The 127,500-nt window shown below is 44.4% G+C and overlaps 3 protein-coding genes across 8 annotated transcripts in view; 1 reads left to right on the top strand and 2 right to left on the bottom strand.

Annotated features, from left to right (window-relative positions):
- LOC310774745 (uncharacterized protein) overlaps positions 1–24,476 on the top strand; it is a 33,517-nt gene extending 9,041 nt beyond the window's left edge. Inside the window, exons 2-12 of one of the 2 annotated variants that reach the window (XM_083634876.1) lie at positions 2,403–2,586; positions 10,957–10,980; positions 13,180–13,217; positions 14,371–14,440; positions 14,848–15,101; positions 17,582–17,674; positions 18,090–18,182; positions 21,111–21,192; positions 21,359–21,465; positions 22,495–22,660; positions 24,299–24,476. In XM_083634876.1, the coding sequence (XP_083491002.1) occupies positions 2,424–2,586; positions 10,957–10,980; positions 13,180–13,217; positions 14,371–14,440; positions 14,848–15,101; positions 17,582–17,674; positions 18,090–18,182; positions 21,111–21,192; positions 21,359–21,465; positions 22,495–22,660; positions 24,299–24,327 (1,119 nt within the window). In that variant the 5' untranslated portion in view covers positions 2,403–2,423 and the 3' untranslated portion in view covers positions 24,328–24,476. The remainder of the gene's footprint in view (positions 1–2,402; positions 2,587–10,956; positions 10,981–13,179; positions 13,218–14,370; positions 14,441–14,847; positions 15,102–17,581; positions 17,675–18,089; positions 18,183–21,110; positions 21,193–21,358; positions 21,466–22,494; positions 22,661–24,298) is intronic. The other variant, XM_083634877.1, reaches the window with a different exon arrangement.
- Positions 24,477–27,222: 2,746 nt separating this feature from the next.
- LOC310775240 (KAT8 regulatory NSL complex subunit 1-like) lies at positions 27,223–97,113 on the bottom strand. 5 transcript variants are annotated; one of them, XM_083635357.1, is made up of 15 exons: positions 97,101–97,113; positions 96,345–96,427; positions 88,550–90,020; positions 47,844–47,985; positions 47,452–47,535; positions 42,310–42,419; positions 41,758–41,896; positions 38,909–39,074; positions 37,705–37,860; positions 35,675–35,875; positions 34,324–34,478; positions 31,813–31,934; positions 31,578–31,635; positions 30,595–31,116; positions 27,223–28,826 (listed from the first exon to the last, which is right to left on the bottom strand). In XM_083635357.1, the coding sequence occupies exons 3-15, from the start codon at positions 89,950–89,952 to the stop codon at positions 28,614–28,616; spliced, it is 3,471 nt and encodes a 1,156-aa protein (XP_083491483.1). In that variant the 5' UTR covers positions 89,953–90,020; positions 96,345–96,427; positions 97,101–97,113; the 3' UTR covers positions 27,223–28,613. The 5 variants fall into 5 exon arrangements, with proteins under 5 accessions (XP_083491483.1, XP_083491486.1, XP_083491484.1 ...); XM_083635360.1 differs by lacking the exons at positions 96,345–96,427; positions 97,101–97,113 and adding an exon at positions 93,130–93,541 and having other exon boundaries at positions 30,595–30,850; positions 31,004–31,116; XM_083635358.1 differs by lacking the exon at positions 97,101–97,113 and having other exon boundaries at positions 96,345–96,466.
- An 11,001-nt stretch (positions 97,114–108,114) lies between these two features.
- The window catches only part of crhr1 (corticotropin releasing hormone receptor 1), a gene marked incomplete at its 3' end in the record, with an annotated part of 49,520 nt that continues 30,134 nt past the window's right edge, over positions 108,115–127,500 (bottom strand). Inside the window, exons 6-14 of the mRNA XM_083635138.1 lie at positions 124,219–124,325; positions 119,239–119,359; positions 117,198–117,351; positions 114,555–114,615; positions 113,712–113,784; positions 111,110–111,195; positions 110,695–110,830; positions 109,973–110,014; positions 108,115–108,255 (exon numbers count right to left, since the gene is read on the bottom strand). Of these exons, the coding sequence (XP_083491264.1) occupies positions 108,115–108,255; positions 109,973–110,014; positions 110,695–110,830; positions 111,110–111,195; positions 113,712–113,784; positions 114,555–114,615; positions 117,198–117,351; positions 119,239–119,359; positions 124,219–124,325 (921 nt within the window). The remainder of the gene's footprint in view (positions 108,256–109,972; positions 110,015–110,694; positions 110,831–111,109; positions 111,196–113,711; positions 113,785–114,554; positions 114,616–117,197; positions 117,352–119,238; positions 119,360–124,218; positions 124,326–127,500) is intronic.

Here is a 127,500-nt window from a genome sequence, read left to right as displayed (position 1 = left end):
TGGAATCTTGAATTTGGGGAAATATTCTGCGCACCCTGTAACCTGTAACACAACGATTAGCAAAAAATATGTCTTGTGTGTCTTGTTGTGTACACATTAAGGAAGTGTATGTCCTGTAAGGTAACCACGATATCTAGTGTGTACACACACAATGATCAGATAAGGAATCCCGTTCGTCGTGTGTTTGCCCTCCAACTGCCGGAGCTCCGGGACGCAGAGCGCGAGCGGCCTCTCACCGGGATCGTTCTTGTTGGCATGGCCGCTTGTTTGGATTCTGTCATGTGTAAATGTGCTACAATGGGAGTTTTGTCAGGGAGCTTGTGTTGAGGTTTGAAAGTAGACCATTCATTAGAATTTGTATGAGGACACACAAACATCACATTAATATATATTCACACAGCTCTTTTTTTAATGCCATTATGGGCTTTTTCCCCCATTGGGCTTACACATTTTGCATGGTTGTACAAGAACTCGAGAGGAGCATGAAGCTATCTATATTGCTTGTTCTGACTCTGACTCAAAATGTGTGGTGGTCTCTTTCCTCGAGGTGCTTTGCTGGCCTGGTTGGCACAAAGTCCCGTTTGAATATGTGGAGTGGTGTTTAAAACATCCAAGGTCAGGAGATATGCAGGTACACCAAGGGAAGGTCGAAGAGCTGAGCCAATTGTGCCCATAGAGTGTGTGTGGCTTTTATTGGCAGGAGTAACCACGGTAACAGTTTAGGCTATGCTGCCTGTAAAGTCACAACAGGTGCAGTTCTCACACCCGTGAACGCTGTTGGAGAGCTAGCCAAAATGTTGTGGGTCGCAGCGCCCAAATAGCATTTCATGTGCATTTAAATGTTGAACAAAGACAATTTCATTTCCAGTGATAAGATAGGTTTTAGCCTGTCAGTAAAGATAGCTTTAGCCTGTCAGTAAAGATAGGTTTTAGCCTGTCAGTAAAGATAGGTTTTAGCCTGTCAGTAAAGATAGCTTTAGCCTGTCAGTAAAGACAGCTTTAGCCTGTGAGTAAATGTAGACTATTGACACAACATTGTTCAGGTCAATGCAGGCTTTGCAACCGAAAGCTCTCAGCCATGAAATGAAAACACAGTTTTTTTTATGCCAGAGGGTGAAAATAAAGATCATCAGACGCCAGGAAAATCTCTTCTTCTTCTTCTGTGGTGTTTTTTATGGCAGTTGGTCAGACTTCCAGTAAATCTCCATCGCAGTGAGAAAAGATGATACAAACAGAAACACTGCTGACGTAATGCTGACGTAATCCTCTTTGGATGGAATTAGAAGCGATTCAGATGTTGCTGGTTGAATGAGCATAATGTGACTTAGGGATGCACCGATTTATCGGCCGTACATCGGTGTCGCTCCATATTCAACTTGTTGACTTATCGGCCTATCGGCAAATTAGATTACATTCAAGGTAGATGGATGGAAATTAGATTTTTTTTTTCCCCACGTTGTTATTTTTTCTTCTTGCTCAAACGAACCGAATGTTTTATGGTCACTCGCGATTCAGTAGGTCACGGGTCGGCTTGGTTCCAGCCTTAAAACTCGTTATATTTTAAGGGTTTTTCAAAATTTCTATGGAGAGAATGAATGGGGAACTCACTTCCGGGGCGGGAAACGTCACGAAAAGTCATGTGACTGTTGAGCTCTATTGAAGGTTGTTCCTGTACTGGCAGGACATCAAATGGAAGTGCTGCACCTGGGTGAAGTTCTGGTCCTGTCAGGTCACAGACGGTGCTGAGGAGGAAAGCAGAACAGATAGAACAGGTTCAGCGGTGCTGAGGAGGAAAGCAGAACAGATAGAACAGGTTCAGCGGTGCTGAGGAGGAAAGCAGAACAGATAGAACAGGTTCAGCGGTGCTGAGGAGGAAAGCAGAACAGATAGAACAGGTTCAGCGGTGCTGAGGAGGAAAGCAGAACAGATAGAACAGGTTCAGCGGTGCTGAGGAGGACAGCACAGTTGGTCACGGGTTGTTTAGGAAGTGCAAAGTTATCACGGCGAGGACGCCGAGCACATGGGTAGAAGGGACTATTTTGGTCCCTGGTCCTGTAACATGAAGCGTGGACCGCACGTCAAGGTGTATAAATAACTGGCTTTTCACAGACACACAGTGTCTGTTTACATTTCGTGGTGACGGTCCGGTCCGGACTGGGCTCTGCAAGCCCGGAAGAGACAAAGGGGGTCCATATATTACACCATAGTTACATTGACTCCTTAAAACCAGGTATTCTTCTTTGCGTCTCATGGGAAAGCACAACTTTGTCATTTGCAGTATATTTAACCCAGTCACCTGACACTCGCACAAGAACGCGATGGACTAACAGTTTCGTTCTGTCTTGAACTAGATTCAACGCGTTGGCTTCATTTAACGTGCTCGGGGTTGTGCTCTTTCGCAGCCCGAAAACCCGCGACTGGCAATGGATCAGCACCAGGACTACATGAACAACGCCTCTAACAGCTACAGCTCTGCAGGAGACACCATGAACGCTTCCTTGGCTGGCATGACCATCAACGACCTGCACCACCAGGAGAATGGGGTCCAGATGGGACACAGAAGCCCCGGAGATACCAAAATGAAAGGTCAGACACCTGCCAGGCATGAAAAAAATACTCACAAACTAACCGTCAAAAAGAGATGCTTTTCTAAATCGACATCCAGGCATTTGATCAAGGACACAAGGCTTTCAAAGTAGCAGGGTGAGCAACGAACACTGAACGGTACAAATAAACATACACGATACAGAGTAAAATGACATCATCCGAATGACATCATTAGCTTTATGTGCCATATGATGGCACATAAAAATAAGTATTTGTCAAAAAAATAAGTATTTGTCAGCTTTCCAATGAACCCAAATCCGAATGTCTTAAAGAGAAGGATTTAAATGTCCACATAGCGTCTCCTCAAAGTCGTAGAAGGCCTAGTGTTTCAACTGGGCTTTGTCTCAATCCCTCTTTACATAATGGAGACGCGGCATGCTTCACTGGCCCTTAGTGCCGCGCTGCAGCTGTACTCTGCTGTGTGATCCAGGCATCTGGGTCATCCTCCTCACAGTGCGCCCTGCCTGTCCTGCCATCCTGTGCCCCACTCCTTTTTAAAACAGCAAAATGTATGAAAGGAAAACAGGGGAAGAGCCCTGGTATATTGTATTTCCCTTCTTACGCCCAAATTCCACTGAGTCCGTGTTCGGTCCGTCTGCGCTGCGGTACGGCATCGGAGCCGATACGTTTCCACTCTAATCAATGTGTCAACTTCCACCTACTCCGCTGCGTTGCGTGTCTACTCCGTCCCAGCTCCGACGATCCGGAGCTCTCCGAAGCAGATACGCAAGGCTTCTATTTTTCACGGATGTCGGAGCAAAGCTGCAGCAAGTTGGGCGGAGCCAGGCCATGGAGTCAACAGGTCTAGAGGTGCTTACAGCATTCAAGATCAAGCCAGAGGACAAACATGGATGAGGAAAAGTTCATCGTTGAAGTGGAAAACCACAAAATAATATATGACACGACACATCCTTTTTACAAGGACAACACCAAGCAAGTCCACCCCTCCTCTGCTTCTCCAGTTGGGAACAAGGATCTTCTGCCTGTTTGTTGTTGTATTTATCCCACATACAAATTGTCTCGCGCGATTTCACCGCGAGAACTTGTCGGTCTCGTCACTCCAGCTGTCTGGCGGAGCGGAGCCGTGACGTGCTCTGCACGCAGCCGGTTAGTGTTGGCGGAGCACGGAGCAAAACCGGAGCACAGCCGCAACGCAATGCAAATGCACTCAGTGGAATCCCGACCTTATTTGTTACATACAGAGTACGCAAAATAAATGATCACCGTAACTGTACACACTGCTGTATCAACAATGATAATGAATTTATTTTTCTAATCCATTTGAACCCAATTATCAATATGGGCATTTAGTACGTAGCCTAGCTTTTCCCCAGTTCACAAGCCTCACTAGTGCACCCGTTCTCCCCATTCCCACTTCCCAGCGCCCCACGCTCAAGCAGGAAACAGAGCGTACACTCACTCAGGTTCTGGCACCTTTATCAACGGTGCGACACATAGTGAGTATCTCACCTACCTCTTTACATAATAGCGTAGGAGAGGTGATTTTGGAAATAGATTTGTGGTGTAGTATTTGTAGTGTCGAGGTCTATGGGCTACTTGTGGGGATATGGACGGGTTAAACCAAGTGTAGAGAGAATAACACCGCTCGCATACTGCAGCGCTCCAGTTTCAATTATTTATTGCACCAAAAGTCAAAGCTCTTCGTCAGACTAAAGTGACACAGCGGCAAGACGCCATCTTAGATACAGTATACACAATGATACAGTCACATGATGCGAGTTGAATTATACCTGTGACATCAAAATAACATGCAAATGCAGGGAACAATCACTAGAAAAGTACATAGAAAAATCAATTATATCACATATATTATTTATGACACATACTGTATACACACATATATTATATACTATTATTATTATTATTATTATTATTATTATTATTATACCGTATATAGAAACTGGAGCCCTGCAGTGTGTGAACAGTTGTATTCTTTGCATGGTGTTCACCTTTGGCTCAGCACCTGGCCTTTTTGGCTTTGGTTGTGCGTGCTTAGTTCTTCACGTTTAAACCAAGTGTAGCACATTTAAGTGGCTTTCATGGATAACGTTGCTTTAGTGACTTCTGGGCTACAGTATGGAGTCCATGCCTCAAATATGTAAGAGCTAATTAGGGATGGACTTCGATGTACAGCATTTTGCTGTTTTGGCAGGATTTAAAATTTGGCCTTACTGTCGAACATCCAAACACCAATTCTGTACAGACGGTTTCAACTCGAAAACATATACATTCTAAATTGCCCCCTAGCTGACTTCCTGTTGTTGTGTTTGCTAGTAGAATAACTGACAGGACATAAACTAGGTTCCAAACTGTTCCCTAGCAGCACAATTCCATGAAAATCACCTATCAAATTTTAGAGGACCCACATTTTTGCAAGTCTGTCGTTGTCTTCAACTTCTCTGACAGCTTTTGGGGTGCACCTAAAGAAGGGTTTGGGACCATTTTCAGGCATGTCTGTGAAACTAAGCGTGGTGTAAACAGCCGTTTTAGTCTAGGACCTGCCTTACAACATGTCAAACTGGTTCACTCTGAAGTGTTTTAGGCCTGTGAGGGTTTGTTCTTGTTACGAGTTAAATCAGAGGTTTTGAAAGTGGGAGGCAGGCCTCTCCAGGGGGAACAGTTTCAGGGGAGGCTCAGTGAAAAAATATTCCATTAGTTCTCAAAAGCAGGTCACATAGAATAGCCTAAATGTGTGTGACTAGGAGTCAGAAACAAAGAAATGCCTTCAGACAGTCCTTTTTTATGTATTTGATGTAGTCTGAAGTCAAACAGTAATATCAGGCTATCTTGGCTCAATTATTAAGTGTCTATGGGATCAAATAACATCATCACCATCCCATAGGTTCCAGGCTTTTTGTCCGAGGGCCGAGGGGAGGCCCACAGTGTCAGACTTTGAAAACCCCTGAGTTAAATCATAATACAACAGACGTGATCATCATTCATCTTATTTCCTGAAACAGAACTGGTAAAGGGTTCACAGTACTCTTGGATTCAACAACTAAATAGCAATGGCAATTGCTAGTTTTATAAAAAAAAAAATATATATATATATATATATATATTTTTTTTTCATTTCACAACTTCCTTTGGGAGTTCTCAAACCAAAATGAGTTTCGGTGAACTTTGCCAGTGCTGTCTGTCTCTCATCGTCTTGTCTGGAAATGTCAAACTCTGTCATGATTAACCTCAAGCTTGACCTCCAGCTAACCTTTGACCCACAGAGAAGGAAGCAGTGCTACGTGACAATGGAGTTAACGCTGTGAATGAGCTCTCACAACACTGTGAGGACAAGGTGCAAGCTGGTATGCCCCGCCCCCTCCACCACCTCATGCCCCGCCCCCTCCACCACCTCATCACACGAAGCTTGAATACCAAAGAGCTTATTAACACATGTTTCACCTTTAACCCTGATTTAACATATTGCAAATGATCAGCTACAAATAACAAGACGCCTTTGTTTCAGAGATATAACCAGAGAACTGTTCGTCTTGGTTTTTGGCTTTGTTTTGCCTCACAGTTGTTATTATTTTCTAACCCAGGCTTTCTTGGTGTCTTGTTGTGGTTGTGGGTGTTCCACTTCCATTTTGCTGCCTATATATATGCTAGCACAGGGATACTCAACTTGCTTTGCCCGGGGGCCACTTTGGTGAAATGATAGAAGGCCAGTAACCTTGCTTGCAAGATGGATAACCTCACGAGATCAAAAGAGATTCTCTCGACGTAATCCATCTTATCATGCACAGGCAGTTAAGATGATTGGCCGAACCATGGCCGGCTCGACGAATCAGCGGCAGCCTTAGGCGGGCTTAGGCTCGTCTGGGCAAGTAGTGGGGACATGGTCTTTGTAGTTCTTTTCACTCGTCAACATGGCTGCCGCCGCGGAAGTGACAGGCAGTCTGAATGAAATTGAATGTAACGTTCCCAATTCTATGTATTAAATTCTAAAAAACGACCCTCAACATTTGGGAAGGCTAAGCCACACAACTAGTTAGTTATAATCGAACGTCATGCTTCGAAGGCGACTTTACGACGGTGAGGACGGTGATGACTCAATCAATGATAGACTACCACGGAGATCAGGCACAGGCACCTTCCTCCGGTCGCAAACGTGACGTCAGAGGCATGGTGATCTGATTGGTTGAAGTTAACACGCACCAGCGGTGATAGACAGATGGGTCATCCAATCACCTGCCAAGTAGCTTGGAAAAAGTGCCTGCCTCCGTCAGCGGGTCGGGTTACTGCATTCCCAGATCGACTGGTTTAGTGAAACGTAATGTGGAGCTAAACCGTCCATCTGGCAGCGTCAGGTTAGAAGGCCAGGGGCCAGTTAATAAACAAACAATGTAGATTTTTCTGTAGTGGATTGTAGGTTTTTGGGGTGTCAGTCAGAGTTTAGTCTGACAATGTTGTGCACACCGGATAGTTAGTTAGGTTAAGTTTGTGAGGTTAAGTACATACATAAGTGCCTGGGTAGCGAGCAGTTAACTGATTTAGCAGCTAAATCATAGATTATTAAAAGATATTCCATATTCCAGACTGAAATGCTATAACAGAAGTGGAGTATTGGCCAGAATGACATGAACATTGGGACACTTATTCAGCGGGTATCTTGCATGTTGCGCTCAGGTGCACTGTAAAAAAAAAAAAAGAAAAAAAAAATCTTTGTTGCAATTCCATCGCGGGCCACACAGGGGGCGCCCGCGCGCCGCATGTGGCCCGCGGGCCGCAAGTTGAGTATCACTGTGCTAGCATATGCTTTGAGGCCTTCTTATTTGCATGGTATTTATAGCCCACTGGTGATAGCAAAGCATTTCTAGCTGTGTTGTCATTACAAACAATTCATAAACAATGTGCAATATGCCAAATCATTTGCAAAACATTACAGTGTTAGTGAAAAAATAATTATTATATATGAGAATGCATTTGTCCATTGTTGAATGATACCATTACTTAATTTGTAGTCAATTATTTGTTAATTGGCCTATTGCAGACCACTTTTAGTTTCCGATTTCCGTGTGGTGCTGATGGACAGCTCCTTTTATTGTTCAAATAAAAAGTGCTCATTATTTGGCCTCCGTTCTGTTCACACTCGGACGTGGGCTGCAAACATAAGAGATTTTCAAGTCTCATCACAATAGGCTTTTTTACTAGAGCCACAAATCACCGGCTAACATGGACAATAATGGCTCTCTGTGCTTGTAAGAATTAGCTACTGTAGTCTGGGTCAAGCATCCTTTGATCCTGAATAGTGAGCATGACAGCCTGTCCTCAGGATGGTGGGAGGGGCCTGCGTCAGGTTGAAAGACAGCCTGTCCTCAGGATGGTGGGAGGGGCCTGCGTCAGGTTGAAAGACAGCCTGTCCTCAGGATGGTGGGAGGGGCCTGCGTCAGGTTGAAAGACAGCCTGTCCTCAGGATGGTGGGAGGGGCATGCGGCAGGTTGAAAGACAGCCTGTCCTCAGGATGGTGGGAGGGGCCTGCGTCAGGTTGAAAGACAGCCTGTCCTCAGGATGGTGGGAGGGGCCTGCGTCAGGTTGAAAGACAGCCTGTCCTCAGGATGGTGGGAGGGGCATGCATCAGGTTGAAAGGGCTCCCTGATCTGTTAAACATTGGAAATTGGAAGAAGAATGTGGAGATGGAAAACCAGTGTCAAACACGACCAGAGGAGCTCTGACATGGAATCCTCAAGGAAAGAGGAAAAGAGTCCGGCCAAAGAACACCTGGCGACGGGATCTCCGAGCAGACATGAAGAAGAACTGGACGGACAAACCCGTCTTTATTGTCACACGACAACCCAACACATGTATGCTGACGGTGGCCGGTGAATGTCTCTGCATTTATCCCATCCAGGCTTGTCCCTCCTCCAGGGGGCAGCCAGGAGCAGTGGGCAGCTTTCTTGTGTGCAGCGCCCGGGGACAAACTTCAAACGTTATTGACGTCACTGGTCAGATGACGATCCTGTGCATGTTTTTAGTGGGGGTCCATACCGATGTTGTATGGAGGAAACCCCAGGGGAGCACGGGGAGAACATGCAAACTCCCACACAGAAAGGCCCTTTTGACGAGATGGCCCCCCCTGAGCAGTAGGCACTGAAGACATGGGGGAGGGGCACCCTCAGTGCGCAGTGCCACAGCCTCCCAGACGAGAATCGAACCCAGGACCTTCTAGCTGTGAGGCTACCACGCACGCTACCACTGCGCCACCGGGCCCATCATGACATCAAGAGACTGGGTTACACCTGGCATCAGATAGAAAAGAACGCAAATGCCCGAGAACTGTGGAAGTCCCTCGTCGACGGCCTATACCCCTGGAGGGGTGTCAGAGGAATGAGTAAGTAAAAAGTCAGATCTGTTCAACAGCTCCGGAGTCGCCGGACATGAGAAATACCACAGGAGCGGAGAATGCAGCTGACCCACCACAGGAAACAGGTTAGGAGCTGTGAGTTTAGAGCAGGCTAAGCAAGTATTGGGTAAACCTGTGGAAAGGGGTGTGATAGGGCTTTTGACATGTTCTATTCTCTAACAAGTTGGGCATCTATTTAATATCCTACAGCAGAGTCGGCTGAGCCATGTGCAGAGAAAGGGGCTGTTGAAGCCGAGCCTAAGCTCTCAGAAGTAGAGAGCGGCCCACGTGAAGACGAGGGGCAACATGGTGCCTCTGGTGAAGACGAGGGGCAGCTTGGTGCCTCTGGTGAAGATGAGGTCCAGCTTGGTGCCTCTGGTGAAGATGAGGTCCAGCTTGGTGCCTCTGGTGAAGACGAGGTGCAGCTTGGTGCCTCTGGTGAAGACGAGGTGCAGCTTGGTGAAGATGAGGTGCAACGTGGTGCCTCTGGTGAAGATGAGGTCCAGCTTGGTGCCTCTGGTGAAGACGAGGTGCAGCTTGGTGCCTCTGGTGAAGATGAGGTGCACCTTGGTGCCTCTGGTGAAGATGAGGTCCAGCTTGGTGCCTCTGGTGAAAAAGAGGGGCAACTTGGTATGCCTCTTGTCGTTGAGCTCTTGCTTATTTTCAGCTGCTTGTGCAAATTGTGTTTTTCTAGCAGTTTATAATTTGATGACCGTAGTGGCCTGCTCATGTGTACCGTACATATTGACTGTGAAATGAAGCTCCCTACCTTGTTTTATTTCAGTGCCGTAAATGCGATTGCGTTTGTATTTGATTTGCTGACTGAAGTTGTTTTCATGCTTGCCCTGTTTTATAGTTTTGGTGAATCTAATCTTAACTTGTTTTTGTTTTGATTAACTTTCTGTCATTAGAATGCTCGCATAGCCAAATGTAAGCCTTTTTTTGTTTGTTTTTGCTTTGAGCAGTGAAACGGATCCAGATCCATTGGAATATTCTGGTCCATTTCACAAAAACCACTGCAACATCATTACCAGAGTCAAGAGGCAAACACAGCCGTTTAAAAGCGATATCTTATCCCGGCTATTTCAGAACGAAAGAAATGACCAAACCACAAGCAGATTTTAGATTCATGTGATCTGTTGAACAGATGCAGAGCTCACAGACATGGGTAATGGTGAAGACAGCTGAAGTAAGCACATGGAGTACCAGGTTAGGTGTGCTGCTGGACCATGAAAACACATCTCAAATCAATGAAAACAGTGTAAACGCAGTGTTGGGAGTAACTCATTACAAAAGTAACATGTAATATATTACTTTTAGCAGTAACTCAGTAATATAACTTATTACCAATAGGATTTCAGTAATATTATACCAGTTACTTTGTCAAGTAACTCAAGTTACAAATTGAGTTACTTAAAAAAAATATCAAAGCACATATTTAGATAAAGATACGATCATTTCCTAATCAAACTGTGTTTTTATACAAATAACCACTATACATGATAATAACAAAGGAAACGGATAACATTTAGAATCTTGGACGGTTTACACGTCATTCCGCTACTGCAGTTATTTTGGTGAAAGTAATGCAAAAGTAGTGTAGTAAGTAACGAGTTACTCTACACAGACAGTAATATTGCAAAGTAACGTATTACTTTCAAATGAAAGTAACTAGTAATATGTAGTATATTACATTTTGAAAGTAACTTGCCCAACACTGTGTAAACGTCAGCAGCACCTACCTCAACCTGATTGCAGTCTGTCTGCATTTACACCGTTTCAGTGCCTTTTAAGTTTCTGGATGAGGCCTTGTTCTAACGTTTTTTTGAACAGTGATTTGCTGTGGGCTTCATGCTGTGGAGTATTTGGGCCTTTTCTTTCTTTTTCTTTGCAGTGATGGTTAGTAATGAATGACAGGCTTGCTTTAGAACCTCATAACGTATTCTGCTCTTGTGTCTTTCCCTGTCTGCCTCGTCATGTGTAATCAGCGACTGGAGGAACCGCTTCACCAGGTACTACATTTTCATTGATTGCACTTAGACTCTGTTTACTTATGTTATGAGTCAGGTACGAATACAATTACAACTACTAGGCGCATCAAAAATAACACAGTCCTAGTCCTCTGTTATTTTTGAGTATGTCATACATTTTGTGAAACACGATCCATAATTGAGTATTTTTCATATATTTATGAATTATCCAAATACTACACTGTGCTAACTCTTCACTATTCTTTAACGTTATGTCAAAATTTGCATCCAAAATTAACATTTAGTTGAAGTTCATCGCTTGAGAGGAAATTCAAAGACGACGGTGTGATCATGTATAATGTGTTATTTTACACTGTCAGAAGGAAATCAGGAAGATTGTATCACATTCGGAGCACTTTATGTTTTCACAAAGAGAATGCATAATTCAGTAGTATGATGGCTCATTACATGAACTAGAATCAATATGCATCAAGATCATTTTCCTCTGTTGTCTTTATTCACCCGACTGTGATGCATCATTGTCCATTTCCATCTCATTTTACTTTGATGTGAACTAAAGCATATTTGTTTGACTCTTTTTCTTTAAGAAAGCAAAACCACCACCATTGATCACTCCTCAGTTCATGGTCTTTGCGTTATCACCTTTTATCGTTGTCAGTTTTCGTTACCTTAATGAAAGACACTTTTGACACTTTCCTCGTGGACATCCAGCGCACAGCTTTGTCCACCTCTCTACTTCTTGATTGATTGTCAATGGGGAGATGGGAAGCGAAGTGCTGTGAATGTCCTCATCATTAACCTGCTTTCCAAACAAATTAGCGAAGCCCGGCGCGGCGGCGGCCCTCGGTGAGTTCGCGTTTGCGGCCGACGGATCGAAGCCTGGCGTAGACGGAGCCGACGGGGAGGGCGTGGACTTCGCGAGCATGGAGCATGCGTCCTGTTCCCCCACGAGCATCGAACACGTGTCCTGTTCCCCGGACCCGGGAGACCAGGCGGCTTCGTGCTCGGATGGGGCACGGGGGGGAGAGTGCGGGAAGAGGCTAAGTGACTCTTTATGGGCCTCTGAGGAGATTGGACGAGACGCGGCGGCGGCGGCGGCCGGCGGGGGGAGGAGCCCGGAGTGGACCGGTACCGCCGATTCTCAGAGGGCCATCAGCCTCGACGCCTCCGAGTGCCTGGCTGAAATAAGCAACGTGTCCGGTGGCACGGCTTTGGTCCGCAGCACGGCCTTGGAAGACCTCACATCCATCGGAGACAGAAGCCTGTGGGTCGACCAGGGCGAGGGGCTCATCTCGAGTGAACACGTGAAAGGCGGACTGACTGCTGATAACTCAGAGACTCTCGACGGGGCAACTTTGCAGTCCTGCAGTGGCTCGGACGCCGGAACCAATAAGATCACCCCAGCCGCTCATACCCAAAGTCTGCCCTGCTCTAGCTTGGACTCTGGCCTTGCTCGTCATTCAGATGATCTTCAGACGGCGTGCGATTCCTCACATCCAGCACATAGCGATAGGAGCACTTCTGAGGGCGATGGCCTTTTAACACAAATGCCGTCTGACGTAGTAACTGAAAACGACAAAACGGACTCATTAGACAGAGCCAGCTATTCCACGTCTGACATTGGTCATGACTCCGAGACGAGCAGTGTGGTTCAGACCGCCGGTACAGCCGAGCTCCAGAAAACGCCCCAAAGTTCTCCAGCCAGAAAGTCATTGGTGCCGATCGCTATATTCAAAGGTCTGTTTCCTGTCCTAATATTCACCAATTCAGAACCAGTCCTCTTCAGTTAATTCCTTCCACACTTCTTTACTTTACAAAGCAGCTTCTATGTTATGCAGCACTCTCTCCCTCAAACTTTTTCTGTGGAACCTCGACCCAAAGGAGAAGCTTGTTGTCCTCCCTCCCCACGTTTGTCTTTTATTTCATCTGTCCATCTTGCTCACTGGTTATGCAGCCCCCCTGTAGCCACTCTTTGATTTACGTATACAAGCACTGTGTATACAACATGTCACATTGCATGCTGCATCACCAAGTGTTCATTTTGTTCTGTTCGCCATGCACACGCATACAGGCACACGTGGAAATAAAATACTTGTCTTCTTGTATTTCACTTGGGTGGATACAAAAGAAACATGTTTGAAAACAATTTTGGCTGGAAGAAGAAGAAGAAAAATCTGGTCAAAATCTTGACGTGTGTGTTTCTCCCTCGTTCCCGTATAGCTCAAGCGAAGATTGATAACGACACTATGGAGAACAAGGTATGTGAACAAGCATTTCTTTCATCGACATTCCATTCGTCGAGCTAGCTCCGCCTCCTTCATTTTCCATTTGTGAACTCGTGCCTTTATTGTTTCGTGATTAGGTCATCGTTAGAACCATTGTTTTTTATTAATTTCCCCCCTTCATGAAAAAGACACAAACCAGCAGCACCAAAGCTAGACCAAGCTCCTCCCTTAAAAGAGCCTCCATGGTGACCAAGGGCACCAAAACACACGCCTCCTCCCCAAATGGTCCCAGCTCCACCCCCGCTAACGCCAACGGCACAGAGCACAGGCAGCCCCGAGTAAGTACAACCAGGACGGCCCTGAAACAGCACGGTGGAGTAAGTACAGAACGGCCCCTGCTTCGGTCGGACCCCAGGCCTGTGTTCAGATTGTCAAACTGAACTGTACCCTTTCTTTAACCCAATCCTTTTGCTCCATCCTCTGATCAAATTTAGATTTGAGCGCTCACAGAAATGATCAAATGACATTTTTTCCAGACAATCTGAATGCAGCCTGGCTTTTTTTTTTGGTGCCTGCAGTCAGGCCACTCACTGAACAGCAGGCCAGGTATTGGTTTACTAGTGGTTTTATTACTTTATTCAGGGTTAAAGTGGGTGCATCTCATTGTAAAATTGGACTCGGCCCAAATTGGGCTTCAAACGGCCCAAATCTGGCTTCAAACGGCCCAAATTGGGCTTCAAACGACCCAAATTGGGCTTCAAACGGCCCAAATCTGGCTTCAAACGGCCCAAATTGGGCTTCAAACGGCCCAAATTGGGCTTCAAATGGCCCTTCGGACGCCGGCACGCGCGTCGGCCCGTATCGGCCTGGCCTGCTTGGTATCTAATGCCCGGCCTGAATTATGATACCAGTCCGCCCCTGCTTGCATTGATAGTTGTATTAACTCACATTCCCATTCATCAGTGATGACAGTTTTGGCACTTATTAGCTCAGCCTAATTGGAATGAGTTGCGCTGCTATATGTTGTCGTTATGGCTGGTGTGATTCTTCTATCAAGACATTTCTCCAGCTGACTGCCTTCTTGCGCTTCAGTTGACAACAGTCAAAGCACCTGCAGCTTTGCAAGATGAAACCAACACGTTTGATGAAAAGCAAAATACTATATGGTTGCTCTGTTCATTGACAGACTCCTGGTGGTGGTGCAAGGCCTCAAGCCCCAGGAACCAAGATTCCCGCCAAGAATCCAGTTCACCCAGGTACGTAATTATGACCTGACCATTTCCATCACATGCTATATGGAGTACAAAACTAAGGATTATGTATAACTGTCATATTTTTGCGATCCCAGCTAGCGCCAAGAAACCTCCCACTCCAAAAAATGACAAAGGTAAAAAAAAAAAAAGCACATACCACTGAGTGAGACCACCTTTAGGCTTGCATGGCCTAGGCTCCCTGATCAGCACAATGCCAGAAACATAGTCTGATCTGCTCTATCCTAGAGCAAACTTGCTCCGCTTTTTAGCAGTAGAATTCCTAGAACTTTTAATTGTATTGATCTATATATTTCTTTCTTTTTTACTTTTCTTTTCTTTTCTTCTTCTTGCCCTATTGATGACATGTGAATTTAAAACCTCTGACCTGCTGCTTATCCGATTGGTCTAAGATGGCGCGAGTGGACACAGCAGCCCCGGTACGCCCAAATCCCCCGCTAGCCAAGCGGCTTCTGCAAAGGCCGTGGCCGAGGCCAATAAAGTGAAGAAGATCGCAGTTGTGCGTTCTACACCCAAGTCCCCTGGCTCCCTAAAGTCCCGCCCACCGGCTCCCCTGGCCGCTGCCGCGCCCATGCCGGACCTGAAGAACGTCAGGTCCAAGATCGGCTCCACAGAGAACATCAAGCACCAGCCCGGTGGCGGCAAGGTGAGTTTAGCAGCTAGTTCTAGTGTTACGCTGTGGGCCTCGGACGGCACACAAACCAACCCCTCCAGTCCAGTTTGCAGACTGGAGTTTTTTGTTGCACAGAGGCAGAGCTGCTCTGGAGACAGAAATAACGTTATTGGTCGATTTAAACCTCATCCAGCATAAGTTGGCTAACGTACAGGTGGCCAGTTCTGGACACAGTCGGCCAATTGCACACACACACTATTTGATGTGGTTTCCAGACTTGCTTATAGTTTGCTGCTGAAAGGCAAGTGAGGTGATGTGAAATCATACATATGGTACTGTATTTAAGAAGCTACTATTTACATTTGATATCAAAGGATGTGTATGTTGGATTTGGAGAAAGGTGTCTAAAATTAGCCACCAGAAGGATCAACATATCGATACAACATAAACGGGATTCCCCCCCCCCATTAACTCATGACCATAGCATAGATAGATGATCTTTGAAGGTCAACAGGCTAGCTAACCTAGATAATAATAATAATAATAATAATAGCTTGGATTTATATAGCGCCTTTCAAGGAACCCAAGGCCGCTTTACAAAAGTACAAAAAGATGACGGACACACATAGAAGATAACAAAGAACAACAAAGAACAGAAAGAGACCAGCTGCTGAAGGCTGTGTTGAACAGGTGAGTTTTGAGTAGAGTTTTGAAGGTAGCCAGTGATGGGGCGTTGCGGATTTTGGCTGGGAGAGAGTTCCAAAGGTTGGGGGCCGCCACGCTGAAGGCTCTGGCCCCAAAGGTCCGCAGGCGGGAGTGGGGGATGGAGAGGAGACCCGAGTTGGAGGACCTCAGGTTTCGGGACGGGGTGTAGGGTTGCAGGAGGTCAGACAGGTACTGGGGGGCGAGGGCGTGGAGGGATTTGTAAGTGAGGAGTTGGATTTTGTACAAGATGCGGGACTTGACCGGGAGCCAGTGGAGGTGGATGAGGGTGGGTGTGATGTGCTGCCAGGGTTTGGTGCGGGTCAGAACCCTGGCAGCTGAGTTTTGTACATATTGGAGCCTGTCCAGGGTTTTGTTGGGAACCCCGAACAGGACTCCGTTACAGTAGTCCAGGCGGGAGGTGATGAAGGCGTGTATGAGGGTTTCAGCAACGGAGTCAGAGAGTGATGGCCGGAGTCGGGAGATGTTTCTGAGGTGGTAGAAGGCAGATTTGGTGATGGTTTTGATGTGGGAGTGGAAGGAGAGAGTGGAGTCGAGGATGACACCCAGGTTGCGGACTTCAGTGGATAGCTTAGTATGGCTAGATTACATACTGTAGATAGGTGATCTTTGAAGGTCAACAGGCTAGCTAACCTAGATAACTTAGTATGGCTGGATGACATATTTCATGAGCGCTAGGTTTTATAATATTAGCTTTCTCTTGACTCTTACCCTTTGCACGTTTTTCACTGGGCATCAGTCTCGTCATTTAGCCCGAAAAACTGGTTATTTGGCTCCGCCCACTGAACTCAGCCATTGAGATTATTTCTGTCTCCGGAGCTCAAACTGCATTCACCTTTAGACTGCCATCTAATCTGCAGTACCGTTTACGTCCATCCTTGCATGCAGGCACATGCAGTGGTGGGGTGTGAGGAGAGAGGGCTCCATTTTAGCAGTAAAGGCACTGCACCATATTGTGTTGGCTAGATGATATATCTATAGGACATTTTCAGCACGTTGCTGTGAAACACACTGCACACACAATGGAATCTCACCAATTTCACTGATGTCTAAATGACAAGGCTAAAAACATTGAAATGTGCCAAAACAACCATACCTGCCAGCCATTTGTTTCTACGACACTGCCTAATTGTAGCATAGTTGCTTTTCCATTATGCCTGGAATCTGCTACTGTGAACTTCATCATTTGTTGAAAGCCCTTAAGAAAGGTCAGCAGCAGCAGCATCATATTTGTCACAAACATTTGCTCAGATCAGACACGATCATCTCTTTATCCAGTTGTTAAAGTATGTCATAATAGCTGTCTGAGTTTACTTCCCAGTGTTGATAGGACAAGTTGTTTAAATATTCCCATCTACTAAACGGTCACCTTTAATGCTCCTCTTTGAGATATTATTTGATCTTTTGGTCCTTCCTCAGAAGTGGTTGACTGGTAAAGTACACATACAATTTTTCAAGATCAAGGCACAACAAGAAGATAAAAAATATATATTATTTGTGATTCCCAATCTGCGATGTACCACTGAGTGCACAGATTCACGTAGCCCCGATGTTCACCTCAAACTGCATGCGTACATCTGGCAGTGGAATGTGTCCTACTACATGACTTTAGACTGTGTGTGAAACATTAGGGTCCACCTCACATTCACTAGTGTAAAAGCCTCACAGATCATGAATCAACCAAAAGGTCATCTCCTCTCAAAATCGGTGTCTTCTCCTACATCTACACCTAACTACATCTAAACCTAACGCTAACGGTGTCTTCTCCTACATCTTTTACATTTTTTCAGGTACAAATCCTTGAGCGGAAGATCGACTTGACTAATGTCCAGTCTAAGTGTGGCTCCAAGGTCAATATGAAACATGTCCCCGGTGGCGGCAATGTGAGTAACTGAGGGATGAACTCAACACCAGAGTCTTGAGTATCTCTACAGTTACAGTAGGAACATCATAACAAATCCTAACCCTAACCCTAAAAATCTAAAATGCTCTCCTGCTTTTCCAGGTTCATATACGTGATCAGAAGATGGACTCACTAGAACGATCACTTATAAGACATTTAAATAGAATTATTCTTGAGTTACTTACCTCTGACTTATCTCAGTTTTTACACTAAAAGCTCAATAATTTAAGGTGCAGCAGCAACGTTTGTGCTTTAACCCATTAATGACGTGAGTCCAAACATCTGTAGTCCACATCTCTTACTTACTTACTGACTTCTTTTGGCCTGGTCCTCTGCCGCAAAGCCGTTTTGATTTGAATTAATCACGAATATCACTTCCTTTTCGCATCTGGCAGGTCCAAATCCTTGAGAAGAAGGTGGACGTAACGCACGTCCAGGCTCGCTGTGGCTCCAAAGACAACTTAAAGCACACACCTGGCGGAGGCAAGGTGAGTCATCTGGAAATAGAGCCCACTTGCCACATGAATATCAAGCCTCTTAAATTGATGTGTCCAAAATCTGTTTTTCTGGACTCGCCTAGATGGTGCGTCTGCCACAAGTAGAGGAAATGTTTGTAATTTTAAGAAAAAAACAGCGTAGCACAGTGTGCCCGTCCAGTCAGCCTGCTCAAATAGCCTGCTGTATCATCTCAATTTCAAACGACACATTTCACTAGCTATTTATTATTATTACTAGCTACAATACTTTGTGGGGCAAATATGTCATTTAGCTTTCCCTCATTAACACAGGGCTGAATTCCTCTCATTGGATTAGATTTGCTGGCCTCTCTCTTCACCTCGACCTTGCAGCTTTCAGTGACTCCCAGGGTAACGGTCTCTTCCCCTACCTCTACATGTCCAGGTTCAAATACTTGAGCGGAAGATCGACTTGAGTAATGTCCAGTCTAAGTGTGGCTCCACAGACGATATGAAACATGTACCCGGTGGCGGCAATAGAGACACTGCGGAGCGCGTCATCATTCAGAAACCACGCCCAAAACGGCGGGAAACAAAAACTCCCCCGCACCCCCCAATCCTGCCGTTCTCCTATGTCGCGTGCATGGTCGCGTGTTGCACACAAAGATCATATATACGGAAGATGAACTCTCCAACTTACTTCCTTTACAGCTAGATCCACATTTTTCTTCTCGCCAATTCTCAATGGCTTCCTTGTTTTGCTCGGAAGTAAAAAATTTTTTTTTTAATTGGCGATTTTTTTTTACATTTGTTGTCTGCGCAGCCCCACCACACAACAGCTTTTAGCTATGTTTAATTCAAGGAAAATGACGCTGTTGTGTGGAAGTGAATGAAGAGCTTTCCCCCTGTGATGGGCGTGGCCTATTTCATACAGTGTCTCTATGTGAGTAACTGAGTGATCAACTCAACACCAGACTCTTGAGTATCTCTACAGTTATGATCATCAAACCAACCCTTGGTATTAAAAAAAAGAAGTCCTTTCCCATCCCTTGGTATCAGCTTTATTTCCTGGTTAGGACTCGCATGCTAATGCTAAGACGCCTCTACCAAAAGGTCCTCATTGGCAGCTGTGCTGCTATCAGTTTCTCTAGGATAACAGTCTCTTTCCCTACATATTGACTTTTCCCAGGTACAAATTCTCGAAAAGAAGTTGGACTTAAGCAATGTGCAGTCCCGGTGTGGCTCCAAAGATAATATAAAACATGTACCCGGTGGTGGCAAAGTGAGTAGCTGAAGGATGAGCCAATGGCTAACTGCAGTCATGCAGCTCTTCCTCTTCCTCGCTTCTACTGAATGCATCTTCAACAAGGAGCAGGAAGTCGGACACGACTGCACGAAAACCTCCTGTGTGCCCTGCTCAACCCACGTCTTGTCTGTGACCACACAACTCCCACTACCCAACTGTCACTTATTAATACAACTCCCACTGTTGGTTATTAATACCTCCCATTAACACTGTTGTTGGGCATGAGCATTTCATAATTTAAGCTACAATAGTACTAAACTGCTGTTCTTATCTAGTGCAGTCTGGGCACCCGGACTCTCAGTCTGACGACTAATATGACTCTGGGACAGACGGCCGATATGTCAGGGTGTCCCGCCCCCTTCTGTCATTGCTTAAAGACCGACGACGTCTCATACGCAGCTACTTAATAATACACTTAATAAATCTTGAATCTTGAATCTTGAAGTCTTGGTGCAGACATCCACTATACAGTGGAAACCCAGAGCACCAGAGTCATATTAGTCGTCAGACTGATAGTCTTTGGGTTCCCAGATTGTACCCTGCGTTGCGTGGCTAGCTGGCTTAAAGTGATACTTTTCTTAGTAAGCTGTCATGGTACTGTGCATTAGACACAACACATATCTATTGCAACAACTAATGGTGTTATGTAATGCTCATGGTCTAATGGAAGCGTTATCAATCTGTTCTGAAGCTGCCTGTTATTTTGCTGGGGAGAATTTATTTCTCAATCCAAACCTGTCCCCAAAACAACATGCATGATTACTCCAATGGATGTTTACATTCATTGAGAGCCCAAACCGATCTATCATCTAATTGAGCAGAGCTAATGATCTTTTTAAGGATGAACAGATCAATTCCATGTCAGTAATTCATATGTCTTTTCTCGTGATTAAAGCAATCAAATTGTGCCATGAACCCTAAGGAGAAGTCTCTAGTCGGTAACAAAGCGTCTGTGTCCTCTCCACTGAACTGTGCCTGTTGTAGTGAGACAATGTGATGACCTCAGTTGAGAGAGACTGAGAGCTTTGTGTTGAGAGACAACTGTGATGAGGGCATGTTCAAGAATGGAGAGTATGATCCATTCAACTCCACACAGTATGTTTTGTTTTTTACACATACAGTACAATTGAAAGTTGATTATTTTTCTGCATTTCTTAGCTTTCCTATTGAGGTGTTAGCAACGCTTGCAAGCAGGGGCCAAAGTTAGCACCTGCCACCAGCCAAATGCTGGTAAAATATGCAAATGGCTGGTAGATTTGCTTCACTACCAGCAGAAAAAAATAAAACAATGGTAATTTGAGTGGCTGGTCAAATTTGAACATTCACTAGCCATTTGGCTGGTGGACAAAAAAGTTCATTTTGGACCCTGCGCGCCAGCCTCGTGGGTAGTACACCTTTACATCGAATCCCGTTGAGTCCCTGTGTGTGATATATCATATCATATCAGTGTGTGATTCATGTTCTATGGATCTCTGTGTGTCCTAAAGTATTAATAACAGTGTTTTGTCCTGTGTGATCTTTAGAAAACTAACAGCCCAGTTTATGGGACCAGTTCCTCTTGTATGCAAGGCAAGGTTACAGCACCACATTTTCTTCAGAACTAAAACCCTATTACCTCTCTCTCTCTCTCTCTCTCTCTCGTGTCCACTGCACAGGTTCAAATTGTGCACAAAAAGATTGATCTGAGCAATGTTCAGTCTAAATGTGGTTCGAAAGACAACATTCGCCATAAGCCAGGTAAAAAGAAACCAGAATTGTACTGCTAAAATATGTAGTAATCAAAATGAAAAATACATACTTTGAAAGAAATAATGTCACGTACAATTGTGTGTGTGTGTGCGCGTGTATATATTCTTTATTTATTTTACAACAAGTTAATAATTCTACTTCCTTCTATACTTAGGTGGTGGAAATATTGAGATCAAGCATGAGAAATTGGACTTCAAAGTCCAATCCAAGATCGGCTCTCTTGACAACATCGGCCACGTGGCTGGAGGAGGCGGGAGGAAGGTAAGACACGACGGCAGTGCTCCAGGTTGACGTCACTAGTGTCCACCATTAGCCATAGCGTAGCCATAGGCTATAGCCTATTTCTCCTTTCTATATTGTTTCTGCCACTTGTCTCTGTGTTGCATGCATGGATCTATTGAATTATCGGTTGCCTGCCCAAAGCTTCATCTGCACAGCAGGAGAGCTCGCACAGCCTTTTTTCTTTGAAAATCATTTCTGATGGCGATCCTAACATGACTTCAGAACTCACTTTATAAAGCAGTGTAAGTAGCAGATAGACTATTCCTTTATAGACTATCTCATTTAATTAATCCATCCTCCTGGGGTTGACTCACCAAAACACAGACAGCATGTATTACACAATGCAACACCATCTATTCTGAACATTCAGACAATAATCTCAATGTTAACTGAGACACAAAACGTCCAGGTGCGCTGCTCGGCCTGCCAGGTGACTGTGGCTGCCTACTCGCTCGCACCCGTTCCCCTTCTCTCATCCTGTTTGGTGTTGTGTGTCTCTCTCTCTCTCTCTCTCTGTCTCTCTCTCTCTCTCTCTCTCTCACTCTCTCTCTCTGTCTCTCTCTCTCTCTCTCTCTCTCTCTCTCACTCTCTCACTCTCTCTCTCTCTCTCTCTGTCTCTCTCTCTCTCTCACTCTCTCACTCTCTCTCTCTCTCTCTCTGTCTCTCTCTCTCTCTCTCTCACTCTCTCTCTCTCTCACTCTCTCTCTCTGTCTCTCTCTCTCTCACCACCTTCCTGCTTTTCTCCCATTTTGCTGCAACCCATAGCAAGCTTCAAGCGCTTCCATCCGTGCTATTGCATCTCAGCATCCAACTGATGTCAGTTCATCATCAAAAAAAGATATATTATGGCATTATCATTTTGTCATTATCTGCTTTTTATTGTCATTCAGTGGAATTTCGTTTATGTTCACATTGTTGTGTTGCGTTTTGATTTCTGTTTGACGCCATCACATGTATTTTGTTGCATGCTTTGTCATTCCCTCCCCCGCGGGGCCCTTGGCTCTGTAGAGAGAGAAGGGGAAGGAGGCAGAAGGGAGTTCCTCCGACAGCCCCTCAAATGGGGACATGTTGGACCCCTCCCCCGCTGTCACTCCCCCACAGTCACCTCAGACCCTCCCCTCAGCACCCATCACACCCATCTTGACGAACCCCCTCATAAAGATTGAGGACTCCTGTAAGTACTGACAAGCTGTGTGTTATGTGCTCTGCCATGACCACTTCTGCTAGATATGCATCTGTGCTTCTCCACATTTCTTTCTCCAAAATCCTGAGTAACAGTGAGAGCACAAACTTTAATAAGGGACAATACTTTTTTTTTTTTTGTAAAAGCAGTTGGAGTTAATTCCTTAGAGATTGTGGTTTGCCAAATTCTTTCCACTGTATATTTTGTTTCTAGTAACCATTTAACATTCATTAATAATCAGAGCCAAAGGCTTTCAGTGTATCTAGAAATGCACTTTAAACTCCTTCCATTACCCTGACATGAGATTTTAACTGAGGTGACACGTTAGCTGAAAAGTTGCTTAACATGGCATATTCTTCAAATGTGGAGATTTTCAGAGGTTGTGCACAAAAAGCTTGATCTGAGCAATGTTACATCTTAATGTGGCTCGAAAGACAACATTCGCCATGAGCCAGGTATAAAGAAACCAGAATTGTACTAATAAAATATGTAGCAATCAGAATGAAAAATACATACTTTGAAATAAATAATGTCACGTACAATTGTGTTAAACGTGCATTTTCTAATGCAATGGCACTCATTACTGGCAGTTATCTACACCAGTGGTTCTCAAACTCTTTTGGCTTCAGTACCCCCTTTCCCTGATTTCTGAATCCATGTACCCCCTTTACCCCACTACAACATTTTGCTTAGAAAACTGAAGGAGAAAACTACAATATAGCATGATGCAATGCATGAATGATAACCCACTTTTTGAAGAATATAAGACATGGAGTGACATAGTTGCAATTAGTGCCTCCTGAGCAGATTTATTTTAACATTTCATCCATTCATATTCATGATTTATTCTTACATTTGTTCATTTCCCCCTTTCTCTCAAGTACCCCCTGCAGTACCTCCACGTACCCCTAGGGGTACGGCAGTGATTTGCACAACTTTCTATCAAAATTATCTACATGTGAAAAACACACTGGAAAAGGATTTGAGATATGAACTCCTATCGAGACAAGAATGCAGAAACCATTACCCCAATTTTAGTTCACCACGTTTTAGGCCACATGGGACCCAATTTGGTTGTTTTTTTGGCCAGACACACACAAATCAATGCATAATAACCTAAATAACACCCCCATATTTTCCTTTCTTTTAGTGTAAATAATTAGGCCTACAGGTACATTTTAAGAACACGGTTTCATATGGGGTTATCTCAGTTACCACAGGCCTGTCATATCAAATCTACTGTCTGTAACTGTAATGAAAAGTTTACTATTCAAGTGATCCATACAGAAAACATGAATAGGCTACTTAATATTGTAACGTGTTCCTTAAACCTGCCACCTCTTAGCCTTCACAAGTGCACCAATATTAGGTGTCAAATCCTGAGCTTTAAAAATGTGATTGAATTTTCATAATTTTGCAAAGTCATCCAGTGGGCCGGATTGGACCTTTTGACGGGCCGGTTCTGGCCCATGGGCCATAGTTTTGACACCCCTGGTCCATGTCATGCAGCTATGCACCAGATGTCTTTTTTTTTCACCCACCAGAGGGCAGTGTACATCACCTAACAGAGCCCCGAGTTAATGTCTGAATAATTGAATATTTCTGTTCCCCCCCTGCCTTCTATCACAGATCGAGTCCCACAAACTGAGTTTCCGTGAGACAGCCAAGGCCCGCACTGACCACGGCGCTGAGATCGTCTCCTTGGAAGACTCCCCCCACCAGCAGCTCAGCACCGTGTCCTCCTCCGGCAGCATCAACATAGCCGACTCTCCGCAGCTCTGCACGCTGGCAGACCAGGTGTCCGCCTCTCTGGCCAAACAGGGCTTGTGAATGCACACTGTTAACGAGCCACCCACCCCCACCCCCTTTCTCCCCCCCCCCCCCCCCCTCCCTGTCCCTCAACCACACTGTCAAGTAGAGGAGTTGTGATGCCTTCCTCGTCATTTTCACAGGACTTTTTTAGCTACCCATCACCGTTTATCCTTCACTAACATTTGAAACTGTTCTTGAGGCGTTACTAGCAGAGGTCTTTAGAGGGGAGGGGAAAAATAGAGATTAAAAAAAGTAGGCCAAGATCATTATTTTATTTCTCTGTGGTCCTTGATCTCTTATTTGCCATTATTTGTACCTTTTGTAAAGTGCCCCTTTTGAGGGATGAAGCACCCCAGCAGAGCAGAATCCTCCTCGTTGTTCTGGATAATTGTTTTAACGTCATCCACATCCTGTTCATTCTAATGCCCTGTTAGACGAGTCCATTTACTGTCGTGTCGCCATGAATTCAACCCCCGTAGGAAAGTTCTGTTTTCAATCTACAAATAATCTTTGATGGGTGTCCCGCTGTCCCCTGATGATTTTTTGATACATAAGAGAGCGACCTGGGAAACCAGAAGGTGCAGACTGTAGGGCTGCAATTTGTACTGAAAGGGAACACGCAACAGTCACAGGATATGGTGATGGGGACGGGATGAAAATGGTTTAAAATTTAAGTAGTGACCCGACCTCACTGCTGTCTCCGCTTTGTGTAGCCACCGACATTTACTGCCCACGAGCTAGTGCAGAGGAGGGACAGACACATCAGAATGGCACGAGTAGAAACAGTGGTTTGAGTTGGGCACAGTTTTCTAATTGTATTCTATGGATATGACATGTATTTGATATGGAGAAACATTTGTATTGTGCCTGCTACTGTCAGTGTTAATTTATTTTTTATGTTACTGCTCTATTGTAAATGCGCTCAAGCTTGACTTATGAGGTGGAGAATTACACTTTGGCATTTGAAGTGTAAATGTCAGTCATGGCCAAATCACTGAAGTGTTTGGAGATGAACAGGGGTGGGATCAGTGTGTGACAGTCACAGGTTTCAGGCCATGTCCAGCTCATGATTACAGTATTACAAGTCAATTCCATTCACGTGCACTTACCTAGGTAGGTATAGTAGTATGGTGTTCATTGCAAAGAATAGTCTTGCAGGCTGAAGAGAACTCTGTAAAATTAGTTAATTTACAAGTAGTCTAGAAAAAAAATTAATTACTGACCCAGGACAAAATATGGCTGTCATCAGAAGCGGAGAGATGATGATTGCTAAATTGCTAAACTGAGTGCCAAGAGAAGCTGTATAGCATTAGCTACAGTATGTGGTCATTTGCTTAGGCGCAACTTAAAGAAACCTTTCTGTACCTGGGCATTGAACTGGTAAGAACACAGGACTTCTCATGCGGCACTCTGCTGGTTGCGTTCAAACAGCAGTGAGAAAACAGCTGAGCTGTCTGTAGAGCATTTTCATGTCAAAGCCCCACAGAGACCCTGTTAGAAAAAGATTAATATGTATACTGTAACAGGGTCTGTCATCCTCCTGTCACTGTCCTATCATAGTGAAATAATAGTATTCCTCATTTTGCAAGGGGAGTTCCTGGACCCGACGTTGGGAATCACAGCTAAAGAATCTGATATATAATTATATGACAATACATTGGATCAGAAATGACAGTGAATACATTGAAATTATTTAAAAACTCAAAATGTATTATAATTACCTGTAGGTAAAAAAAAAAATCCCCCAAAAATGATCTTTCTGATGAATTTCATGCAGTTACTTGTACATGAAAAAAAAAAAAAAACGTATTTGTCAAATTGAATGAACGCAACCAGCCACAGTTGAGTTGTCACTTCTGCTCCTTTGCCTGTGCGGTTTAATTTCAACTTGTAAAATAAAATAAGTGGTCCTTTTTTTTTGCAAAAAAAACCAACCTTCCATCCTAATATTCCTACGGCGATTCATCACTATCATGAAAAGCCGTCATTAAACACCTTCTTGCATGCAGCTCATGTAAGAGAAAGCCGTCTGTTCGTTACCTCCCTCTCACCAAGTGGTCTCATTGTATATCCTGTTCATATCTGAAGTTATTAGGAAAGGATATACTCAATATCTAGGACTAGGTTTTACAAAGTGTGAGGGCGGGGCTAACCTCGAGGCCAACCCTGCTCCTCGGTGGGGACAAAGATGACACAGATTCCCACACTTTGTTCCCAGCCGTATGTATGTTTGACATGTATTGCCAAGATGCTACTTTTAAGTTGAAGGCTCACTAAAGAGCAGCAGGCGTGTAGGACTTAAGGGTGTGCTTGCAACATGATAATCTGCATGCTGAATTCTTGGTTCTTTTTCATCACTAATAAGACAACATTCATCCCAAGTGTGCAAAGTTAAGACGTGAGGGACGTCCCGGGACGTTGTCCCCAGTGCAGAGTGGGCAATAAACTTGTTGGGGTTAAAGGTGGTGCTTTTCTCTCAAAGTACCTCTGTACCGGAGCTACTGGAGAGGATTTTTGCAGTAACCAATCTCACCACCTTTTGGTTATTTTTGACGCTATACAGTTGTGGAAATGTGATTGTTATCTTTATTGTGCATTTGATCAATAACTGGTTTATGATGACTCTTGTTGCTGTATGTGTATTTGAAAAATAAATGCTATCAAGTCGGTCTTTGTAAGCTGAAAGAGAAATGAATTACAAGATGTTTCACACTGATGGAGTGGAGGCCAAAACGATCATGCCAAGTTAAACATAAATGTTTTAATGGTACTATTTACAAAAAACAATTCTGCTTTTGATTAGGTTAACTGCTGCAACAATCAAACAGGTATATTGACAACTTGCTTAACTACAAAAGAAAAAACAGAGTGATTGAATGACTGTGGCGTAAAAACACAGGTGTAAAATTATATAACCATAGATTTTGCATAGCAATTAGTTACTTAAGGGGGGCAATAGTGTGGTTATGACGTTGTGGGGTGGCAAAAACAAAATTCATCTTGCAACAGAGTAGTCTCTAGATCAGATAAATCTGAGCAGTGAAAATATTCTCAACATCAGAAAATATTCCCTTAAATTGTAAAACCTGAGCTTGGGGTGGCTTCTAGCTAAGAGCTGCTACATTTGAAATGTTTGCAAGATAACACTTCTTATTCTTGTCAAGTTAAACCAGAGGGTGGGGAGGGGCCTAAATTGTGTTATTTCTATTTTTGCCACAATTTGACTTGTGTGAAGGGGGAATATTTACCTGCATTTTTTTTCACAAGTGGAAAACCTTCTGTGTGTGCTGTTGTGATAAGACTAGCATTAGCATGTTTTCAGCATGCAGCAGCAGCGCCTTCTGTAGGGCAAGTGCTGTAAAGACACCCCCAACCCTCCGTGCCTTCGCCCTCGAACAAAACTGGGAGACACCGCAGGGCGAGAGAGAGGAGCTGGACACTCTCCAAAGAGATTGGAAAGGAATGATTTACCCATTCAAAAACACAAAGAATGTGTTACGCTGGAACAGACAGAACAGGAACAAGTAAAAAGTGTCAGGAATGAAACAAACAAAGAAAGCAAACCAACAAAACTGGACTTGGCAGTTGGAGAAGAGCTCTGGTGATTTCAGGCGACCTCTAGGGGGCGAGGGAGACCACATCTCAAATGTACCTGTTTATTTGGATGGGGGGGGGGGGGGGGGGGTAAGAGGATATTTTTTCATCTTTTGTTATTTGTCACTCCACTAAAAATGTACATGGGAATTACAAGCAAACTAGTCAATAGAAAACAGCCTTTGGCCATACTTTGAGGAGTCCGCTACATAGTGCGCTACAAGTGTACACGCGACATATGAAACACCACTAAGCCCCCCCATGTACATTGTTTAGCCTACTACAGAAATCATTTTTTGTAACATGTTTTATACTTTCTTTTTTTTTACATTTATTTTTTTCCTGTGACAAAAACAAAGTGTAGGGAAAGGCTTCTATCTCCATAATATTCACTAAAAACTGTGAAAAGTATTAGACTGATGTTTGAATATCAAACAACAGGAACCCTTTAATATATCTTATTTTGCGTTGAGGTTCTGCTTGTTAATGCCAGAGAGATGCTGGGGAGGGAGTTGGGGGACCTCAGCCTGTCAGTCATTCATCGGTGGGCGGCGGCAGCGGCCTTGTGTTTGGGACCGCCGTCGTCGTCACAAGGCAAGTCCATGTCGTCTGAGTCCAGCCTCCCGTAGCCCGTCGCCCGGTACGCCGAGATGCTGCGCATTCTGGACCTGATGAGGTGCTCGCTCTCCTCGGGCTCCGGGGCCGGGTCCTCCGACAGGGGGAAGTTGCGACGCTCAAACGGCGCCACCGTCTACAAACACACAACAAAACACAAACGACACTTTGAAATCAACACGATTCCCAATTGCATTTCAATGTGCAATCACCCGATGAATTACATTGTCAATAGAAAACTAATAGAAGACAAATAGTGGCGTCATTCAGAGTTACAGCCCATGTACTTGTTGGTGTCAGCTTTACATTTCGCCCAGATAATTTGCAATGAATGCTGGAATACAAACTGAACAGTTTCAAACGTAGCTTGACATAACCTGCCGTCCCGGCGAATAAAGACTCAGTTAACCCATTGATACCTGATGCAGCATTTGCGTGTATATCCCTCATTTGTGTGTGTTTCCCTTTAAGACTGCGAACCGCGTCATACGCGGTTTGCGGTCTTAAAGGGATACACACACAAATGCTGCATCAGGTATCAATGGGTTAAGAGGGAAAGGATCGTGTGACAATAAAATGTGTAAGGCAACATATTGTGGAGGGATTGTTTCATTGCTTGCTGCTGTGGGTGTCAGGAGATTGACAAACAAAGAGCGTGATGTAATCACAAAGGATGTCAGCCAGTGGTGACAGCTTTTGTGTACATATTTACATGGTGACACACACACAGTCCAACCTACTCAAATACTCGGGTCCAGTGAGGCTCTCTGAATGTGCACGTCGATAAACAGATGTGACAAGACAGAGAAACTTGGACAAAACCAAATGAAGGCTTTTAGACGTTTAGCATGATGGATTATCCATCAACTCTTTGCTGACATTCGTTCTTGTATAGAGGGTAATATGCACTGACGTCACTTTCCCACCGGAACACGCCCATCAATCGGGACTCAGTGGCAAAACCTTCAGCAGGTTCCTCCCTGTCGTTTGCAGCAGCAGGTGTCAGTTATCTCGGCTGATTACTGCCTTCAAGCTGAACGTTATGCTGCCACTCAGTGGGCGTGAGCCCGCAGTGACTTCTGCCTCTGTGACATCACGTGCATACCCTCTATAATATGAAAAACAACTTCCACAGACTTTCCACAGTACTCCCGTTCCATGATTTATGAATGCAAGTACCCCCTACAGATCCTTTCCAAAGAATTTGAATATCATGGAAATACCATGGATGACCGTGGGCTTCAGCAGATTGTCAAGCAAAGACGATTCAAACATTGGCAGAGATTCAGAGGGAGTGGACTGAGGCTGGAGTCAGTCATAACTGCTGATTTTCTTCACACTATTCTAATTTCTTGAAATACTGTTTTGGGGGCTTTCTGGAGCTGTAGGCCAAAATTATGAAAAATGAAACAACTAAAGGCTAGAAATATTTCACTTTGTGTGTAATGAATCTACAATCTATTAAAGTTTCACTTTTTGAAAGAAATTATGGAAAAAAAATAACCATGATATTCTAATTTTTTGGAAAGGATTTGTATACCCGAATACAACATTTTGCTTAGAAAACAGAGCGAAAACTAAAGCATATGCAATAAATTAATGATAACCCAGCTTTTGAAGAATATAACAGTTTTTTGAAGAGTTGCAATTAGTGCCTCCTGAGCAGATTTATTTTAATGTTTCATTTATTTTCATGATCTATTCTTACATTTTACATTTCCCCCTTTCTCTCAAGTTACCCCCTGTAGTACCTCCACGTTTGGGAACCACTGAACTAGATGACTAGCACAAACTTAAAACCAACCAACAGGAAAACAATGGTATTATCATTTACAAGTGAAGTAATTCATCAATATCAATGCTTAATAAAAGATTGAATGAACTGCGTAGCGATCAATACATACCCTTTCTTCGAAGGTGAAGTCGGGCGTAGAGCAGCGCGTGTCCTCATTGGACAGCAGGCGATGGGAGTCCCTGGAGCAGGGTGTGTGGGGGTTGGAGGTGGCGTCGGGGCTGGCCGGACTCATGGGCGAGGGCACGTAGCTGTAGTCGTGGAGCAGAGGGCAGCAGTGGCCCGGGTCTGGGGACGCAGGCTGAGGGGTGGGAGGGTTGGTCCCGAACATCAGCGGTGTGGTCCGCCCATCGAGAGACTTGTACGACCTGAGGCACAAGACAGTGTCATGCCGGTGGGAGACGCATCTACAATGTACCATCGGATACATCGGGACACTTTCTCTGAACATTTCCCCCCCGGACTGAGTTCCATTCCTAAAGGCTCCCGTGTCACAGAGAGTTTTATAGTTGTGGTACAACCTGCTGCCCCTCCTCTTTGCGGGAGCCAAGGCCATCCAGGTCCAGCGGGAACGCTCCTGGTCTTCACAGGGCTGGTGGAGCTGGATGAAGGCTGCATCTGTCAGGTCTTCCACCTGCACAAACACACACAAAATGTCACCAGGGCCCATGAATACTGACCTAAAGTCCTCAGTGACCAGATCCTCTTTGAGTGGCTCAATTAGGAAAAAAAGAAAGAAAAAAATGTAACAAACAGTGTGTCTGCCTACTTTATAGATTGTAACTAATGTTATTGAATTAGATCCATTAAAAAAGGCAACATTTTTTTAAAGTGTTTAAAGTTTGACCACCAGGTGTCACTATCAAATCTCTCTGCCATATATTTGAGAGGATAGAAAATAGGAATTCAAATTAAGTTTTCTAACAAATACATCCATATATTTCCTCAAATATCTGCACATTTAAAGTAGACTGATGAGGAACTAGGGGGCTGAAAGACAACGCTTACTGGATTCCTAATCTCGGACACCTAATACACATCGCCCCAGACGAAGCTGATCTATTGAGTCAGCCGGTAACGGATCAAATCACTTACCTCCACCTGGTTCTCCTCTTCAGCTATGGGCTGGGAGAAGATGTCCGCTTCTCGCCAACTACGCAAATAAAGGAATATTAAATGTCAGCGGAAGAAACCAGAGGCTTCCGTATCAGCTGCAACAATAAACCCCATGTCACTTACAGTTATCCATCATAAATATCAACTCAATAGTGTACGCCCGATGCCCTGACCTGACAGTAGGGGGCAGTCAGCTCAGGGTGTGGAAAGTTACCTGGGTGTGAGAATCTCTTTGTACTGCAGCTTCTCCACTCTGGTGGTGGCGGCCACAGACATGGGGATCACTATGTTGTTGATGTCAAACGAGCTCTCACCTCGCCTCCTCTTGATGGGCTGCTGTTGGGGGACAAAGACACATAACATGTCAGCGCCCGGTACACAAAAACAGTATTTTATGCTCTCCACCGAGTCCAGTTTCAAATCTTCATTTCACTATTGCAGAGGGACTGCAGAGAGATGTAGCAAATAGAAGTATGCATGCACAATACATCCAGACCAAAGAGAGCAGTGCTGAGCTCAAAGCGAGGCAAATCATGAAATAAACTAATAAAAGCGCTCACACACTGTAGGGCTTCAATGTTCAGTTATTTATTACACCAAGATAATAAATAACGGAACATTGGAGCCCCGCAGTGTGTTTCATTCGTTTATTTCAAGATTGCAGAGAGACTATGCTCATCTGTAGTTTAGTTAGAATGTGTGAGAGGTGGAAGCAAAGGAACATGGTTTTGCTGGACTAGGATCACACTTTTGTTTAAAAAGAAAAAAAAACTAAGAACTAAGCTCCCAACTATACTCGATAATCTATAATACTGGCCGTGTTCTGCGCAAAGGCAATCCGTTACCTTTGACAAAAAACCAGAACAAATGACTTTTTAATGGTCTGTAGTTTTGGATAGCGTTGATTGTATTCTTGATGTTGGGGTTTGTTTTAATAATGCATAATGTATGTGTATTTTTTATTGTCTTATTTCAAGTGTACATTCTGCATAATTCAATCATGTATTGCAAGTCAGAATGATTAAACTCAAACTCAAAGTCTTTTATCCAAACTAGGCCCTGCAAATTAATTTCAATAGGCAATAGATTCGGGTGTGAAGCATTCTGGGACCAACTGGCGCATAGGGATGGGTATCGTTAGGATTTCATCGATTCTGATACTGCTTATCGATACAGATACTTATCGATACTACTCTCCATAATTAGGGCCAAAAAATAATGACGTGAAAAGATTCAACGGTTATTTTATTCTTATACCATATATATTTCTATATAATATAGGCTATATTTAACAGATTAAAATGACAACTCGTTCGCTTTTTACAAATCCCTTGGCCTTTCTAGTGCTAAATACAGTCAGTACCACTCCCAAAAAGTTGTGATCCCTGCTCCTCAATAAGGGTTAGTTTTTATTTTTGAAAGGAACGACCGGAAGTCGTGTGTTAATGTGTTTGATATCTCGTCTAGTTTGACGCTGCCGTCTCTCGTGGCTGCTGTGATATTTTGACCATGGATGCTGCTTACAACAGGCTGGTGTTCTCGTCCCAGCAGAGAGAGCAGGATGTGATTCAGGATGAAACGCGTGGTAGATCACAATTTTCGTTGTCTCTCTCCATGCCATTTGCAAAATACGCTGTCCACAGCGCATTGTGCACTCATTAGGGGACGGTTAGAATGAATTAACATTACATAAATACTGATGGCAGCGCCGTGTGTGGAGGAGCTTATAGATACTTTGGTACCGACCATTCAGGAACCGGTACCAATTGAATAGCGGTCCTCGGGTACCCACCCCTACTGGTGCATCTTGTTTATTTGCTGGCCCCAGTGGAAAAACTAAGCCCAGAGCACTAAAATGACTCATTTAACATTCTGGTTCATTTTCCATTTCAAATCAATACCGTCTGCTCAGCAACGACAAGTCAAATCAGTCCACGCTTAAATCAATTACGAGAGCAGAGTAATAACGGTGGTATTTAAAACATGCTATTAAGGCTGGATTCACAGCCTACAGCACTCTCTGCACCCGCACCCCCTTGATTAAGCCCAGGGTGCTTTGGGGGGTGCTCTCTCGCCGAGACAGACATACCCCCAATACATCAGGCTGGCTCGTCAACCACGAGGCTTATATGCATATGTCTGGCTTTGTTTGAAAGGTAAGAAGCTAGGAAATATGAATCGAGTAAACCTACATCTATTACCATTCCAAATTAAATTGACATGCAATAAAGCAAAAAAAATAACATGCATGCGTGTAGATAAATGAAAGCAGGCTGTATTTTGGCTGCAATTTTGCTGGCGTCTCATCTTTGCTCAGTCGCTCAAGTCTCAACTCTACTATATGCTAATAAGGCTATCATTAGCTAACTTGTTAATATGTTAGCTGACTATTATACTCCCATTTCCTGATTTGTAGTTTACCAATACCCTTTTATCACTGCACAGCATTACATCCTTTAACCCATTGATACCTGATGCAGCATTTGCGTGTATATCCCTCATTTGTGTGCGTATCCCTTTAAGACCGCGAACCGCGTTAACGCGGTTCGCGGTCTTAAAGGGATACACACACAAATGCTGCATCAGGTATCAATGGGTTAAATGTAGTTTCGAGAGATAGTCAATCACAGCACCCAAAATAAACACAAAACATGACTTTCGCTATGCCTCAACCCCATTCTGCTCTTTAACACTTGTGAAAGGGAAAATGTGACGGTTTCCTTACAGGGGTGCTTGGGACAATCTGGCTGTTGGGGCCCAGCGATGTGGAGTTCTCTGAAGAGGTGGACAGCTGGCGGGTCAGGGGGCTGTGGAGGGACGAGTGCATGTTGGCCAGTGTGGAGCAGGGGATGCCTGTGTCCAGGAAAAGCTTCGGGGAGGCTGGAAAGACAGAGACAAACAGATTCACATTCAAGTCGGGCTGAAATGAAAAAGGATTTTTTTTTTCTATTTGAGATCACATCCCTGGTTATAGCACTGTATGAAACAACAACCACCACCACAAAAATCAAATTTTTCACATCAAAAGTTAATTAATCAAGAGTTCATTCATAACAGTCATCTACAGTTTGCTGACATCAGGTAGTACTTTCAAATTTCTACCCAATTTTAACCAATCATATCGTGACAGCTGTCAATCTTCATGGCACGGAGAAAATTCGGAGCAGGCAACATGGCTGCCTACACGGGCAGACTTTTCTAGCCCATAAGGTCAATATACTTGGCCAATAAGTATGTAACATACAAAATCAAACGAATGGTAATGTCTTCATTTAATGTAGAATGCAAAGTCACATGTAACTGGCTCGTTCAACGTTCCCGGAATATCATTATATACCGCGGCTCATCTGACACTTCAAGGCGGGCAGCCAGCACTCTTCATCAGCTTGGAAACGGCAGTCCGCACCGAGGCAGCCAGCTGCCTGGTCCTCTGCTCTGGAGCTCATGCAGTGAGCTAGCCAGGAGGTAGGTAGTCCACAGGGCTGAATTTACATTATATTGTGTTTGTACATGACTATTATTGAAACGTGACCGGTAGGTTTCAGATTAGTCTGGTAAAATATATTATTTTGTGGTGTCAGAGTGCTCCCGAGGAGGCACACATCACCACATTATTATCATGGCTGTATTATGGATGCCACTCGATTGGGGGAAGAACACGCTGGATCCCACTCAAATTGGGGGCAGAGTACGCCATACGCAGCATTCAAGCACCAGGATTGGCCAATGTCAACTCCAGTCCCTAATCCCAGACACGCCCGCTTTCCAACGGTCAAATCAAACTCCTCCACACGCTATGTCCCGCCTCTCTACCCCGTTTCAGTCGGAATACATCGTCGCAGAACCCGAGTTTCCTCAAACCATGACAAAACCATCAACTTGTGTGCATGCACATGACTGGACTGAAGCAAATACGCCCCAAAACCCCAAAACGGTGGGAGGCTCAGGGGATGAATAGGGGCAAGTTCCATTTTTCACCCAAGGAACCTTTAATATGTTAAAATAAGGACCTTATAATAAATGTATTTTCGCTGCAAATGCATCATGTGGTCTTGAAGCAGGGCATCATGACTCACGCTCAGTCCTGTCCAGTGAGTGCTCTCTTAATCTCTTGCGGCTGTAGCTCTTGTCATAGGGCCCTAAGGGGGTGGAGAGGCCCTGCAGCCGCTCCGTCTTGCACACAGCCTGGCTCTCCATCCTGGCTGCGTTCAGAGCAGCACCGCTGCTGCCGCCCACACCGCTGTCCACCGTCCTGGGCTTCTTATAGTGGCCCAGTCCTGCAAGAAGGGCGAGTGAACACGGGGTTATCATGGGGCACGGAGTTGGCATGCACGATGTGATGTACCGGTGCCAGAATGTCACGATGCCTACTATACCAGCTGCTTTATACGACGCTATTACCATGGGACAGTATTCACCTTATGTAGCCACGCCCATTTGACCCGGTTCTGTGGCCGTCCTACGACTTCCGGCAAAAAAAAAAGAAAAAAAAATGGCTGGCTGCTCCAATATAATCTAACTCTGAATTAACTAATACTTTAGCCAATTGTATGTAACATACCAAATAAAAGCAAACGGCAATGTCTAAGAATGCAATGCCATGTAACTGGCTCGTTAATTCTCGCATTCCAGGGAATTACGTTAACGTATGCGGGTCTTATAGACCTAAGTGGCTCGCGCTGCGCTCGGAGGAGAGAAAACCTTCTGAAGCTTTCTTTGTTGGAGTCCAGGTATGTTTTACAAGAAAGTGCTCGTCATTGTCGACGATAACGTTATCTGACCTGGCTAACAGTGGATACTCCGCTTGCTGGCTGTGTACCGAGCTCAAAGTAGTAGGCTACGTTCTTTGTTTTACCCCCTGCGCTGTCCGCTACAAAAACAACTCTCTTCTTCATGACGTTCTTTCATATTTGGCGCCGTGACCGCCGGAAGTGTTAGACGGACCCGGAAGAATTTGGCCCACTGTAAGGTCTGAACACAAGGTGAATACTACCGTGGAATGATGGTACCAGTGGCACAATGCTTTACCTCTGTTCCCAAATTCACTTGGTTTCAGCAGTCACAATACTATATTGACGCTAACACACCCTTCTTCTGGAAGCAGCATGGGTGTGTGGGTGTTTGTTTCTATGGGGCTTTGAGGAAGGTAAACCTCTAACGTTAGATGTGTAGCGCCAGCTGCTAGCCATTAGCTACAGGTTGCTAGCTGACAGGAGTCTTGACACACAGACGTCACACACATACTTTTCACCAACGCAGAAATGTTAGGGTGAAACGTTGCATTTAGGACACGTCACAACAAACCAACATGTGGGGTCGCCGGTGCCGAGTAGCTAGTAGAATAGTACAGCTGCTGGCTGGTAATGTTAGCAGCCTAGGCTCTGTCTGCCTGAATCATTTCCTCCATCGGTGCTGGCACAGTTACCAGCGTCAAGAGACCCGGAGTTAGCGAGCAACAGACAGGAAGTTCGGCGTAGCTGCGCCAACGTCCATAGAGTTAGCTAGCAGCAGGACAGGATGTGGGGCTGTTCTGCCTTCAGAGTAAAGTGTACAGTAGACACTTGAGAAAAATCTGAGAATAATTTGGACTGTGTAGGGCAACAAACAAAAACACTGCCCAGTCTTAAAAAAAATAATTAAAATTATTTATGTTCAATATTATACTTATATAACCCTAACATACGGTTAAATTAACATGTTTATTCATAGGGCTTCTGCAAGTTTAATCAAATTACATTTGAAAGACTATTTAAATACACTTGGAATGCAGTACAGTATGTCACCAGTTTCACTACTAAAATAAAGGTGAAAATGAAAACACTGAATATACAGAAGGTCTTTGTGACCTGATTCTTACATTAGAAAAACAGCCTTAAGCAAAGCCCCAGCAAGAAACCATATTTTTAAGACCTAAAAAATGAAAAGAATAAAAATGTGACATGTTACAGTAGGTTTTACAGCAACACCATGGCAAGGTCTTGAGTTTATAGAACATAAGACATTTTAAGATTGTTTCAGGATGCGATTCATTGTTGAGTTTGCACGCGACTTGTGTTCTTCAAGGGGTCAGAAAGTGTGTCCTTGTGTCTGCAGCACATGTACTTACTGACTGCCATGAGTGAGTTGGTGAACTTGTGCTTCTCTTTGGAGGTGGAGAGCTTGTGTTTGAGGGAGAGCTTCTTCAGCGGCTTGCTCCTCTCCAGTGCCTTGGTCTGCCACTGACTCTTCAGCACTTGCTGCAGACGCAGGCCTACACAAACATCTGAAGGCAGATATCAAGCCTTAGTCATCACAGTGTAAAAAAGCAAACCGGTAACTAGGAGATTTCAACAAACAACCTAGTCTCTCTAATACAGTGGTGCTGGTACTTCAAACAGATTGGCCAGCTGCAGTTTGACCTTGTTACAGAAAGCCATACGCAATACATGAGATTATGCTAAATGTGTTGTTGTAAATGCAGCTTAGTCTCAACTATATACCAGGGATGCAAACTCATGCAGAGTGAATTAGGTGACAGATACACAAAACCACTCAGAAATCATTAACTTAAGTGCCCTATTTTGGGATAAAAAAAAAAAGGTGACTGTGACCTAAAAGTGACTAGTTTGTATCCCTGTATATCATTCTTAACCCATTGATACCTGCTGCAGCATTTGTGTGTGTATCCCTTTAACCGCGAACCGCGTTAATGCAGTTCGCGGTCTTAAAGGGATACGCACACAAATGAGGGATATACTGTACACGCAAATGCTGCATCGGGTATCAATGGGTTAAGAATTGCATGGCTGTCCTTTTGGGGCAACACACGTCACCATATTCCAGAAATTCTTGGCTCTTTGTGGAAATCCTGTATTTTTTCCATCTTACACATGAATGAAAACTAGTAGGAAAAAACAATCTCTTCACTGGATGTAACAGGTGCCCGGTACTGGAAGTACAACACATTATGCAGGGACATATAGACCCCTTTCACGGCAGCCATTTTGTGTCTCAAAGGCAGGATAAACACAGGTGTACCAAAACAATAAACAACTTCCAGTCCATTTAGGTGTTCCAGTGCTGGGGGCCCTAACTAGTGAGTTGGTTGCACCTGTGTTTTCCCTGCCTTTTAGACACAAAATGTAAAAAGGGTCTATTATTTAAAAAAAGAAAAAAGAATAATCCGATCACAGAAATATTCACTGGCGCACGCGAGAGCTTTCTTTCCTAGCTCTCCAGCCACTCCTTGTTTTTCTTCCCTTCTAGATGTAAAATAGGAAATGACTGTGTAAACTCTGAGCTCCCTCTGGGCGGGGTCGTCCTGTACTGACCGTCGGGGAAGGAGAGAATGGGATGGACGCCAGGATCCAGTCTTGACAGACGCTCCAGGGTGGGCAGCTCATACTGAGGGTCCTCCCTGGGGGTGGGCCGGCCACCACACATCACACAGCTGGCGTTGACCCTGCAGTTACACTGGATACAGCTGCTTCTCTGGGCCTGCGGTGGACAACGATGGGTCAGAGACAGTGAGGCGGTGTTTCTTCTGGTACATGAACAAGCATGGCGAGGTCATCGTCACGTGCCACACAGATAAAACTTCTCAAAGCACAAGCTCTCACCCAAAAAAAACACTTGACACCTATTTGTTAGAAAACAAACTGATTCTGTGCAGTCCCATGGCAATGATGAATAGTACTTAAAATGGAAGGATTGTTGGAGTTGTGAAGGTTGTGAATTGTATTAAGATATTAGATATTACTAAATAAAGAGCGGAAATAATGTGTAGACAATTATTCTCTTAACTGCTGCAAACGGTGATGAAGTTAGCGCACAGGTGTAGAAGTGAAGTGTCTCATCGATGAGTACATTTGCTTCTGATGCCATCATGGCGACATGGTGTCTACTCTGCACGTTTCAGAAAAACCAAATCTAGGACTTTTTGAGACTTTATTAAAAATTGTACCGGGAATGAATTTCCACACAAATCAAAACAACCACAGTATGAAAACAAAGCCGGCAAATCAGCCTCTCTCTCATTGAACTTAGCTAATCAAAGTTATGAAACTATAAGCGGGCAGTATTAGAAAAGATTGTCGAGGGACATGAAGTGCAACTTTGTTCAGTAATGCAGATATGATTAGGAAAATGCTGTATTAATCCAAGTGGACATGCAGTACTTAGAGACATGTGATTGCATAGTGGAAAATTAGGCCCTGCAATAACTGCATGCAATACATTTTAATCGTTTTTAAGGCCTTAAATTGAGACTTTTTCACACTAACGACCTGCAGATACCTTAACTGATGGGGGGAAAGCATGATTCATCAGCCATGTTGCCATTATCACAACTAAAACTTGTGACATTACCACAACTAAAACTTGTGACATTACCACAACTAAAACTTGTGCGCTGTAACAAGAATTACTCTACTTTCTTGTCTGTTTACCTTTGCAGGAAGATGCTCTACTTTTTCAAAAAGAAGTCATCATCCCATGTTGACCTAACTATTGGGTTACAATGCAAGAAACTAAACATCCCATGTTGACCTAACTATTGGGTTACAATGCAAGAAACTAAACATCCCATGTTGACCTAACTATTGGGTTACAATGCAAGAAACTAAACATCCCATGTTGACCTAACTATTGGGTTACAATGCAAGAAACTAAACATCCCATGTTGACCTAACTATTGGGTTACAATGCAAGAAACTAAACATCTCATATTGACCTACCGGTAACTATTGGGTTACAATGCAAGAAACTAAACATCTCATATTGACCTAACTATTGGGTTACAATGCAAGAAACTAAACATCTCATGTTGACCTAACTATTGGGTTACAATGCAAGAAACTAAACCGGAATTGCAGAGTAAAACATGCTGAATGTTGACTGAGAATGACAATCCATTGTGTTGCACTGAAATGTGTGGCCAAGCGTATGAAGCCAAACCCCGTCGCAGCGCTTCATACAGATTTCACACTGAACACACCTACGCACACGTCAGCATGCAATCTCTCATGTCACAGTCACACCCTCTCAGTTGAAAGGATTACATACATTTTACATGAGAGTTGTCACCACTACATAATTGCATTGGGATACGTTTGCTCCATGCACTGAATTTCTCCATATTTTTTCACTGATAATGTATTCCAACTAGGTTGTATGTTTTCTGTTTTACTGACTGTGGATGGAATGATGGAATTTTAAAACGGAGTCAATTCAAAACGCAGTCGAATTGTGAAGTTTGGATTTTTTTTAGAAATGCATTTAACTTTATATCATGAAAAGATGGAGAAACATCTAAATGTCTTGGCAACACACAGGGACTCAGGGAGCAGAACTGCATTTGTGGGACATGTGTATGGTGTGTGTATGTGTATTAGGGGTGTCAAAAATAATCGATTATAAGATGCATCGCGATGCGGACGTGCACGATTCTGCATCCATTCACAAATGTCAAAAATCGATTATAAAAAATATATATATATAATTATAATCGAATAAAATGTAATGCAAGTACATGCAGTTGTTTATTTTAAATATGGATCATAATACAATGCAATTCCAAATGCACTTTTATTTTAAAAGTAGCCACACAGTGAGAAAAAAGAATGTGAGAAAAAATAAATCATGTATTGGGGGAAAAAAGTGATGCATCGATTTAAGATGCATCAAGATGCATCGATAATCGTAATGGAATCGAATCGTAGCCCTCTGAATCGTAATCGAATCGAATCGTGAGGCCAGTGAAGATTCACAGCCCTAATGTGTATGGCGTGTGTGTGTGTATGGTGTGTGTGTGTATTTATATGTGTGTGGGCTTGTCAAAGTGTCAAAGTGATAGTCGTTAACAGTGAAGGCCTAAAAGGAAGTATCAAGCACCGAACATGCCGGTATGCACGCGACACATAATTCTGCCACTAAGTTGCAAGGGTGCATGCCTCTGCTACACTCCACTATAAACCACATATTCCACTTGCTATACATTTGTTCAGTAATCGCCGATACCGATAACCGATATTAAAATTGCTGTTATGGCCAATAACCGATATTTACAGATGTCGATATGATCTGTATAAAAACAAATACAATTCTGTACATATGTATGATTGCCGATATATGGTGCATCCCTACCTACCTACATACATGACATACACACAATGACACCCACCTTGCCGTTGAGGTTGGGCACCGTGTTGGGTTGAAGGAGACGCCGCCGTCGACAGCTGACTAGGGGTCGTGTGCGGGCAGCCACACATGTGCTGTCATAGGCCAAGGGTTGGTGCTTGGTGTCCATGCTGTCTGCCATTCTATCACAAGGAACAGCAACCAGGACAAAGTAAGCAACAGCTCTCATCTTCAAAGTAAGCTCATGTGCCTCGAATAACTTAACCAAAGACATGAATGACATCTCTCAAGATCAAAGGAAATTCAGCATGTACTACGGACGCAAGTGATATCATCTTATCTTTTCATTATTTTGGTTAGCCAGCGGGCATGCCATTTAGCCATGAATCAACATTTGGATATTAAATGACAAGATACCGATTACTCAAAAATCCCAGTTTGATGACAACAATAATGGCAACAGTAACTTTAGCATCTTTTTTATCACAAATATTAAGCTTCATGATTATCCAGAATTCCCCCCGGCAGCATTGTCTTCCTCAGCATGCAGACGCCCTGAACTGTAGAGTGAGGTCATCTTTAGCAGCAGCGCTACCTGTTTAGGACACCGTTGACTGGCCGTCCATTTTGGCCTCTCCAGGGGCCAGGCTCTGTGGTGGTGACGTGGGCGGTGACTGTGTGCTCCAGCCGTTCTGAACTACCATCCTGGACAGACAGATAAGACAAGGCCAGTGAGGCGACAGCTAATGTCAACTGGCACAACAATGGCAGGCCAACAGCACTTAGCACATGCTAAATATTAACCTGCACAGTCCCAAGGCCTTGAATTGTCCAGCCTACATTTGTGTGAAAGAGCAGGTTAAAAAACCTATTCTGCAATGTGATCCAGATGCATAGCTTAAAGCTCCTGCAAATTAGTTCAACTTTTTACACCCATCAAAGCCCAATTGATCGCTTTTAAAGTGCTTAATTATATGCCATCTCTGGTTTGTGCTAGCTTAGAAAATCAACTTGCAGCGAGTGAAATCAGTTCTCACCAGTTCCAACACTCGCCAGTTCAGCATTTTTCTTTAACCTTTATCAGCAGACCCGTTAAGATTTAAAATGTAAAGCAATGTTGGATTGTTCTATTATTGGGACCCCTACAGCATGCTGCTGTTGATATTTTGCCTCTACTCTGCAGCTCCTGGTAAATTCCTGAGTCTGAGCACATTGTCCTTGATTTATTATAGTATTGTCTACAGTTCCTTGCGGTCTGTATGCCTCGATGTTGACCCATGTGGCCCTGAATTTCAGAACTCTTGTGAAACGTGATTTTCCTAGAATATAGCCTAATATCACTATTAAAAATGTACTGTCTTTATGCAACTTTTCATGAAGTCACTATTATGAAAATTTACTTTTTTCTATCAAGTGCTATATTTCTATGTTGTAGTACCATCATTCTGTATGATACTCTGATGAAGGCACATGCCAAAAGTTACGCGTTAGGCCTTGAATAAAAAAAAAATGAAATTTGAGGAAAGTCTTGCGTTTTTAATCTTTTAACACATTCACTGCCAGCCGTTTTTTCAATACTGTAGGTAGGTTCTGCCAAGTTTTTTTTTTGAGGATTCTGGCTCACCTTTCAAGAGCCGAGGATTCTTTTCTGCTAAGATTTTGTGAACACAAATGATCTCAAAAGAACTACCGTAATAGAATGTGTGCTTTCTCTGTCTAAAAGAGTTAGTTTGTAGAGTTAGTAGTTATGTAGGCATTAGCAGTAGAATACAGCATGGTTTCAGCGTCTGAAAATTTATTCTGAGATAAATGGCTTTTTGTGAAATTCGATAGAACAGTCACTTTAACCATTTATTTTTGGCGTAAGACGTCAGACATCTAAACAATAGTTTTGAACAGTAATTTCCTCCATAGCAGCAGGAAACCCCCCTCTCCTTCAAACTCCTCCCTCCGTGGGTGTGTCTCTAGTGGCTTTGCAGCGTTTGTCACAAGCGAGGCTCTGCCTGTCTGTGCTGCCTGGCTGCTGGCGGCTGCTCTTTGGGCGAGTCTGCATGAGTCGTTTCGGTTGTACAATGAAGCTGCGTGCGATTGTGGGCTTTCTGCGGTGTTTCAAAGTGTGTTGCACGCATAATCTATTATGCAAATTTGCAATCCCCCACCGCCAGCTCCCAGCGCGATAATGCGCGAAAGCGAAAGCGTTTTCGCCAATCCATTTTACAGTATGATAATGGTTTCCTCGCGCGTTCCCCTGCAGTTTTGGCTCGGCTTTTTCTAGTCTGGAGAGCACTGTCACCACTTAGTGGGTCGGTGGAATGGGTTGTACACGTCCGGTGGCTCCAATATTTTTATAGGAGACGTGGGGGGCGTTGATCCACGTCCCACCGTCAAAAATTCAACTCAACTCAACTCGTCATTGGCAGTCAACCGTTGGATTTTTTTTGACGACTCAACTCGTCATTGGCAGTGAACGTGTTAAGTGCTGCTATTTCCACTCATGGAGTGACCCCCCCCCCCCATAAAGCAATGTACCTCAGCAAAAAAAATTGCATAAAAATTGTCAGTGGAACGTCAGACTGCACAAAATTCGGTAGCCAAATTGCAAACCACCAAGATCAGGGGCCAGGCCTGCAGAGATACTAGCAAACGCAGATTAGCACAATCAGTTGAAACTTATACAGAGACCAGTACTTCCAGCTTTAAATAATGCGGCAAATGTGAGAGGGACTTTGTTTAAGGAGTGCAGTACATGATTCATTTCACCATGTCATTTCAGATGGGTAATCAGGTCCGGTGACTCTGTAACGAGTAGGGTTGCACGGTATACCGGTATTAGTATGGTACCGCGGTTCCCTGCCGTTAAAAAGGATACTATACCACGTTAATTTAGTACCGATACTTAAAAAAATGTCATGGGTTGCGTCAGTGTGCGACCGTGGTGTTTGTTAGCGGAGGAGAGAGACACAGCGGCATTACAGTTGAGAGCCTGTCTCCCACCTCACGTGAAGGCAACACAGCCTTGCCTTGAACCAATGGTGACTCGTGAAAAGTGAAAAAAAGCTCGTCTCTGACTCTGTCTGCTTCATGTGGGGGCGTGTCGACTTTCCTCTCTTCCCTCTCTGCTCGCTCTCTGGCCACAGTCGTTCAGTCCTCACTACAGCACCCCGACACACAGGACAGACGCAGCGAAAATGGCAGCGGCTTCTTCTAGTCTTGCAAGCCGACCAACGCTTGTAGAAAAAGCAGATGCACGAAGCGAAATATGGAAATATTTTGCTTACGTTGCCGACAGCGAAGGCAAGCCCGTGGACACATCCAAACCAGTGTGTAAAAGGTGCTTCAACGTGACGCAAGCGAAAGGATCAAACACATCGAACCTGGCTAAACATCTTGCCGACAGGCACCCCGACCTGTTCAAAGAGTTTAAAGACCGACAGGTTAGCGAACGTGAACGATAAACATACATGCCCTCAAATAAGTCCAACGAGTATTGTGTGACAAGCGAACTTGTTTCACTGAAAAAGTTCGCTTGTCACAATAGCCTACTCGTTTACAGTGAAACACGAGGCAATGTGCTGGAGCACAGATCTCTGCCAAGGAGAAAGTCATGACATGTAACGTTTAGGGGAGGGGACATCAGATGACTGCATACCATGTACAATATTTAATAACACTATGGTCCTCAATGCCAGTGTTATTAAAGCTTTTACATGGTAAGCAGTCATCTGATCTCACCTATCCTAATATTTACAATAATCCCAATTATTAATGATATACGAATTCATTGTAAAAAACACCTAGCCTACACGTATGGGGGGGGGGCTGGGAATACACCACATAATAAGCCTACATTTCAATAGCCTACATTTATGTGTGAAAATAATATATATTACTAGATTAACCATAAATCAGGCACTTCATGTTAATGAAGCTTAGGAGCTGCAAGTACAGATTACTTTTTTTGGATAAAACAAATAGCTATAATAGTGTAGCAGCTGTGTGAAAATATATTTTATTTATATTATTTATAAGTTTAAACGGTTGACATTCCTTTAAAATATGTTTACAGGAGAGATTATATTAATTTTACACTAGATAATAAAAGTTCTAGCATGTTCAGCGCCACAGTGGTGGCAGTACTACCAGCATGTAGTAAAATGACTACATGGCTGTGCATTACCTTGTTAAATCAATAAAATAAGTTTTAAGTTCCATGTTTTGTCCCCTCTATTTATTCCAATACTTTTCCTGATGTTTTAGTTTTTTGCCGTGGTATCGTTTCAGTATCAGTATCGAGATACTTAGGCAGGTATCGGTATCGAACTCATAATTTTGGTATCGTGACATCCCTAGTAACGAGTGACTTCCACCAAGCTAGCTAGAAGAACAAATAAGGAAGCAGGAATAGTCTCATCATATATTATCATGTATCCATGAATAAACCTGTAAGTGAACGCGGCAAGCCAGTCAACCTGAACCTACAAGGTATGAGTGTATTTCTTAACAGTAATACATCTCATTGCTTTATGATAAGCAATGTCCAAGGCTCAGCGACATCAGGAGGAGATGCCAGTGTAAAACATTCGCAATCAAATACGGTACTGGTATTTAAAAGGCAGTGGTCTTTTTTTCTTTCCTTTTTAGATTATTTTTGGGGGCATTCTGCCTTTATTTGATTGGACAGTAACAACTCTACCTCCAATCACAACCTCCCAAACTGATTTGAAAACTGTGATGCTTAGAGTCCCTGGAAACCAACATTAAATTTGTTTTGAGTTCGTCACACCCCAGGAAAATGTATTATTAACCAGTAGGCAGACAGGAAAGGTGGAGAGAGAGAGAGAGAGAGAGAGAGAGAGAGAGAGAGACAGAGAGAGAGAGAGAGAGAGAGACAGAGAGACAGAGAGAGAGAGAGAGAGAGAGAGAGAGAGAGACAGAGAGAGAGACAGAGAGACAGAGAGAGAGAGAGAGAGAGAGAGAGAGACAGAGAGAGAGAGAGAGAGAGAGAGGGGTCACAGGTCACAGGTCACAGGTGCGACGGGACTAAGAAGCCCTGGTAGGTATGCACTCTACCAGATGAGCCACCGGGGGCAGTGAGCAGTCTTTTTAGAAACAAAATAAACAAAGACTTCCTGAAAATTAAACCTTTATTTCAGCTTTCGTTTCTTTACAAGGTCGTGAATACGTGGTGGCCTGGGAAAAAGGTGGTCGTGAAATCAGAAATACTACATTCTTTCAAGACTCAACAATTCATATCACTTTGCCCCCTTTCAAGGTAACAACATGCTTCTGTTTTCCATTTGGTCAGAAGCATTTAGTGGATTGACTATTTAAGAAACTGGAAAGGAAGACTTTTCCAAATTTCAATCCCTATATCACCCTGCACATTATATCAACCTGCAACATTACCAGCTTAGGTTCAGCTTTCGCAGAAAATCAGGAATACCTCAATAACACACAGCTAAGCAGTCCTGGGGGAATAGACAAGACTAATATGAATCCAGAACAATCTCAAATCTTGAATCTGAATCAACTGCTCTGCTTGCGTGGAGGTTTTCACATGGACACGGGCAAATCTATTTAAATTTGCATTTCAAGTCCGGAGAAGCTGAGAAATACGGTTCAGCTGTGCAGCAACAAGGCAACTGACGCGCGCATCCTAAACAAAGTCAAGCAGGTGCCAGGAACCAAAAAGCTGTGCGGCAAGACACGCCCCTCTGTTCACCTTCACTCTGCTTACCTGAGTATTTACAGGCTCTGCCTTCACTTCTGTCCCGCCAGCAGGCAGCGCACTGGGGGCGACACCTCCCAACTCTACTGAGCCCTATGGGAATTGAGACCCGAGGGTTATACTTCTTCACCCCAAAGACAGTGATACGCAGTACCAGTTAACATGACATGTACACCCACAGCTCTCCTATCATCATCCCCACACCAAGGGAAGACTTGAAAAGCATTTGCTCTCTATCCTTGTGACCGGTGCTAAAACAGCTAAGTGATTGTTGACATGACTGCAACAGAAGCAAACACAGAGCAGAGGCAGGGCTGAATTACATTCCAGCATTGAATAGGCACACAAACGGGCTCTGAAAACACAAGCATATCTGACACAATACAGGGCAAGCCACTGACCTTGCTGGCGCGGATCTGTCTGTAGATGTCAGTCTGCTGTCGGATGCGGTACTCCAAGTCGGAGATGTGGGCCTGGAGCCAGTTCCAGTGGCTGATGATGGCAGCTCTCTCCACCGTGTAGCGGCTCTCTGCCCGCTTCCATCTGGGGGAGCATACAGGGTTTGTGAGCGTTTAAGGGCAACAAATGACAATTCTGAATGGAATTGTTATACAGCCACCTTGTTCCCGAGGAGGAGATGTCTAAAAATGACAAGCTGACCAGCCTCATTTAACTAATGTAATGCTAAATCATTCTGTTAATGTGCAGAATAAAGAGTTTCCACAAAGAGTAAGCACTGTTCAGGGCCAGCACAAAGACCGTACGCATCTGTTAGTGTTATCTTTAAACACAAAATGACCATCCTTCTGTCAGAGCACATTTATCTCCCCAGCTGTTGCTCCAATCGCCTCCAAAATTAGCCAAAACACTTGAATCTGGTGTAGGGCTGGGCGATAAATCAATAGCAATATATATCGCCGATAGACAATTCATCAATACAATAAGAAAATAGTTCAATATATATTGATATGTCCCTTGATAATGGAACGTGTTACGAGTGACACTCAAACAGCCAATCAAACAGACAAATCCTACAGTTCCCTACCGAGCATATTTATTACACAGCTGCAACACTCAACTTGTGTTTTTAATTGTTGTGTGTGCCATGATAAATAAGCTGGTTCAAAATAAAGTGCTTCAATTTTTTCTTGTGGTCTTCATTAAAAATGATCAATAATTATCGATATCGACATATAAAATATTTTATATCGGATTATTTTTGCCTATACTGCCCAGCCCTAATCTGGTGGAAGAAAAAAATAAATAAAAAATAAATCTGTCCACAGGGGGCACTACAGAAATATTTCACATTTCTAGGCCTTCACACTCAGTGACATCATCGGCATCCCTTTCCCACTTCCCACTGATGACGTCACCGATGGCGCCATCAGTGATGTCACTCGTAGCAAATTGTAATGTCATCAGTGATGTCACTCAAGGAATTGTGATATCAGTGAGTGATGTCATCAGTGATAATGTCAGTGATGTCACTCAAGCAAGTTCGCTGCCTGTTTGCTGTCAGATTTCGCTCTGCTTTGTTCGGCTCAACAGTCCATGGTCAACCCAGACATAGCTGAGGTATAAGATCGAGGGAAACAGTGGATGTATCCAGAAGGAGGCAGTAATGCAACATCAAAGGATGCCAACTGCCATAAAACACCACAGAAAGAAGACATACCTGAGGCCTTTCGACTGAGGGCCTGGTATGACCAGGAGGGCTAAGCTCTAAACAGGGGCCTGGTATGACCAGGAGGGCTAAGCTCTAAACAGACTGAGGGCCTGGTATGACCAGGAGGGCTAAGCTCTAAACAAACAGAGACGACGTCAGCGGGCAGCGGAGCAAGGGAAAACTATAAAACACTGAGCGACGTTAAGGATGATGTCATAACCCACTCATGTCATGCTCCACAATCGTCAAGTGATGTCATACCCACTGATGTGGATGGCATGAGTTGACATGTTCCTTCATAACCAAAAAAAAGTGCACCAATGGCGCATTGTCTTTAAAGTCTCCACCCTAGAAGAAATCAAGCCTGGACGGTTTCTAATTATTATACTACTATACACATAAGGCGGCCGGGTTCCCACGCTACAATTTCTCGAGTGACATCACCGACTGCATCACTGATGACATGACAATTGCTTTAGTGTTTGCACTTTTACATGTCATCCCTTGGATTTTATTGTCTTCTATTCCATAAATAAAATCAATCAATCAATCAATAAGTCACCCTTTCAACACAAAGCAGATCACATAATGTTTGAGCATTCAGTCAAAATGATCGTTTAGAGAGCATATTATCATCATCCAGCAAAGCCTCCAGGCATTTCCCCTGCCAGACTGCAGAGGTCAGTGAATCAGCATTACACAACGCTGCCAGTACTGACGCTTGCAGGCAGGCAGGCACTCTGGGAAAAAACACATTCTAATCTCAAAAGCAATAGGGCCAGGCAGGCAGCATGAGCATAGAAGAAAGATAAAAAAAATGGGGATTTCCATTAAGCTGATTTCTCTTACGGCAAACAATGAATGCCCAGTGAGAGCAGAGCACTCCATTTTACCAGTATGACACACAGAATGGGCATTTCAAAGGCAAGAGAAGAGAGGAAAATGTCTGCTCTTGCACTGTGGAGCAACGGCCACAGAGGGCGCTGTTTCAACAAAATACGGGCCGCAGTGACCGCGGAGGGGAACAATGAAAATAATGACTCAGATGCCAGACAAAGATAGACCTTGCACTCCTCTGTGCCTCTCTCCTCCCCACCCCCCTTCTCTCTGTTTTCAATTTCCACAGCTCCACCGTGGAGGAAGTGCAATAAGGCTGCTGGTCAGACCAGCAGAACAGGAGGCTGGAAGGAAAGAGAGAAGAGCGTAGCAGAAGGACAGTCAGGACAGGAAGGCTCCGTCAGCCTGGAGCAGCAGCAGACAGGCTTTAAAAGCAATCTATATGCCACAGGGTAGTGGCGGGGGCGGGGCTGGAGTCACAGGGTAGTGGCGGGGGCGGGGCTGGAGTCACAGGGTACTGGCGGGGGTGGGGGCGGAGTCACTGGGATGACTCCAATAATCCAAGCAGGAATCCTCTCTTGCTGAGGGGCTGTGCAGAACGGGGATTATTGTGTGGTTTACCGCAGGCAACAGAAACTCACTGAAGACCCATTAGTGATCTAGTGCAGTGCCCGTTCCCCTCCCTCCCCTTCATCATGTTCTCCCCCTCTTCACCCCCCCCCCCCTCCCCGCCATCCTCCCCCTGCTTGCACCCCTCCCCCACAATTGGTCGAATTGCACGGAATTCGATCAGAAGAACGGTTCTCGAGGTAAACCGCTTTTTGTTTTGCCAGTAGATGGCGCTATGACTATGCGAGTGTCCGAGTTGCACGGAATTTGGCACGGCATTCCGCCAAGTTCCCCTAAGCGCACTCCCCGAGTTTGAAGTGGATCCGGCAAACGGTTCTTAAGATGTCCCGACGTAGATACAAACACACTTAATCGCCTTTATTAGATGATAGATGAAAGCTGCTGTTGTGATTGAATCCTGATTTGGCTCACCCTCGCTCGGTCAAACTCATTCACCAGCACCATTTAACCATCAGTGTTTGCTTCACTGCAACACAATATAAAAGAACATTGCTGCAAATACATCTGCACTATATCCAGCTGACAACATTTCCTGCTACTGTACAGAGTCCTGTTCAACAACACATCTATCTGGGTGATGATTGGCGAATGTTCAAACACTGCAACACTCTTGAACACAACACGCCCCTGGCTGATCCACCAGAACACTGCAACACTCTTGAACACAACACACCCCTGGCTGATCCACCAGAACACTGCAACACTCTTGAACACAACCCTGGCTGATCCACCAGAACACTGCAACACTCTTGAACACAACACACCCCTGTTTGATCCACCAGAACACTGCAACACTCTTGAACACAACCCCTGTTTGATCCACCAGAACACTGCAACACTCTTGAACACAACACGCCCCTGGCTGATCCACCAGAACACTGCAACACTCTTGAACACAACACGCCCCTGGCTGATCCACCAGAACACTGCAACACTCTTGAACACAACACACCCCTGTTTGATCCACCAGAACACTGCAACACTCTTGAACACAACACACCCCTGTTTGATCCACCAGAACACTGCAACACTCTTGAACACAACACGCCCCTGGCTGATCCACCAGAACACTGCAACACTCTTGAACACAACACGCCCCTGGCTGATCCACCAGAACACTGCAACACTCTTGAACACAACACACCCCTGTTTGATCCACCAGAACACTGCAACACTCTTGAACACAACACACCCCTGGCTGATCCACCAGAACACTGCAACACTCTTGAACACAACACACCCCTGGCTGATCCACCAGAACACTGCAACACTCTTGAACACAACACGCCCCTGGCTGATCCACCAGAACACTGCAACACTCTTGAACACAACACACCCCTGTTTGATCCACCAGAACACTGCAACACTCTTGAACACAACACACCCCCGGCTGATCCACCAGAACACTGCAACACTCTTGAACACAACACGCCCCTGTTTGATCCACCAGAACACTGCAACACTCTTGAACACAACACACCCCTGGCTGATCCACCAGAACACTGCAACACTCTTGAACACAACACGCCCCTGGCTGATCCACCAGAACACTGCAACACTCTTGAACACAACACACCCCTGGCTGATCCACCAGAACACTGCAACACTCTTGAACACAACATGCCCCTGGCTGATCCACCAGAACACTGCAACACTCTTGAACACAACACGCCCCCGGCTGATCCACCAGAACACAGCAACACTCTTGAACACAACACACCCCTGGCTGAGCCACCAGAACACTGCAACACTCTTGAACACAACACGCCCCTGGCTGAGCCACCAGAACACTGCAACACTCTTGAACACAACACACCCCCGGCTGATCCACCAGAACACTGCAACACTCTTGAACACAACCCTGGCTGATCCACCAGAACACTGCAACACTCTTGAACACACCCCTGGCTGATCCACCAGAACACTGCAACACTCTTGAACACAACACGCCCCTGGCCTGGCTGATCCACCAGAACACTGCAACACTCTTGAACACAACACGACCCCGGCTGATCCACCAGAACACTGCAACACTCTTGAACACAACACGACCCTGGCTGATCCACCAGAACACTGCAACACTCTTGAACACAACACGCCCCCGGCTGATCCACCAGAACACTGCAACACTCTTGAACACAACACACCCCTGGCTGACCCACCAGAACACTGCAACACTCTTGAACACAACACACCCCTGGCTGATCCACCAGAACACTGCAACACTCTTGAACACAACACGCCCCTGGCCTGGCTGATCCACCAGAACACTGCAACACTCTTGAACACAACACGCCCCTGGCTGATCCACCAGAACACTGCAACACTCTTGAACACAACACGCCCCTGTTTGATCCACCAGAACACTGCAACACTCTTGAACACAACACGACCCTGTTTGATCCACCAGAACACTGCAACACTCTTGAACACAACACGACCCTGTTTGATCCACCAGAACACTGCAACACTCTGGAACACAACACGACCCTGTTTGATCCACCAGAACACTGCAACACTCTTGAACACAACACACCCCTGGCTGATCCCCCAGAACACTGCAACACTCTTGAACACAACACACCCCTGGCTGATCCACCAGAACACTGCAACACTCTTGAACACAACACACCCCTGGCTGATCCACCAGAACACTGCAACACTCTTGAACACAACACGCCCCTGGCTGATCCACCAGAACACTGCAACACTCTTGAACACAACACACCCCTGGCTGATCCACCAGAACACTGCAACACTCTTGAACACAACACACCCCCGGCTGATCCACCAGAACACTGCAACACTCTTGAACACAACACGCCCCTGGCTGATCCACCAGAACACTGCAACACTCTTGAACACAACACGCCCCCGGCTGATCCACCAGAACACTACAACACTCTTGAACACAACACGCCCCTGGCTGATCCACCAGAACACGGCAACACTCTTGAACACAACACGACCCTGGCTGATCCACCAGAACACTGCAACACTCTGGAACACAACACGCCCCTGGCTGATCCACCAGAACACTGCAACACTCTTGAACACAACACGCCCCCGGCTGATCCACCAGAACACTGCAAACACTCTTGAACACAACACACCCCTGGCTGATCCACCAGAACACTGCAACACTCTTGAACACAACACACCCCTGGCTGATCCACCAGAACACTGCAACACTCTTGAACGCAACACGCCCCTGGCTGATCCACCAGAACACTGCAACACTCTTGAACACAACACACCCCTGGCTGATCCACCAGAACACTGCAACACTCTTGAACACAACACACCCCTGGCTGATCCACCAGAACACTGCAACACTCTTGAACACAACACACCCCTGGCTGATCCACCAGAACACTGCAACACTCTTGAACACAACACACCCCCGGCTGATCCACCAGAACACTGCAACACTCTTGAACACAACACGACCCTGTTTGATCCACCAGAACACTGCAACACTCTTGAACACAACACACCCCCGGCTGATCCACCAGAACACTGCAACACTCTTGAACACAACACACCCCTGGCTGATGCACCAGAACACTGCAACACTCTTGAACACAACACACCCCTGGCTGATCCACCAGAACACTGCAACACTCTTGAACACAACACGACCCTGTTTGATCCACCAGAACACTGCAACACTCTTGAACACAACACACCCCCGGCTGATCCACCAGAACACTGCAACACTCTTGAACACAACACGCCCCTGGCTGATGCACCAGAACACTGCAACACTCTTGAACACAACACACCCCCGGCTGATCCACCAGATCAATGCACTGGCAACTCATTTGCATGTGTGTGTGTCCCTATAGAGAGGGACTCGTCAACAGTGGTGGCAGCACAGCGTGTCACACTGGTACTCACACCTTCGATTGCACCAATCACTCCAAGATTGAGTCCTAGGATTCTGAGTGGAAGAAGGTGGAGAATTGATCCACCAGGGGAGGAGCAAGTGGGTGTAATAATGCCCCTGAGGTAGGACTGCAAAATGATCTCAAGGTGATTTCATGCTAGGGGGGGGGGAGGTGTGTGTGCATACAGGATCCTCAAAGCACTGAGCAGACATCTCAGCATTGGCCTGCTAACAAAGCACAGCCAGACTGTCCAGAAAGGCCACACAGACAGAAGGGATGTGAAGCGTTAAGATGAGTGCTGGTTACTAGGCCTGCACGATATGAGGAAAATCTGCGATGTGCGATAACATTGTTCAATATAGCGATGACGATACGACTTGCGATAAACAAATATTAAAGTATGCATATTAGCTATACAGTTCCTATGTCTTTCTGCTTTAATAATGCTAACAAACATAGCCTATGCCCACTGAGTAAAGAAATGAAATACACACCGACTCTAGCTGAAACTACACACACTGTGTTTGGGCTTTGGCAGAGGGGCGGAGCGCACTGTTGCAAGGGAAAGGTGTACGCTGGATTTACAACACAAGACAAAATGATCAGATGCTGAGTGGGAATGCATGACGTATGTAAATAAAACCACTTTTGTGATTCATTGCGTTTCAGGCAGTCTTTGCGATGTGTTTATTGCGCATGTTGATATTGCGATGACGATGAAAATACGATTAATTGTGCAGCCCTAGTTACCATTAGGCGGACGTGCACGATTCTGCATCGATTCACAAATGTCAAATATCGATTACCGTATTTAAAAAAAAAATAATAATAATAATAATCGAATAAAATGTAATGGAAGTACATGCAGTTGTTTATTTTAATTATGGATCATAATACAATGCAATTCCAAATGCACTTTTATTGTAAAAGTAGCCACACAGTGAGAAAAAAGAAAGTGAGAAAAAATAAATCATGTATTGGGGAAAAAAAGTGATGCATCGATTTAAGATGCATCGATAATCGTAATCGAATCGAAGCCCTCTGAATCGTAATCGAATCTTGGGCCAGTGAAGATCCACAGCCCTAGTTACCATTGCTGCTTTTCATTGGAGAGCCATCTAATAGGGACTAATTTAGACCTGGGACGCCAAGTGAATGCAATTAAAATACCCGGTAGGCTAGAACAGTGATTCACAACAAGGGGGTACATGTACCCCTAGGGGTACTTGAGCAGCTTGCAGGGGGTACTTGGAAAGATTATGGGATTAAAATGTATTTCCAAAATGATTAAAAAAAAATACCCCAAGTCAGTTCAAGTCATAACGGTGCGCAAACTAGCCACAATAACAACCATGGTCCGGATAAATGACTCAAACATCCAAGTTGATGTCACTCCGTATTCAGGTTTAGGGTTTGCCCGGTGAGAAGATGGAAAAAAGAGGCCAAGCCCAAACACCGGCAGTCATATATTTGGTTTGATTTAGGGCCTAAATCATGTACGAGTAGCCTAACATTTTAAGGCTACTCGTACATCTGCGGATCCACCACTGCCACAGTATGTTCTTTGCACCGCAAACAACACGCATGTGAGTGAGGGGGTACTTTTGGCATGGCAAAAAAACAGCTCAAGGGGTACAATATGAGAAAAAAGGTTGGGAACCACTAGGTTAGAAAAGCAGCAGTGCTCTGATCTGAGGTGGGAACCACTGATATAGGACAAAGTGATGGGGAAAAGGGGAAGCAGGAAGAGCTCAAAGTGGCTCTAATTGAGAGGCTAAAATACAAACACAAGCAAGCTGTTTAGGAGTCCAATGACCTTAATCATCAGAGCGAAGGATGGAGGATGAGGAGGGGTCAATAACAGCACTGGGGAAAATCCCCTCTCCCAACACTAGGAGCTCCATCCCCCCACCCCCATCCTCCACACATACCACCGACACCACCCCCACACACACAAAGCACCAGCAGCAATCACTACAGACGCCGTTTTCTGGCCGTCAGCACATTCTCCATTGTGGTGCTTCTCTGGACACAGCACATATGTTGCGTGGCACTAGGCAGTCCTATACCATAAAGGCCCGACTAAAACCAACAGCACTGCTCCAAACGCGGCCCGGCACTCCTTCAAAAGACAACAGCCCTCTAGGCTGAAAGCCGACCAGTTGAGCCCAACAACCAGTCCCACACCTGATATTCCCGTTCCAGTGGAAATGTACCCGGAATAGAGGGGGCGTAGGTAACGCGCCTTTATGCTGCTCCGTCGCCACGGGAAACTAAACAGACCAAATGTGCAAACCTCTCTGCTTCAGGTTATGCCAGGATCACTATCAGTATTCAGCACTAGCCTACTCAGTATTAGTAGTACTACCCTACTCAGTATTAGTACTACCCTATTCAGTATTCAGTATCAGTACTGGTGTATTCCATTTTGTGACAGGAAAATAACCCAATGCATGAATGGCCACTCTGCATCATGCACACACATAAAGTGCTGCTTTCCATAACATGTGCTACTTGCAAACAACATGGGAGATCAAATGCATCTGCTTGCATCAAATGGAAACATTCATTTGGAAAGAATTTGGAAACACGCCAAAAACAAATTAATCAACATCTGACCTGTACAGTTGGGGAGGGGGGGGGGTAGGGGAAAGTCTTAGTCCTTCGCACGGCCGACCCGGGTTAAAACCCAACCCGTGGTCCTTTGCCGCATGTCATCACCCCTATCTCTCTCCGCTTTCCTGTCTGCCTACCAGTGTCCTGTCAATAAAGGGCAAAATGTCCCAGAAAATATTCTAAAATAAAAAAATATATATGCAGGGTTTAAACTCCGATAAAGAGCACGTGTCAAAGCCTTTACATGGTTGTGCGTCACAGCCTGCGTGCTGCTCCTCGAAAATGTGACTCGACACAGCTGACGCGAACAGCACGAGTATATTATAATGCAGATGGGTAGATATTAACAGGAGAGTATATGCCAGTGATACTCAACTTACGGCCCGGGGGCCAGATGCGGCCCGCGATAGGGTGCAGAGTGGCCCCCCGACCGTTTTCTAATTCACAATGAAAACTCATGTTAAATAAACTTTGACCAAGCTCCAGCTAAACTTTCAAATATGGTAGTTTGCTCGCTAGGGGTGTCAAAAATAATCGATTATAAGATGCATCGCGATGCGGACGTGCACGATTCTGCATCGATTCACAAATGTCAAAAATCGTTAATTATTATTTATTATTTTTATTTATTTTTTATAATCAAATAAAATATAATGGAAGTACATGCAGTTTATTTTAATTATGGATCATAATACAATGCAATTCCAAATGCACTTTTATTTTAAAAGTAGCCACACAGTGAGAAAAAAGAACGTGAGAAAAAAGAAATCATGTATTGCGGAAAAAAGTGATGCATCGATTGAAGATGCATCGAGATGCATCGATAATCGAATCGAATCGTAGCCCTCTGAATCGTAATCGAATCGTGAGGCCAGTGAAGATTCACAGCCCTATTGCTCGCTGCCTGGGCACTTACAGTATATGTACTTAACTAACTTAACCTAACTTGACCTAACTAACTATTCTGTCTGCACAAAATTGTGAGACTAAACTCAACCCAAAATCCTACAATCCGTTACAGAAAAAAATGTTTGATTATTAACTGGCCCCTGGCCTCTTGTCATTTTGCAAAAATGGCCCCAAGGCAAAGCAAGTTGAGTATCCCTGGTATATGCACTACATTCTCTCCTTGGGCTAACTTCTAGTCATTGAAATTCTAGTGAAATCACACAATTGACTCATTTTGCTGGGGACTCCCCTGCGATCAGTCGTCAAGCTGACGTTCGAGTACCGTACATAGGTCTAGCTGCCGGCCGCCGGCAAGGCTCCAAGTCGAGGCTATCACACAAGCATGTTTTCCGCTTTAAACGTTAAAAATACGCTTTCACATCACCTCCCAACACATTTACAGCTGCTCCCCCGGAGCGGGCGCTTCAGTGGATAAACTCATTGTTACATGCTGCAGGCGACCTGGACACTTAAAACCAGCAGATTGACCTGACCATTGTCTCCAATACATCAACTGTGGCAGCGCCACCATATGGTCACGGCGTTAATCAATCTAATCAATGTAGCTATTGAAATTTAAACTCACCTAAAAACGAACCTTTCTGAAACGCACAAGAGCCATCTTTGGGTTGTGTCAGGACAGTGACGGTTAGCCAGAGCAGCAACAGAGATACCGCAACAGGGCTCGACATTAACGGCTGCCCGGTTGCCCCGGGCAACCAAAAAAAACATGGGGCAACCATTTCTCGGTCTTTGGTTGCCCCAGGGGCAACCACGATTTAACATGCAACAAAATATGTACAGCAGCAAACAGCAAAATATACACCAAATAAATGTTTTAATACTTGTTGTGAGTGACATATATGTGACATTTTATTGCTGTTACAATCGAAACGATGTTACTAATTACCAGTCGGAACCTACGTGATGCATGCTGCACGCGCGGTATGTTTAACGAGTACTGACTGGGACAGGTGGGGCTGCTCGCACACAATCACAGCGGCTGCAAGACGCAAGAAGAACCTCGTCCGCCCGCAGCCCCGCACAGAAACAAAGGACGAGGAAATTGTCATTGAGGTGAAATACCCGTGCGTCTTTGAACGGGACGGAAAACGAATGCTATACTGCAAAGCATGTAGCCTACAACAAGCGCTTAGGTCTCATATGCTTCCCGCATCGGCAAGTGTCCACACGGAAAAGTGAGTTAAATCAGCAGACGCGCCCCTCCACAAGGCTGCTGTGCAGACGGTTTTCGCCTGGCTGTGCACACCCCGAATTGTGTAACTACGTGGACGCGGCTGGGCGGACAAAGTGGAGTTTTCAAGACTCCAGCTCACTTCCGCGAGCAGAAACCCACACACAGTGTATAAACGCTCCACACGTTTCCTCGTCAAGATTCAGTGTCTCTCATTTCCGTGCGACAGCCCAAACTTCAAGCATAATTCCAGCATAACGCTATACTGCAAAGCATGTAGCCTACAACAAGCCTACAACATACACCTCGATCAGGACATCCTTCAAAAACGTTTTACCACCGCGTATATGTGCTGAGAAATGATTTGCATCCCTGGCCTGTCAGCCTCTCATACGGGGTGAGAGAGAGAGGGATTGCAGGGCCGCTTCTGGGCCTTTTGGGGTCCTATGCAACATCAGAGTGGGGGCCCCAAACCACTGTCATCATAGTATCCCTGAATGAACATGAGGAGGGCAGGCCCGGCGTTAGGGGCGGGCCTGACCGGGCCGGGCCCCCCCATTTAACAAACTGGCCCCCCCATTCAAATTTTTTTTTTTTTTTTTTTTTTTTGCTAAAAACGTTTTTCCGTTTTTCTGTTTTAAAGTTTAACATGGAATCTGGCTGTCATTAGGCATTGATTAACTCAATGCTATTGCTAACTGTTACTTTGAACATCCATTTGCAATGATTCTGGCTGGATATTAACTATTGTAAATTTGTCACAATGAATGCAATTTGTGCACAATGTGTAAATACACTTAATATTGATTGTTTAGGCCTAATTATTTGTAAAGTCACAACACATTAGAGATGTGTGTAGTTCTTCACATATTTAGCCTCTTCATTTTGCTCTCAAATGCACCAGGTTGACGAATTTTACTTTAAAATGTACAAAATCTTCTTCCGGGGGAGAATCCCCCCGGATGCCCCTTGGGTAGCTTGGCCCCCCCAAGCTAGGGGCAGGCCCCCTCTGTAACTTGGGTCTGGAGCCGGGCCTGGAGGAGGGTAGTCTACTTAATTATCAATAACGCTTTTAATTAATAAATTAAGCACAATATGAACAATAACTGTTGAAAAATATATGAAAATGAAAGTTCACAAATATTAGTTAAATCATTTTAGTGCAAATGCATTATAAAAACAAAAAATAAGATTTGTTTAGAAAACGAAATGACACAAATTTATTATTATTATTATTATCATTATTACTACTACTACACCCGGTGCGCACACTGAATAGGCCTATTATACTATACTATAGATTATTATACTTACTTTTCTGTCACATCGTCATTATTAAGCCGGCTTATGACTGCATAGTATCTTAATTACTCAAAATATAAAGCGACTAAAATTGGGCAACCATATTTTTATTCGGGCAACCAAAAGCTCTTGCCAGGTTGCCCCTCCGGCAACCACTTTTAAAAGTTAACGTCGAGCCCTGCGCAATTTACTTGAGAGAATAAAGGCTTTCAAATTCTCACCTTTGTGGGAAAACAAAGGTATTTCAACGAATGAAACAGAAACCTCGTATCAAAATACTTTTGATGTTAAGATTACATACATGTATGGAGTGAAATTGTGACTCCCCACCCCCGAGGATGGAGTTGTAGCAGCAGGCAGCAGCTGACTTTGACATTTTAAATATGATAAATATGATGTGAAAAAGTGAGCTTTAAGTACCAAGCCCGCCATAGCAAAAGAACCTGAATAAAGGCAAAACAACCGCCTGCATAGTGCATACATTGCATCTGTCCATACCCAAACCAGCAAGAATATAATCACAAAGCATTGAGGCGGCATTCATGCTCCGGTACAAGAACAGGCAGCAGCTGTCATTTTAATTTCTTTTGTTCTCTAGAGTCAAGGGTTTCTAAAGCATGTTAACCCATTGATACCTGATGCAGCATTTGTGTGTGTATCCCTTTAAGACCGTGAACCGCGTTAACGCGGTTCACGGTCTTAAAGGGATACGCACACAAATGAGGGATATACATACACGCAAATGCTGCATCAGGTATCAATGGGTTAAAAGTGCCAAAGCACGGGAACAATTTGTGAGGCTGACGATGGCCTGATTTTTCAGGTTCAATCTGATCTGCCAATGCTGACTGGTGTTTCACAACACAACAGTTTATTTTTTTCTGAAAATGTTCTTCCCAATTGTACTTGGCCAATTTCCCCCTGCTGCCCTAGTGGCTCCTCCACCCTCTGCCGATCTAAGGAGAGCCGAGACTAGCACCATGCTTCCTCCAACACATGCGCAGTCAAGTTGCCAGCCGCTTCTTTTCACGTGACAAGGGAGTTTCACCGGCAGGATGTAGCACGTGCGAGGATCACGCTATTCCCCCCAGTTCCCTTCCCCCTGAACAGAGACGGCCCGACTGACCAGAGGAGGCGCTAGTGGAGCGACCAGGACGCACACCCCCAATCCGGCTTCCCACCCTCAGGCACAGCCACTCGTCGTGCCTGTATGGACGCCCGACCAAGCCGGAGGGAACACGTGGATGCGAACCTGCGACCCCTCGTGTTGGTACTAGGCAGGGAATCTACCGCTACACTATCCCGGACACTAGGGCTGGGCAATATAATCGATACGGCAATATATCACGATATTTTATTTAGGGATGTCGACGGTTAACCGTTAACCGGTTAACCGACGACAACGTCATTGGTCGGTTAAGCATGTCGGTCAAACGGTTAATTTGCATATTAAATTGGCATACAACGTGTTGCCAATATGGTGTTTTTTTTCCCTCCTTCGCGGTAAGCAACAATGTTAACTAGCCTAAGTAGTTACTGTAGCAGCATTATATAGGAATTAAAAGCTCCTGCCACTGCCAGAACAACATTCATTTAGAGAAAGGCTTTTCCAAATGGAAAAGCAGTGTGCACTGTCCGCCTCTCCCCCCGCGTGCGAGATGTGCTCTGTGATAAACTCAGCTCCACACATGCGCCACACCCCCGCCTCCCCTCTGCTTTGACCAGACGGGAAAAGACGCCCTGCCCTGTGCAGAGTCAGACTACAGCGAGCCAGTCAGTCATGCTCCTTCTGTGTTTCAGCCGCTGTCATGAGACCATGAGGTTACTTTCAATGACGCGTTTCAAAACAAGCTGCGTCTTCCACATCGATTCACTGAGGAATCCACACTTTTACCGTAAATTGAGTTCTCTCCGGGTCTGTCTGTCTCCCAGGTGTAATAATCCCACAACGATTACAGCAAGAGTGAGAATGCTCTTCTAAACACATCGGCTATTAATATATAATTATTTCTCTGCATCTCATATTAGATCGGTAAAAAGTTTGGACAGCCTGCCTCATTTGTTCATCCTCCCGAGTCCCGCAATGCTGACAGCTGTCAGCGTGCGGACTTGCTGCACTCGTCGTCATGTTGTGCAGCCGGACACACAGAGAGCATACAGCCCTCGTCGCAGATAAAGAGAGAGAGGGAGAAGCGTGGAGAGGGAAGCAAACTATTTTTTTGCACATCTCAAAAGCAGGTAAACCACTGTTGAATTAGTGAGAATGTCAGAAGGAGAGAGCAATAAGCGCTTCGTCAGTGCGCCCTGCAGCGTGAAGGCTTGGGGCGGTGTCTTGATGTGCTATTCAAAGTGGAAATTCGTTCAATTAGCGACACGTTTCGTTCTGAGCTTTTAAAATTAGTTTCTGCTGGTTTTATTAGACTATTTACGACACATGCAGTAAGATAATTCATTTAAGAATTGTGAGCGTGAGTATGGGTTTTTTCCCTCCGTATTTCCCCCTTCTGCAAATGCGTGCAGCTCCTCATAGCCTATCCGAGGAATGTTTTTGTTTAGATGGCTGGAGGATTTAACTTGTCTTCTCGTTTTGTTAATGTGTTTTTTTCTGCTTGTAGATGTAAAAATAAACGCTTTCTACTGAAAAAAAATCAAGCATTTGGTAGGCCTAAGGTTTAATGGGGCACAGACAGTAAAATAGCGCATTTTAATCTTCTCGGTTAACCGACAGTTGTCGGCTAATGAGTGTCGGTTGTCGGTCAAGAAAAATTATGATTTTCGACATCCCTAATTTTATTTCCCGATACTGTATCGATACTTGGACGCCAAGTATCGCCATAAAAAAAAAAAAAAAAAAAAAAAGCAGGCCATGCCATGCCAGGCCTCTGCATCTGGTGATTCCCACCCCTAATCGATACTGTATCGATATTTCCCATATCGATGCGTTCAGTAACACTCAACACTCAGTAGTTTTGACTAAATCTGTCCACTAACTTATCAGTATAAAGTGATGTACATATTATTACACTACCTGGGTGGTACACAGTGTGTTGTATCTTTAGCTCTATTATTTAATTTTGAGTAAATTCTGTAGAATATCGCAATATGTATCGCATCGCAATATATCGTGATACAATCGCATCGTGACCCAAGTATCGTGATACGTATCGTATCGTGAGATCCTTGCCAATACCCAGCCCTACCGGACGGACACCCGCAACAACAGCTGGCTGAACTCCTCTTTTTGAGGAAGTGCAGGAAGAAGCTCCATGGGGTAGGGATTGAGAGTGAGGCAGGCAGAGAGGGCGTGGGGTAGGAATTCAGCCAGAGAGCTGCAGCAGTCATTACATAAAAGAGGGGGTTATGTAACGCCTGTGGGTTCATGTTGAGGAACTGGGGCCGACCTAAACACATCCAGATGTGTCAAACAGGACAGGAACCTATGCACAGACACACACACACACACAGAGGAAGAGGAAGAGAGGGGAAAAAACACAAGTAAGCTACTCAGACTGCACAGTAATGCTGAGCCATAAGTATGAAAGGCACGCCATAGCCAACCCAGTTACCCTAATTCATACAGCAGCAGGCCTGATAGGCCCTTTTACAGCCTTGCTAGATTAAGACCAGGCAAGCAACGTTTACTCAGCCTCTAGCTCTGCATGCTAACTTGACTTCTAGCCCTGCATGCTAACTCAACCTCTAGCCCTGCATACTAACTCAGCCTCTAGCCCTGCATGCTAACTCAACCTCTAGCCCTGCATACTAACTCAACCTCTAGCCCTGCATGCTAACTCAGCCTCTAGCCCTGCATGCTAACTCAACCTCTAGCCCTGCATGCTAACTCAGCCTCTAGCCCTGCATACTAACTCAGCCTCTAGCCCTGCATGCTAACTCAGCCTCTAGCCCTGCATGCTAACTCAGCCTCTAGCTCTGCATGCTAACTCAGCCTCTAGCCCTGCATGCTAACTCGGCCTCTAGCTCTGCATGCTAACTCAGCCTCTAGCTCTGCATGCTAACTCAGCCTCTAGCTCTGCATGCTAACTCAACCTCTAGCTCTGCATGCTAACTCAGCCTCTAGCTCTGCATGCTAACTTGACTTCTAGCCCTGCATGCTAACGCAGCGTCTAGCTCTGCATGCTAACTTGACTTCTAGCCCTGCATGCTAACTCAGCCTCTAGCTCTGCATGCTAACTTGACTTCTAGCCCTGCATGCTAACTCAACCTCTAGCCCTGCATGCTAACTCAGCCTCTAGCCCTGCATGCTAACTCAGCCTCTAGCCCTGCATGCTAACTCAATCTCTAGCCCTGCATGCTAACTCAGCCTCTAGCCCTGCATGCTAACTCAATCTCTAGCCCTGCATGCCAACTCAGCCTCTAGCCCTGCATGCTAACTCAGCCTCTAGCCCTGCATGCTAACTCAGCCTCTAGCCCTGCATGCTAACTCAACCTCTAGCCCTGCATGCTAACTCAGCCTCTAGCCCTGCATGCTAACTCAATCTCTAGCCCTGCATGCTAACTCAGCCTCTAGCCCTGCATGCTAACTCAACCTCTAGCCCTGCATGCTAACTCAGCCTCTAGCCCTGCCCCTGCATGCTAACTCAGCCTCTAGCCCTGCATGCTAACTTGACTTCTAGATGAAACCAGCACAAACCTGGGAACACACTCTGATGAGATAATATCACCATTTGAGACCGTTTGAAGTCTCTGCGAGCCCTTATGTAAGATCTGTGATGTCCTGATGAGCCTTATTGTTGCCTCAGAAACAAGAAACGGTGCCCACTCAATTCGCTCTCTTGCTCTTCAAGCGCCCGGCTCATCCAAGACATCCAATGAATACCTGATTCTGTCCAAATTAGAGTATGTAAAGTATAAACATTTGACCCCCCCCCCCCCCCACGACATTAACATTGAAAGAAGTCATTGCAGCAGCTAGCACCACCCACACACGCTGGGAGAGGCCGTTACAAACACACACATTGTCACATACACACAGACACCCTGGCTAACGCAGTGGCCCTGCAGCATAAGCACAGCAGCAGATGTTGATCCTGGAGGATACGGGAAACCACGTGGACAGTATAGGCTGGGTGACACAATACATAGCATCCAAAACAAGCAGCTCAAATAGGTACTTTCCACACAGCTACCAACTCAGCTGACTTTAAATAATTGAGGTGTTTGCTGCCTGAAGAAGACATTGCATTGTCTTTGGTGTTGACTGCTGTACCGCTGTAAGCTATTAATTGGCAACTGAGACAGACATCAGCTGTGTGAAGATGTGGCATTGTGCTTATATACACACACACACACACACCCTACTTCCTGAAAAGATGACGTGTTCACAACAAGGTCAAGCCCCTCCCCTGTGTCAAGCCCCTCCCCTGTGTAGGGCTGAGAGCTGAGAACCGGTTTGGAGCTTTTTACAGCTGTGGGGCGGATAATTCCAAAGTATGTTTCTGATTCTGCTCAACGACACCTCAGAATGTAATGCCCAATGCGCTCATCATACAGCTCCTTACGGCCGGTTCACACACACGCTTTGCGCACGCCTTGCGCATACGCTTTAATCGACGCCTACGCATATAGGCATTGCTTCATGCACGCCTGGCGCCTATTTTCGTTCACACAGGACGCCACGCTCTGCGCTACGCTGAACACATGAGCAGCGGTTTTTTTACACTTTTCAGATCTGATTTATAGCATGGGTGAGTCCTCTTTTTTATTGTAATGTGCAAGTGAGGATGTCTGTCTATTTCTTGGCCCTTCCCTCGGGTAATCATGTGACTATGAGTCATCAACACCATGAGTGATATATGCATTGAGACAGGGGGGGTATATATACATCTGATAGAAAAAACGTTAATAGAGGAACACATGAAGGACAGCTTTCCTACTATGCACTCGTTAATTCGTGCTCCACCCTCCCTTTTGGGCAAACTCGGTAGAAAATATGGCCCAAGTCCACCAGAAACAACAGCCAGCTTGACAGTTCAGCGCGCCTAGAGCTGAAAAATAGAACAGACGCCTAAACGATAAATGCAGCGCAGCGTAGGCACAGCGCGAGCGTGGCTTCAGCGCAGCGTGGCAGCGGTATGTGTGAACGCTCTCGTCTGTTAACAAGGATGCCTAAATTTTAGGCGTTGCTTAGGCGTTGCTTTAAGCGTCGCTCTAGGCGTGTGTGTGAACCCGGCGTTAGGAAGGCTGCAGACATGAAGGCATCAGACATGAAGGCATCAGACATGCACATTTTAAAATGTCTTTCACTCAGTGTAGCAAGAATGATTAGGTTTTCATCTCGGGCCCCGTCGGGCTCGGGCTGAAAACTGAGAATTATGACTAGGGATGCACCCACCGATGCAATATTGATATCGGTTCAATATTAACTCAAACAGCTAGATTGGATATTATATTGGTGACAATGGGGCCGATCTATTTAATATAATTGACCTATCCAGGGTTGTTCCTGCCTCAGGGTGAGGCGCAGGTGGTACTAGCCCCGTTATTCACCCATTACTGATATATGGCTGCCGAGTGCCGACATAATGAATTTTTGAGCTGGATATAAACCTTTTCTATGTGGATTGTGCAGCGATAAGACTATGCACAAAGGTACTCCGAAGGGAGCATATAGCCTACGACGTCGTGGTCGTGTGCAGGCAGACAGACACACAGAGAGCATATAGCCTACGCTCATGGTCCTGTGCAGGCAGACAGATACACAGAGAGCATATTAGTAGGGTCATCTGTGGCACTTCCGTGACCGTGGAGAGCGAAGGTCTGTTTCTCAATGGATTTGTCATCTAGGAGGGTTAATAAACAAATTTAGCCGGGGTGTATTTTTAAAAAAGGCGGGGAAAATATTTGAGAGACCAAAATCCAAAATGTCTGCCGTGGAAATGAACTTTTTAATGGTTTGACCTACAATGATGCACAATACATGGTTTCAGAGCTTATTCTGGTCAAGGAATACATATTTGGTGTTTATATAATGATTTGACTTATTTTTGACCTTCAAATACAAGATGGCTGCCAATTTTGAGCTCTAAAAGGCAGTTTTTTCAAAATCGTCATAGAGCCTTCATATTAGGCTTGAATGACAGGTCTTCTCATGATGAGTTGAATAATATACAGTATAAGTACACAGAAGTAATCTCTGAGGTCATTAAAGTCAATGTTTGTGTGTAAACAACAGTTGCTGATTTGCGGTTTCCCATTAAATAGGGTAGGCTACTGAGAATATGGTGTCCAGTTCATCCCATCACATTTTCATAATGAACCAAAAACAATTTTGCACTATAGCCTAACATAAAATAGTATTCTGTATGCAAAGCTAGCAAGGTTAGTTGCTTGAGCTGAATTTAAAGGTCAACTCAAAACAAACAATGAAATTAACTTTGAAATTAAAACTGAATCCTAGGCTATTAAATTTCATCAGCACACAGTAAAGGAAACTTGTCTTTGAACTCAGCTGACTGTCTAGTCCTAATCCCTGTTGTGCAATGTCCCTTTTCAGTGAAGTTTTAGTTTTTGTTAAGAGTATGGACTTTTAATCTTGACCTTGTTGGTAGGCAACGGCCCTTTTTCAGTCAAGCATTTTCAGATTAGCCCAGTCAGTCTGTGAAGCAGTCAGTGTCAGCACTTGCGCGAGCTCGCTTTTTCTCTAACTAATGTTAACATTACACACTTTAAGACACTTTGTTTGAGGATATAAAAGGAGGTACGGTGGTGTAGTGGTAAGCACTATCGCCTCACAGCTCGAAGGTCGTGGGTTCGATTCCCACCTGGGACGATGTGAACGCTGAAGGAATGCGTGCCCGTCCGCATGTCCTCGAGTGCCCACCGCCCGGGTGGGGTTGTCAAAAGGGCCTTTCTGTGTGGAGTTTGCATGTTCTCCCCGTGCCTCCCGGGGGTTTCCTTCATATAGGAACCCCCTTCACCAAGTCAAGTCAAGTCAAGTTTATTTATATAGCCCTAATTCACAAGCATGTCTCAGAGGGCTTCACAGAAAGTATGTCTAGCTAATTCTAGCTGACACAACAGTAACAAGAATATACAGAATAAAGATAACATTTGAACAATTGATAATATAGAAAAATAGAAATGAAGAGAGAGCAGAGGAGAGAGCAGGAGAAGGGAGAAGAGCAGGGGGAATGTGAGAGAGTGATGGAGTGTTGGAGGGTATAGGAAAAACATGCAATATCCTGGTTGCTAATGTGGTTCCTCCTCTGGTCGTTAAGGGCGCCTGTTCAGAGGGAGGGGAACTGGTTGGAATAGTGTGAACCTCCCACGTGCTATGTCCTACCGGTGAAGCTTCCCCTGTCAGGTGAAAAGAAGCAACTGGCTAACTGCCCATGTCTCGGAGGAAGCATGGAGCCAGTTTCGGCTCTCCCCAGATCGGCAGAGGGTGGAGTAGCAACCAGGATAAAGAAATTACGTTAGCACTAATGGGGGATAAAAATGGGATAAAAAACCGGGGGGGGGGGGGGGGGGGGGAATATATAAAAAAGAAAAAGAAAAAGAAAACTTTGTTTGAGGTTATCAACGTTATTCACTAGTCTAAAGATAGTTCTACCATCAAGAACATATAAAACAAAAGCAAAAACAATTTTTATTTGCAGAAGTCATCATTGATATTTGGTGTTAGCTAACGTTAGGTAACGTTATTATTTTTAGCTAAAGTTAATGTTATCTGTCTCCACAATTCTGTCAACTGACATATGCATTTGCTTTTGAAAATAAACAGCGTATAACAGCAATATAATATAACAGTAATATAATAGCGAGTTGCTTTCCCTCCCAATGAAAGACAAAGCACACAATGTCCTATGAATGTGTCCTAAAATGTGACAAGCCTTGCAAGCCCACCGATACAATAAATCAAGGCAAATGGGACAGCTTACAATTAAAAGCCCAAGACTGGTCAGGACTTGATAAATTTGATGATGTTTACACCACCACCTCCTGGGAAGATGGGGCAACCAATCGGTACATGCATTCGTCATGTTATATTTCTATTTAATCTTCAGTTATGCTTAAGCAAGCCAGGCTGTTTATTTTCAAAAGCAAATGCATATGTCAGTTGACAGAAGTGTGGAGACAGATAACATTAACTTTAGCTAAAAATAATAACGTTACCTAACGTTAGCTAACACCAAATATCAATGATGACTTCTGCAAATAAAAATTGTTTTTGCTTTTGTTTTATATGTTCTTGATGGTAGAACTATCTTTAGACTAGTGAATAACGTTGATATCCTCAAACAAAGTCTCTTAAAGTGTGTAATGTTAACATTAGTTAGAGAAAAAGCGAGCTCGCGCAAGTGCTGACACTGACTGCTTCACAGACTGACTGAGCTAATCTGAAAATGCTTGACTGAAAAAGGGCCGTTGCCTACCAACAAGGTCAAGATTAAAAGTCCATACTCTTAACAAAAACTAAAACTTCACTGAAAAGGGACATTGCACAACAGGGATTAGGACTAGACAGTCAGCTGAGTTCAAAGACAAGTTTCCTTTACTGTGTGCTGATGAAATTTAGTAGCCTAGGATTCAGTTTTAAAGGTCCCATTCCGTGCAAAAGCTGTTTTTACTTGTAAATGCATATTTACTGCTGTCAGCCCTCCCTGTAATGAGTGGTCACACGCTCAGAACTGCCACAGTTGGATTTGTCCCTATCCAGCGTCCCCCTGCAGTCTCCTCCAAGCCACACCCCCAAACGCTTCGTTTGCCCAGAGGGGAATTGGGACGTCACTAGCTTCCTCCTGCATACTGCGCGGGTCTCTCTCACACAAGCTACCTGCACCATTTTGTCTATAGCCACAAAATTAACACTTCTAGCTGGAGCGACGCCAACTGTACGTGATCCAGCAACTGCAGAGGTGCATTCGGTAAGTCTAGGCATTTTGAGATGTCCTCTTTAGCGTAGTACCGTTAAGTTAACGATAACTCGCAACCTAGCGTGCTGGTCCACAGACGCTAATCTGATTGGCCGCTGGGAGCCTGGGGCGGGCTCTCCCTCAGCGGCCAATGGGAACTGTTAGTTCTGAATATATTATAGAAACAGGCCATTCTTGGGAAGCGACGAGATGAGGAAGTGAGAACTCCGTCACAACAAACGGGGTTGCTATATTTTCGACAGATTAATCCAGAATCATGTTTTATGGACCAGAGACACACGTTTTTAAGAGGTTACAGCTGCACGAATTGGGACCTTTAATTTCAAAGTTAATTTCATTGTTTGTTTTGAGTTGACCTTTAAATTCAGCTCAAGCAACTACGGTAACCTTGCTAGCTTTGCATACAGAATACTATTTTATGTTAGGCTATAGTGCAAAATTGTTTTTGGTTCATTATGAAAATGTGATGGGATGAACTGGACACCATATTCTCAGTAGCCTACCCTATTTAATGGGAAACCGCAAATCAGCAACTGTTGTTTACACACAAACATTGACTTTATTGACCTCAGAGATTACTTCTGTGTACTTATACTGTATATTATTCAACTCATCATGAGAAGACCTGTCATTCAGGCCTAATATGAAGGCTCTATGACGATTTTGAAAAAACTGCCTCAAAATTGGCAGCCATCTTGGATTTGAAGGTCAAAAATAGGTCAAATCATTATATAAACACCAAATATGTATTCCTTGACCAGAATAAGCTCTGAAACCATGTATTGTGCATCATTGTAGGTCAAAGCATTAAAAAGTTCATTTCCACAGCAGCCATTTTGGATTTTGGTCTCTCAAATATTTTCCCCGCCTTTTTTAAAAATACACCCCGGCTAAATTTGTTTATTAACCCTCCTAGATGACAAATCCATTGAGAAACGGACCTTCGCTCTCCACGGTCACGGAAGTGCCACAGATGACCCTACTATATAGCCTACGCTCATGGTCCTGTGCAGGCAGACAGATACACAGAGAGCATATAGCCTACGCTCATGGTCCTGTGCAGGCAGACAGATACACAGAGAGCATATAGCCTACGCTCATGGTCCTGTGCAGGCAGACAGATACACAGAGAGCATATAGCCTACGCTCATGGGCGTGTGCAGGCAGACAGACACACAGAGAGCATATAGCCTGCGCCTGTGGTCGTGTGCAGACAGACACACAGAGAGTATATAGCCTACGCTCGTGGTCGTGTGCAGACAGACAGACCCACAGAGAGCATATAGCCTACGCTCGTGGTCGTGTGCAGGCAGACAGACACACAGAGAGCATATAGCCTGCGCCTGTGGTCGTGTGCAGACAGACACACAGAGAGCATATAGCCTACGCTCGTGGTCGTGTGCAGACAGACAGACCCACAGAGAGCATATAGCCTGCGCTCGTGGTCGTGTGCAGACAGACAGACACACAGAGAGCATATAGCCTACGCTCGTGGTCGTGTGCAGGCAGACAGACACACAGAGAGCATATAGCCTACGCTCGTGGTCGTGTGCAGGCAGACAGACACACAGAGAGCATATAGTCTACGCTCGTGGTCGTGTGCAGACAGACAGATACACAGAGAGCATATAGCCTACGCTCGTGGTCGTGTGCAGACAGACACACAGAGGGCATATAGCCTACGCTCGTGGTCGTGTGCAGGCAGACAGACACACAGAGAGCATATAGCCTACGCTCGTGGTCGTGTGCAGACAGACACACAGAGAGCATATAGCCTGCGCTCGTGGTCGTGTGCAGGCAGACAGACACACAGAGAGCATATAGCCTACGCTCGTGGTCGTGTGCAGACAGACACACAGAGAGCATATAGCCTACGCTCGTGGTCGTGTGCAGGCAGACAGACACACAGAGAGCATATAGCCTACGCTCGTGGTCGTGTGCAGACAGACACACAGAGGGCATATAGCCTACGCTCGTGGTCGTGTGCAGACAGACAGACCCACAGAGAGCATATAGCCTACGCTCGTGGTCGTGTGCAGGCAGACAGACACACAGAGAGCATATAGCCTACGCTCGTGGTCGTGTGCAGGCAGACACACACACAGAGAGCATATAGCCTACGCTCGTGGTCGTGTGCAGGCAGACAGACACACAGAGGGCATATAGCCTACGCTCGTGGTCGTGTGCAGACAGACAGACCCACAGAGAGCATATAGCCTACGCTCGTGGTCGTGTGCAGGCAGACAGACACACAGAGAGCATATAGCCTACGCTCGTGGTCGTGTGCAGGCAGACACACACACAGAGAGCATATAGCCTGCGCTCGTGGTCGTGTGCAGGCAGACAGACACACAGAGAGCATATAGCCTACGCTCGTGGTCGTGTGCAGGCAGACAGACACACAGAGGGCATATAGCCTACGCTCGTGGTCGTGTGCAGGCAGACACACACACAGAGAGCATATAGCCTGCGCTCGTGGTCGTGTGCAGGCAGACAGACACACAGAGAGCATATAGCCTACGCTCGTGGTCGTGTGCAGGCAGACAGACACACAGAGGGCATATAGCCTACGACGTCGTCAGTGCGCCCTGCAGCAGCCTGGTGACTGACTGAAACACGCTGCACGGGGCGGCTGAGTGATGCGCTCTATAAAGTGGAAATTCGTTCAGCAGCAACACATTTTCGTTCTGAGCTTTTAAAATGTGTTTCTGCTGAATTTAAATGGGTTTGGTCTAGAATGCTAATTTCACCTTTCAAGACAACTGTACGGGGTGTGAACTTTTATAACCGTTTATAGAGTAAAATCGATGTGTTTTGGGTCACCTGTGCAGTGATCGCACAGCTTACTGATCCTGGACCAATAGCAGGTGGAGCTGCGGCTCGGTGGGAATCCCCTGGTCTCGCGCGAGCTGTGTAAAAACCAAGATGGCAGTGGGGTGGGTACCGTGGACCGGTATTCAATTGGTACCGGTTTCTGATTGGTCAGTACCAGAGTATCAATAAGCTCCTGGACAAACGGTGCTGTTATGTTCTAACCATTTCCTAAATTAGCGTGCAAAGCGCTAGGGTTGCCAAAAATATCGATACTTCGGTACTTATTCGATACTAAACATTTTAATCTGATACAATACTACAATGAGTTAAGTTATCCTTTATTTATCCCCTTGGGGAAGTTCATCCTCTGCATTTGACCCATCCTCTACTAGGAACCTTCCTAGAACTAGGAGCAGTGGGCAGCCACTGTGCAGCGCCCGGGGACCAACTCCAGTTCTTTTGCCAGTACCTTGGTCAGGGGCACTGACAGGAGTATTAACCCTAACATACATGTCTACAATGTATACAATGTATGTATACATGTATACAATGCTACAGTATAGTCTTGTTGTCTGCATGGTTTTCGGCTAGTCGCTAGCAAAACGGTACGTTTCCTGAGGGAAAGAGCCTCGTCAACATGGAAAGTGTCACAGTAGATCACATCCACAAACAGTTTCAACGTTTAAACATGTATCATAAACATTAACATAACGTTACCCTGCCGGCATTAGCCGTTAGCCACATTAGCCACCAAGCTATTCCAAACGTTACATAGAGCCAGCCCAGCAAGCTAACGTTAGGCCGAGTAATCAACTGTTAATTTAGCAAGACAATTATTTGCGTCTGATAGTGTGACATTTCTCTTATAGTCCCAGATTGAAGCTGAGGAAAGAAAAGCTGCAACAACTAGACCCAAACCCACAGCCTGAGCCTACACTACCAACACTGAACAGCAACCAAAATATGATGCAAGTCACAAGAAGCAAAGGAAATAAACAGAGATGTAGCAGAGCATTTATGCATGGATCAGGTCCCCGTTTACACTGTGGAGAAACCTGCCTTCCAGCACCGTATTCACTCAATCCCAGGTATGGGACTTTTGGAGCAGCAGAGCCACAGCCACGTGTTGTAATTTTCCCGCGTGGTATTGAAAAAGGTTGAGTATCGATATTTTCCTGGGTATCGATGAAGTTGAAATTCTAGTATTGTGACAACCCTACAATGCGCTGTGTACAGCACTGATTGCAAATGGCATGGAGAGAGAGAAAATAGTGACAAGACAGGCAGGTCAAAGAAAACGACAGAAACTGTCCATAGGAGATCATTTGAACCTGCGACATGAGTATGAGACAGTGTGTGTGTGTGTGTGCGCGCGCATGTGCGTGCCTGCGTGTGTTTGACCGTTCTACATTGCGTGAGTGAATGTAGTGCAAACAGTCTGGTTAAGCTGACGGACAGGCGTCTGTAGCAGCTAACGTTACTGGGGCCATCAACATAAATAAATCTATGTATCTCAATGCCTGGGGCCAGTACAGTCTCTGGCTGCTGTGTTGTTATCCGTGTCCCGTTTTATTCCATTTTTTACTCGCTCGTGTTTCTGGCAGTTTTCCCACCTCCTCTGTCCAACGTTAGCGCTTCTGCCACACGTTTCAGCTTGAATCACATTGCGCTCTTTCTGCTGTGACGTGAACACCAGCCTAGTGTAAGCAGCGTCCACCGTCACAATAGCTCAGCAGCAGCGAGAGACGGCAGCGTTGAAGATATCAAACGCATTAACACACGACTTCCGGTCGTTCCTTTGAAAATAAAACACTTATTGAGGAGCAGGGATCACAACTTCTGGGGAGTGGTACTGACTGTATTTAGCACTAGAAAGGCCAATGGATTTGGAAAAAGCTAACGAGTTGTCATTTGAATCTGGTAAATATAATTATTTTAGCCTATATCATATTATATAAAAATAAAATAACTGTTGAATCGTATTACATCTGTTCAGATCATGTCTTTATTTCTTGGACCACATTATGTAGAGTAGTATCGATAAGAGTATCAAGTATCGCATCGATAAGCGCCGCAGTATCGATAAAGTCCTAACAATACCCATCCCTATCCAACAATACAAATATTTTCAGAATTGGGTCCAAGATAGGGCTGCTCGATTATGGCAAAAATCATAATCACGATTATTTTGATTGATATTGAGATCACGATTATTTAACACGATTATTCATTGACATTGAGAACATCATGAATTTATTGAACATTGACACTGGCTTTACTTTTTAACATTGGATGTCTTTGTATTTTAGATATGATTGAAAATAAATAAATAAATAAATAAGTGAAAATAAATAATAAAAGTGCAAAGATTTAGAAATAAAATAAAAACAAAAATAAATATACAGTATATGTAGGCCTACTATGTTGCAGTGAACTGCCACAACCAACTGCAACTATTAATCTACATTCAATATGTTGGTAAACATCTGAACTAGTAGTCCTTAAACCTCAAATCTAACCAAATGAGAACGCTATTGAGTAACGTTCGTTTACATTACATTAAATTACTCATTTGGCAGATGGTTTTATCCAAAGCGACTTACGTTTAGGTTTATAATAGGCTATTGTTAATGTTTATCTGTGAGCTCGTTAGCTGTTGAATATGCGGTCGCATTGTAAAGAGTGTCCTGAATCGATGACACTTTGCGGTGGCACTAACTAGATGGGGCTTTGTCTTTTTGTTCGTTTAGCGTTATTTCTTGGTCATAGACCACTTTGTGAGTGGATTTCAAGTGATTAAACGAAAGAGGGAGATGTCGTGTTGCGGGGTGCTGCCACGACCGCACATATCTTGACAGGTGGGTCAAAACTCGCATCGCAAGTCCGTGCTGCACACTCGCACCACTCCCGATGTGCAAGTTACACATCAGTTACACATCAAGAGCGATGCGAATATACAGCACGGAACCGCGACGCGAGCCTCGACCCACCTGTCACATCCACAGACTTGGAACAAACAGTGCAAGATATGCGCAGTGTAAGGACCTTTAAAGAGCATGGAGCAGGGTAATTCCTTTGCTAAATGTATACTTAACCTTGTCCCTATGTCCATTTGAAAAGTTAATGCATCATTAAAAAAAAAAAAAAAAAAGTTTGAAAAAAAATATGGAGAAAAACACCTTCCTTTTTCAGAAGGAAATAATAGACTTTTAATCTGACAAGAAAAAGCCTGCTACGTCACAGTGGGGAGTGGCTCCCGCGTGCGTGTCTCCCTCTCCCCTCCCACTGTGCTTGTCTGCGCTGTGACACGCTCTATCTCTCTCTCTCTCTCTCTCTCTCTCTCTCTCTCTCTCGGTGTGTGTGTGTGTGTGTGTGTGTGTGTGTGTGTGTGTGTGTGTGTGTGTGTGTGTGTCTACGCTGTGTGATACGCTCTCTTCACTCGAGGGAGGGGGAGGCTGCGGCTCCTTCCTCCCCGCACAGCACCGCTGCTCTGCTCTGCTCTGCTCTGCTGAAAGAAGGAGGAGAAACCGCCACCTCCACAGCCAGCCACCTCACACACCCCAACTGTGCCCGGCTCGCATGCCTCTCGGTCGGCTGGCCGGACAATATGCACCCCGCTGCAGCAGCAGCTTCGGGAGGTTTTCTCACTGTGTTCGGGACTTCGGCTCTAACTCGGCCAGATGGCTGGACACATACGTCACTTTTGCGCGCGCGTGTGTGTGTGTGTGTGTGTGTGTGTGTGTGTGTCTACGCTGTGTGATACGCTCTCTTCACTCGAGGGAGGGGGAGGCTGCGGCTCCTTCCTCCCCGCACAGCACCGCTGCTCTGCTCTGCTCTGCTCTGCTGAAAGAAGGAGGAGAAACCGCCACCTCCACAGCCAGCCACCTCACACACCCCAACTGTGCCCGGCTCGCATGCCTCTCGGTCGGCTGGCCGGACAATATGCACCCCGCTGCAGCAGCAGCTTCGGGAGGTTTTCTCACTGTGTTCGGGACTTCGGCTCTAACTCGGCCAGATGGCTGGACACATACGTCACTTTTGCGCGCGCGTGTGTGTGTGTGTGTGTGTGTGTGTGTGTGTGTGTGTGTGTGTGTGTGCGTGCGTGCGTGTGTGTGTATCGAATTACAGTCCGCACCTCGGCCCGCCTCCGCTCGCTTGTGTGTGTGTCGAATTACAGTCCGCACCTCGGCCCGCCTCCGCTGCTTTCAAGCTCCTTCACAACTCTCTCTCCGCGGTCCGTTGTGGGCTGTTCCTGCTCTCTTTCACTGTCAAAATTAGCCTGAGGCCCATCACATGCATGTGCATAAACATTTGCTACCTCCTCTTCCTCCTGAAAACCGGCGTTAGCATCCATAGTGTGTGACTGACAGCCCTGACCTAAGTGATGACAGACAGAGGGACAGACGGGCATGCCTGGCGACTCCCTACTCTGACGTCAGAGTTTTGGGGTCCAAGATGTCAAAATAAAAGTTCAAAAAATAAAACGACCCCAGAAGTCACTGTAGTGTATATGTAAGTGTCTTAATGTGAAAATCAAGTTCCTCCATAATTCACCTACACATTGACTGATTGGGGTCTCTAACCTGCCCCATGCTCTTTAAACTCGGCGAAACCATAGTGTTTCCACCCCACATACGTTGTTTCACCTCTCTTCTCGACCAGCGGCTCTCTTTCTGTGAAATAAGCGGGGAGGAGAAACGTCCCTTGGCTCTTCACACGACAGTCACAACTTGAGCTGGTGTGTTTTGGGCTTTGGGGGAGGGGCCGAGCAAAGGAAGGGGTGCGCTTGATTTATAACACAAGAGAGAACGAGAGAGACAAGAGCCACAAAATCGTTTGATGTCGATTATCTTGTTTTCATAATCGTGGACAGCCCAAATCGTAATCTAGATTAAAATTTGATTAATCGAGCAGCCCTAGTCCAAGATACACAATGTCATCAAATGTGTCTGTGGCACTAATGTTGACTAAATCATGGTCCTTAATATGGAAACGTTTGAGAATCACTGTGTTCTAGTAAGCTTAACTACAGATCTTACAATGTCCTATTCTTACCTCACAATGCATTTTGTAGCTCCCTCCAATTTAAGGGATTCTCTGATTGAACTACGCTGTAGTCTCTTTCTCCTTCTCTGTGTCTTAGTCTTTGTTTTAGTGGCTCCCTCTTGTCTCGTCTCCATGCTGTATTCATTCCCTGTACTCTCTCCCCTGCTTCATCTCTTTCCACTTAACTTGGTTAAACACACACACAGAAAAATAAACAAATCTCACATGAGATCACAGTCTGCTGAATCTGCCACACAAAAATGAAAATCTCACATGAACATCACAGTCTTTGCTGAATCTGCCTCAAGGTTTCCTTTCAATTCTGCTGTATGAGAGAAACACTCATCTAACTTAGATGGTGTTTTGTGTGGCAGGTCCAAATGTAGAGCAAATCTTTCAGAAAATCAGCAAAAGAAAATGTGAAATTATGCGTGTTTTTCCACCCACTACTATTATGCGAATATTAGGAGTTGGCGCATGTCGCATGTCTTGTAGACAGATTCGTGCGGCACATCCGTGTTGTTCTGCAGGCAGCGATGGAACTCCAAGAAAAACTATTAATTTAAAGTTTCTTGAATATCCACAAAGCTACACCATGAAATGGATTACCAGGCACCCCTTCAATTTGGCATATATATAGAGATAGATATGTACCATAATGTTTATTTAGATAATGACATTTTAGATGATAAATAGAGGCAATAATACGGAGCCAACATTGCTTTCGCCTTGGCTTTCATTGACGAGCGCCGCACGCTATTGTCGCACTCGTGACATAAACAGCTGCGCCTGGGCAGTTGCAGCGGAAACGGAGATATTTCGGTCTCTGGAGTAAAGTAGAGACTAGAGCCAAAACATGTAGTTTCAGATGATAACACGGCTGTTGCAATTTGCAATACATGTTCTGCAAGGGTTCCGAGCAGGAAAAAAGTCTGAGCTGGCCTAACATTAAACCTAGTCTCGCTGGCCAGCCTCCCCTCCTTTCCGTGAGGAGTCTGGCGGAGCAGGTCTCCATTGTGGAATTGCGATGGGCGGCGCTTAGCGGCATTGTACTTGGAAAATAGTTATCAACAATCCAACTTGCCATTTTCAGCGTGTAGCAACGAGCTAGCGTGTAGGTTTCTGCCGTTAGCTTGCTAGCTAGTTAGCGTTGAGTTTTCACTGCGGCGGCAGGGGACATTTACCGCGACACACAGGGAGGAGGGAGCGGAAGCCGCTCTGATTGACATGGGGGAGCGGACATCCGGCAGCGACTGAAACAGTTGCTGCAATGGGAGAGCAGAGTAGAGCAGGGGAGGGCCTGTTTTCGTGCAGCCAGACTGCTCTCCCGGAAGGGAGGGGAGGCTGGCCAGCGAGACTACATTAAAGCAAACCTTGCGAGGAGGCAGCAGGGTTGCGTACGCTAGCTTTTGTGGCTAACATTAGCTAGCTGCCTGCGGCCTACACAAGCTGTGTAACATTAACTTAAGTGCAGTGGCTGTAGGGAGCGGGTGGCCCCTGCTCGGCAAGCAAAGCGCTTGTTGTGACAAACATATCCACATTCAAAGCACTTCATACTCCCAGAGCTGGTGTGTAAACCATAAAAACAAACTCATGCTTTACCTGACATGAAATGTCCAGGGTTTGTGTCTTTGGTAGTGGACGGTGTGGACATTTCCCCACCGGTTAATCAACACATGACAACACCGGTGTTACTGTATAAAATAAAGGTTAAAAAAAAAGGGTCCAGCGCTCCTCCCCGCCCGGACTTCATTTACTGCTCTGTCCGATGCAGACGTCAAAGTAGTCGCCAATACAAGCCAAGCGTCGTAGGGATGTCGGGTTAACCACTGAGAATAATTTTGAGCGGTTACGCTCGTCTCTCTAGGTTAATTTGCAGACCGTGCTTTCTCCTAAAGCAGGGTAAATTCAGGAAAACCTTAAGTTACATTCAATACCTTTCAAGACCTTTTTAATACTTTTTCAAGACCTCAACGCCACTTTCATCACATCAGCGATAGAGGTGTAAATCACAAGTTTAATCATGATACAATATTATAGATTCTTTGGACAACGATATATGATATATATTAGGGCTGTGCCGATTCACTTATCTCCCGATTCGATACTATCACGATACTTTGGTGCCGATTCGATATATATTGCGATTCACGATTATTGCGATTCTACGATTATTGCGATTCGATATTACGATTTATTGCGATTTTTGTTTATTTTTTTCTTTTATTTTTTCAGTTTGTTTGCTTTTTTACACTAGATTAGAACATGGGAAAAGTTGAATCATACACTAGAGACTGTATATTATATATCATGAGTAGGGCTGGGCGATATAGTTAAAAACAGGGGCGGACTGGGATCATAATTCAGGCCGGGCATTAGATACCAAGCAGGCCAGGCCGATATGGGCCAACGCGCGTGAAATTTGGGCCGTTTGAAGCCAGATTTGGGTCCAATTTTACAATGAGATGCACCCACTTTAACCCTGAAGTGTAATTATTACTTCAGACTAACTAATAAAGTAATAAAACCACTAGTAAACCAGTAGGCGGCGCCTGGCCTGCTGTTCAGTGAGTGGCCTGACTGCAAGCACCCAAAAAAAAAAAAAAAAAAAAAAAAAAAAAATTTTTTAATTTGCGATTATCGATTCTGGAATAAAAGATCGATCCAAAAAATCGTGACATTAAAAATCGCGATACTTAGGTGAATCGATTTTTTCCCCCACCCCTAATATATATGCTGATATCACAAAGTCTGCCGATACGATATTGATTCAATTCAGGGATCTGTGATCGATATGAGACGATCATATGCCCATTTAACACCATCGGCACAATAGCTACAAAATGTAATACCTCTCAAATGGCAATTAAGATATTTTAATACTTTTTAAGGGCCTTAATTTCCCCCTAAATTGATTTATCAACTTTTAAATACTTTTCAAGACCCTGCGGATACCCTGTAAAGTCAGTCAGCCCCTTCCCTCCCCGCTGCTGCTCAGTGCTCACAACACTGGTTGTCTGGCTCAGCCTCACAGATACGCTGGTCTCACATGGCTGCATCTGACTCCAGACACCTTTTCAGACCTTTTTCAAAAGAGACTAACATTGTTAGCAACAAATGTGGAGACTTTTTCTGGCCATGGGATTAACATTACCAGCAAGAAACAGTAAGCCAGGCAATGATGATAGCTTCTAGCATGTGCCTTTACCACAGCTAAAAATCTGTAGCATTGATGCTAACTAGTTAGCATCAATGTTATGGGAGTTTTAGCTGTGGTATTAGCATCGATGCTAGTAGACTTTTTTTTTGCTGTGATAAAAGCACATTTCCAGAGATGGCAGTTACAACAGAATACACATAGGCTTAGCTAAGGGTCTTATCTACATGTGTATGAGGGGGCATTGTGTTCACAACATGTAGGCTACAACAACTAACGTTACATGCTTCTCTAACCAAAGAGATATGATGAACAGTGTAGCCACACTGACTGTCAGGATGCCCAGACAGGGAGCGCACACGCTGAAACTGGCGCGAGGGGGCGGAGTTTTTCTTTTCTTTTCTTCCTCCATAAAATTAAGGGTGTTGCCAGTGGGGACGTTATGCAATCGGTGTATGCCCCACCACCGTGTAACACCAGTAACACCGACTACCGCGGCAAGCCTAGTCTCTTTGGCTCCAAAACATGCCAGCGACGCAGCTAACCGCTAACACTAAGCTAACTAGGGCTCGGCAGTAGGCTTCTTCTTGTGTTGGCTTGGACTCGTCTCCTGCATGCAGAAAGCTAACTAAAGGGAGACGGTTTGGAGAAAAGTCAGCGAGAGCCTGGACAGCCCAGATTTAGTTACCCTTTAAGCATAACTCTTCGTTCACACCGTACGCCAACGCAAAGCTCAAGCCACACTGAAGCTACGCTGAAGCCACGCAGTTTCATTTCGGCGTCCTTGTTAACAGGTGAGACCGTTCACACCAGCCGCACGCGTACCACGCTCAAGCCACACTGAAGTGAAGCAATCATTCAGGATTCTCTTCTATTTTCCAAGCGTGAAGCTGCAGGCATGAAGTCAATACAAGCTGTGGGGGGGGCAAGCAAGGCAATGCCGAGCAAGGCGCTGAGGAAAAGAAAGTGCTTCTTGTGTGAGCGGTTTAGCGTCACACAGCTTCTGTTCAGCACAGCTTCAGCTCAGCTTCAGCTCTGCTTCTCAATAGCACCTGGTGTGAACAAAGGTACTACTATGCCTTTTGTCATTGTGTTTTATCTGCAGGCTAAGCAGCCATTAGGGATGGGCATTTTAAGTTATTTAAATACTCGAGTTCTTTCATTCTATTATGAACGAGTACTCGGGTACTCGCCCCCTCCCCCCTGATTCTATCTCAGCAGCCTATAATGGAGCGACTTCATGGAAACCGGCGAGTTGAATTCACAATTGAAGACTTGTAACGTTACACACACTGGGTTGAAAATGTGAAGTAGGCTTGGGCAGTATTACGGTATTACCGTATACCGGGGTACTAGAAACCCCCATTTTCAATACCGTCAAAACTGTTTTCTATCTTTTTTGTTCAGCTAAAATAGTCGTAAGTGTCCTTGCCTGTGCTGGGATAAGCCTACATTATTTTTATTCATTTACTTATTTTTATTTGCCATTTGTAGGATACTTTTTTAAACCTGATTAGGCAAGCATATACCCGTTACAAGCAACACTATATTGTTTAAGACCACTTTACACTGAACATGTTACCGGCTTGCGCATAACGGTGCCCATTCCGTTCGTTTAATTGTCATTCTCCATTGAGATTTTGGTAACAACATTGTGCATGTAAATAGCTTTCTGAAACATAGAAGTTGCAACTTTTTTTTTAATTGATGGACAAGGACATGAATCTATATACATCAGGAACTTAATTATTTTGAATTTTTTAGTTGGCTGGTTACTCATGCAGTACCGGGGTCTAATGTCAGAAAGGTATGAAAAATAGATACCGCCAAAAGCCTAATGTGAAATTTCTCCATTTTCACAACACAACCGACCAACCCTCCTCCTCCTTCTCTGAACTGGGCATAGGGTGCGCTTGTTTAACACTGCCCGCACGTCGCGGTTGAGTGGCGAGTAGCCGGACAGCTAAAATGTTACTCGAGTAACCGAGCACTCCCGCGGCGTCCCACCCTTCCCTAGCAGCCATTGGCTTTCGATTCTATAAAAGCCTGTTTATTCTTTGTATTGAGTGATAGTCTTTACTAGAAAAAATAGATCTGAAGGACGGGTTCCAGATGGGTCTGTGTACAAACCATCTGGCAGCATCAGGTTAGTAGGAGTAGGAGCTTAGAAAGAAAATAATAAAGAAAGAAAATCTGAATCGGCCAATAAAATTGCAATCGATGCGTCTCTCAGGCATGTGACTGGCAAGCGTCAAAAGAGATACAGTACTTGTGTATACTAACTTTCCATGTGGAATAAGCCGTTATAACCAAACATCTTAAAGAAGGTCTCTAGTCCAATGACACTGTAATGGATATGTTTACATTCCAGTGTGCAATCCTATTCAACTACTGCATTATATCTATGCTGGCCAAAGTAAGAGCTCATTTTTAAAAGGCGGACTGGGATACAAGGCCTAAGGATTTGGTCTTCAGGGAAAACCTACAATCATTAACTAGAGTTTTTTCAATTATGTATATGAGAGCAACAATTTGTCTGTTTATCAAACAGCAGTAGCTGACATTACCTAGCTACATCATGCTAGAAAGGTAGCTAATCTACCATGACTAACACTCACCATGCTAGCACTCCATTACGCACACCAAGTTGCCTGGTTCTGAGGTTTGATCCTCTCGGGTATGGCAGTCGCTGCTTTAGTGTGAGTCTCCCCTGTTCTTTAGTGTGCCATTTCAGCTTTGCACTGAACAAAGCACCACATTTTGTAGTATCCACTTTCAATATTTCCATAGTGTGTGGATGCTCTTGGTCTGAGGCTTTTCTTCTTATGCAAACATGTGACAGAATAACCATATTCAAAATGATACATTTATTATGAATGTGTCAGTCTATGAAATTGTAGTTATCTAATCTTGCATGCCCCCAATATGGCTCAGCCTCTGATAGTCTGACAGCAGCACACAATCGCCATACTACCAGTCCAGTACATGAATGAATCTACCGTAAATTCCGGACTATAAGCCGCGGCTTTTTTCCCGTTTTTTGGCCCCTGCGGCTTATATAACGGTGCGTCTTATCTATGGATTTTTTCAGGAAAAAAAAAAAAAAAAAAAAAAATCTCTCTTTTTTAGCACTCTTTCTAACTATAAATCCACTTCTGTTTTAATTTCCTCTCTTGCCCTCTTTTCACCACACCGCGGACACTGTGTGCACTGTAAAAATAAACAACGGTGGTGTTGTGTTATGTTGTTTTGTTGAAATGTTGTAATACGGTAAATGGGAGCTTCCTCAAACAGCCATCTCTTCCCGACAATCCCCTCTGTGCGTGACCACTTACATATGGTAATTACGGTAAGCAAACGGCCACTCGGGCAACAACTCCCTCCCCCGACTACCAGGAGAAAATCACAAACTTCGGCGAATTCACACAAAGGAAGATCAAGGAATATTCACAACAAGACGAGCAGTAGAAGCAACACTCTCACTTACCATGGGGAAGGTACGCAGAAATTCACACGAGGCAGCTTTCAAGTTGAAAGCAGTCAATCTCGCATTAAAAGAGAGCAGCCGCCGATCAAACAGAGCAGCCGCGCGTAACCTGGGCAAAAGGGACTGTCCGTCCGGGGGAGAACTACTGAACAACTCCCTCCCGACTATCAGGAGAAAATCACAAACTTCGGCGAATTCACACAAAGGAAGATCACGGAATATTATAGGAGTGTGAAAACATCCACAATTACCAACGGGTTCCAAAACGCTGGACTGCTGCGGGATGAAGAGGATGACGCCACGGGGACTGCCCCCTAGTCCGATACCTCACGAGTCCGATACCTCACGAGTCCGACACCTCATGGTTTTGGGTTAGGGTCTGGGGGAGGTTAGGTTTAGGCGTGGGGGTGGGAGAGGTTAGGTTTTGGGTTAGGGTCTGGGGGATGTTAGGTTTAGGCGTGGGGGTGGGAGAGGTTAGGTTTTGGGTTAGGGTCTGGGGGAAGTTAGCCTCTTTTTTCGGACTCGTGAGGTGTCGGACTCGTGAGGTATCGGACTCGTGCCATGGCACCTGAAGGAGAGAGGAGAGTGGTTGACGAAGCCACCCTGAACCTGTTCGTTTCCGACACTGAAGATGAGGACTTTGGTGGTTTCAGTACGCAGGAAGAAGAGGAAGACGAGGATTAGTGACTTGACTTCTCTGGTTACAGGTTTGCTGCACATATACGGTAGCCTATTGTTGTGTGATTTTGTCTGGGGATTAGTGACCTGACTTTTGTTTTGTTTTGTTGAAATGTTAATAAATGGGAGCTTCCCCAAACAGCGATCTCTTTCCCGACATTCCTCTCTGTGCACGAACCCTTTCATATGGTAATTAAACATCAAAACACCCGCGGCTTATAGTCCGGTGCGGCTTATAGAAGAAAAAAATAGTCAATTTTGGTCCCGCGGCTTATACACCGGTGCGTCTTATAGTCCGGAATTTACGGTACTTAATTCACTAAGCAGCTACAACCTCCAACTCTCCAAACTAGTCTAGAAAGGCAGTCCTTTCATTTTTCCTGGGAAGGAGAAAATATTTAGAGTGTGAGCTGACGACAAGGTTTGGTTTAGGTTCCACATCCTCTCTCCACAATGAGTCCCCATATTTGGGTAAACAAACTGCCTTATTGAAATATGCGTCCTTTACTATGTGCAAAAAAAGCCTTCTGCGATAGCCTTTATCTGGATACAAAGGCATCAAAAACTCGTCATTATTACTCATTGTGTTTGGCCTTTATTCATTTGTTTAACAATGAACAGGCATACTTGTTTCAAGTCTTTAAACTAAATATTCTCATTTTAAGAATTAAAAAATATATATATATATATATGAGAACTGTATTTTAGAATCAAAGATCAGAAGAACCGATTTAGGAATTGATCAAATCCCTGGCCATACGTCCATGTGTACTACTCATGGTTTTGCATTAACTAGTGTCTATGAATTTCTCACCTACCCCGGCCTACATCCCAGGCCCATCAAGCAGCAGTCAGACAAGAGCAGCCAACAAGCCATTCACTTTGAAAATGAAACTAAAAAACAGCGCTCAGATCATTCCTTGGGCCTTAAATAAAACCGCTCAGAAGTATGAACACATCATATTAACATGCCAGCAGCACGGCAGTCCTGACAAACACAACAACCCCGTCACTTTTGGGTCATGTATGCAACAAAACACGGCTCATTGTTTAGTTAAGGATATGTAGGTCAAAGGTCCAAAGGCCAACACAGGACAGGGCAATAAAAAGCTGTGGTCTTTAGCTGCTGTGTTAATAATCTACCCGGTCCTACACAGGTCACCAAGTCCAGTACCACTGCTGACCCACCTGCTAGAATATTTATACTTTCTAACACCTTAATGGCACAGAAAGGCGCAGGCTACTTTGATTTGTACACTGAACTTCTCACGGAATACATTTGCAAGCTCCCGCTGAGATAAAACCAACATCACAACAGGCAGCGCACAAAACCCACATCTTCTGCATTTACCTGCCTTCCCAACCCCAACCCAACCCCCCCCCCCCCCCCCCCCCAGGTTTCTTCCTGGTTTCAGCTGAAATCAAAACATTCACTTGCTCTGTGGGCGCTCGCTTGTTTGCTCTGCAGAGAAAACAACATGTTCAGTTTCAGCCTTGGCCCTCGCAGGAGGAAGCACGGTGTTAAGGGAGAGCTTTTTTTACTTTGAGTCCATTCGAGCCTGTGTATACTCTGACTCTCCATAGGATGGTACCACCCACACAACTACACAAGCTCTCTGGGCAAATGCTATCTCTGCCCCTCCCTGGAGTTTGACCGTACCACTACTGAGGCAGACCAGGCAGTCATAATTGTCATTAGCAACCTGCTAGGCCTAAGTAGCAGATTGCAGAGACTGGAACGGGGACTTTTACATGACAGCTGGGGGACCCTTAGTACCATAAAGATTAAGAGAATGTAATCGTTGGCAACAAAAGCACTGTCTACATCTCTCATCCACAATAAGCCTGATTTGCCACCTTCAGCTGGGCAACAGATTGGGACAATTACACAGGAAAATCACACATTTTGCTTAACATGGGGTATTTTGCCTCGGACAGCAATTGCATGTGGTTTCATAGAGAACAGTGTGATCAACTCTTAAAATCAACACTGAGGAACAACATACATGCGTTTCATGAGAGATGGAGGCGGAGGTCTTGCCTGAAAGTTTGAAAAAAAAAAAGTGAGCAATGTGGAGGAAGTGTTTTGATTTGTTTTATCAGTATTTACTTAGATTGAATTGTTGCAGGTTAATTGTGTGTGTGTGTGTGTGTGTGTGTGTGTGTGTGTGTGTGTGTGTGTGTGTGTGTGTGTGTGTGTGTGTGTGTGTGTGTGTGTGTGTGTATGTTGTAAGGTGTCTGGTCTTTAAAGTTGTATTCACTGTATGTTGTGTATAAGGAAAAAATGACAAACATATTGGGGGGGGCACTGAGGAACAACACTAACTGCTGGTTCAGTAAAAGTGGCATTTTTTGACAACCATCCCATGTTTTTCTCCTACAATAGCCACTGCAAAATCATGAAATATAGGCTAATCTGTACAGCTGTAATGAAGGCGATTTTTATTCAGAATTATTCGAAAATGACCACCTGCAATTTTCAAATCGCAGGAGGTGCAATATTTGTTGAGGTGAAATGTGTGCCAAAATACCATTTTAAATTAAATAATGTCGTGCTGCAGAGACATATCACATCATATGTGAGATTAAATCACATTCTGCAGAGTTAATAAAGCATCTTTATTTGGTACAGATCCACGCAAAAATCACACCATAATAATTTTTATGTTTTCATGAAAATTAATGATTAAAAAAAATATTCCCAATCGCAATCAGTCAAAAATAATCGCAATTCGATATTTTTTCAAAATCGTGCGGCCCTAGCTGGAGATCTATGTGAAAACGTATTTATAACTGAAGAACAACTGGTTTAAGAGACAGCAATCCAGACCAATGATTCTCAATCATGTGCCATCGACCCAACAGTATGCCGGTTTTCATTCTAAGATTTCTAACCATAGTCTACACCAGGTGATGTCACCAATGAGGTCACTTTTACTTACATTTTGACATGTCGCTGCTCAATGTCCACTCTGGCAAGCTCCTCCTCCTCCAGATCAGAGTCCCCCCCAGAGCTACTCTCTGTCACATCCGAGTCAAAGGCGCTCTCTGCTGAATGCAGGTTGGCCGTTCCGCTCAGGTACAGCCTCTCCAGCTCTGAAGGCATGGCCCCGCTTTTCAGGAAGCGACCCAGGCTGTCTCTGCTGCCTGAGGAGGAGTGGCGTCCAGTCCTCCATGTGGCCGTGGGGGTCGCAGTCTCTGGTTTGCGATTACCAGCCAGCAGTCGGTTCAGAGCCGAGTCCAAGAAGCCACCCAGCTGCTGCTGAATGTGGCGCTCCACCTGCTTGGCCTGTACCACCTGAAGACGCTTGCGCAGGCGCCGCATGCGGCTTTCGATCTCACCTTGGCGGCTGCTGTTGAGCAGGGTTCGTTCCCTCACGTGGGCATCAAGGCTGTCCAAGGAAGTAGAGGAGGAAGGAGGCAGCTGTGGTGCAGGTGAGCATGCTGGGGAACCCTGCTGGCTGCTACCTGGTCTTTCTCTATCAGACCCCTGTGGCTGATTGGTAAACGCGTGTGAATCAGCCTCCTCCAAGTTCACTTGTTCATTAGAGCTGGGGTTGTCGTGGGCAAAGGGGGAAGGTGCAGCAGACTGGACCACGGGCGGGTGAAGGTTGTTTCCGTCTGTGTTTCGAGAAACCCCTGAGGAATGCTTTTGTTTTAGGGTTCCTTTCATCAGGACGTGCCCCGATAAGGTGCCCGTCGAGGTCTCAGAGTCCGAGGGCAGGTTCTGGGATTGGGAGTCTGGTGCGGCGGAGGGCTTGTCACCGTTCACCGCCACCACACAGCCAGAGCCGGACATGGTGACCAGCTTCTTGGCCAGGCCGTTGACGGGCACCATGGGCTGGCCACCACCGTTAGTGCTGCCACTCATGAGGCTTTTGAGCTGGCCGCCAGACAGTTCTAGTGCCTGCCTCTTCCTCAGCAGGAAGTCTCCTCCGCCGTTGAGCAGGGAGCTGGGCAGGATTCTGTGACTTTTCAACACAGACTGTTTGATGAGGACTCCTTGCAGCTTGATTGACTCCTTGGTTGAAGGGACAGATGTCACGTCAGAGCACAGGTAGGAAGCCACCAGTGGCTGGAGCTTGCTCAGGGCCGAGGCCTGGGCTGCGGAGTCGGCCTGCGGCTGTGGCTGCTGCTCCTGGTCGCCGCCGCAGAAGTCCAGAGGGCACTCTTCGGAGGCGGCCTTGCGCTTGGCGGGGCCGCTGCTGTGGATGAGGATGTTGCTGGCGTTACCGTTGTTCTCTGCACTGCCCGGTGAAAGGCTGGAGGACGGGGCAGCCAGTTTGAAGCGGATGTGGTGAGCTTCGGCTGGGGCGTCGGTGAGAGCGGGCGCCATCGCAGCCATGCAGTGCAGAGGGACGGGCACCGCGGCCTGCTCCACACCACCCGCTTACTGCCCCGCCAGAGGACAGTCTGGATAGAACAAAAAGAAAAAGAAATGTGGAGGGGAGATAAGAAATGACGTCAAACAAGTGAGATGTGCAATTCAAGCACAACATACCTGGTGGGTGTGTGGGAAGGTGTCAGGTATTTTCTGATCAACAATTAAAAAGTATCACTCACAATCTTTCCAGTAATGGACCGACAAAACAGCAGTGTAAAGAGACAAATGCAACCCAGAAATTACCTAAAACTATATATAGATATATATATATCAAACTATAGAAAGCTTCAGTATTCAATTCTTGAAGCAAAAATATGCTTCAAGAATTGAATACTGAAGCTTTCTATAGTTTGATTTACAACCACAATTACTCAGAGCAACAACAACCAAATTGGCAGTCAGTAGCCTAAGCATATTTTGAAGAAAGACTAGGTAGGGCTACAACAAGCGCAGTCTCAATTAAAAGACCATTATAGGATAGATAAGACTGTTTTGTACCCAAGCTGATTGTAAAATCCTTATTTTATCTCACTTAAATGAACCAATAAAAATGCGTGTTCATATTTTCCCCAGACATGTCTGGAGTGGAAAATGCAACATGTACCCATTTAAATTGAAACATACAATGAGACAATTGGAATGCACACTACAGGTTCTTTAAGTCTCTGCAGTCAGTGGAAAATTACAAAGCAGCAGACACAAGCAGATAGATAGATAGATAGATAGATAGATAGATAGATAGATAGATAGATAGATAGATAGATAGATAGAGATAGATGATAAATAGATAGATAGATGGATGCTAGGTGTGTTTGTGTGTGTGGATTAGAAACAAGGAAAATTGCCACTGCTAAATCTTAACATGCATGAAGTCCAACAAATTGACAGAAATACAAAGCTAACGTGAACGTCTATGACGCTAATCTAGTTCAAAGCCTAATCTAATGATGAACTGGTGACTCACTGACATTTTGTTGACCTGCTGGCTGTGACTGCCGCTAAAAAGGATCCTGCAGGGGCACCAGGAAAAACATTGCAGGAGAATTGGAGGTACATCTGATGATGATCAGATTGACTTGATCTTCTAGGCTAAGCCATACATTTACGTTCCCACAAAATTCTAGTAGGAAATAAAATGTCGATACAATCATGAGCAGAATGAAGCCTGCATATTGGTCCCCAGGGGCCCTCTTCCAAGAGTTTATTATTAAATATGAACAAATTAATGAGATGCAATGACCTTGGGGACTGGGGTGCAAAAGCAATAGCTAGGATAACCGCAGACAGCAGAGCCAAATCCCAGGCCAATAAATAATTCCCACTACACCCATGCCTGTGTGAACAAGCCTTTGTTGTCATTTACTCACAAGGCTCCTCAAAGAAAGAGCCCTTGAATTCAATACTAGCTGATGGGGGAAGAAACAGGCAAAGCCAATGCAAATTATTCAAACCCTACTGCCCTACATGTGCCCTGGTAAGTCAGTGTGCAGCAGGGCTCCACACAGGGTGTGTAAGTAGGTGGATTTAGGCCTCTGTATTAGTGCAAAGCACATGTCGTCACCCTGCCTCGCTTCATGGGTCAATTTCAGATGTACATAGAAAAGCTTCAGAATTTCCCAAAATGTTCTTTAGACAGCCATATTTAGACAGCACAGATATGGGCTCACAAATTATAAACACGCAATGATAATAAGGAGGACTCCTTTACGGGTTAATATGTCGGTCAAAATCATTGCCCTGTCCATCATATCAAATTGAGGGACGTTCCTTCCAAATAATGCAAGAGATGAAAGCGGGCTGCTTCTCCCCATATCGTCTGTCAGGCCAGATGAATGGGGGGCTCAGTATTTCACCGCAGTTTCTAGTCAGAGCGCACTACGCCATGTTGGTATTTCCGAAGGAGATTATGCAATGCAATTCATCCACCTAAAACCGCCCATTCCGCTCCGACAAATACACCGAACTTGGTCACATCAAAGACAGTGGTAATTTAATAACTAACGTCAGTAAAAATGCATCATCATCCGCTCGCCTATCGTGTTGACGTTAAACAGTGTTACAACAGCAATTTCTCCATCAACTGGCTGGATAGAAGAGGTGCGACAAAAATGTCTAACGTTACATCAAACGACACATGCCACAACCACAAAAATGTCCCCATGTTTACAAAAATATTTGTAAACTTACGAGTAGTCCCTTCCAGCCATGCGAAACTACGACTGCAACATTTTATGATCATGTATGTAGCTTTTGCGAAAAAATTATACGAGATTCATCACGGGAGAAGGGTTGACATGATCGAGCCCCGTCTGTAAACATGAACAGTCGATCAACATATCAACCAAATGTAAAAACACCCGGAGGATCAAAGATTAATATCCAACTACCCGTAAACCATGTCACTCAATACACTGCGTGCAAATTAATGCGCTTGGTTTCTGGCTAACGTTAGCTCAGAAAGCTGCTGATGCAAGAAACACAGCCTGCTAGCACGCTAGCATGCAGGACTAATAAGCAAATTGCAGTCCAACACTCCCTACCCACATCACATTTTATTTGATTTATCAGCTAACGTAACGTGATGCCTTTTCTGTGCGTTCGAAAGCGAACTTGTAAAGGGTAGCGAAAGCTAACCCCGACAGCCAAGTAAACATTTTTAGTCAGTGGCTATGCTCATTTCAACGATGGTTTATATACTAGCCTATATTATTTCGATCGTCATTATTAGCTAAGACACAATATTCCACAACCATTAACGCGAACGTAACCCAAGTCAAGAGTGAAATTCAGAACTGGCAACTTTGCATAATTATAACGTTCGTTTATAAAAAAAAATAAAGCCGCAAATCGGTAGCGTTATAGATCACAACTTATTTAATCAACGCGTTAAGACCCATTGCAGAGTGTAGACATGATTATACGTTGCAATCAGATATAGGATAAACACACAGGCAGTCAGCTGATGTAATCCTATGTGTACACACTCATCTGTCTTGGTTCGGTACACCATTTGGTTGGCATAAGTTGGCAATCAAACAGTACGTAATGCAGATATGTCAAAAGCCGAGAAGTTGGGAGTAGACCTTGCCAGTCTTGCTGCCTGCTAGCTTCGCTAACAAAGAAAAAGGAGGAACCTACCACGTGACGAGGTTGCACTATCCGAGGGAATTTCGGTAACAATCCCCCGCAGTTATGGTGAGAAAAAACAACAACAAGGGTATTATCACAAAACACGGATTGGTTCGGTTACTCTGCCATTAGTCAATCCAAAAAAATGCGACCAGATTAGCAAAAGGCCTGCTGCTTTCCAGCGCCGCTCGGGCTCGTTCCGGATTCACAGGCAATGGGCGAATCAACGAACTACACCTTGCTCTGCCTCGCCGCTACAGCGAATATAAGGCAAGGCCGGGAAACGCGACTTTCGACTCGGAATTACTTCAAATGTAGGTCATTTCACAACAATCCTTTACCAAAACGTCCGATTCTCAATAAGTGAAAGGTAATCCAGATGCCCGTTTTATCGCGAGCCCTTTTCTCTCGTTTTAGGGAGAGACGCTTAGAAAATGGCGGCTAGCTCCTCTCCCTCGGATTTGAGTCTGACAAACATAGAAGTGCTGTGTATGTGTGTGTGCGTATGTGTGTGTTGCTTGCTGGTAGGCGGGAGACATTTCTCATACTCGCCACTAGAGTAAAGGGCAGATAAGGAACGGCATAAAAAGCTCAAAAGAAGATACCACAGGGGGGAATTGTCTTCCAAAAGACAGCGCAATGTCAAATTTGTACTTGTTAGGGATAGACAAAGTCATGAAGGTAGTTTTGGTTACACTGGAAGCATTGTTAGTTAAGTCTCTGAGTCTTAATACATAAACAGCCTAATAGTTCAACCCATCCATGCTGTTTCTGTTTTACACACCACCTGCACACAAACACATGGAATTAGAATAACCTATACAGTTATTAGTCTTCTCGGTAGTAATAATAATAAAGGGGGAATTAATGTCTCAGATATTCCAAATTTCTCTTGGGCATTACAGGAGATGGGAAAACTGAGCCGAGTCGAGACTGCCTGGCCTGCCTTTCCAAGGCACTGTTACTCACGGTCAGGAACTACAGTAGATCGCCCACCATTACAGCAAAATTATCAAAGTACAGCCCACGGCCACTTGAAGGAGCTCTTTCACAAAATGACTTCATCAGTCAGTCCAAATAAACTGAACAATAAACTGAATCCCACCAAAGTAATATCAAACAAAACCTATTCATCAATTTTCAACGGGTTTTCAACAGTATGCACTGAATACTGACACAAGACAGGCACTACTCTCGCATGACATTAGACCTGACAAGTGGCAACTGACTTGTATGTGGTCTTGTGTGCATTGGCTGATAAGAGAAATTATCATTTGTAACTTTGTATAGCTTAGCTCAAATCCAAGATTAAAGGTTTAGGGCTTTGATATATTTATGACATGAGGATTACTGGCCTTGGTCCTAAAATTACTGGTTATTACTGTACATGTGACAGAGGTATGATTACAGCCAAATATCTGTTGTTCCCACTGAGGAACATGCATTTCCACAACTTTATCTTTCACACTGCACTCATCATATTTTGGCACCTAAAAAAATCTGTTTTTGTGAGGGCGTGTCAACAGGCCCGTAGCTACCATTGAGGACACCGAGGTCATGACCTCGGTATTTTCAACAACAACAACAAATTAAGAAAAATAGCCCCGGCCCCCAGATCTATTCATCTGTCATTGATGTTTTAAAGCCCTCATAAATAACATGATATATGACAGTTGATCAGAAATGCAACAATTTGCTTCCTCTCTGTGTGCTATATACTGTAGAAGGAAGAGACATAACTCACCACAATGTTCAAATTTTGCATTGGGGCTAGATTGGGGTTAGACTTTGGGGACAGTTCTATTGAAGTGAATGGGTAAGTAACTCCCCTGTAAGAGATGTTTGTGTAGATGGGCCATTCTATTTAATTGAGCAGTATTCTGCCATGTGACCTGTATGCAGAATATAAATTATATTATATGGGGAGACATTTATTTTTTGTATAATTTTAAAGTGACAGCACAGTAAAGAGGATATTAATCTAACATGATGTCTGTAGTTCTTTATAGATCTAGCCTCTTAATTTTGCTCTCAAAGTGCACCAGATTGAAGTATTTTACTTTAAAATTGACAACATTTTCGAGCCGGGGGGCACAGCCCCCCCTGGGCCCCCCACGCCGCGCTAAAATGACCTCGGTATTTCCCAAACCCTGGCTACAGGCCTGCGTGTCAATTTGCACACATTCAAGGAAATACATTTCCTACATCCTGATCAAACAAAATACACACTTTTTTAAAGCCTGTGTGTACACTGCATCTTGCATGTAGTTGAAAATGTAATGCTGGGTTATATTACACTCACTAATTTGTAGATCACTCCAACATTGCTGATGATCTAATTGGATAACAGAAATATATCATTCCTCTCTATAGTGTTCTTAATGAGAACATGTATTCCCCAAGTGGTTCATTCTGTACATCTAGAAATATATATAAATATGTATACGTTTTTTCAAAGGTGAAGTATCAATTATTTATCATAGATCATTTTAGATTTGTTTTCAAATAGTGAAAATATATTATGAGCAACTACATACAGAGAATGTCACTGTTGAATGTTGCAGGCTAAATCTGTGGAATTAAATATATCTACGGTATGTGAAAATTATTATTATTGTTTTACCTAGGACGAGATACTATCCTCTGGAGGTATAATGGAGGTTCATTTGGCTAGCAAATGTATTAAAAAAAATTATATCTGTCGGTAAGCGATCATTGCAATGGTGTGGTTGCTGCACTAGAGAGCAATTCACAACAAGCAATGTGGCCAGCCCAGTACTATGACATCTTTTGACTTTTTCTGTTAATAGAAGTTTGAGTTTCTGCAGGCACCAGTGTGTAGTTGGGTTCAATACCTCTGGTCAGCCAATGCTTCGGAGTTGCAGGTTGGCTTAAGTGGTAGTGAAAATGAATGAATGTGAGCTTGCATGAGCTCTGTGTATTACATTGTACTACCAGAGTGGACATGTAGTTTAAGAAACACATGATCAGAGACAGACAGACAGACAGGCAAACAGACAGACAGACAGACAAGTAGCTATCCGAAACATAATATAATAATATAACAAAATGTATTGATAGGGAAACAGGTGTCGGGAATCAAGTTGACGATGTTGTTTTTGATAGCAACACCCAATGAGCTGTATTCATAGCAGTATGTTCCGCTATATTGCTATTGGTAGAAACAAAAAGATTTTCTATTAGTAATACTAAGTTATAAATACCTTCAACTCCATTACTGAAAGACTCCATGCAAAGATCCAAGAGGCCATTATTCCAAATATCACACGGGGAAATAACGTGCCACCTAGAAGAAAGAAAGGATAAGCAGACAAACATATTAAGTTGCATTTAGCAATATTTCGGCATATAGCCAAGCTCAGCAGAGAAAGTTGCAGACTGTAACTTGACTGCGGTAACGGGTCTCAATGGTCTTCTCCGTCCAGCTGGCAGGCTAACGTTAGCTAGCTAACGAGAGTAACGTAACGTTATGATTGCATTTATTGTGGGGGAAAAGTTCTAGATAGTACAGAGTGTCAATATTGAGTTTAGAAAATCAACGGCAAGTTATATAAGGGGCTTCTAAGTTGACTATCATGCCAATGAATATCTTTGCCAATGATATTAGTGATACAATTAACATTACTTTCTCCAAAAGCTACCGTTAGCTGTGACGCTAACGTTAGCTAGCCCAGCCAATAATTGCTTGCAAACCTTCATCGTTAGCTAGCGCCGTAGGCTGACCAATAACAGACAAGTTAGCTAGTAGGCTAGGCTAACGCTTGCTAGCTTGTTTGCTTCCCAATCCCATACTGACTTCCCGAGGACTGCCGTTTTTTGAATATTTTGCAGAAAACTGTACAAAAAAAACCAAACCAACTCAAAGCAAATGTCAGAAGTTTGAACTGAACGAACTGTTTTTCTGACACTGGGAACATTCAATTATTTCTTAGAAAATTATAAGACAAAATCTTACTTACCTGCTTGTCCTAGTACTACCCTGACGACTTGATAACAACCCTCCCCTAGCTTGCCATTGGGCAGTACTTAGAATTCAGCCTTTCTATTGGTCTCCGTAAGTTGTCAATCTCGGCAAATACCCGTACAGCGGAAATGTGGACGAAAGTTCATAGCACGAAACTTCATTATCCAAAATATTGTTGTTTCAATTCTGAAACAAATATTGTCTCGTAAGGTCACAATCATTTCTAAATCAGTGCATTTGCTGTGCCCTTAGACGAGTGTTGCACACACTGCAACTACAACATGCATGCTAGCTATGTCACACACTGTGTAGCCTCATACATTTTCTTTATTAATGTAGCCTATGAAACGCAGTAGACCTAGCTAAATGCTGTAATTTTTATTTCAACAATTTCTTCTTTTAGGCTATGCCACATATTTTGCCAGTGCAATTAGGTGATGGACATGGACCTCTGCCCATCAATTTCCCCCCATCAGAATATGAATATGAAGTAGAACACAGGCTTGATACAAAAAAATGAAACCTCCTTTCCAAGAAAGCGTGTGAGTGGAGTTGTGGCTGGAGGGACAGAGGTTGGAGAGCTGGTGAGGTATAGGAGATAAGGGGAGGAAAGGGGCAGAGGATGGATCGTGGGGGGCGGCAGGTTTGGGCCGGCTGTATAAAAGGCCAGATTGTGGCACTGCAGTGGAGGAGCTTCAGATTATTTCTGAGGGAGTGATTGTTGGAGAGGTTCTCATGAAGCAACTGAGCATCTGTCCACATAGCAGTGTAGTAATGTAGGAACACAGCATTGTGCATCTGATCTCTGGTCACATCCAGAGTTACACAGGCTACCAGTATTTACTTTCTGTGAAACTGAAGAGAATGGAGCCACGTCTCCTTGGCAGCTGAACAACATGCAAAGGCCTAAATTAGGGTCTTTCTACGTGTCGATGGATAGGTCGAGTAACCACACACACATTTTGGAAATGTAGTAATCGCAAATTCACTTGAATATTTATTCATGCTTTATTTACTCCCCTACTCCGATCCTTTTTTATGCATATGCATGAAGTGGCTTCAGTTCATCCATCACCTCCTACAAATTAGGTTATTTTCTTGAAGCCTGTTCTGCATAGTGGCCATGTAAGTCAGGTCATGAAAAGCGTTAGGCCAGCTACTCAGTACAGAGACTGACACAGTAACTGAGATGATAAGTACAGGCAGACTCGTAGCAGAGATGGGTGCAGAGGAATATCGCTCCCTTTGCTTGCAACTATATGATTTCAAGCTTTGCTCATTCCTTGGGATACATTTCTAACACCTGCTTGCTTGTCTTATCTTTTCCTCTGGGTGCGTTAAGCACGATGACATCGTAGGCCAGGAATCAGGGTCACTGATCAAGTCGTGTTCCCATTATGAAAGCTAGATCTACGCGACTAGAAATTGGCATAGTCGTCTCAAAATATTTCTACATTAAATTCATAAATCAATATTTGAACAAACAAACAAAGACGGTTCCACATTCAAATTGGTACTTGTAAGTCAGTGTCTTCATATAGTTAATGACCTATTAATAAATATATATTATTATTATTTTTTTTTAATAACTATTATCCCCGTCCAAAAAAAGTCAAAGCCCGTAGCACTAAAAGACTACAGACCTGTCCTCTTGACCTCTGTGGTCATGAAGTCCTTCAAGCGCCTTCTTCTGTCCTACCTAAAATCCATCTTGGACCCACTCCTTGACAGTTTGCCTACAGAGCCAACAGGTCTGTAGACCATTACATTCTCATGCACCTGGACACCACAGGAACCTATGCCAGGGTCCTATTTGTGGACTTTAGCTCAGCATTTGACACGATCATCCCGGCCTTGCTGCACGAGAAGCTCTCCCGCAGCTGGGCGTGCCCGAATCCATCTGCAGGTGGTCCACAGGCTTCCTAACAAACAGGAAGCAGCACGTAAGATTGGGGAAGCATACTGTATCGCAGACTCCCGGACCATCAGCGCCGGAGCTCCAGCTCAAGCTCCGGAGATCAAGCTCCTGAAATTCGCAGATGACACCATCCTCATAGGGCTCATCTCTAATGGTGACGAGTCTGCTTTCAGGCACGAGATTGACCACCTGAGGACCTGGTGCAGTCAATACAACCTGGAGCTCAATGCCCAAAAGACAGTGGAGATGGTTGTGGACTACTACAGGAAGAACGCAGCCCCCACCTTCTCCCATCACCCCGGGTGACTCCCCAGGCAACACTGTGGATGGAGGCTGTTCGCTTCCTGCGCTCAATAATCAGCTGGGACCTGAAATGCGAGTTGAACATCGACTTTCTCTTGCTTAGACTATTGTACAGTAATGACCTTTACACGGGTATTACCCAGGCCTCCCTCCATCGCCTTCAGCTTGTTCAAAACGCTGCTGCTGGGCTTATCACTGGCTCCAAAAAACACAAGAGAATATTACACCAATTCTGGCCTCCTTGTATTGGCTCCCTGTTTCTTTTCGTATTGATTTTAAAATGTTATTGTTGACCTTCAAGGCCTTACACGACCTGGCCCCTAGCTAGATCAGAGAGCTACTAATCTTCTATGTGCCTGGGCGCCCTCTCAGGTCAGCTGATCGAGGCCTTCTGGTCGTCCCTAGAACCCGGCTGGTGGGCTGGTGACCAAGGTCAATCGTGCCTTTGCAGTCCGAGCCCCCACACTCTGGAACTGTTGAGATTAGGTCTGCTAATTTTGTCACTGCTTTTAAATCCCTTCTTAAAACATTCTTTTTGAGAAAAGCCTTTATCTCTGTATGACTTTCGTTTTATGCTACCGTTTTCTGTGCATTGTTTTGTGTTTTTTTATTGTGTTTTTTTTATTGATTTTTACCCTTTGTGTGAAGCACTTTGTAACTTTGTTAAGAAAAGTGCTATACAAATCAAGTTTATTATTATTATTATTATTTAATATTCATGCTCTCACCAATAAGGCACCACAGAGGATGTACTTTCTTCAGCGGCTAAGGAAGTTCAAGGTGGCAAAGGCAGCATTGACACCTTTCTACACCTCCACCCTCGAGTCCATCCTCACCTCCTCCATCACCGTCTGGTACCTGCACGTTGCTGCTGCCCGCAAGGACATCTCCACACTGCAGTGTATCATCTGCAGAGCTGAAAAGGTGGTCAGTTGCAGCCTGCTATCCATCCAGGTCCTACACACTGCCAGGATGATAAAGCAATCTCAGAAAATGATGGCCGACCCCACCCATCCGGGACATCAACTCTTCAGGGTCCTCCCCCACGGCAGAAGACTGATGTCTTGCAGTACCAGAACCTCCCGTCACAGGAATTGTTTCTACCCAACTGCTATCCGCCTCTCGAATGAGACCCGAAAGCCCCCACAAATCACAAATTTGCCACTTCCCCCCAATGCCCCCTGAGCAAACCGGCTCTGTAAGAACTGGGGTCCCCCCATGGACATTATCCCACGGACACTTAAAGGACTTTTACTTGTCATCTTACATGGACATTAAAAAAAATCTTTTAACCTTTATTTATTCAGGGGAGTCTCACTGAGAGAAATGCTCTCTTTTTCAGCAGTGCCCTGTTCACATTCACACCTGGAAGCTGACCAGTACAACCACAGCCTGATCTGCTGGCCACTGAGCAGCTCCACTGGAGCGGTTGGGTTTAGGGGCCTTGCTCAAGGGTACCTCAGTGGTGGTAATGAGGGAGGGGCAAGCACTGCCTTTTCACTCCCCCGCCCACCCAGATTTATCCTGCCGGTCCCGGGGATTGAACCGACGACCTAGCTCGCTTCTCTAACCATTGGGCCACCACTGCCCCTGGACATGGACATTTTACATAGACATTATGTGATTTTTTATAGTGGCTGTAGATCAGCATACTTTGTGAATACAGGTCCACACATACATACACACCCACCCATGTTCTATTGGAAAATTGTGATTCTGACATTTCCCAAATGTGTGTGTATAGGCCTAGCCTTCTTCGACATGTATAAACACTTCCCCCAAATGTAGGCCTTTCTCATTAAGCTGCCATGGAGATGTGGCACTATCTCTCCAATTTTAAAGAATGTAAAAGCATAACTCTGAGATCAGACACATGATTCTGCTTAATTGATATACTTTCTTTTTTTACAGAGGGACCGATCACTTTTAATGAAACAATAAACAAACTCCTCAAAGGCATCAGACTGACGTGACTGACAAGTTTTTATCACTTTTAAACGTCCCCCCCCCCCCCATCAGTATTTTATTTAGCAAATTTTCAGAACATAAAAAACAAAAACAGGCTCAGACACACAAAAAATGTATCTGCATTATTGCTATGCATTGTTATGCAGAAAGCTATTCTCATCTTCAGTTCACGAGAATCTCTCCAGTCAGTTATCACCACAGGATCCAGCCGATGCTATCTTGCTCCAGTCCCTCAGTCTGGCCCTTCATACCACCAGCCTGAAGCTGCAGTCATTTGCTGTAGTGTTATGATAGCAGTTTATAGAAGGCTCATGTAAGAGAGTGATGTCAATGAGTCAGGCCAAGGTCTTGATCCTCAATATCTTTGGATGGATAGTTTGTTTCTCCATTTTTTCTCTCAAGTTGTGGTCCGGCTCAAGACTTCTTCCCTACTATAGTAATAGTATATCAATCTAAACATTTGTGGATCTTCAAAGTCAGTGGATCAACAGTCAGTTACTGTTAGTTTAGCCTCCCAAGGAGAACTTGTATGAAAACCTTGGAAAGATTCAGGAAAGATTCAATTGTAGTTGTAGTGAAACACCACTAGATGGAGCTGGGACCTTGCATAGTGCATACTGTTGAACCTGATGAGGGCTGAAGGTAGCTTGCTCTGACAGTGACTATGTTTACATCATGTACGGAATACTGTCTTATTCAGGTTACGCTGTTTACACGCACCCTTTATACCTTGCGACTGAGTATTACTGTTGACATGAATAAACCAATTAACAGCATATTCCTGTCTGCTTGTGTTCATACTTGCCAAACCTCCCTTTTTCCTCTCCTGGTTTTCTCCCACGGTCATAATTCGCCCTTATTTCTCCCAATTTAAGACCTTTATGACCCCCCCCCCTCCCCCCCCCGTTTTCATTATCACAACTGGTTTCTGTCCTCAGGTACCTGTGTTGTAATTTTTTTTAATTTGTTTTACTGCAGCATTTTAGATGTTAAAGTCATACACAATTATGCATAATATTGCTATATAGGTAGATTTTAAAATGTCCATTAAAAGAGCTAATCAAATTAACAATTAGATGTTAAAATCATAACAGTATCCCATCCCACCCCATTCTACATAGTCACCAGAGTGCAGGAAACAAAGTCTCTGAAACTGAGATTCTTCTACCAGTCTCAAGGTTGGCAAGTAGGTGTTGTGTTCTGCACACAGAAGAACAATAGTACTCTAGCATAAAGTAGATGAGCAGGGGTAGAAACCCAAAAGTGAAAGGATGACAAAGATGTGTCCATGTAACAATATCTTATTTAATATCAGTTTAGGCCAGGCACCGTGACTGAGTTTTCTCATAATCCGAGTATGAGGTTAACTTGGTTATCCTAACTGAGTTATTATGTTTACATCAGTCGACCACAAATCACATTACTTGAATAATCAGGTTAAGAGTTGAATTGTGTGTGAATATAAATGTAGCCATGAGACCATAGTCTCAACCATTATGCATGACAGTTGTTTCCTCGTGGGACACTCCTCTCTATCTAGTATATCACATAGCCTATATTTGAAATGCAGCAGGCATGCATCAAAGATTTCATCAGGACCCTCTTCTCAAATAGGCTTTCTGCCCGTACACAGATCATTCAACTGCTTTTATTGTTTCCGATTATATTACTGTTACAGACAAATTGGCATTTTGCGAACATTGAAGCAAGTGGGAAGCACAAGTAGAATACAAATTGATTTAACATTTGTTTTTTTTATTATGACTTGGTACAATACCATCAATAATTGAGATCAATAATTGAGAGGCAAGTGAAGCACAAGTAGAATACAAATTCATTTGATTTATTTTTATTTTTATTATGACTTGGTACAATACCATCAATAATTGAGAACATGAGTAACTTCCTCCCAAAGCTAAACCCGACATTAAAAAGAATCATATCTGTAAGATTGTACTAAGAATATGTAGCCTGCAGCTGCTCCACAGGCAATGACTTGCTTTGTGGTCTCTTCAAATGTCTGCCTGCACTTTTACATCCAAATTAGTGTGAAATGATGGTAGTCCCTTAATTGAGTCTTGAATCAGAAAGAGTATCCCGATCCTCTGTGACCCTGAATACTCTTATAGGTACATTCATTTTTCATAATTCTTCCCCCATTTCATTCTCTCTTCTCTTTCAACAGATTGAGAAGCAGGACAAGCCCTCTTGATCCTGGTTTATGGGACAAAATAGTGGCTGCTCACTTGGGCGGAAGGATCATGTAAGTTCAGCGGTACTCCCCTCTGAGACCTGGATACACAAATCTTAAAAGGATCACACAATGCCAAAAACGTATTTCTTGTTTTCCCTTTTCTCCGGGGAGTCTAAAGACAAATGGCAATGTCATCCAGAGCACAGGCTTATAAGCAGATACCTGATGTCATCAATGTCATCCAGAGCACAGGCCTATAAGCAGATACCTGATGTCATCAATGTCATCCAGAGCACAGGCTTATAAGCAGATACCTGATGTCATCCAGAGCACAGGCTTATAAGCAGATACCTGATGTCATCAATGTCATCCAGAGCACAGGCTTTAAGCAGACAGCTGATGTCATCCAGAGCACAGGCTTTAAGCTGACACCTGATGTCATCAATGTCATCCAGACTACAGGCTTTAAGCTGACACCTGATGTCATCCAGAGCACAGGCCTATAAGCAGATACCTGATGTCATCAATGTCATCCAGAGCACAGGCTTTAAGAAGATACCTGATGTCATCCAGACTACAGGCTTTAAGCTGACACCTGATGTCATTCAGAGCACAGGCTTATAAGCAGATCCCTGATGTCATCAATGTCATCCAGAGCACAGGCTTTAAGAAGATACCTGATGTCATCCAGACTACAGGCTTTAAGCTGACACCTGATGTCATCCAGAGCACAGGCCTATAAGCAGATACCTGATGTCATCAATGTCATCCAGAGCACAGGCTTATAAGCAGATACCTGATGTCATCAATGTCATCCAGAGTACAGGCTTATAAGCAGATACCTGATGTCATCAATGTCATCCAGAGCACAGGCTTTTAAGGGGCAGCTCACCCTAAAATCCAAAATACATATTTTTCCTCTCACCTGTAGTGCTATTTATCCAGCTATATCATTTTGGGATAGTTGCGTGAGTTTTGGAGATCGGCCGCAGAGTTGTCTGCCTTCTCTCCAATACAATGGAACTGGTACACTGGATGGCACTCGGCTTGTGGTGCTCGAAGTAAGCACCAAATAAAATACATTTGAAAAACTCAACAGTATTGTCTCTTTCCAGTAATCATGACCCGGTTACTCAAGATAATGCACAGACTTTGTTGTGAGCAGTTTGATGTAGGAACTATTTTCTTTTGCAGTCTCATGTTTGCCCTCCATCCAAGACTTGTACTCCTCCAGAGTAAAAAAAAAGGGCAGGAAAGATCATCACGGACCCATCTCACCCTGACCACGACCTGTTTGAACTCCTCCCCTCTCGGGCAGACGCTTCAGAGCTCTGCACGCCAAAACCAATAGACGCAAAAACAGTTTCTACCCATAGGCCATTACTCTGTTGAACACCTTAAAAAAACCACTTAAACCACTTAAACCAGCCACTCACTTAATTTATGTTCATTGTTCACCGTGTTCACTGTAAACTCAAGCCTCGTTCACATTGAACGGCATACAAATGTACCGTGTACCGTGTAATATCTGCATAATCCTTGTCTACGAAACTTGTTTAGTGTTGCACATTTTACTGCACACATTTATTGTACATTCCCTTATATACTCATATTTAAAATGCAATCCCTGTATAAGCCTTGTTTACAAACCTACGTAGCGTTGTTGCACTACTGTACATTATATATTCATATATAAAAATGCAATATCTGTATAAACCTTGTTCACAAATGTTGTTGCACACCTACCGTACACTTTGACTGTACACTCCCTAATATATTCATATTTAAAAACAGACACTTTACTACATGTATATAGCACAGTCACCACATTGTATATAGCAGTCACTGTAAAAAGAGTATTTTTACAAAGTATTTTTTACAAAGTATTCTTGCCTTGACTATGTGTAACCTTCTTTCTCCTTTTTTATTTTTCTCTATATGTGTGTACTTGTGTACCGGTACTCTGTGTGTGTACTTGAGAGCAAAGCTAACCGGAGCCCAATTCCTTGTATGTGTTTGCATACTTGGCCAATAAAGCTGATTCTGATTCTGATGTAGGAACTAGCTAGCAGCTAGCGGGTGTAGTTCGGTCAAAAGAAAATAGTTCCTCCATGAAAATGCTCATAACAAGGTCTGTGGATTATCCTGAGTAACGGGGTCATGATTTCTGGAAAGAGACATTGCTGTTGAGTTTATCAAATGTATTTCTTTAGCACTTTGAGCACCACAAGCCGAGTGCCATCCAGTTCCATTGTATTGGAGAGAAGGCAGAAACTCTGCGACCGATATCTCCAAAACTCAGGCAACTAACACAAAACGATATAGATGGATAAATAGCACTACAGGTGAGAGGAAAAATATGTATTTTGGATTTTAGGGTGAGCTGTTCCTTTAAGCAAATACCTGATGTCATCTAGAGAGCACAGGCTTTAAGCAGATACCTGATGTAACAGGAGTTGAATGTGTCTATCTCAGCCTCAATCTTCCATTCTATCAAAAGCAACACTCAAGCGCAAAAGTAATATTATTAATATTGTACATAAATAATAAATAATATTGTGATTAGCATTGTCATTTTGATTGACCACCCAGCTGTTCCGCCCATATTAACCATACCAGAGAGCTATGATAAATGAGTCAGGAATTGTTACATATTCCCTAATCCCTATGTGACCCAATTCTTTTTACTGATTTGGAAAGATACTAATTCATGAACATCTTATGCTTTTTATTCTTTCCAATACAGATCTTATCGCCAAACTTCTGATCATCCAGCAAGTAGCTATACACAGAATGCTTAGTTAACCAGTAAGCATTAGGATAATACACAACATCACAGTTCAGCTTATTATACATTACAGTGTCACCTGATTTATTTTTTAATTTTTAATGATTAGACATTTTTATTTTACATTTGACAACCAAAGGTCACATATAACTCAAAAGGGATGATAAAATCCATAACTGACATCATGATTTTGAAGTGTGACAGAAAGATGAGGTTCATGTACAATGTTTGCCATATTAGTATGGTAGGAATGGACTGTGAATTGAACCCATGTGCTGATCACATGGATACTGTGTCCATATGATTTATAGTGTGCGCTTTGTTGTTGTTTAGTTTAATTTATATTTATGACAACTATTGGATTTTAACAGACCCTCGAGTATCTATGTACAAGTCAGTAAAAAAAAATCTGCACAGTCCACTCAAATCCTGTGCCTCCAATGCACTGAATATCACAGAAAGTCAGTTGTAAATGGTACAGTGGATAAAAAGATGAATGCTGTAGGCTACTAAGGGGATCTTTCTCGGCTACCGGTAACTGCGACACTCCATAAGTACCGTAAATTCCGGACTATAAGCCGCGGCTTTTTTCCCGTTTTTTGGCCTTTTTTGGCCCCTGCGGCTTATATAACGGTGCGGCTTATCTATGGATTTTTTCCAAAAAAAAAAAAAAAAAAAAAAAAAATCTCTCTTTTTTAGCACTCTTTCTAACTATAAATCCACTTCTGTTTTAATTTCCTCTCTTGCCCTCTTTTCACCACACCGCGGACACTGTGTGCACTGTAAAAAACAACACAGGTGGTGTTGTGTTATGTTGTTTTGTTGAAATGTTAATAAATGGGAGCTTCCTCAAACAGCCATCTCTTTCCCGACAATCCCCTCTGTGCATGAACTCTTACATATGGTAATTAAACATTAAAACACAATTAAAAAAAAAAAAAAAAAAAAAAAAAAAAAACCCATTAAAACACCCGCGGCTTATAGTCCGGTGCGGCTTATATATGTAAAAAACAGTCAACTTTGCAGGTGCGGCTTATACACCGGTGCGCCTTATAGTCCGGAATTTACGGTAGCTTGTTGTTGTTGGAGAGGCAGCGATAGCAAACTCCTCAGGTGGAGAGTTGTGGAATGTGTTGAACCTTTCTGGAAAGTTGATGAAATTAGCACAAGTGTACTGAGGAGAACATCGCACATCATCAAAGTAACAAACACTATGACCACCAGACAATTGTTTGTGACAGAGAGAAAGAAAACAATAGAAAGGAAAAAAGGGACGAAAAAGTCCATTGTAATAACTTAATCACCGCCCCTGTAATGAGACAGCATTTGAGTCTAGCGCCCCCTGGGACGGAATTCAGCTTAGTGCAGTCCAGCGGCACAAGTTACAAATTCCCTTTGAGGTCAAATACCCACCCCCCTAAAAAAAGAAAAGAAAAAAAGTGCAAGCAGGAATATAACCGAACATTTCTATGGCAGGCAAATTTGACAAGGATTGAGCGCTGTATGTTCAGACCCAAAGTCAAAGTGACACCGACCCAAACTCAACATGGTCACTTGTCTCTTTTCATCCACCAACCTCTTATTTCTTACAGTCCACTCTGCAGTGTCCGCCCCCGTCCATTTTCCTCTGCTTAATGTCCTCCCTGAGTTCTGGGGGAGACCGATGCAGTCTCTCTCACTCTCGTAGCCTTGTCCCCCCAGCTCAGAAAGTGCTTTAGTGCACTCTTTAGTGAGTGGTGATGACACTCCAGTGATGCGGCAGAACATTATGACAACCATACTCTAGGTGTAAGTGTCTCCCCAAAGCACGTTATCTAGGACAAGGCTGGCTCCCTTTCTCATAGCGATGTGGACTGCTTGATGCTGTGAAAGCTGACCCGCGAAGGTGACGTGGGGATGGACATGGCCTGGGTCATCCTGGCCCGGATCGAGTGCTGCTCCTGCCACCGGTGAAACCGCTTCCTCGCCGCTGACCGTACCTGTCGAGAGCAACCGGCGGCAATTAAGAAACTGGCAGGTCAATGAATGATTGATCGCTCTGCTAACCTGTTGGTGAATGCAGTAATTTACATGCACGTGGTATTCTGGATTCTGGCGTACATGTACAGTAAATGCACTCATTTGTAAGCTTGGGAATATAAGGATTTATCAGAGTGCTGTTCTGAGCTATTGACAGGAGATCTAATCTTATAATAATAATGATGATGATGATGATGATGATGATGATGATGATGATGATGATGATGATGATAATATTAATGGTAATAATGATAATAACAACAACAGCAACAACAATAATAACAACAACAACAACTATAATAATAATTCTGCAAGGTCCACCTGGATTTGATTCTGTAAAGGTTGTATCTGGCTGTTTTGTAATCTCCGTTTCAAATGGGAAACTGGATGGATATGAATAATGCTATTTACATATTATATACATATATTACATACATATTATATACATGTTATATACATATATTTATATATCTGTTATTTCACAGGACATGGGGTGGTTGTAGAAAAGATGGAAGCTTATAATTCCAAGCTCACACATTGCCAAAACACCAGAACTGCTTGTTTATACAAATTAATTTGACATATTTCTCCTAGTTTATTTATGAATCTAGACTGACTATCTAGAGCTGACATATTTTGAATGTATCTTAATATTTCGGTGCTATTTTGCGTGAGTCTCATCGCCGATTTGGGCATGGAAACAAAGACCGACAATGTCACAGTGTCGAAAATTGATGTCACATGACAAGTCTCAATGGTTCTCAAATGGGGGTCTGGGGACCCCCAGGGGTCCTTGAGGGGGTTCCAGGGGGTCCCCAGGCAAAAAAAGGGGGGGGGGGGTTAATTTATTTTTGCTATAATTCCATTCATAAGTAACACAATGCCTATTTTGGTCATGGGTTTTATACACTTTCTGTAATAAAACATCTAAAAGCATCAATTTTATTATCATATGGGGGACCGTGGGACAAAATCCTATCAAATGGGGGTCTGTGGTCTAATCTTTGTCAGTTTAGGGGTCCTTCATGTGAAGAAATTTGAGAACCACTGTTTAAAATATACATACTACAGCATGCGCTGGGACGCGTCATCAGTGATGTTAACTGGGGTCGTAAGGTGTTTCGGGTCTGTCAACATCATACACCCTCGCCCAGTAGACCCAGCCGAGGCCGATTAAGACCCTGACCCGCGTCCCAGAAGCAGCCGCTCACGGATCAGCCTTCCTACTCTGCAACGTTGCCCGCGGAAGGGTTGATCACGTCCAATCCGCTGCAATAGTTAGTGCTACACCGCAGTATTGAAATAGGGAACAAGGAATTGAACTAAAGTTGGGAAATATAAATAACAAAAGAGACTAGAGCGCGCACATCCAGTCAAAATTGCAGGTGCAGGACAAGGGGTCAAACAATGTAGAAAAAGAGTAGAGTCCGCACTCTGCTGAACAAGATGTCTCCCAGACGGATAGATTTATTTATTGACGTTTCGGTCTCACACGACCTTCTGCATTCTGAAGAAGGTCGTGTGAGACCGAAACGTCTCCCAGATCTATCCATCTGGGAGACATCTTGTTCAGCAGTGTGCGGACTCTACTCTTTTTCTACATTGGGAAATCTAAATAAGCCTCTGAGCATAGGGAACACACCACGTTTGATCAATAGCAGATGCGATTCTGCTTACCTCACTATTCAGGAAGCAGTAAAATACAGACACAAAGAAGCCCTGTGAGAGAGGGAGATAAACAGAGTAGCAAAACCATCAAATGCAGACCATCCGACTTGAATCCCGTTTTAACTGCACACAATGCAGCTTATCACAAACCCTCCATTTATTCAACTCTCCATTTATTCAATTGTTTCCTGAGAGGATGCACGGTTTGCGCTGCCATTACTGTCTATTTGACATTAAACAAAAAGAAAATCCATCCACACAAAAAGACAAAAAGATGACATTATACTCAGGTAATAGCAGTTAATTCCTGTAAGCTTTTGCATGTTCGAAACTAGGGATGCATGATATATCAGCAATCATATCGGTATCGGTCCGATGTTGCAATGTTAATATCGGTTATCGGTATCAGCCAAAATGTTCCCATTGAGAGGAAACATTGTGATAAATCTATGATTTATGGGCTTTTCCAAATGTTTTGGGAATAAAGAAAATGCATAACTTGTTCAAATTCGCAGTGTTTACATGTGTTTTTCAGTATGTACAAAATGTTATTATCATAGAAATGTGTTTTTATACAGATCATATCGACATCGGTAAATATCGGTTATCGGCCATAACAGCAATGTTAATATCGGGTTATCGGTATCGGCCAAAATGTTCACATCGGTGCATCCCTGTTCGAAACATTTACAAATGCACTGTGCGTGCTAACTAAATAAACCAAAACATACCTGGAAGGACTCTAAGAATGAGTTGAAGTATATGAAGACGATTTGAGAGATCTCGTCTTCCCCCGGGTTGACGAAGAACAGCATGTATGTGATTCCCAGGAGAGGGAGAAGTACCAGCGTGGCCTTCACCGCTTTCCTGTAGATAAGGAGATGGTGGTCGGACACACAGACCTCTATCTCTACGGGCACCAAAACCCTTCGGAATGGAGAATGGCCATAGCACTACTTTGTCTTACTTTGTCTTGCTGTCGTAATGTTGCTAATATTTCATTTCACGCACGCGCACACACACACGCACACACACCATTGGCTAAGAAAAATATAAATCACACACTACTGCTTCATCAAAAATAAACGGAGTAGAGAGTAAACCATGTTCTTTTCAATGTTTCTCTTGAAGTCACATTCAATTTACCTGTACTGAATAGTCTCCGATGTGGTGGAGGCGCGCAGTTTGGTCATGAGGATTCTCACAATGTTGAAGAGGAAAATAAAATTGATCTGCGGGGAAATCAGACACCACATTGTGTCATTCTTTATGAAGACAGATTGCAGTGAAAGATTACAGTGAAAAGAATATACATCTTTTTTTGATTGCATTTTTATATAGCCTAGGGCTATTTATAAGTACTTAAAGCGCTTCACATATCAGGGGGACTCAACTCATCCACCGCCGATAAAGAAATACTACAGTGGTCTCCTTAAGGACATTGTTCTTGCTATGCACTCCCTTCCCTTTACAGACCTCAGGGAAATTGACGAGGAAGTCTGGTAATAGCGATACAACCAGATGTTCAACGTGATACCAGCTAATGCTGGTGCACCCGTTGTGTTCAGTGAATGTTAATCATGCTAATAAGCTGTTTTTTTTTATTACCTGAAGTGTTATCATTTTCCCACAATGCAACAAGTACTCGAAGGGCAAAAACAAAATGAAAAGCGTCAAGTAATCCCCTTGACGTGTGAGGGGGACGTGCGGGGTGGGTAATGACGTGTGAGGTGTGAACCACGAAACATGGCAGAGAAAATAGCTATATGAATACTTTCCGAGTCCACTTGACCTGACCTTGGCCTGAGAGCAGATGCCTGACAATCTTTCAGGCACTATCCATCTTGCTTACTCGACTCCCAAACATCGGCGCTTCTATTACCATTTGAATAACTTTATTTCATCATAACCGTAATAATAATAGTAGATCATTGTATTGCCAATAGCCAGCCAAGGTTCAAAACACAGCACCTTTGACAACAGATACCGTAAGTATTCCTGTGACCCTAGAATGATCCTGCACGATCAAATGATAGGTAAAGAAATAAGAGACAGGCAGGAGGGATTTGTGTAAGCAAGAGTTGGAATTTTTTTCCGCGCGAGCAGCAGGCGTATGGGGAGGAGTAGGGTGTGAGCAGCAGGCGTATGGGGAGGAGTAGGGTGTGCGCTCTAAAGGGGAAGCGGTATGGTAGGGGAGAGGCGAACAGGAATGAATGAATGAATGAATATTTTATTTTCGTGTCAGGACAATTACATGACCCATCCCACATGGGATTATCAGACACATCAACATTCAATATTTAACAAAACATAACATTCCGGTATGTTACCCAACCAGAAGCTTTCAGTGCAGCCCAAATTAGAGAGTATATATACATGCAGACATAATATGCCTATACATATACATACATATACATTCATACATACCTGCACATAGAATACGAAAATAAAACAAAAATAAATAAAAAATAAACTCTAATTTATCAGTTATACGTCAACCTTCTCCTCCTGTCCCACGCTTTAGAAAGAAATTCAGAGAATGCAAAAATATTATCAAAAAGAAATTTGAGTATTACTCGGTTCTCACTATCTATCATATTTAGCTCAGGAGTATGGACTCTTTTAAACATTGTTTCTCTCAAGTCATGATACAGGCGAACAGGAACAGGAAGCGCCGCTCAAAGAGATGAGATCTTTCAGGTTGCGACAGAAGATAGAGGATCTGCTGTTCCGCCTGGGATGCGAAGGTCAATCGCCATCGGGGACCCAGTGGGGGTCGAAATCGAGCGGCGAATTGGCCAGGTTGCTGCAGGGGGTGGGGGGGGGGGGAGTATTAGCAGAGGCAATGGTCAGGCGTGCGCTGAATGAGTTATAGGGGCTGAAGACAGTGATCTGGGAGTCCAGCCAGGAGGAGAGCTGCTGTAGTCCAGACGTGGGATGACAGCTTGTAGAAGGAGCTGGGCTGAGTCCCCAGGCCCGGGCTGGATTCGGCGGCTGCTGTAGAGTGCAAATCTACGGGATCAGGCTGCGGCGTTCACGTGAGCCTTTGCTGAAGACTTGGTAGTCTAGCATCACATGGAGGTTGTTAGCGGTGCGAGGAGGAACGTGGGGGTGTTGTCACAGCTGATGGAGGAACGTGGGGGTGTTGTCACAGCTGATGGAGGAGGAACGTGGGGGTGTTGTCACAGCTGATGGAGACGGCTGGCGGCAGGATTAGGCCCTGTCATGTTTGAGATTGAGGTAGTGGGTCCAGCTTATAGGATCTGTCCCCTTCGCTGTACTTAAAAGCCTCGCCGCTGAATTCAGAACTAGTTGATGAGAGAGAGCTTCGTCGCTGAAGCAAGAATACAGAGATTGACCACAGCGAATACCAGACAAAATACCAATAAAAGTGCGACTCTCGTTCTCCAAGACTGAAAAGTATGGAAGTACGCTATTTTTAGAGATGTTTCTCAACGGGTACTGTTGAAACCAGACTGAACATCCCTTTGGACGGATTGGATTGTCATAATTCAGGGCAGAATCGAGACTCCATATATTTTTGGCAGCCATTTTAATATAAGCTGCCAAGTGGCTAAGATTTATAAGTCACACTTGGGAGGCAAAATATTAAAACCTCAGATTTACCGTTACAAAGATGGAGAATGTTTCGACACACCCGACATTTCATGTCCGCTCGACATTCTTTGAGGGTGAAGAACTTGCACTGGGCAGCTCTAGATATGGCAGCCTCTGGGAAATATCTTACCACTAGCACGAGAATCATTGGACCTTGGTAGATGTAGTCTGTGTACACTCCAGTCCGCTTCCCAAACCAGCACCTGAAATGTCCACAAAATAGCAATCAGCCACGCATACCTCTCATCTCCTTCAGGTGTGTTTGCATTGTTATCCGGCCTCCTTAATAATAAATGCCCCTCCAATGTCCAATATGTGTTGGTATTAATGTCCTCTGGGGGGTCTAAGATGACATAGCTGAACAAACACCTCAGTCACACATGGCCACCAATTGGCAATTTCCCAAAACACGAGTTAGGGACACGTGGAGCGATCTCTTATTTGGCGAGTGGTGAATGCGATTCATTCTTCTGAAATGACACTGAACTTAAAATAATACAAATTTAATCCCCTTTTCGATATCATAGTCCTTAATGTTGAACCGATCATCGCCCATCGAATAGGTGTGAAAAGAGACTACTAATATCAATCAAACTGAAGATTGCCAATTAAAGTGGAAATGGCTGCAGGGGCAATGTGTCATTAGGAATCCTGTACAATGTAAATGTGATTACGGCAGGTTAATAATGGACATCCATCTCTTTAATTCAATACACTTTGACTTTGCCTTTGTCCTTCAGTGTGGGTGCTGACTGAGGGAAACAGGAAGAGACCCTTTTCACGGGGGCATTTTGTGTCGAAAAGGCAGAATAAACACAGGTGCAAGCGAAACACTAATGAGGGTTTACTCATTAGTGTTTGGCTGTGTTTGACCTGTGTTTACCCTAGCTGCCTTTTCGACACAAAATGGCCCCCCGTGAGAAGGGTCTATCATGTCTCGGAAATACATCAAGAGTCAAATGGAAGGGCTTACTTCTCATTGTCATAGTAGAGCTTCCCAATAGCCCACGCCACGATTATCGGGAACGGTATACCTGTGAGGCGAAAGACAAAGTGACAGTTGACCTAACTTTCTTTACTATGGAAATCACATAATACCACTCCAATATAATAATATATATATATTATTATATAATACCACTCCAGGGATTTTACACTGCAATTTCCAATCCGTGTCTCTTTTTTGCCAAGGACTGCCAAAAGCAATTGTCAGTTGTGTGCCGTGATCCACAGATGCAAGCCAACGCCTGTCACCATCGCAATACTTCATTGTGAATGAATGAGAAGCTGGACTCTGCTTGATGATAATGCATTGTGATGTTCTGTTTTGCTGACATATAGGGCTATAATAAGGCTATAATTACACTGACAAAGAGCAGGAAGACCTTGCCATCCTCCTTGTCAACCATCTCTCTGACCATAGAGACACTGCCGAGCGCGTCATCATTCAGAAACCACACCCAAAACAGGAGAAAACACAAACTCCCCCTCCAATCTTGGCGTTCAAAATGTGGATGTTGCTGTCAATGAAGTAAGTTGGAGTGTTCATCTTCCGTATATATGATCTTTGTGTGCAACACCCAACCATGCACGCGACATAGGAGAAGACCAGGATTGGGGGGGAAGGGAGTTTTTGTTTTCCCCCGCAGTGTCGCTATAGGCAACAATGTTTTTCATCAGCCATGTAGTGTATGGACCGCCGTGCAGGGTTAAACCTCAGGGAAATATAGTTTCACAGTCCCAGATGGCTTGAACAAACTGTGTGTGTCCCCCCCCCCCTCTCCCCCCCGTACAATATTATCCCTTGGCCGTATCTCTGTCTCTGTCTTATTAATATTTCTGCGTTGAGAGTTAAATCTAAGCGAAGCAAATAACAATGGATCCCATTTATTTTGTTCGCCGCCGTGCCGAAAAATATATTCTGCCATTTCCTGTTCCTGTTCACACTCTCATTTCCCAAGAGGCTTCACACTGGCCTCGGGGGTAAATGTAATCCAGCTGGCACAATACATCCAATCTCAGCACCACATAGTTTGCTTTGACAGTGTGAAGAAAGGGCTGTTTCGTGACCTCCACACCGATACAATACAGCCGCCCGAGGAAATCCTTGTATGTCCAAAAGTCAAACGGTCCTATATGGTCACGTCAGGACATTTAGTCATGGGACCCATCAGACTTTCAATTCAGTCTATACATTTTCTCTCCAGTTGTTACTTGGCCACTTCCCCCTGCTGTCCTGGTCGTTGCTCCAGCCCATCAGCGAGAAAGTGCTTTTTTAGTTAAGTTGAGTTATTTATTTATTTAGTTATTTACCATTTATTTTGAAGGGACGGATACAGAATACATAGACAAATGAGCAAATGACAGTGAACAGATGTCCAAGGCAAATAAACAGTTATCCGATACTAGTATCCTAGTGCTTATTCATCTTATGACTTCCTGTTCAAAACACCGTCTGTTTTACCTGCTCACTAGTACTGTACTGTCACAGCCAGGAAGTGTAAACACAATAAGAAGTAACTGGCTGACCCCTGTGTTGGAACATAAGGTGAATAGTGGCTGCTAGTTTGCAGCACCTGACCTGTCCCCTTCAAGAAAGTTCAATTGAAATTGAATTGACCAAACCTGCTTTTAAAGTTATAATCCCAAAGATTTGTATGTAAATAAATGTCTGTTAAGTCACTATCTATCTGATAGTGACTTAACAGAATGCTGATTGAGCGTATGGCCCATTGATGGAAACCTTTGCATTTTCAGTATTGCAGCATTTATGAACTTGTGTCTGTGGTGGCACAGGGTGGGCGGAGCTAACACAATAGACTCACTCTGTAGGTTACTGTAGGTTCACAGGGTGGGCGGAGCTAACACAACAGACTCACTCTGCAGGTTACTGTAGGTTCACAGGGTGGGTGGAGCTAACACAACAGACTCACTCTGTAGGTTACTGTAGGTTCACAGGGTTGGCGGAGCTAACACAATAGACTCACTCTGTAGGTTACTGTAGGTTCACAGGGTGGGCGGAGCTAACAGACTCACTCTGTAGGTTACTGTAGGTTCACAGGGTGGGCGGAGCTAACACAATAGATTCACTCTGTAGGTTACTGTAGGTTCACAGGGTGGGCGGAGCTAACAAAATAGACTCACTCTGTAGGTTACTGTAGGTTCACAGGGTGGGCGGAGCTAAAACAATAGACTCACTCTGTAGGTTACTGTAGGTTCACAGGGTGGGCGGAGCTAACACAATAGACTCACTCTGTAGGTTACTGTAACTTCACAGGGTGGGCGGAGCTAACACAATAGACTCACTCTGTAGGTTACTGTAGGTTCACAGGGTGGGCGGAGCTAAAACAATAGACTCACTCTGTAGGTTACTGTAGGTTCCTGATAGCCCTTGTGTGAAGTAGGATAACAAACTACTTTTCCGGTCTCTGCTTGCATTGTGGGTGGTTACTATGGCCGAACAAACTGATATAGGTGTCACCCATTAGAACAAAACTGAAACCTCAGAGATTATAACTAACAAGTAAAAAATACTAAATACAGTACAAACAAACAACATTTGAATGACAATGTTTTCATATAGCTGTAGCGGTTTTAAAACGACATGTGTACATACACCAGCCGATGCAGATGAACATCCACTTGCGCAGCTTGTCGGTGGAGTAGGTGAGGACGATGGCGGTGTGGAGGTAGCAGCCCTCCCCAAACATCCAGAAGAAGTTGGTGGAGTGGAAATAATTGAAGGAGGCGGTGACCAAGCGGCACCAAACCTACAGAATGAATCGTTTTGTTAACCGTTTGTCACCGTTAGAGTAATGGCTGATTTATTTAATAGTGCAAGAGAATGTGTATTGTGTTAAATGAGGTGAAAAATTGAAGATAATGACACCTGCCTGCACTGCTTATTACGTCTGACAAGGAGGTTATGGTTTCACCCCTGTTAGTTAGTTTTTTTCTGCAGGATAGTTATGGTAATACTATATATATATATATATATATATATATATATACAGTATATATATATATATACGTATATATATATATATATATATATATATATATATATATATATATATATATATACTGATCCCTCTCCCCAATTGTACTTGGTTAATTTCCCCCTGCTGCCCCGGTCGCTGTTCCTCCCTCTGCCAATCTGGGGAGAGCCGTAGACTAGCACCATGCTTCCTCCGACTCATGCGCAGTTGCCAGCCGCTTCTTTTCACCTGACAGCGGGGAGCTTCACCGGCAGGACGTAGCACGTGGGAGGATCACGCTATTCCCACCAGTTCCCTTCCGCCCGACCAGAGGAGGCGCTATATACCCTCAATCCGGCTTCCCACCCACAGCCAATCGTGCCTGTTTGGACGCCTGACCAAGCTGGAAGTAACATGGGGGCACGAACCTGCGACCCTCGTGTTGGTAGGCAGGGAATCTACCGCTACACTACCCGGATGCCCCGACTTATGGTCATATTAAATTTAATTGGATCTAAATACTGCTATGTTGTCAGTAACATGTCTGTTGTTGTTTTGTTTTGCCTGCACTACTGCCTGCTGTAAACCAATTTGCCCTCTCGGGACACTAATAAAGAACTTGAACTTGAACTTGAACATTAAATCTGCCCACTCTAGATCAGCCTTGGGCCAAGGAACAATTGATTAGATTCTGATGGTGATCCACATCTGGGATTTCCCCATAACTGTGAAACATGAGCAGATGTAGTCAAGTCACTATATCTGGAGTCGAAGTCGAGCCTTGAGTTCCCAGTGTTCGAGTCCGAGTCGCCAAAGGAGTCCGAGTCGAGTCCCCATGCATTACCCGAGTCCCCATGCATTACCCAAGTCTCCATGCATTACCCGAGTCCCCATGCATTACCCGAGTCCCCATGCATTACCCGAGTCCCCATGCATTACCCGAGTCTCCATGCATTACCCGAGTCTCCATGCATTACCCGAGTCCCCATGCATTACCCGAGTCCCAAGTTACTGAATGTGAATCCGCATTTAGGTGGAACACACGTCCCTGGCCTTGCACGAAATTTAATAATGTCACTGTATTAATATAGCTATCAATATCTTATGCCAAATTATTAGGGCCTATTACAAAAACAATTACAAAAACAAAAACAGTCTTTATCAATGAACAAGTCCAGGTTCCCTTCTTCAACTTCTGAGTCCCAAGTCCAAGACTGGGACTTGAGTCGAGTTCTGACTCGACTACAACACTAAACATGAGATGGAGACTTGACTCCAAATGCCAGAGGTATGTTTGCACTTAAACTTGAATGACATGAATAATGTGTTCTCATGCCTGTGAGAGCAAGTTGCACAATTGTTCAGTATTGGCTGAGTGTCTTCCAGTGGCAGCCCATAACACCTATAGAGAATACCAGAATGTTTCGTTTTTGTGCAGTCAAAGATCAACACTCCACAGACGGCCACTCACTCCACAGACGGCCACTCACTCCACAGACGGCCACTCACTCCACAGACGGCCACTCACTCCACAGGCGGCCACTCACTCCACAGACGGACACTCACTCCACAGGCGGCCACTCACTCCACAGACGGCCACTCACTCCACAGACGGCCACTCACTCCGCAGACGGCCACTCACTCCGCAGACGGCCACTCACTCCACAGACGGCCACTCACCACATTGCTTTCGTGCACTTCGGGGCTCATGGTCATTTGGACTACAAACCACGTAGCGTTCCTCAGGATGAAGGCAGTAACAAGGTTCCAGTGGATGATGTTTCTCAGGCAGCGGATGCTCCTGTGAGACGGGGAGGAACACAAGAAGCTCAGGCGTTGTGCACGTTTTTGCTTCTTTCCAGCGTTTACACAACATCCTATCAATCGTGCCGAGGAAAAGCTTAGGATTTGGTACCGAGAGGAGAGATGCAAATCCTCCGGGACAGTCGTAAACCTGAAAGCGAGCTTGTGACCAGACTGACTGGAGCGATCTGCGCGAGCGAGAGGAAACGAGAAGCACTTTTTGCTCCCTGAACAAGTTCTGTTGCGTGCGAGTGTTAAGGCGCTGACAAGGTTCGGCGCAGCCTCGACTTGGAGCCTTGCCGCCAAGGCGACAGCGAACGTAACTCTTCCAAAACACGTCCAAAACGTTATCGTGTCGTTTACCAAGAACTTGCAATCATGTCGGTGGGGGGACATTTTATTGTCCCTCCATTTCAAAACTCATTCCGGTGAGCCTGCAGAAGGCTTTGCTGGATGAGGGACAAGCACTGTTAAATGAGGAAATGGCATTTCCTCATTCCTCACAACAAGGAGTTGATGCCGCGGAGTCACATTTTCGAGGAGCTGCACGCCCCCTACGCCGAGCTGCGCCGGTAGGACGCCCAGCTGCGGCGACCCCCTCGGCGCAGTCAGCGCCGGCGATTTCGCTCGAGCATAATTTGAGCTTCACTGTCTTCGTGTGAGCTGAATTCAGAATTTAAACTCAAAATAATGAGCTCTTACTGAATTCTCAGATCACTCATAAAGAAATCGCTGAAAGAAATATACAGAAAATGTAGTGAAAATCATGAATGTTGAAGAAATGTAGCCTCTAAGTAGCGTTCTGCATCAGTCTTTTCTTTCTGATTTCCCCACCCCATTTTCTCCCTAATTGTACGTAGTCAATTTCCCCCTGCTGCCCCGCTCGCTGCTCCACCCTCCGCCGATCTGTGGAGAGCCGTAGACTAGCACCATGCTTCCTCCGACACATGCACAGTTGCCAGCCAGTTATTTTCACCTGACAGCGGGGGGCTACACCCGCATGACGTAGCACGTGGGAGGATCACACCTACCGGCGCCCTGACCGACCAGAGGAGGCGCTAGTGCAGCGACCAGGACACATACCCATAATCCCACCCGCAGACACAGCCAATCGCACCTGTATGGACGCCCCGACAAAGCCGGAGGTAACACGGGGGGGGGGGGGGGGGGGGGGGCAGGAAAGTATTGCGGGACTTGACGAGACTTGGTGACCGAGATCACGAATGAGGTAATTTGATCCCTGGGAGACACCAGGAAACAGCCCTGGAGGGAATATCAGTCTGGTGGTTGTTGAGGGATGAGATTATGACGATATGTGGCCAAAACGGGAATAAAACTGGCTATTTAGATGCAGGAAAGACCATGGGAAAGACAGGCTGCCACTTGGCCCCCTCGGAGCTCCATTTTACGACTGGCTTGGACGCTGTTGATCTCAAAACAACGCTAGGACGGCCAGAAACGCCGCGGAGATCACTGGGTGAGTGGTCAAATCATAAATTTTGTGAGGAGAGGGGTCCAGGTTAAAAAAAAATGAAATTCTCCTTTAAAGGGACAGGACCTAAAACAGAACGTTTCAGACAGAGGGTGAACTGAAGGGAGCAGTGAGAGCCAGTACAAGATAAACAATGAGTTTTTTTAAACTACTAATGATGCAATAAGTTACTCTACTGGAGTCCAACAATAAAATAATAATACATTATATTAGCAAAAATATGGGCCCTTTAAGTCATTGTTCGTACTATAATAGGAACATTTTCTTCACACTGTTGTTCTCTCGCTTTGTCGTGTCCTTAGAGTCACATGTTTTTTTTATGCGGTGCATAAATTGACCTTAAGGTACAATTAAAATCTACCCCAACTGCCTCAAGGCGTGCGGGTGAAAATAGCCTCAAGGCGTGCGGGTGAAAATAGAAGCGCAAGACCGACCGAACGGACAGAACAAACAAACCGCGGTCACCGTGGTAGTGGTGAGTGGTGACAGTGTCATTTATTGTCACCAGGCACCAGCTGACGGCATCATCAGTGAGCAAAGCCCGCTTCTTCTTCCTCCGCCGACCATGAATGACGTGATTGATTTTGTTTAGTATACATCCATTCTTAATAGGTATCACTTGCACCGGCTTTGAGCTAACTGTACACACACACACACACACACACACACACACACACACACACACACACACACACACACACACACACACACACACACACACACGAGTACGAATGTTCCAGTGGCATCATACTTTTGTTCATTTTCACTTGACAACAATGAATACATTAGACTCTAATGTATACATCTTCTCAACACGGGTGATTAGAGAACTCTAAAAGGGGAAAACAACCTCATTAACCACAAAGCACACGGAGATGTTGCACTACAGCACGGTTTATAATAATAAATTAGAATTCCACAGGAAGCGTAGATGCAGCAGCGCCCTTGGGGCTACAACATGCGAAAGCTACCCATAATAAAGCGGACCATATATCACTCTTGTCCTATGATCTATACAGCAGCTAATTTAGCCTGGCCGTGTGACTGGAGCTGCTGTTGGTCTGGTATCACAGAGACAGCTCATACTGCCAGGAGGGAAGAGAGGCGAGTTTTTCAAAACCGGCGTATTCATTACGCCGCGCGACGTGACCTCACTTCCCTTGGCAGCCTGCCAGTGGGGTCACCACAGACTGACGCCCAGGCTATTAATTAAGAGCAACGCCGAACACGCGTCTCCAGATGGGGACCTTTGTTAAAAGATGAACTGGGTTCAACGCCTCCTCGACGAAATCCCACTCTCTCTTTCTCCATCAACAACAACAAACTAGAGACATTGCTGTTATGTGGCCGATAACCGATATTTACCGATGTCGATATGATCTGTTTAAAAACACATTTCTATCATAATCTATTTTTTTTTTGCCATACTGAAAAACACATGTAAACACTGACTTTGAAAGAGTACTGCATTTCTTTATTTCCAAAAACATTTGGAAAAGTCCATAAATCATAACCTGACGCCGAGATCTCATGAGGAAATCCAGCTGCCTTGCAAGGTCGTAAATGGTAGATTTGCCGCATTGTTTCCTCTCAATGTGAACATTTGGTCACACTGTCTCCTGCCTTCTGGTTCTGCGCTTCACTGACGGGATTCTGGGCCAGAATATTTGACTGGTACTCTATGGCCTACTACGGGGTGGGCCTTCAGCCGGAGGCAGAACTTGCCATCTTCGGCTGCTCGGAGTCTTCTCTGAACTTTCCTACAGCTGTGCAACAGTCTCTGACACTGGGGACAACTGTTGCCAAAAAACAAATTCTGAAGGAATGGAAATCTCCCTCTCCTCCCTCTTTCCAATTGTGGTTGACGGACATGACCTCTGTTATACGCATGGAGAGACTTAGGTTCCTGAGAACCAATACACTTAGAAAGTTTGTGACTTGGTCTACCTCAACGAGGCTAGGGGTGACGGGTGACTCGCCCGGCTGACTTCCCATAGACCCCTTGAGTGAAATCCCAAGTATATCGTTTACAAGAACATAAGCACCTTAGGTAGCTGGCGGCACCACTTTGTAATGTTGATTATATATATATTTTTTTTTTTTTTTTTTTCTTTCTTTCCTCTGTGTCTGAGCCTGTCTGTTTTGTCTTGTTTGTGTTCTATAAAAATTAAAAATATGAAAAAAAAAAAAAAAAAAAAAATATATATATATATATATATATATATATTGAACATTTGGGCCAATAGGTTGAGGCGATGTCTCGTCATAGACGCTGGGTTAGCTGGCTCAGCCTGGCTGGGGGGCGTGGTCAGGGTGGGGTAAATCCCCCCGTTCTATCCATTCAGCAAAGTTAGAATTTAGCTGATAGCCCAGCCCAGGCAGACACGATCGGGGATTGAACCACCGCAGTAAACGCACATCTGAGCAGACGTCTTGTGTTCTGCTCTAGAACCCCCAAACCTGTAGTTTAGAGCCACAGCAGCACCGTCCTTTGGTGAGTCAGCCCATTGAGATATATGGGCGGTTTTACCCCACTCGTGCCAACATTTTGTGGGCGTTCCCACACATGCCGACTGTCTCTATACCGTCGATAACCGAGATTAACATTGCAACATCGGACCGATGCCGATATGTTAAAAAAAAAGAGTAACATCGGCTGATACCGATATTCTTGCCGATATATCGTGCATCCCTACAACAACAGACTCAAGAGGAGTGTCTGCCTGTCTCAGCAGTCAGCGGCACAATCTCATTCTAAAGTTAACGAGGTGAGTGATGAATGCTAAACTGCTCGACTTTGCCAAAATGCCATTTATGTCCTTATCCCCCATCCATCTTGCTCTGTCCAAACCGCTGTGGCCCACAAACACAAGTAGTGCATAAACGCTGTCCTGTTAGCGCTTCCATTTATGACATCTCCCTGTGCCCTTTCACGCTTTTAGCGCTCCCTGGGGGCGTCTCGGCGATCGATAACAGCTAGGGCTGTTGTTGTCAAGACCTCTCTCTCCTTAACGCACGGTTTATTCCAGTTTGTCAGAGAGAAACCCATTCCACCTCCACCGCTGGTCCCACCAGGCCACCGTGACCAGTCTGTATTGGTTTCTGCTGCTTGGCCCGAGATGGGGGGCTATTATTCCCATTTGTGGGGGAAAACGTGCCCTAGTTTTGTGGTCTTCTAAAGCGTTTTACATCTGCAGGCTTGAGATAGGGGGGAAGGTTCCATCCCATGACCAAACGGTTTTGGAATAAGGACGAGGGGGCGCTTTGAACGGGGGGCTCTTGAGAATATAAACGTCTCTGTCAGATCAAGGATGACTTAAGGATTATCAGGGGGGGCTGGTGGTGACAGTGGAACGGACACTTACCTCAAGCACAGGAAGAGGAAGAAGGCTATGAGGAGAGCCACCAGCGAAATACAGTGGCCCAGGAAATTTAGTATCACAGCTAGTTGGTAGTGCATCTTGCCTTTTTTCTGGAAGGATGGGGGAGAAAAACAGAAGGACAAAAGAGAGAATTGTTTCAGGGCATTTCTCTGACTGTGAGTCGCTTCTCTGTGTCACATTTGATTTGCAGAAACAATAGTATTCACGATAACAAAAGGCTTAAAAGATTCAGAATCCTCTTTATTCTATTTTGGGCATAATGTAATTTGTCAGAACCGACTGGTGCAATCTGAAATATGAATATGTGGATGCTCTCTCTCTCTCTCTCACTCTCTCTCTCTTACACACACACACACACACACACACACACACACACACGCACGTATACACACATATACACACACACACGGAGCCTTCCTGTGTCAGTACTGTAGTGGATGGTATTACCAGTGGAACATGCACACATTTCTTACTAAATCAGTGCCTAAGATCACTGTCTGTGACTCAGATATCCATTGTGATTGGATTTCCCCCAAGCTACCAAACAGTCATCTTTGCTGTAAGTGGATTTATGTAACCCACTGGTGTCTACACCCAGATTACATGTTGGCATATTTAATCCGTGCCCCACCCACGCTGAAATAAATCCTCTGTCCCATTCACCAGCTCATATTTACATGTCCGGTGGACCAAGGCCAACGATGCCAACCATGTGGTTTCCCCCACATGGTGACATCAAAGGACTGCACCCACTTTATGAGTTTGAAATGAGGACTGAGTTTACACCGAGGAGCAGTGGGTGACAACTTGACTTAAACCTCTTTACTTCATATAGGGCAGGGGTTTTCAAAGTCTGAGACTGTGGGCCTCCCCCCAGACAAAGCTTGGAAAACTATTTTTTGTGAGCTAATCTAAAGTGAGGACTATCTATGCCTTACAAAGCATTTATAAATGAGATTAAATACAATTGTTAAATCAATGATCAATTAGCTTATTAATCAGGAATAAAACATTTATAACAGTGCTTATGAATTGCTTGCAAATGCTTAGTAATGTATGAACAATGCTTTATAAATCATGAATTAAATATTGACTAATACTTAACTAATGCTTAATAGTGTAGAGTTATTATAAAGTATTTTTTCACTTCCATTCACTGAGCCTCCCCTGAAACTGCTTGGAGCCCCCCTGGGGAGGCCTGCCTCCCAATTTGAAAACCCCTGATTTAGGGGGATATGGCATCTGCCAGAGCTTGCCATTTCACTCTCTTCTGGGCCCCGGCTTTTGCTTCCTGCCAGCTGTGGTGTTATTTGTGTCCTCCTCCTCATCATCCTGGCTAGTTCCACTAGCTTCCCTGTAGTTCTCACATTCCAGCATCCCAGTCTGGTCTTGGACTTGAACTGGAAGAGGCTTTCTCCCCCGTGGGGCTTCCCTAGTGGTTTGGCCTACGGATCTCATCTGTCCCATAGGGTGGCCTGCTTGATTCAAGTGAGAATAATTGCTTCCAGGTTTTGATTTCAGTAAACTTGGTTTACGGCTGGTGGCGGGTGACTGGCCCACGCAGTTGGGGGTGGAGTTGACCTGTTAGTCCCCTTCCCATGCCTAGGTCTTCCAAATCAAATGATTACAGAGCCACGCCACATGGGGTCAGACGCCACATGGGGTCAGACATACTGTAACAGCACTGGGTTGTGTACGTTAAGCCCGGCCTACTCCTGCTACTGTATGATGAAAGCACAGGTGCGAACATAAAAAAAGAAAAAAAAATCGAGCAGGTGCAGGAACCAAAAAGCAGTATAAGGAAAAAAGATGGTCCGCACACTGAAGCTCTGTTTACCTTTCATTAAGTCATCCAAACGAAATGTGACGTTTCGAGCCACTGCTCTTCCTCGGAAAAATAAATCATATAAAGACGCCATGTTAAATACACCTGTGACCCGGTCACGTGATAGTCACATGACTCCAGAGAGAATACATAAAACCCGCAGATGCATAACTACAGACAAACAGTAGACAAACATGTTTGCACATGTTATATATAGAGCCTACAGCTAAAATAAATATAGATCAGACCCCTAGAGCAGGGGCCATCATACCTTAAAAATGTCTAGGTCTAAAGAGGCGCCTCTATATTTAAGAATGGATGACCCTAAGAAATATACAAAGGAGTCATATCCAGTAAGCTCTGACTGTAAGAAACAAGCAACATTTAACATAGAAGTGAGCAGCACAAGAGCCCTGAATAGAACCACATCACTCATTTGCCCCCATATGTCTGAGGAAGAGCAGTTGCTCCAAACGTCACATTTCCTTTGGATGGCTTAGTAAATGGAGCTTCAGTGTGTGGACCTTATTTTCTCCTTATAAAGCACAGGTGCTGACATCACCAATTGCACGGGACGAGTGGACGTCAAGGGGATAAGATACGACTCACCCACCCTAGCCTAGCCACAGGTCTCACCCAGTGTGCAGGCCACAAGAATCCAAAATCAAACCAGACTCACTCTTGCTCTCTCTCTCTCTCTCTCTCTCTCTCTCTCTCTCTCTCTCTCTCTCTCTCTCTCCTCTCTCTCTCTATTTCTGTCTCTCTGTCTCCCACTCTCTCTCAAAATTCTGCATTCTGTGCACTGTGGAGTAGCCCAGTTGGAAGAGAGTCATTCGCTCACCGACAGTGATGTGCTGGTTTCCATGCGACAAGCTACCGTCCTCTTAGCAGCTGTGAGTCCAGCTGACAAGCTACCGTCCTCTTAGCAGCTGTGAGTCCAGCTGACAAGCTACCGTCCTCTTAGCAGCTGTGAGTCCAGCTGACAAGCTACCGTCCTCTTAGCAGCTGTGAGTCCAGCTGACAAGCTACCGTCCTCTTAGCAGCTGTGAGTCCAGCTGACAAGTGGCGCCGGTCGTTTGTAGTTAGCTCCAAAGAGGTGTCATTAAGTAGCCTAATAGCAGATACTGTGAGTGAGGGATCGCTCGCTCAATAATGCGAGATGTAATACTTGAACTTGAGTCATTTTCCCAAAATCAATTAACCTCCGACCGGGCACTTTCAAACCATATGAGGAGAAAAGTGCAAACGGTATTTGTCTGGATAAAAGTCACGCTATGGATTATCTCTTGAGTTTGATTCGTGGAAATCTTCGAGGTGTAAGATAAGTGTGTATGATTTGATGGTTTGAATTTCAGGGTGGCAGGGGATATGTTTGCGCAGTGCCAATCCAGATCTGAGGAAGTATTGTTATCTCTCTTCCACAGTCTGTTAAGTGGCAA

The sequence above is a fragment of the Poromitra crassiceps genome (genome assembly GCF_964638095.1).
Source record: "Poromitra crassiceps genome assembly, chromosome: 4".
NCBI lineage: Eukaryota > Metazoa > Chordata > Actinopteri > Beryciformes > Melamphaidae > Poromitra > Poromitra crassiceps.
The sequence above is the reverse complement of the archived record's forward strand: the minus strand, read 5'-3'. Positions and strand labels throughout refer to the sequence as shown.

Excerpts from the sequence above, each read along its gene's own strand:
- LOC310775240 (XM_083635357.1), bottom strand. The coding sequence starts at position 89,952 with ATGGCTGCGATGGCGCCCGCTCTCACCGACGCCCCAGCCGAAGCTCAC. Across the intron at positions 42,420-47,451 it reads CAGAGCCTGTAAATACTCAG|GATGGTAGTTCAGAACGGCT; the intron begins GTAAGCAGAGTG and ends CTGTCTGTCCAG. Across the intron at positions 31,935-34,323 it reads AGATTGTCCCAAGCACCCCT|CAGCCCATCAAGAGGAGGCG; the intron begins GTAAGGAAACCG and ends GTCCCCCAACAG.